The 121,896-nt window shown below is 39.5% G+C and overlaps 1 protein-coding gene across 2 annotated transcripts; it reads right to left on the reverse strand.

The window, feature by feature from the left end:
- Window positions 1-28,437: 28,437 nt before the first annotated feature.
- PHF8 (PHD finger protein 8) lies at window positions 28,438-121,191 on the reverse strand. Of its 2 annotated transcripts, XM_054565726.1 has the most exons (22): window positions 120,618-121,191; window positions 119,455-119,644; window positions 96,981-97,066; window positions 96,486-96,594; window positions 94,233-94,393; window positions 93,481-93,622; window positions 91,875-92,061; window positions 89,398-89,560; window positions 82,731-82,818; window positions 82,263-82,369; window positions 80,664-80,755; window positions 75,760-75,849; window positions 73,613-73,915; window positions 72,741-72,844; window positions 68,238-68,416; window positions 67,626-67,711; window positions 66,989-67,122; window positions 65,831-66,144; window positions 48,118-48,213; window positions 35,924-36,033; window positions 31,918-32,254; window positions 28,438-30,983 (listed from the first exon to the last, which is right to left on the reverse strand). In XM_054565726.1, exons 2-22 carry the CDS (start codon window positions 119,550-119,552, stop codon window positions 30,895-30,897), a joined length of 3,075 nt encoding a protein of 1,024 aa, XP_054421701.1. In that variant the 5' UTR covers window positions 119,553-119,644; window positions 120,618-121,191; the 3' UTR covers window positions 28,438-30,894. The 2 variants fall into 2 exon arrangements, with proteins under 2 accessions (XP_054421701.1, XP_054421702.1); XM_054565727.1 differs by lacking the exon at window positions 73,613-73,915.
- Between the last annotated feature and the right edge of the window lie 705 nt (window positions 121,192-121,896).

A 121,896-nucleotide genomic window follows, 5' to 3' on the forward strand; every position in this document is an offset into this window, starting at 1 on the left:
TTTTTTCTTCAGTGTTCTGTATTTTACTGAGTATAGGCCACCAACTTACACCATACACCAAAATAAACTCAAGATGGATAGAAGACTTAAATATAAGTCATGACATCATAAAAGTCCTAGAGGAGAACATAGGCAGGAAAATGTCAGCTATCCCACACAGCAATATTTTCACTGATATGTTCCCTAGAGCAAGGAATATAAAGGAAAGAATTAACAAATGGGATTACATCAAATTAAAAGGCTTTGCATGGCAAAAGATAACATCAGCAAAATGAAAAGGGAACCAACAATATGGGAAAATGTATTTGCCAATGATACCTCAGACAGGGTTTGACCTTCAAAATATATAAAGAACTCACATGTATCCACTCCAGGAAGACAAACAATCCAATTAAAAAAATGGGCCAAGGACTTGAACAGACACTTCTCCAAAGAGGACATACAGAAGGCCCATAGACATATGAAAGGATGCTCAATATCACAAGCCATCAGAGAGATGTAAATTAAAACTACAATGAGATATCGCCTCACACCAGTCAGAATGGCCATCATAAACAAATCCACAAACAACAAGTGCTGGCGAGGTTGTGGAGAAAAGAAAACCCTAGTACACAGTTGGTGGGAATGCAGACTGGTGCAGCTACTGTGGAAAACAGTATGGAATTTCCTCAAAAAACTAAAAATGGAGCTGCCTTTTGACCTGGTGATTCCACTGCTGGGATTACACCTTAAGAATCCTGAAACAGAGAATCAAGATGGTGGAGGAGTAAGTGGAATGCACACTGACCTCCTCCCAGGACCAACCTAAAATTACAACTAAATTGTGGAGAAATCACCTGGAACAAACGACTGAATAGTGAAAGAGGCTTTATAACCTTGGAGACAGAAGAATCAGCTTCAGTGCAATCTAACTGGTAAGGAGTGCAGTAGAGAGTAAAGAAGATGGGCGGGGTGCCCATGGGCGGCAGCACCAGAAGGATATTGAAAGGGCCAGTTGGATCCCCCTGAGAAACGTAGAGTCTAAACCAAAACTGGGGATCTCCATCCTACAGCACCAGAGCATAAAAAACACACAGATAACAACCATCTGTGAAAAGCGGCAGGGTTGCTCTCTGCCAGAGACAGGCAGCTGGAGATGCAAAGAGCTGTTTAAAGGGCAAATGCATACATTTTTATTTGCAGCCACTTACCCTGGTCTCTGGCAAAGATGGAGCAGAGTGGTCTGGAGACACTTGAGGAGAGACTGGAGACGGAGGCTTTGGGGAGAGAACGGAGAGAGTAGCTGGCAGGATCCCTGTGGTGACTCCTCCCCCATACAGCAGCAGCCATCTTGCTAAGGCAGGACCACTCCCCTGGGTGGCAGCAGCGTGACAGGACCCAATAGCCCCGCCCCCAGGAGGGCCTTGGCCCCGCCCTGTGGTGTCTTCAAATCATCTGCTAAGTGCAGAGTGGCAGCCACAGATAGTAGATCTCTGGCTAAACGGGGTGCAGAGTGGTCTAGCAACAGTTGAGGAGAGACTGGAGATGGAGGCTTTGGGGAGAGAATGGAGAGAGTAGCTGGTAAGATCCCAGTACTGGCTCCTTCCCCATAGGGCAGCAGCCATTTGGCTCAGGCAGACCACTCCTTTGAGCAGTAGCAGCATGAAAGGACCCAATAACCGTGCCCCCAGGAGGGACTCTGTCCTACCCTGTGGTGTCTAAGCTGGTCTGCTAAGTGCAGAGTGACTAGATTAACAGTTGAAGGAGACAGCCACAAACAGTAGATTCCTGGAAGTCTTGAACAGACTGCCTGAGGTCATACAGGGCCAACATCTGACATCATCAGAGGCAGATCCAAAGAGAAAAAGAAAACAGCGGTCTCCTGCCATAGAAGTTCACACCACAAAGTCAGGAAATCAAGACAGATCAATTTAAGAAGCGGAAGCAAAAAGGAAGAGCCCCACAAATAATGGGAAGACAAAGAAACACACCCCCCAAGTCAAAGGTAAAGGAGGAATCCCCACAAAGAAAACTAAATGAAATAGAGGCAAGTAAACTATCAGATACTGAGTTCCAAACAACGGTTCTAAGGAATTACCAAAAACTACAGGAAAACTACAAGGAACTTACTGCAAACTATATCACCATGAAAAAGGACATAGAAATTGTCAATAAGAGGAAAGAGGAAATGAAGAATACAATTTCTGAATTGAAGAACACAGTAGAAAGAATCAAAAGCAGGCTAGATGAAGCAGAGGATTGAATCAGTGAGCTGGAGGATAAGGTAGTAAAAATTCCCAGAAAGAGCAAGAAAATGAAAAAAGACTCAGAAAGAATGAAGAGGCACTTAGGAAAATGCAAGGCAACCTGAAAGGTAATAATATTCACATAATAGGGATACCAGAAGGAGAAGAGGATGAGGAAGGGATAGAGAATCTTTTTGAAAAGTCATGATGGAATACTTCCCTAATTGGAGGAGAGAAAAAGTCAAACAAGTCCAGGAAGCACAGAGGGTCCCATTCAAGAGGAACCCAATGAGGCCCACTCCAAGACACATCATCATTAAAATGGCAAATAGCAAAGACAAACAGAATCCTAAAGGCAGCAAGGGAGAAATAGGTAGTAACTTATAATGGAGCCCCAAAATGGCTAGCAGCTGACTTCTCAACTGAAACACTACAAGCCAGAAGAGAATGGCAACAAATATTCCAAGTCATGAAAAGCAAAGGCCTGCAACCAAGATTGCTCTACCCAGCAGGGCTCTAAATTAAAGTGGAAGGTGAAATGAGGAGCTTCCCAGACAAAATAAGGCTAAAAGAATGCATCTCCACCAAATCAGCACTGCAAAATATGCTAAAGAGACTGCTTTAAGATGAAGAAAAAGAGTCTATGAATATCCAGTTTGTTTCACAGTCACCAATACTTGATATTACCAATATTTTTAATACTTAGTAATATGATTGTGACAATGATGTGTTATTTTAATTGTTACTTTATTATTTGTTGAAACTAAACCTGTTTTTGTATATTTCTTGCCTATTTCTATTATTTTTAAAAAGCTTTAAATGACTTTTTGGTATTCTTTATCTATTTTTTTGATTAAAGTTTTGTAGAATTTTTGTCCTAAAAAAAATTATTAATCCTGGTTTTGATGTGTTGCAAATACTTTCCTATTCTATTACTTCTCCTTTATTTTTTATAGATATATTAATATATAGTCTTAAATGTTTAATATATTCATATTGTCAATATTTTACTTTATAGCTTCTAGGTGTGAATATGTTACTTCAAAGTAAGAAAAATATTATTTTAATATTCTCCTAAAACTCCTTAGATTTTACATATTGATTTTTAACTCACATGAACATTTCTTGTATAATGTGCGAAATAGGGCTCTATTTTTGTTCTATTTTAAGTAATAGTGGTCCATGAACCTTATTTGTTGAATAAGCCTTATTTTACCCATTGCCTTGAAATATCAATTTAATCATATATTACATTTTTAGATATATATATTTGTTTCTAGACTGCTCATTATATTTCATTGATCTACTTGATTATTTCTGTGCTGGTGTCATGTTGAGACTATAATGGATTTAATTTTGCTAATATATTATAATGGTCTTGACATTTTAAAAAGTAAATAAACAGAATCAATCTGCATTTAAAACAAAAAAAGAAAGATGAAGGATCTCCTACGTTTTGCAACGTCATGGATTGAACTGGAGAATATCATGCTAAGTGAAATAAACCAGTTGCTGAAAGACAAATACCCTATGATCTCATGTATAAGTGGAATCTATTCAACAAATTAAACTAACAAACAAAATAAACTACAGGCATGGTAACATGGAGCAGACTAAAAGTGACCAGAAGGGATGGGAAAGGAGGACAATGGTGGAAAGAAGGAGAAAGGACTAGCCAAAGAACATGTATGAATGACCCACGGACATGGACAACAGAGTGGGAATGGATTGTGGGAGAGAGGGAGAAGGGGGCATGATAGGATGGGTGGGGAGGGCAAAGGGGGAAGATTTAGACAACTGTAATAGAATAAACATCATTTTAAAATAAAATAAAAATACTATCAAAAAAGGATAATACAAAGAATAGAGTTGGTGGTCTCACGTTTCCTGATTTCCTAACTTATTACAAAGCTTGGGCAATTAAAATAGTATGATACTGGCATAAAAACAGACATATAGGTTAATGGAATGGAATAGAGACCCCACAAATAAACCCTCACATATATAGTTAAATGATTTTTGACAAGGGTGTCAAGACCACACAATGAAGAAAAGACAGTCCTTGCAACAGATGCTGTTGGGAAAACTGAATATCCACATGCAAAAGGCTGAATTTGGGCCCTTATCTTACACCATATACAAAAATTAACTCAAAATGGATCAAAGACCTAAATATAGAAGCTAAAACTATAAAACTCTTAGAAGAAAATCTGGGGGGAAAGCTTCATGACATTGGGTTTCTCAGTCATATCCTGGATATGACACCAAAAGCACAGGAAGCAAAAGAAAACAAATAGATAAATTAGATTACATCAAAATTAAAACCTTCTGAGTATCAAAGGACACAATCAATACATGCAACCTAAGTGATGGGAGAAAATATTTGCAAATCTTAGATCTGATAAGGGGTTATATACTATTTCACTAGGACTGCCATACCAAAATATTAAGGACTGAGTATGTCTTAGTCTTCTCAGATTGCCATAAGAAAATAGCATAGACTTGGTGACTTAAACAACAGAAATTCATTTCCTCACAGTTCTACAGGCCATATGTTTTTGTGAGAGCTCTCTACCTAACTTGCAGATAGCCACCTTCTCACTGTGTCCTCACATGTCCTTTCCTCAGTGTATGGCTTTTTCTCAGCACATGAAGAAAGAGAAAGACCTCCTTTTTTTTTTTTTTATAAGACCACCAATCCTATCAGATTACTACTGAAACCTTATGACTTCATTGAACCTTTTTTAAAAGCATTTTTATTGATTATGCTATTGCAGTTGTCCCATTTTTTTCTCCCTTTTATCCCCCTCTGCCCTGCTCCCCCTCTCCCACCAGCATCCCCCCCGACTTAGTTCATGTCCATGGGTCATATATATAACTTCTTTGGCTTCTCCATTTCCTATACTATTCTTAAACTCCCCCTGTCTGTTTTGTACCTATCAATTATGCTTCTTATTCCCTGTACCTTTTCCCCCATTCTATCCTCTCCTCTCCCCCTCCCCACTAATCTCCCTCCATGTGATCCCATTTCTGTGATCCTGCTCCTGTTCTAGTTGTTTGCTTAGTTTATTTTTGTTTTTGTTTTTTAGGCTCAATTGATAGTTGTGAGTTTGTTGTCATTTTACTTATCCTAGTTTTGATCTTTTTATTTGATAAGTCCCTTTAACATTTCATGTAATAAGGGCTTGGTGATGATGAAATCCTTTAACTTTACCTTATCTGCGAAGTACTTTATCTGCCCTTGCAGTCTAAATGATAGCTGTGCCGGATAGAGTAATCTTGGATGTAGGTCCTTGCCTTTCATGACTTGAAAAACTTCTTGCCAGTCCCTTCTTCCCTACAAGGTTTCTTTTGAGAAATCAGCTGATAGTCTCATGGGAACTCCTTTGTAGGGTAACTGTTTCCTTTTCTCTTGCTGCTTTTAAGATTCTGTCCTTATCTTTAATCTTGGGTAACTTAATTATGATGTGCCTTTGTGTATGCTTCCTTGGATCCAACTTCTTTGGGATGCTCTTAGCTTCCTAAATCTCCTGGAAGTCTATTTCTTTCACCAGATAGGGGAGAGTTTTCCTTCATTATTTTTTCAAATGAGTTTTCAACTTGCTCTTTCTCTTCTCCTCTGGCATCCCTATGAGTCAGATGTTGGGACGTTTAAAGTTGTCCCAGAGGTTCCTAAGCCTCTTCTCATTTTTTTTTTTAATTCTTGTTTCTTCATTCTATTCTGGTTGAATGTTTATTTTTTCCTGCTGCTCCAAATGGTTGGTTTGAGTCCCAGTTTCCTTCCCCTCACTGTTGGTTCCCTATATATTTTCCTTTATTTCATTTTTCATAGCCTTCACTTTTTCCTCTATTTTGTATCTATACTCAATCATTTCTGCGAGCATCCTGATTACCCATGTTTTGAACTCTGCATCTGATAGGTTGGCTATCTCTTCATGGCTTAATTCTATTTTTGGAACTTTGATCTGTTCTTTCATTTGGGCCATACTTCTTTGTCTCCACTCATCTGTTATGTTGTAAGGGCAGAGCTTTAGGTATTCACCAGGGAGGGGCAACTCATGTTGCTGTCTTGTGGTGCTGTATGCATGAGAGGGGTCATAGAGGAAACAATGCTGCTTGCTCAGCTCTCCCTCCACTTTCAGTGACTTCCCCTGCTACCCACAAGCAAATTGGGTCCTTTTGGCGCTGTTTCCTGGGTGGGTGGGTTTGTGTATGTTCCAGGACCCTGTGCGTCTCTCCAACGAACTCTCCTCTGAGGCTGGGAGTTTCTCTCATGACCACAACCCCCACAGGTTTTTACCACCAGAGGTTTTGAGGCTTTAGTTTCCTGCACTGGAACCCTGGATTGCATGGTCTATCTCACTCTGCAGCTGTTCCTCCCAGCTTATCCTCACGTGAATTTGGGATATCCTGGTCCACCAGCCACTGCTGCACCCACCTAGTCTGCCACCTTGCCACATCCTCTACACCTTGGCTGCCCAACTCTGCCCCCCCTGCCAGTATGGATATATGTTTCTTTGTTAACGTCTTGGTTTTTGGACTTCCATACATTTCAATTTTCTTGCAGTTCGGGTTGTTTTTTGTTTTTAAATTGGTTGTTATCCTTCTTTTGGTTGTACAAGGAAGCAAAATGTATCTACCTACACCTCCATCTTGTCTAGAAGTCTGACCTCATTTAATCTTATTTACCTCCTAAACGCCCCATCTCTGAATGTAGTCACATTGTACATTAGGACTACAACATAGAACTTTGGGGGACACATTCAGTCCATAGTTGGATGGCTTAAATAACAGAAACTTATTCTCTCACAGTTCTGGAGGGTGTAAGTCAAAGATCAAGGTCCCAGTAGGATTGAGTTCTTCTGAGGCCTTTCTCCTCAGCTTGCAGGTGACCACCATCTTGCTGCCTCTTCACATGGTTGTCCTTCTGTATATATGCATCTCTGGTGTGTCTTCGTGTGTCTAAATTACCTCTTATTATAAGGACACCAGTAAAATTGAATTATGACCAACACTAATGTGTTCATTGTAATTTAATCACCTTTTTAAAGGCCCTATCTCCAAATACAGTCACATTTTGTGATATGGAGGATGAGCTTCAACATGAATTTTTGGGGAATACACTCCCATCATAGGTCAATATTCAGAATATATAAATATCCCTTATAATTCAGCAACAACAAAAACAACCTGATTAAAAAAATGGATAAAGGACATGAATAGACATTTTTCCAAAGAAAATATGTAAATGGACACAAGCACATGAAAAGATGCTCAACATTACTAGTACCTAGGGAAATGCAAATCAAAACCACAATGAGATATCACCTCACATCCATTAGGATAACTACTATTTAAAAAAAAGAAAAAAAGAAAAGGAAATGTGTTGGTGAGGATGTGGAAAAATTGAAACCCTGTACACTGTGGTGAGGATGTAAAATAGTTCAGCCACTATGAAAAACAGTATGGTGGTGCCTCAAAAAGTTGAAAATAGAACTACCATATTATTCAGCATTTCTGCTTCTGGGTATATATCCAAAACAATTAAAATCAGGGTCTCAAGGAGATATTTGTACAGCCATGTTCATAGCAGCATTTTCCACAATAGCCAAAATGTAGAAGCAACCCAGGTGTCCAATGATGTATGAATGGATAAACAAAATGTGTAATATTTATACAATGGAACACTATTCAACTATAAGAAGGAAGAAAATTATGATATATGCTACACAGTAGATGAACCTTGAGGACATTATACTAAATGAAATATGCCAGTCACAAAAAGACAAGTACTTTATGATTCCATTTATATGAAGTATTTAGAGTAGTCAAATTCATAGAGACATAGAGTAGAATAGTGGTTACCAAGGCCTTGGGGAAGAGCAATGGGAGTCGTTTAATGGTATAGACTCTCCGTTTTGCAAGACAAAATAGTTCTTGAGATTGCTTGTACAATGCTGTGAATTTACTTAACAGTATGGACTGTACATTTACAAATGGTTAAGATAGTAAATTTTATGTTATATATGTTTTACCATAGTTATAAAAATTCAAAAAATAAGAGATACTAAAAATAAGTTCATGTTCATTTAATTTGACAGCTTAGTAGAAATTGACCAATCTTCAAAAACCACAAACTACCAAAACACAGCCAAGAAAATATAAACAACCTGAATACACATACAACCATTAAAGAAAATTAATGTGTATTAAAATTTCCCAAAAAAAGAAAACTCCAGGACCAAATGGTTTCAGTGGGTAATTTTACCAAACATTCCAAGAAAATAACACCAATTTTATATAAACATGGGTGGAAGAAGAAGGAACACCTCCAAATTCATTTAATGAAGGCAGAAATATACTGACACCGAACAACACAAAGACTGCATACAAAAAACAAAAACAAAAAACTACAAACCAATATCCCTCCCGGATATAGATTCAAGAATATCCCCCCACAAATTTTAACAGATGAAATTCAACAATGTATAAATAGGATAATAAGCCAAGTTTTACCAAGTATTTACTTGGTAAATACCAAGCCAAGAACCAAGTTTTACTCCAGGTATGCAAGTCTGGTTCAACAGTTTAAAATCAGTCAATGCACCCCAACATATCAATAGGATAAAAAATAATAATTATCATCATTTTGTTACCAGATAGGGTCCAGACCAAAAACAGGTCTACTACAGCCCCACTGGTGGTGTGTGTGTGTGTTCTGGACTTCAGGCAGGAAAGGTTTTACAACATGAGTCTAGGTGAGTTTCAGAGTATGCTTATTAAATCTGAGGACAGTGAAACGAAGAAAGGGCTTCAGAAACAGATTCATAGACACACAGAATATTTTGATGGTACTTCATTATTTGTTTTTTCAGATTCCACACATAAGTGAAATCATATGACATTTGTCTTTGTCTGACTTATTTCACTCAGCACAATACCTTCTAGGACCATCCATGTTGTTGCAGATGAAGAAATTTCATTTTTATTCATGACTGCTCTCCATTGTATATATGCACCACTTATCCTTTATCCATTTATCTATTGATGGACAGTTAGGTTGTGTCCATACATTGGCTACTGTAAATAATGATGCAGTGAACAAATGGATGCATCAATCTTTTTGACTTAGTGGGGGGAAAAATACCAAAAAGTGGAATTGTTGGGTCCTTCCTTGTCTCTTGTTACAGCTTTTGTTTTAAACTCGATTTTGTCTGGTGTAAGTATTGCTACCCAGCTTTTTTGGGGTTTTTTTTCTATTTTCATGAAATATGTTTTCCTATTCCTTTACTTTCAGCCTGTGTGTGTTTTGGACAAAACAACTGTGGTACATTTATACAATGGAATACTACTCAGACATAAAAAAGGAGAAAAATTTTACCCTTAGCAACAGCATGGATGGACCTGGAGAATATTATGCTAAGTGAAATACGCCAGTTAGAGAAAGTCAAGTGTCATATAATTTCACTCATATATGGAATCTAATGAACAAACTGAACTAACTAGCAAAACAGAGTCAGACTCATAGACAAAGAGCAGACTGACAGCTCAGGGAGGTTGGGGGATGGAGGGATCAAACAAAAAATAAAAATGACTCACAGACATGGACAACAGTGTGGTGATTGAAGGAGGTGGGGTGGGTAGAGGTGGAAGAGAGTATAAGGGGGATCAATGGTAATTGAAAAACACAATAAAAATGAACTGTTAAAAAATAAAATTCTTTTTCCAAATTAAAAAAAATAAATAAATGAACAAGCAGACCAGACACAGACTCATAGATACATAGAACGTTTTGATGGTTGACAGGTGGGGGGTGGGGTAGGGATCTGAGTGAAAAAGATGAAGGGATTAAGAATTACAAATTGGTAGTTACAGGATAGTAATGGGGATGTAAAGTACAGCATAGGGGATATAGTCAATAATATTGTAATAACTACATATGGTGTCAGATGACTACTAGATTTATTGGAGTGATCACTTTGTAAATTATTTAACTGCTTAGTTACTAGGTCTTACACCTGAAACTAACATAATATTGTATGTCAACTGCAATTAAAAAAGTGAAAAAAAAACACCCTGGCTCAGTGGATTGAGTGCTGTCCTGTGAACCAAAGGCTATTTCAATTCCCAGTCAGGGCCATGCCTGGGTTGCAGGCCAGGTCCCTGGTGGGGGGCACACAAGAAGCAACTACACATTGATGTTTGTCTCCCTTTCTTTCTCCCTCCCTTCCCCTCTGTCTAAAAGTAAATAAATAAAACCTTTTAAAAATTAAAAAAAAACAGTTAAAAAAAGAAATTTAAATTATTGTCAGACTTTTCAACACAAACATTTCATACCAGAGGAAAATGGGTTTGCATTTAATATATTAAATAAATAAAGTGTGAGCTAAGGATTTTGTATCCAGAAAAACTTACTTTCAAGTATTAATAACTCAGATAAACTGCAATCAATATCCACAACTCAGAATATCATTCTCATGAGCCCTCCACAAACAAGAATCTACCAGAGAATCAGCTCTAGATATATGTTTATAACTAGATATAAGGACTGGTTGTGAGCATTAAATATATAATTATTGTAAAACTAAAAATCAACATGGGCTAAATAAGAGAGTATTATGTAGACTATATGCTCTGATAATATAAATATAGTATGACTTTTTAAAAATTGTTGTCAGAGGAAATGGGGAGAAAATATGCCAAAAATGCTTTAATATTTCCAGTAATTATATTGGTAGTATTATCAGTATAAATATAAGTGATAAAAAGTGAAAAAGATGAAGGAAAAAATCTATAACTTTGTGGACAATATTTAACTATAGTGTCTAGGGAGTCACATTTGGGTGATAAAACTACAAAAATATTACAAAGAAGCAATGATTATAAAAGTCAAGGTAATGATATTTTATTGAGGCAGGAGGGCCTATGAATGGTGTGTGGCACATGGTAGGGGTTTCTTGGGCGATTGGCAGTGTTCTATCTAGTTCATTCTTACATGGTTTTCACATGATAATAATTCATTAAGCTACACATTTGATCCATGTGGCTTTCTGCATCTATGTTTTATTTTACAATAGAAATATTATTTTTAAAGAGAGAGCCTCAGAATGTAGAAGCTCTACCCTTCCCTCTGTAGCTACAGAGAGTTAGCATTCTTCATCCCAAACTATTTATTTTTAAAATTATATTTTATTGATTATGCTCTTATAGTTGTCCCAGTTTTTCCCCCTTTGTCCCCTTCCACCCAGCAACCCCCACTCCCTCAAGCAATTCCTACACCATTGTTCAAACTATTTAAAATAAACTGATTTGAAAAACGTGTTGTTATGTTTAAAACATTCACAAGAACATAAATTTTGTTTCTCTGTGCAAAATAGACGTCTATGTATTGCATTGCTTTTATGAACTGTTATATTCTTTCTTCATATAAATCTAGCCTTGGAAATATCAGTTGTACAACCATTATCTTGTAGAGCCCAAAACCTGAGAAATTGTTGCCATGTCCTGTGAAAATAACCTCTAAAAGAAACACATAATTCTGCTCTAGCTGCTGTGGCTCAGTGGATTGTGAACCAAAGAGTGGCCAGCTTGATTCCTAGTGTAGAGCACATGCCTGGGTTGCAGGCCAGGTCCCCAGCAGGGGGTGTACGAAATGCAACCAACATTGATGTTTTTCTCCCTCTTTTTCTCCCTTCCTTCCCCTCTCTAAAAATAAATAAATAAATAAAATATTTTTTAAAAGAAAATAAACATGTAATTCTGATTGGTTGTCTTATTTGATGAATTCTTGTAATAATGTTGCAATTGACATCTCTGCATTACTAAAGGTTTTAAATAATTACTTACTTGTAAGTTTGCCCTATCAAATCAGAAGTCAATCATTGACACTTTCTTCACCTCCCATATCGATGATTTTTAAAAAGTCCCCTTTGAAATTTTTCTCATTTTAACAAAAAGTATATTACAAGATGTAAAACTCTGTAATAATGATAATAAATGAGCTATTATTAGATATAACAAGATCGAATCTCACAAATGTTTATCAAAAGAAGCCAGAGACAAAAGACTATATCATTCTATATAACTCCATTTGTATAAAGTTCAAAACAGGCAGAAGTCACCTAAAATTTTAAAATTTAGGATATTGGATAATATTTGGAGAGACTTAGTGGCCAGGATAGAGCATGACAGGGGATCTAAAAAGGAGAAATAACTGGATAATACTTTGAGGTAGAGCTGAGATCCTATCATTACAGATGTAGGTGCTATCAAGCTATCAGGTATTTGGAATTGCATCTTATTTTCTAATTTGTTATTTTCCCTTGTGTATTTTGTTCCATTTAGAACTTCACAGGAATTATTGGCAGTGGTCTGGGGAAAGACTCCATTATCCCCGTGTCCTCTGATAATCATATCATCTTAATACCATAAAATTATACCAAAGTAAACCAAATTCTTGGGAGACGCAGAAGACTGACTCATCAAGATGGTAGAAGAAAAACAGTGCTACCACAACAAAACTTCTAATTCACAAAATAAAAAAGAAACCTTTAGTTCAGCATCATCAGTTCTGTGCATACGCATACATTGTATCCAGCAGGGCACATAAGTGACAGGACAGTGACTCTCGTAGTCATTAGCTGTTGGATGCATCCTCGGAATAGAAACAAATGTCATGTCAGCAAAACTTCCCCCTGGCAGATTTCACTTGTCCTTGTCCTTCAGGGCCAATCCTAGGAGGACAGTATGTACACATCAGCATATCTCTGGTTGGAGCTGGCATCTTTCTCCCGGAGCCTGGGAATTCCTAGAGGAGCTGGGATTCTCTGCTATGTTGGCTTAAGTCAGACACAAGCTCCTGTTCTCAAGATTTGGGTTTTTTCCGGTGACACAACTCCTGTTGGCAATTTGTCAATGCTTATTTTGTTTTGGAAAACTCTTGTCCATAAGGTAATACCAGAAATGGCTCCACTATGTTCTAGCATTCAGATTTGGGAATGAAACCACTGAAGCTAGATGTTTTTTTTTTCTTTTGTAGGTAGCCCTTTCTGTGTAAAATCAGACTGGTGGTTTAGAATCATATATATCTGATTTTTAAAAGCCTTTATATAAAAGCTTTTTATTTTGAAATATTGTAAATTAACAGGCACAGATCTTATTTTGAGTCTCAGCTCTGTTACTTGACAACTGTGATCTTAGCAAGTTATTTAAACACTCTGAACCTAAATTATCTTCTTATAACATCTCCTCCATTGCACTTACCCCCATACCCAACACCCAGGACCGTGCACTTGCCAAAACTGATCCCCATCAACAGAAGCATGCCATTATTTAGAAATGGTACCTGACCATTCAGTATCTTCTCCACTATCCTAGACCCAGTGCACTAGGCAATACCGCTGCATCTACACTTACAATATGAAGGTCCTTGAAGTTTCTAGGGCCAGAAACACATGGTCCATTATGCTGGCTCTAGAGTTTCTCCATCAGTCTGTAACAAAATTGTCAGTATTAGTGTCCAATAACCTATGGTCAGGTTTTACTATCTTCACAATCTGGTGACCTAGCTGATTCCATCCTACCTCCAATCCCTGGTTTCCTTTTCACTGCCAGATCAATACATTTTCTCATTTTTCCTTTTTCTCTAATGTTCTAGATTCCTCTCCCTTCATGTACTGCTTTATACCCCTTCTTGCTCTCTCAGATCCTTACAACATGCTCCCTGGAACTTCTGCTCTGCGATGCACAGACTCTCTTGCATTCTCAACCTTTCTCTTCCTGCCTTGACTGAACCCTGGCTCTGTCCAGTCACCCTTCTTCTACATCAGTGCTCTGCAATAAGGCGGCCAGGACAGGCTGTTCATTCTTATACTCCCCACATGCAGTAGAGTGGAGACATAAAGATGGTGTCATTATGACTCCAAGTGCTACTGACAACAAATACTCCCCCTGTATCATAAAAGGGCCATGGTCCCTTGAGGCTTCTGCCATTTGGCTCTATCATTCTTCATCACTGTTCCCTACAAACCTACAAGACACACCCCTTCATACATTTATAACTTTGGCACTTGGATCATAGTCCTCTTCATCTCAACTCTTCCCATCATCATGGATAAACTCAATATTCAACCTATCCAACAACATGGTCCCCTTTATATGACCTCATCTCTAATGTGCTTTTCCTCCACTCATCTCAGTTCTTTATGCTGTTTTCACATCATGAAATTTCTCCACTTTAGAAATTCCTGTTGAAATACCCTACTCAGATCAAAGCTTTCTCGTCTTAGATTTTGATACTTCATTGTTTTCGCCATACCCTTTAGACTTCATCATGATTTAGAGAACTGACCCACATACTTTCTTTATTTCTTTTCCCTTACGATTGTGTCCTTTTCTTCCCTCTCCAGATTAGGATCCATGGTTCATGTCTTGCAAATACACGGTAACCTTCTTCCCTATTGATATTTCTCTGCAACCATTAGACAAATCCCAAACATGGATGACTGTCCCCTCACTTCTTGCACATGGCTGTCAAGCACAGCTACAGAAAGTCATGCAATGTGGCATATCACTATGGCTCTAGATAAATGATGACAAATGAACTCTTTAAACTTCCCAAGGATCCTGCCTGACTGGTGTGGTTCACTTGATTGGGCATCATCTGGAAAGGCGACAGGTTGCCGGTTTGATTCCTGGTTGGGGCATGTGCCTGCATTGCAGGGCTCAGTACCAGTCGGGGCACCTATGGGAGGCAACCAATCGATGTTTCTCTCCTTGTCTTTCTCCCTCCCCTCCTGTCTCTCTAAAAATAAATAAATACATTTTTTAAAAAACAAACCACCCAAGAATCCCATCATATTTTTCTTGTGAATTTACTTCTCCAATATCATCAAATCGCTATTTCCATTGTCTATATCCTCTCACACTCAGAAAATGACCTTGTCTTCCTTCTCCTTCAGAGAAAATAGAAGCTGTCAACTGGAAACAACCTAACCTTTCCTCCACTAAATCCATAAGACTATCTCTATTTGCACCAAACCTGTCTCCTTCCTTCTCTTATATAAACCTCACTCACCACCTGTAATTTCTTTCTCCTTCCAGCATTCTCAGTACCTTGAAGTATTGATTATCTCCTTGGGCTGCTGTACGTTCAACCTAAGTGTATTGAAAGAATAGTCTACACAACTCTGTCCTCTTTTCCTCATTATTAATGTACTTCTCAACCTCCTTCATTGTGGTTTGAACTTCAACTACTCCTAAACATGCTCTTGCTTGTATCATTAATACCACAAAAAAATTGCTAAGCTTACTCAATGGCCACTTCTAAGTCCTCCCCTCATTGACACCTCAATAGCATTTAACACAGATGTGATTACTCTTTCCCATTTTAAACACCTGGTCTTAATGTTCTCATAACAGATTCCTCCCATTTTGCCAGAAGCTTGTGCTATATGCAAACTTTAGCTATGAGAATTCTTGAAATATTTCTCCTAATGGCCTTTCTTCTTTTTTTCCCCCTGTTTTCTTCCCAAACACATACATCTCATATACACCTATGGATCTAAGTACAACCTGTGTACTGATTTTAAAAATGCTCATTATAAGAAACTCAAGCAATACAGAAAAGGACAAAGAAGAAAGCAAAAAAATCACCTTAAAATGCCACACTCCAAAACAGTCACCATTAACATTAAGTGAACACCAATTCAGACATCTCCCAATGCATGAGAAAATGTTGTTATTAAGTTCTCCTGTGAGAAGACGCAATAGTGAGCAATTTTCTTCTGTCCCTTGGGTGGTGATTTCCTTCAAACTAGGTTTTAAATCTGTCTTTGTATATTATGTTCCTGTTTACTTTTTTGCTTTCCTATGTTTGCATAATAGCTCGCTTCTTTTCATCTTGCTCATACTTAAAAGAAAAGCAGTGTGCAGTCCGCTATTTTCTCTGTTATGGGGTGGATGAATTCTCCTGCTTGCATACTTACCTTATCTGAAATTTTTCTGCGCCCTTCTCAGAACTATACTGTAAAGCAGTGTGTCTAGCTGTGCATCTCACTGTACCTGAAGGGTTCACAGAATGGTGGTAATAGTGGTGGTGGTGAATAGTTGCTTATTGCTGGCAGCATGCTCACCTTTAGGCCGATCAATAACTAAAAGGATTATGAACACTATTGTTTATTTAGATCAGTTCTCTTCTCCTCCATGAAATTAAGGAATCCCTGAAATACCTGCATGGGAAAGGTCGGGCAGGAAATTGTTGTTGGGTAGGCCAAAGACAGTGATTGCCACAACATAAAAAGGGGATGTCCAGGACTCTTTTGGTTATATGGAACTAGAGAGCAAAAGAGAAGTCCAGACTGGAAATATAAATTATGCTGTCAGCTGCCAGGGAAAAACATGGTGACATAAAGTCAAATCACAGAATCTCCGTCCTTCAATGCCTGCTAAAATGAAACCAAAAGAAAAACAGTAAAATCCAACAAAAAGCATACCAAGCCACAGCAAAACAAAGAAGGAACCCCATGCCATATATTTGAAAAGTGGTAGAGCCCAGACTCTCCCAGCAACTTTTTCACTATGCAGGTGCAAGAATTCATCTACCCCATTTCAGAGAAAATAGCAGACTGAACACAGCTTTCCATTTAAGTATGAGCAAGATGAAAAGAAGCAGGCTATTATGCAAACATAGTAAAGCAAAAAGGTAAACAGGAACATAATATGCAAAGACAGGTTTAAAACCCAGTTTGAAGGAAATCACCACCCAAGGGATGGAAGAAAATTGCTCACTATTTCATCTTCTCACAGGAGAACTTAATAACAGCATTTTCTCATGCATTGGGAGATGTCTGAATTGATGTTCACTTAATGTTAATGGTGACTGTTTTGGAGTGTGGCATTTTAAGGTGATTTTTTTTTTGCATTCTTCTTTGTCCTTTTCTTTATTGCTTGAGTTTCTTATAATGAGCATTTTTAAAATCACTACACACGTGTTACTTAGATCCATAGGTTTGTGTGAGATGTCTTCAGAAGAAAGCATAAAATACAGAAGAGCATTAGGAGATATGCCTGACGAATCTCTGTATTTAATGATTGCATATAGTAAAATTTTACTGGCAAAATAGTCCTAGAAGGGTACCCAAACAATTGGAGGAAAATGTAGGAATGTTATACCAATTGAGATAAAGCCAGAATGTGATTAAAATGGGAGTAATAAGCTTTATGTTGACTCTTGAAGAGAGGTCGAAGAGAGGAAGACTAAAAAGTGGCCATAGAGTTCATTAACTATTGGTTATTAGTTTCTTATCAAGAGCACTTTCTAGGGAAAGGCAGAGACCCAGCCAGACTGACATGGTTTGAGAAGTGCATGAATGTTGAGGAAATGAGGACAGATCCACATCGACTATTTTTCTAATACATATAAATGTATTTTTTATTGTTCAATTACAGTTGCCCCAATTAATACTCATGAGATGGAGCTATTAAAGGTGGAAATGTTTTAAAACAACGACACAATGGGATAATCATTAAAGCAAGATTTTCAAAATGCAGGAAGAGAAATAAGTGTAGGTAGCATATGACATTTGGAGGAAAGGAGGGAAGGAGACTAGGTTGTAGCAAATGAGGATAGCTTTATATATTTAGTGGTAGAAGGTAATGTTCATCTATGTTGTAGTATGTCTCAGTACTTCATATGTTTTTGTGGCTGAATAATATTCCATTGTATTGAAATAACACATTTTTAATTCATCTGTTGATTAACATTTGGCTATTGCGAACAGTGCTGCTATGAATAGTTGTGTACCAGCATTTACTTAAGTATCTGCTTTCAGTTTTGGGGGGTATATACCTATAAGTGGGGTTGCTTAGTCATATGGTAATTCTATGTCTAAATTTTTGAGGGACTGCCATACTCTTTTCTACAGTGTCTGCACCATTTTACTCTCTTACCAGCAATATACAAGAGTTTCAATTTCTCTATATCTTGCCAACAGTATTTATTTTCTGATTTTTCAAATAATTGTAGCAATCCTAGTGGGTGAGTAGCAGCTCATTGTAGTTTAGATTTGTATTACCCAAATGTCAAATGATATTGAGCATCTTTTTATGTGTTTGTTGGCGATTTGTATGTCTTCTTTGGAGAAATGTCTATTCGAGGCCATGTTTTAATTGGGTTATTTCTTTCTGTTAAATTGTAAAAGTTATCTATATGTATTTGATATTAGCCCCTTATCAAATATATGATTTGCAACAATTTTCTCTCATTCTGTAGGTTATTTTTTCACATTCTTTATACTGTTCCTTGATACATGAGAGTTTTTAATTTTGATAAAATTCAGCTTCTCTTTTTTTTTTCTCCTGATGCCTGTCTTTTTAGTGCCACAAAAAAGAATCCATTGCCAAATCCAATGTCGTAAAGATTCACTCCTATGTTTTCTTCTAAAAGTTTTATAGATTTAGCTCTTACATTTAGATCTTTCGTCCATTTTGAGTTGATTTTTGTATGTGAGCAAGGAGGCCACTGCAGCTAGACTAGAGTAAATGAAGGGACAATGGAAGAAGTCAGAGAGTTGACAGGGGTAAAGGTAAGGTCTGGCAAGATAAGAATTCGGAGATTACTCTGAATGAAATGAGGAATCATTGCAGAGCTTTTAAGCTAAAGAATGATATGATTTTACTTGCATTTTAAATGTTTTTTTGAAATTATAAAAATTTTTGCCAAGACAGTCCACAGAAGTTTCGTGTTCGTCTAGTTTTCTCTAATGGATAGATATTACATAATTATAGGACAACATTATATTGTTCAGAGAGAGAGAGAGAGAGGAGAGACTAGGAATTTGACATTTTTGCACCATTGTGTATTATTCTATATCATTTTATCACATGTATAGATTCATGTAACCATCGCAATTAAGATACAGCAGTCTTACATCTCCATAAAGATCTCCCTCATGCCTCGCCTTTATAGTTATGCTGCCCACTTTCCCTACCATCATCCTTAACCCCTGCCAACCAATCATCTTTTTTCCTTTTCTATGACTTTGTTATTTCCAGCATATTATATAAATGGGATCATACAGTATGTTACATTTTAAGACTGGCTTTTTTTCTTTCAACATAATAATGCTGAGACCCATCCAAGTTGTTTCATGCATCGATAGTTTACTACTTTTGGTAGCTAAGTAGTATTCAGTGGCATGCATGCATCGTAGTTTGCTTAACCATTTACCCATTGACATACCTTATGTGACATTTTGGGACTGGCTTTTTTTCCCCACTCAACATAATGCCCTTGAGGCCCATACAAGTTGTGTGTATCAAAAGATCATTTCCAGTTTTTGGTTATTACAAATAAAGCTGTTATGAACATTTGTGCACACGATTTTGTGCAGACATATGTTTTCATTTCTAAATTTAGCAGTGGAATTGCTGGGTCATGCAATATGTGTATGTTTAACTTTTTAGAAAAAGGAAAATCTTTTCCAGGGTGGCTGAACCATTTTTACATTCCTACCAGCAATGTATGATAGATCCAATTTCTCCTCAGTTTTGTCAGCATTTTGTATTCTAATTTTTTATTCCAGCTATCTTAATAGATGTGTTTAGAGCTATCTCATCAGAGTCACAATTTGCATTTCCCTACTGGCTAATGATATTGAACAACTATTCACGTGCTTGTTTGCCATGCATATATTCTCATCAATAAAATGTCTCTTCATGGTTTAAAATATTTTTTTTATTTTTTAATTACAGTTGACATATATCATATTAGTTTCAGGTGTACAACCCAGTATTTAGACATTTATATAATGTTGCTCTCTGTATCTGCAAGACTGCTTTTGTTTTGTTTGTTCACTTATTTTGTTCTTCAGATTATATATATAAATGAAATCATATGGCACCTGTCTTTCTCTGGGTGACTTACTTCACTCAGCCCAATACCCTCTAGATTCATCCATGTTGTCATGAATGACAATATTTTTTTATGGCTGAATAATACTCCATTATATATGATGTGGTCTGTCCAGAAAAAGTCCAGCCATTGTTAATATAATGAGAATCATTTGAGTGACATCAATGTAACCTGGCAGCCAAGGAGAGTGGACTTGAATGAGCATGTGTGAACAATGATGACTTCACTGGACTAGTCAGTGGAGGCAGTAGACACTGTTGAGTGAACATGTGTACTGTGTGGCCACTGCATTCAAAATGACTGAGCAAGTAGAGCAATGAGACTGCGTCAAATTTTTTGTTAAACTTAAACATTTCCCTGCGGAAACTATCCAGGTGATTCAGAAGGCCGCAGCTACAGGCAACTGGTGATTGGCAGCTTCATCATGACAATGTGCCTACTCATGAATCATGTCTCATGCAGAGATTTTTTTGTGAAACATCAAATCACCCAGGTGATTCAGCCCCCCTACGGCCCAGATTTGGCACCCTGCGACTTCTGGCTCTGCTGAAGACTAAAATCACCTTTGAAAGGGAAGAGATTTCAGACCATCAATGAGATTCAGGAAAATACGATGAAGCAGGTGATGGTGATTGGGAAACCTGTGTGAGGTTCCAAGGTGCCTACTTTGAAGGGGACTGAGGCCTCATTGTCCTATGTACCATGTTTCCTGTATCTTGAATCTTCTTCAAGAAATGACTCTATTTTTCATATCACATGGCTGGATACATTCTGAGCTGAGATAATCAGAACCAAAACTCTAATTAAATTTTGCTTAAAATCCAGACTTCTAGACTTTTCAATTACATGAGCCAATATCCTATGCTTCTGTTATTTGCTATTTAAAATATTTGTATGTCTACCACACTTAATATCAAAATCAGCCTCCTTCAAGACAACACCTCTCACCTCCAGAAAATTTTTCATGGCTGCTTAATGATTTTTCTTCCTTTTTCCTTTGACCTCCTCCAGTCCCAAGTCTAAGTTATTCATCTTATCACTTCTCCTCTCCCCTCCCTTTCCCTCTCTCTTCCACTCCCCTCCATTTCTCTCTTCCCCCCTCTCTCCCCCTTCCTCCTCCCTTTCTCTTTCTCACATACATATCCCATGCCCATGTGACACTTTTGTGTTGTTTTACCTGATTTTCCATTCTTTCCTATTATAGCACTGACCCTTATGTAATGCACTATTCAGTATTTGTTACACTGAATTGTGATGGCCAGTGTTACATTCTGTTTCCCCCACAAGATTTTTAGCTCCCAAGGGCCCTTGACTCTTCTCTACTTTATTGTTTTATACCTTGACCCATAAACATATGAGGCTCAGTAGGGTAACAGAAGGGAGACTGAAAGGCATCCATTCAAACTCTTACTAATGCTTGTGCACCCCCATGTTTACCTGCCTTTATGACTTTGTTGGAGAGGGTCTCTCCAGGCTCTCTCTACTTGGATCACCTTCATATTTTCACACATTCCAAATCCTACCTTTTCAAACTCAAGGCCTACTCTGGAAGGGGGAAGAACTGTGAATGACTGGGAAGAAACACAAGGGAACTTTCTGGGTTGATGACAATGTTCTGTACCTTGTAAAGGTATGGGTTGCACAGGTATAGGTCTGTCAGGAAAAAAGTCCAGCCATTGTTATTATAACAAGAACGGTTTGCACAACATTGATGTAACTTGGCAGATGGCAGCCAAGGAGCATGGACTGGAATGCCCATGTGTGAACAATGACAACTTCACTGTACTAGTCAGTGAGGGCAATAGACACCATTGAGTGAGCATGTACACTGTATGGCCATCAATTTAAAATGACTGAGCAAGTAGAGAATGAATCTGCATCAAATTTTGCATTGAGTTTGTACATTCCTCCATGGAAACTATTCAGATGATTCAGAAGGCCACAGCTATGGGCAACTGGTGATCAGCAGGTTCATCAGGACAATGTGTCTACTCATGCATCACATCTCATGCAAGGTTTTTTTGGTAAAACATCAAATCACCCATGTCACTCAGCCCCCCGACAGCCCAGATTTGGCACCCTGCAACTTCTGGCTCTTTGCAAAACTAAAATCACCTTTGAGGGGCCATGAGCATACAATGGAGTAAAAACAGCCTCTTCAATAAATGGTGTTGGGAAAACTGGACCAGTATCTGCAAAAATGTGAAACTAAACCACCAACTTTCACTATATACCAGAATAAACTCAAAATGGAGAAAAGACTTAAATATAAGTCATGACACCATAAAAGTCCTAGAGGAGAACATAGGCAGTAAAATTTCAGTTATCCCATGTAGTAATATTTTTGCTGATATATCTCGTAGGACAAGGAAAAAAATAAACAAATGGGACTACATCAAACTAAAAAGCTTCTGCACAGCTAAAGAAACCAACATCAGAATGAAAAGGGAACTGACCATATGGAAGACTATACTTGCCAATGATACATTAGACAAGGGTTTGGTCTCCCAAATATATAAAGAACTCATCTGACTCAACACCAGGAAGACAAACAATCCAATTAAAAAGTGGGCAAAGGACCTGAATAGACATTTCTCCAAGGAGGACATACAGATGGCCCATAGACATATAAAGAGATGCTCAATGTCACTAGCCATGAGACGATGCAAATTAAAACCACATTGAGATATCACCTCACACCTGTCAGAATAGCCATTATTAATAAATCAACAGACAAGTGCTAGCAAGGATGTGAAGAAAATGGAGACCTAGTGCACTGTTGTTGGGAACACAGACTGGTGCAGCCACTATGGAAAACAGTATGGAATTTCCTCCAAAAACTAAAAAGGGAACTGCCTTTTGACCCAGTGATTCCACTTCTGTAAATAAACCCTAAGAATCCCCGATCACCAATTCAAAAGAACCTATGCACCCCAATGTTCATAGCAGCACTATTTACAATAGCCAAGTGCTGGAAACAACCTAAGTGTCCATCAGTAAATGAGTGGATCAAAAAACAGTGATACATTTACACAATGGAGTACTACACATCAGAAAGAAAGAAGGAGCGCCTACCCTTTGAGACAGCATGGCCGGAACTGGAAAGTATTATGCTAAGTGAAATAAGCCAGGAGGTGAAAGACAAATACCATATGATCTCACCTGTAAGTGGAATCTATTCAACAAAATAAACTAATGAACAAAATTAACTACAGGCATGGAAACATGGAGCAGATTGGCAGCAACCAGAAGGGAGAGGGAAGAGCGATAATGGTGGAAAGAAGGGGACAGGATTAGTCAAAGAAAATGTATGAAAGACCCATGGACATGGACAACGGTGTGGGGATTGACTGGGGGAGGGGGGGTGGGCTGGGTGGAGGAGGGCAAAAGGGGGGAAATTGGGACAACTGCAATAGAATAACAATAAAAATTAGAAGTAAAATAAAATCACCTTTGAGAGGGAAATTTCAGACCATCAGTGAGATTCAGGAAAATACAATGGGGCAGCTGATGGCAATTGGGAAAACTGTGTGAGGTCCCAAGGTGCCTGCTTTGAAGGGGACTGGGGCATCATTGTCCTATGTACAATGTTTCTTGTATCTAGTATCATCTTCAATAAATGTCTCTATTTTTCAAATTACATGGCTGGATACCTTCTAGACAGACCTCATACAGTTATCAAAACACATGAAATTGTACTCAATATATGTGCATTTCATTGTATGGATATTTTAGTTAGAAAATGTCAAAACATATACTGAATTCTAGTTAATGGCATGCATGCAGAAGTGTTTAAGGGGATGTGAAGGTATCTAATTTTGAAATGCATAAAAATAAGATGGATTAATGGAGGAAGAGAGGAATGGATATGTGTGACAAAGCAAGTATAGTAAAACACTAATTGCAGAATCTAGATGGTGGATATATGATTGTTCACGGTATGATTACTTTGATTTTTTTTTTCTGAATTTTTTAAACTGTCCATAGTAATATGTCAGGAAAAAGGAGGAGGTGTAGTATCTCTGTTCGCTTCACAGCCACTGCCCTTGTTTAGACCTCATTTCGTCTTACTGGAATCTTGCAACCTTCACACAGGCCTTCAAACTAACCCTCTTCTCTCTCCCCACCCTGAGAATCACCAGGAAACATTTTGAAACATGAACTGAACCCCTGTAACCAGGTCCCTGCCAACCTTTTCAGCTTCATCCTCCAACACTTGCTTTCTTTCTCTAACCTGTGCACCAGCCCAATTCAAGGGTTTATAGTTCCACCCATACACCAAGTTTCTTCAGCTTTCTACTTTTGCTTATGCTGCTCCTTTTGCTTTGAATGCTCTATTCCAACTCATCCTCTGCCTTCCCTTTCTTGGTGAATGTCCTTTAGTATTCAGCTCAAGTGTTGCTTCTTCCTAGAAGTCTTTTCTGCTCTTTGGGCTTTGTCCAGTCACCTTCCCTCATGCTTCCACAGCACCCCATACTTATTTGTAACATAGTACAGCAGGTCCTCAAATAATGTTTGTTTCAATGTCGTTTCATTATAATGCTGATGAGATGTTATGGGAACTTTTGTTTTAATCCATTAGCCTATAGTAAAATTGGTTTCCTTATACATCATTTTGCTTAAAGTCACAGAACCTATCAACAATGTTGTGAGGACTTACAGTATTTATCCCAGCATGCTGTACTTGGGTTTCCATGTCTGCATGCTCCTTGAGGATCAAGCCCTCCCATGGCACACACAGGGCCTGACACAAAAGAGGCTTTGAAAAACCACTGTAAAATTGAACCGGTGATACTGAACTGGCATAAATATTCTGGCACCTTCCAGCAACTTGAGTTGGATTTAGTTGTAGCTCCTCTCTGCAGGAGTGTAAGGCTCACCACACCTGTTGACTCAGCCATCTGTGTCCTTCAGACACTTTCCTCATGAAGCCAGCTCAATACCCTGCCCTGGTTTGAAATATTCTCTCCATTCCTTTAAAGGCTTACTTTCTCTGTAGTCTTTATGAGATTACAGGCTTTATTGGGCAAATATTGACTGCGAAAAATTAAAATAGATTCACCAATCACCTGAGTGCCAGACATTGGACTTTAAAAACAGTAGATACTATAATCCTTCCAATGAACCTATAAGGTAGGGATTATATCTTCATTTCACAGCTGACAAAACCGAATCAAGAAAATATGAAGTAGCCAGCTTAAGATCACATAGGTGTCAGAGCTGAAACTGAATCATTGGTCTTCTCAACTCCCAGGCACATCCTTTTTCAAGTACTACCCATTGTTTCCAGGTTGGGCCAAGTTCTAGAAAGTCTTGAAAGCCAGAAGATACGATAAAGCAGTGGGAAGCCTTAGATGTTCTTAAGCAAGAGAGAATGATGAAAACAGGGCTTTGGGAAGATAACCTTGAAAGGTTATGTATGTGGAATAGAATGGAATAAAATGCAAGAGAGGCTTGGTGGACTCCTAAGGATAATATAAAACTGATATTGCATAACTCTTGCCACATTCATTGGTGAGTGTTGGCATTATGTTATGGTCCTTTAGGGAAATAGAGGGTCATGGAAAAGTGAGCTGTTTAAGAGTTAAAAACCTCAAAAGGGGATTGAGGAGTGCAACTTTTGTCTCTTGGGTTGTATGAATGGCCAACTCCATTTTTCTGCCTCTTGGAAATAGCCTGGGATTTCCACCCCTTATGAGATGTAGAAATCCAGAAAGAGGTCAGAACTGACTGGAGAGCTGGGTGAAGGCTTCTTTAGGGAAGTGGCATTGAATGGGGCATTAGGTGAGATGGTGCCCTCCTCATCCCTCCTTTAGTAACTTCCTCACTGGTCTCCCTGGCTTAATCTCCCTCCTAATCCACCCCTTTGACCGGCAAAGGGACCTTTTTAAAAAGCAAGTTGGATCATGCCATTTTCTGCTTAAAACCCTTTAATGGTCCTCTGTTGTTCATGAGATACAGTTGTCTTTTGACAAACATCAAAATTACATATCCTCCATTATCTGAGGTTTTAAAATAAATATTATGCCTACAAACTAATCAATTTTGATGATATGCCCACTCAAACTAAACATTCCCTCTTGGAGATTCTGCATATGTTCCCTCAGGTGAAGGTCACAGGTGCAGATAAACTAAATTATTTGTCCTATACACACATGGGTTTTCCCCCACCCCAAATTTTTAAATTAATGTTATTGCCTTGGCTTGGAACACTCTTTCCACTGTTCTGGGCCTAAATAGGTAATCACTTTTCATCCTTCAACTCAGATATCACCTCTGACAGGAAGCCTTACTGAATTCCCTGCTTCCCAGGGATAGATTCCCTGACCAGCATCCCATGCTCTTCTCCAACACCACACTGTCCCATATGGTGCTTTTATCTTTCATTCAGCTTACTGGAGGGCAAGTGCTATCACCTGACATGAACAGAGTCCTAGTAGAAAGAGAGGGGCTTGTGTACTTGAAGTAGGAAACACTACATGAGCAAGTAAAAATATGGGACCTATACACATGAAAAGTCAGAGTTCGAGGGCTCAGTTCAGAATCAATAGCATCCAGGGGTGATTCATCATCCAACACTTGTCTGTATTCTAGAGAGATTCATGGTTGAAATAGTTTCATCTGACAAATGTAGAAACTGAGACCTGGACATATAGTCTCCCCCAAATTACTTGTTTAGTTATTGAGAAGGCAAGCTCTTAGTGACAAGCACTGTGCACTGTTCTACTCCATATTGGAAAGACAGAAGACTGAAGTTTGGTGTCTTTGTTCCCCTTCCAATTTTTATAATTTTTAAATTCACTTTTATTTTTAGAGAGAGGGAAAGGGAGGGAGAAAGAGAGAGGGGGAAACATCGATCAGCTGCCTTCCGTAGGGGCCCCGACTGGGGACCAAACCCGCAACCCAGGCATGTGCCCTGACTGGGAATTGGACTGGCGACCTTTCGGTTTGCAGGATGACGCCCAACAAGTGAGCCACACCAGTCGGGGCTCTCCTTCCAATTTTTAGACAGGAGCCTCTGATGTGCTAGCACCTCCTGCCTGGATGAGAAGTAAAGTCACCAAGACTCTAGCTTACCCTCTAAACTGAGGCTGGTGACAGTGCTCTGGCCCCTCCCTGGGGAGGCGGGTGGTGAGAGTTGGTGATGAAGAGAACCCAGCCCACCATTCCTGCAAGGGCTCTGAAATCCCTCCCAGCTTCCCTGTTGACGTTTTACCAGGAGACAGTTCCCCTGCCCAAGACAAGAACTTTCTGTATCCAAAACCTGCCTAATGCCAAGATTCACATTGGGAGGGCTGGAGGAGGTCATTTAGCCAGTAAGTGTCAAACCCAGATAGCCTCACCTTCGACCCACATAAGCAGAATCTCCAGGATGAAGAAATCCTGATTGGGTTCAAACTCCTTTTGCAGTGACCCTCAGACAGTAAGCAGCCCTTTCGGGGGTCACACAGAGTCAAGTGGGTATAAATTTGGAACTGAGGCTCCTAACGTCACTCCAGGGGCTCTCTTCAGGACACAACTCTCAATGCTACATCTTGCATAAAGCAGGTGCTCAATAAACACGTGTTGGGTCACTGAGTAACAAAAGATTTTCTAATATGATGGGGAGAAAGAACAGGAGGTTTGGAGTCAGCCAGATCCTGCTGTGAAAAACCATGGACGAGCTTCAGCTTCCTTCACTGTAAAATAGGCCATTAACTCTCTCCCAGAGTTGTCAGTGAGGATTAAATGAAATAGCCCAACTGAAACCCCTAGCCCAATGCCCAGCACAGAGAAGATACTTAATAAATGATAGTGGTTTTCAGTGAGAGGTGGTAGAACTGTGATAAGAACAAAGACTTTGAAACCAGGCTGACCCCACAACTTATGATGTATGAGTTTTTTCACCTCTCTTTCCTCATCAGTAGGATGAGTATGAAATAAATAAATAAATAAATAAATAAATAAATATGACAAATTTGTTGGGCCGCTATGAATTGTTGCACTCTTTTCTGCTCATTATCCTTCTGAGTATCTGTTTGTGGTGTGTGAACTGTGTCTCTCATGAGGGCAGGGATCTTATCTTCGTCCCACCTCAATTATGCAGTTGGGCAACAAGGAAGTGCTGACTTGATGGGAGGGAGAGTCAGAGAGAAAGTAAAGGCAAGGTGACATTCCTGGACCCACCCCCACCCACCCCCAACCCCCACCACCACCACCCCACCACCACCACCACCACCACCACAAAAAGAACACCAAGCAAAGCAATTGCCAAGATAAATCACTTTTATCTCTATAGGAAAGGGAGGACCTAAAAAAAAATATAAATTACATTAGTAACACAACATAAGAAAAAAACGGAGGGGGGGAACCAAGAGAAGTCTGTATGATGCTATTCTAACCTGTTTATAAAAAGGCCCTGCATCAGAAATTCACAATCCTACCCACTTCTAAAAATATATTTAAACATGTACAGAAGCAGTGGGCTTGTTTTTAAATTGTTTGCTTTTTTGTAAAAATATATTAAAGGTGAATAGAAATCCTCTCTCCCTGCCCCCTACCCAACTCCCAGCTCTGTACTGGGGATAGGAGACCAGAGGTAACTCACCATGTTCTAAACCTTGGTTACTACCACTCCTAACCCCTCCCCAACTCACTTCACTTAGAACCTGAAACATTAAAAAAGAAAAAGCACACTAGCCTCTTTGGAAAAGCATAACTCTGAGGGTAAACTTGCTTTTCATTTGAAACACAAAACAACAAACAGGAAGCTCTGAGAGTCCAACTAAACTAAATGGAAACCCAGACAAATGGAGGTTGGGTTTCAGCTCCACAAAAACTTCTAACAAAGAAACAGAGGGGAAAGAGGCCTGGAACTAGGGGGATTTGCTAGCAATTAGCTGCCTTTGAAAGATCAAGGGGTCGGGTGTTGTTAGTGGGCAGAAGGGCTGGGGTCCTGGTCTTGGTTATAGCAGTCAGGGCCTAGTCAGGCAGTTGCCTACACAGGGACATAGGCTGCCCCCCTTCTCTCCCCTCACTATCCTCTGCTGCCTTGAAATCTCAAAGAAAAGCAAAGCTGGGCAGAAACACAGAGGAGGGGAGTGGGGACCTCACGTGCTAGGGGGAGGTAGCCAGGCTTTTTGCCTTTGGTGTGACTAGATGGAGGACTGCTTGGCCCCTGGGGTATCCAAGATAGAAAAAGCAAACAGGGCTAAGGGACCCCTGATTCTAAGGAAGGAGAGTAGATGTGGGCTGTGGAGAAAAGATGAACTGGAGACACAAAGACAAGGAAAGTCTCACAAATTCCCTGTGGCCTGCATTCTAGCTGTTAAGTTCCCCAGAAGCGCTGGATAAACTGCAGTGAGGTTGGATTCGGGTAGAGGGTAAGGATTCACCGCACTTGGGCCGTGCCAAAATGGAGGGAGGGCGACATTCTCCATCCAGTCCAGGTTGCCAGGGAGGCATGACAGGTGAAGGTGGAGGGAGCCGGGGGAAGGGGAGGGAGAGGGGTGGACACTGTTTGGACAACAGATGTCCACGAAGGGAGGCGCGGGAGGGAGGATCAGATGGTCGGCTCCTTTACAGTTGAGCGCCTCCGCTCCTAGGCTCCAGCTCCGGAGTGGTCCTCTGCACTCTGCTTGAGCATTGACCTGACGTCTGGGAGTGCAGAGGCCCAGGAGTGAGGTTGAGTTCTGTGGTCTTCAGATCAAGACATCAGGTGGGGAAAGAAGCAGGGAGGCTCCCGATGGAGTACCCAGGGCTGAGCTGCCCTGCCATATCCTCCATGGAAGGTCCACACTGTGCTCTGTGGTCCAGGTGAAGGAAGCAGGCCGCAGAGCTCCAGGCTATCTGCTTCAGTGACAGGTGTTTTCAGGCCTTTAGGAGATGGTATTTCACTTGCTGGGACTCAGCCACAGCCATGTGGAAAATGTTCTGCCGGACCTCAAAATCCAGGCAAATCCCTGGAGCTCGGGCTGGGACGGGGGCTTCCTCTATAGCCACCCAAAAGTAGCTTCCTCCAGTGAGCTACAAAGTCATGGTCAAAGGCTTAGGTGTTGATCCTCTCCCATCCTGAGAAGTGACAGGAACCTCTCCTGTTCCCAAGATGCGTGAAGTCGGCCCATGACCTCTCTAGGCTACCTCTGGAAATGGCCCAGTGTGGGGCTGTAAGGAGACTCTGGGCCCTCCTCTTTATTTCCATAAACTATTTGGCAAGAAAGGACAGAGGCCAGCCCCTTCTCCCAGGATCGAGTCTCCAGTGGGAAATACCCACTGGGCTGCGGAAGGAGGGGGGTAGAAGGGGAAGGGAGAGTGGACAGAGGTGGGCAAGCTTCTGGAGTTGGGGAAAACGTTGAGTGCTGGGCCTCCCACCTCATGACCAGGGGAATACGTAGGGGCCCAGACGCTCCTCATGCCTCTCCTCATCCGGCCTTGTGGCTCTAGGTGGGGACGAGAGTAATGGAACGACAAGGCTGGTGAAAGGGAAATGGGTTGGAGCAGCAGAAAAGAGGGTTCTAGTCAGCTCGAAACCTTTCCCGTTTACCTGTTACTCAGAGGTATGGAGAGGGCAGGCAAAATGCTCTAGTGGAAGTGGGGAAGGGGTTGGAGGAGTCAGCGAAGAGGCCCTTTGGGGAGGCCCTGCCTTTGGTCAGTTCCAAGAAAGCAGGACAATGTGCCTCGGCACCTTGTTCAGGGCAGACGGGATCCAGGAGCGCCCCGAGAGTTGACAATGGAGAAGGCAATGGGGGTGTAGGGGTGAGATACAGGATACAAGGGAGCTCACAGAAGTAGTTTGCCATTTCTGTGGATTTTCAGGATGCGGCCGAGTCTCTGCTTTGCTGTGGCCAGGCCCTTTTTGGGACGCTTTCCTGTGGGGCAACAAAGAGGTAAGCAAACGCTATGGCAAGCACTTGGGCAGCATCTCCAGCACCAACTGTCCTCAGACCACCCCCCTCCTCTGTCCCTCTGTCCAGTTTCCCCATCCTTACACCTGGCTTCAGGCCCATCTTGGGCAAGAGGCGCTCCTTAACGACTTCCATCCAACACCACATGTGTTGGCTCTTCTTCCCATGACCTCCTGCAGTAGCTACAGACTCTCTGGTTAGTCTGTCCAGTTCTTTTTCCCCACTGATTTCTTTGGCCCAATCATTTTCCTTCCTAAATTCTTCAGGGAGATGACTGTGCCTACCTGTCCTCTTATCCTGCCCACCAGTATGAGACAAGTACCTGGTTAGTGATGATCTCCCAATGTCCCTGAAGTTGCCACCTCCAGAGCCTTGTTTCATTCAAAACCCCCATCATCATCACCCCAATGCCACACCAACCTCATCCCCTTGAGCTATGCACTCTCGGGACTGGGCTTTGAAGGCAAAAATGACGAAAAAAGAGAGCCTGAGTCCCTGACCCTCGCCTCTTCCCCTCTCCCCACCTCAAATCACCTCCCATGTCCCATGTGACCTCCTCCATATTTAATCAGTTTTTCTCCTCCATCTCTCCATTCCCTCTGCCAGAGCCCTCACCTCTCTCCAATGCAGCTTAGATTGTGCACATGTCTCCTCCTTAGACTTCCCACCTTCAGCCCACCCTCCACTCTGGCTACGAGACGCATCTTTCTCAACCCACATCTGAGCTCGTCTCTGCTTAATACCAGTCAATGTCTCTTCACAGCCTATGAGATCAAGTCCAAGTACCTCAGGTTGACTGCCAGTATCCCTCCTGGTATTGTCATCTACTCATTGCATTGTGTTTGGAGCCGGTGGACCTAAGGTCCTTCTCAGTTCTATAAACATATAGCAACCGTACCTTGTCCTGCTTGATTGCTCTGGGAGCCAACTGAAGGGCGCCGCTGAGTCAAAAAGACACCAGGGGCCATGGGTGTGGTGCTGCGGTTTGCCTGGGCCATGCCAAAGGCATTGGGACGAGCAGTATACTCATGGTCAGCAAGGCTTCCTGAGAGGGCCTCTTGCTTAGGCTCAGGAGGAGGCAGGGGTGAGGAGGAGGTGAGAAGCTGGGGTGCGGTAGCCAGAGTTGGGGCTGGTGCTGCCACGCTGAGACTGGACTCTTGAGGGCGAGGCTGTTCTACCTCCTTCAACAAAGGCTTCTTCTTGATATATTTCTTCTTTTGGGCCTTCTGTAGTTCCTGAAACACAGGCCAAGTGGGAGGGAGGAATTCAGGAGTAGAGAAAAGAGAATTTCCCAGAAAGGAAACTAGGCAATAGTCAATGTGGTTCTGCAACCCACCCCCAGCCCAAGTCTAGCCTAGACATATGTACATACAAACACGAAGGCCTTCCAATACATGAGGTCATCTCTTTGGTACCATCTATCCTTAAGTCATCACTGCCACTAATCATTACAGTGACAACAGGAAGATAAATGAGTTCAGAGACTTGGGCTTTGGTACTAACACTGCCAGTTATGAGGTAAATCATGGAAACTACTACTACTAATAGCTAAATTTATGCCAGCACTGAGGCACTTTACATACGTTATCCTATTTACTCCACAGAGCAGCCCTGAGCTAGAAAATCCCTCAGATTACAGATAAGAAAACTGAGGTGCATGGAGTAAGTATCTTGAGCCCAAAGCCTCATAGCTAAAGAGTTGCGGTATCAACCAGGCCTATTTGAACACCCACCCTGTATACTTCTCAAAATGGGACATCTGAAAGTAAAAAAATAGCTATAGTTTGGAATAAGATAGACTTGGATTCAAATCTAGATTTGTCTTCCTAAGTTGGATGACTTTGTTCAACTTACTAACTTTTCTGTATCTCAATTGCCTCATCTGTAAAATGAGCAAAATAATATCTGTTTTTCAGGGTTGTCAGAAAGATTAAATAATGACTTAAAAACACATAGTACATAATAAGTACTCAACAAGCAGTAAACTATGACTCTTATCTTCATTTGTCAAAATGGTGTCTCTTCCTCTTGCTGGTCTTTTTCTTTTAATAGAGGACTTGACAATCCTCTAGTTCACTGGTCTTAAAACCTCGATCTGGGATGGTGGGATGAACGAGTTGTGTCAGTTCTCCCAGTATCTTGGATTTCATCCATCCACTGCGCTATGGATTTGGTCCCCACCGGGTAGTGGGGACCTGTAGAGTGGGCATCTGGAGGCCTGAGAAACTGGAAAGGTGGTGCTGAGAATGTATGAACAACTTCACCTTCTGAAATGCTACACAGCCACACAGACCAACTCAGTAATTATATTTCTTTGCCGCCTTTCGGCAACATAGGCCTAGTCCTGCCTTTGGCAGATCTGACAGGCTGTGGATACCATAGCAATTTCTGGGGGATAAGAATATCAGTAATACATGGCAAGCACTATTTTCTAATTTAACTTATTTAATACTCAAAAGTATTAGAAGAATTATAATCCCATTTTAGGAGAAGAAACCATGGCACCAAGAGGTTAAGTCATTTTCCCAAGGTTACAGGACCAATAAGCAGCAAACCTGGGATTAATACCCAAGCCGCGTGGCTTCAGAATCTCTTCTCAGCCACACTGCTATTCCACCCATACTAGGAACTGCATTTCTGTCATCTGAATCCAGAAATTATCTGTTCACACCTAGATCATGTAGCCTATTTTTTTCCTACCTTTGTTGCCTATTTACTTCTCACATAATTCACCCAGATTCCCCACAGAAAACTAGACTATCTTATGACAAGGCCACTTTCACTTTGACATTTCTTTGCTCAAAAGCCTAGCAGGTCTGCATCCAAGTTCGAACTCTCTGGCCTGACATTCATGGTCTTCCACAGTCTGGCCACTTACACCTACCCAACCCATAATGATAATGACGAATAGCCAACATGTCTACAGTAAATATACTCTGTAGCAGGTGCCATTCTGAGAGTACTTACATTACATATAGTAATGTATGTATTCATCTAATCCTCAGAGTCTACAAGCAAGCTGAGGCACAGAAAAATTAAGTACTTTGCTCAGTGATAGAACAAGGACTCAAACTCAGGCAGGCTGACTCCAGAATCCATTTTTTAATTTCTCTTTATCTTACCCTGCTCCTCAATATGAATCCTCCAATTCAGAAAGTCCTGCTCATTCATTCATTCGTTTTCTCACTCAACACTTGCTAAACATATGCTTAACATAGCGGGAACACCAAGTTAATTTATACCTGCCCCCCCAACCCTTGAGGCACTTACAGTTTAATAAGGGCCACAGAAAAGTACACTTATAAGTACCATGGGAGAATGCTCTGGAAGCACAGAAGGATACTGAAATAAATTGGTGGTAGGTGGTGTGAAGGTGTGTTAGGTAAAGCATCTGAGAGGAGGGTATGATTCCCAATGGCTAGTGCAAAGGCACAGAAGCATGAGGCAATCTGATACAATGAGTGAATTTTGAGTGCCATAGTGCAACAGTATGTACAGCTGGTATAAAGGGTGTGCATAAGGGGCTGGCAGGAGCTCAGAGAGGAGAGGTGACCAGAGACCAAATCAAGAGGAAGGACCTTATGTGCTGTATCAAATTATCTTCTGCTAGAATGCTTCCCTGTGCCTTTCAAAAGCTTAGTCTGTAAAACTCCTCCCCAATTTCAAAATCTCTTCTTTGAGGTCATCCCTGATAACCCAAACAGAAGTGATCTCCTTAGAACATACTAAGAGTACTTTTCACACTTTTAATGTTTATTTGAAAACAGTAGAACTCCTTTTTTCAAATTACATTTTACATGGCACTAGGATATACATAACAGAGAAAAGTTCTGGTCAAAGAAGGGCCACCTGGCCTGCTTGGGCCTTTGCTGGCTCCCAACAATAACTTCCAAGACACTTCTAAGCAACTCTAAAGTGCCATAGAACATCATATTAAAAACATCATTCTATTAAATTTTATTTAAATAGGATATAATTACTGAATTATATAAGTGCTTAACAATTTCATTTTATTTAAATAGCAAGGAACAGGAAAGTTAAAGGATGTGAGTTTGAATCTTGTCTCCTCCATCTACTGGCTGTATTATTCTGGACTAGTCACTTAAAGAGAGCCTCATTTTCTTCACCTGTAAAATGATGAAAATATCACCTATTGAAAAGTGGTACTGGGAAGATTACATGAGACACTGTACACACAAAGCACCTAACATAAAACAGATGCTCAATGAATGCTCTAAGCTACAGGATGTGGCATAACAAGCTAAGGGGATGTCTGTAAGGAGATAACCAGAGGATTCCCCTCAACTGCTCCCAGGGTTGCTGAGCACATTGTACACATTAAAGAAGTTTGCAAATGCTAATATGCTAACAGATAAAACTTCATTCCAGTGAAGTGACCCTTTAGGCCAAAACTTAGTGGGTGAAGTGCTCTTGGGAAACAGGGAGTAAAAATCAAGGCAATAATTTTTGGTATAGAGGACAAGAAAAGCCTCTCCCCTAAAAAACCAAATTCTAGTACTAGTAGATGGCTAAGAACTTGAGTATACTTAACTGAGTCACCTCCTCGGGGCTTCATCTAAAGGCAAATGCTCTCACTCAAGGACAGACCTGGTGTTTCTCATCTGAGAGGTTTTAACACATTCAAAGAAGCAGGGGCTTTTCTCTGGGCCCCCTATTTACTTTCATCCTAAATCATGTCAACTGCATGACCTGTAGAAGTAGCTTCTGAGTTGGGATATGGAGGACCTAGAAGGGGCTAGGATACTGTCATGGATAAAGTTCAAAGGTTATCTACTCCCCAATGAGATAACCGTGAGACCCTATCAGCCTGAAGCTCTGAGCTTTGAGGCTCTAAGTCAAACTAAGGTCTGTACCAGGTCCATTGCTTAAGTGTAAGCACCTACCTGCTGGGCCAGCTTTGCAGCTGCTGCAGCCAAACCTGTCTCAATGGAAGCTACCCGGGTCCCCTCCCGCACAGGACGGTCCTGCTTTGGTAGAGTTGGGGTCACACGGGCTGCAGAGGAAAGAGGATGTAGACATTTATCTGAATGCCAACCATATTTCCTATCTCTGAGTCCCCCCAAAGATGCCCTCATTGGTCTTCCGGCTTTTGGCTTTAATAAAGCCAAATTTTTCTTCCCATAATGTAAGAAGCTAATTCACAAATGCCTAAAGTACACAAAGCACAAACTTATTAAAGGACAAAGGTCAACCTCCCTAAACTGGCATTTAAGGTTGTCCATGTTCTGCTCCTGGCCTACCTACCAACCTTATTTCCATACCCATATTCTCAGCTCCTCCTGACACCTTCAGAATATACACAGCTCATCATCTCTTCCCGTGCCTTTATATCCTCACCATCCACACTGCCTGGAGTACCTTCTTCCCTTTGTCCATGTCTTCAAAACCTGCCCGTCCTTCTAAGGTAAACTGAAATCAAGCTTCTATGCAAACCTCCAGGACCTTTCTAGCTCTCCCTCCCCTGAACTTAATAATATGTACAAGTCACTTACTACATTTAACATACAATTTTGTCTCATACCCTAATGTTGATGTGTGTTTTATACACAACCAGGCTATGAGCTACTGAAGATCATCTTCTTGTAGACTTAACAATCTTGAATAAAAAAATAGTTACATAGGAAGTATATTTCAGTATAACCAAATCCCTGGATGATGAGAAAAGCTCTTTACAGAAGAATGCCAGCTAATAATGTAGCAGGAATGACAAAATTAGAAAATCACAGGTGATTCTAAGGCATTGGATATTCATACAGTACCAGAGTGTTATCTCACAAGTAACTTGCTAGTCTCAAGAAGAAAAAAACAACTTTACAAGGGTGAGGTCAGGAAATCACCCCCTTACCCCAGTATTAATCTTATTATAAGTAATAGTGAGACAGACAACTCCATGCAATGCCAGATGCAATACAACAGTAAATTCACAGTATCACCTGGAAGTAGTTTTGACAAAGACCTAAAATCAAGCAAGCAGCTCATATTACTTCCAGTTTTGAGGAAACACAGATACAAAAGAATAAGTTAAATGACACCATGAGAAAACAATCAGACATGTTACAAAATACCTGGCATGGTTTCAGTAAAATGTCAATGTCACAAGGAAGCAAACACACCTAGAAGGTAGAATGTGCTACAGAACAGTTACACAAGGTTGTTGGTTTTTTTTTTAACAACAAATCAATAGCATGAGACAAAAAGTAGGGGCACAGGTCTATATTAAGAGACTCAAGAGGTATTACAGCTAGCCCTGGCTGGTGTGGCTCAGTGAATTGAACCAAATGTCACCGGTTCGATTCCCAGTCTAGGGCACAGGCCTGGGTTGGGGGCCAGGTCCCCAGTGGGAGGACGCTGGAGAGGCAGCCGCACACTGATGTTTCTCTCCCTCTCTGTCTCCCTCCCTTCCCCTCTCTCTAAAAATGAATAAATAAAGTCTTTTTAAAAAGGTATGACAGCCAAACAATATGGATCCTACTCAGATTCTGATTTAAACAAATCCACTGTAAAAATACATTTTTTAGTCAGACAATTGATGAAATTTGATTACGGACTTAGTACTGGATAACATCAAGAAGTAATCAAATTATTATTAATTTTGTTATTCATGAAAACAGAATTGTGATTTTTTTTTTGAGAAAATGTCCATATATTTTTAGAGATGCATACTGAAGCATAGGGGGAAAGGAATGACATAATACATGGGATTTGCTTTAGAGCACAGACAATTTTGAAAAAAAAAAGTTACAGATTAATCAAATATGGCAAAATATTGATAACTATTGATTCTCAGTGATGGGTATATGAGAATTCATTGTACTAATGTCTCTATTTTTAATTAAAGAAAAAAATCAATGTCGTAGAAAAAAAGGAAGTAGCGGTGGTGCTGAAATACATTTAAAGATTACTTGGTTAGCTATTATTACTACAAAGGAGACTTTCTGTATAAATGTGTGCAGATTCCAAAACAGGCAATTCAGGAGGTTGAAGTCTTTTCTTTAAAGGTAGTATCTGTTTAAAGAATGATCTGAAGCAAATTTAGCAAAAGTGTTAATGCACAATTTTCAGATATGGATTCACAGGTATATTTTAAATTGTTCTCTATAGCCCTGGCTGGTGTGGCTCAGTGGATTGAATGCCACCCTGAGAACCAAAAGGTCACTGGTTCGATTCCCAGTCAGGGCACATGCTTGGGTTGAGGGCCAGGTCGCCAGTAGGGGGCGTGAGAGAGGCAACCACACATTGATGTTTCTCTCCCTCTGTTTCTCCCCTCTCCCCTCTGTCTAAAAATAAATAAAATCTTTAAAAAATATATACTGTTCTCTATAATTTTGTACATGAAGTGGTTTTAAAACAAGGCTCATTTGTAGTACTCAAAGTCTTAGCCACAACAATCAAAAAGAAAAAAAACAACAACAAAGAAATAAAGGCCATCCGAATTGAAAAGGAAGAAGTAAAACTAATTATTTGCAGATGACATGATACCATATACACAGAACCCTGAAGATTCCTCCAAAACACTACCAGAACTGATAAGTGAATTTAGTAAAGTAGCAGAACACAAAATAAATATTTGGATGTAGACTGCATTTTTATACACCAATTACAAACTATCAGAAAGGGAAACTAAGAAAACAATCCCATTTACAATTGCATCAAAAAATATCTAGGAAGAAACTTAAGCAAGGAGGTAAAAAAAACCTGTACTCAGAAAATTATAAGACACTGAAGAAAGAAATTGAAGAAGATACAAAAATGGAAGCACATACTATGCTCCTGGATAGAAAGAATTAACATCATTGAAATGTTTATACTACCCAAAGCAATCTATAGATTCAATACAATTTCCACCAAAATACCCATGGCATTTTTCACAGAACTAGAACAAATTATCCAAAAATTTATGTGGAAGTACAAAAGACCCCAGATAGCCACAGCAATATTGAGAAATAACAAAGTTGGAGGTATCATGCTACCTTATATCACACTATACTACAAGACCCTAGTAATCAAAACAGCATGGTACTGGCATAAAAACAGACGCAGATTAATGGAACATAACAGAGAGCCCAGAAATAAACCCCACACCTATATGGTAATTAATATATGACAAAGGAGGCAAGAAGATGCAATGGGGTAAAGTCACTCTATTCAGTAAATGTTGATGGCAAAATTGGACAGATACGTGGAAAAAAATGAAACTAGATTATCTTCTTACACCATATAAAAGAAAAAATTCAAAATGGATTAAAGACTCTAATGTGGTATGACTTGAAACCATGAAACTTCTAGTAGAACACATAAGCAGTAAAATCTCCAATATTTCTCTTAGCAATATTTTTTTATGATATATCTCCTGGGGTAAGAAAAACAAAAGAAAAAAAATAAACAAACGGGATTATATCAAACTGAAAAGTTTTTGTATAACAAAGGAAACCATCAACAAAACAAAAAGACAACCTAATGATTGAGAGATTTGCCAATGACACATCCATTAAGGGGTTAATCTCCAAAATTTATAAAGAACCTATTCAACATCAAAGAACAAACACCACACAACCCAAATGTAAAATGAATTTTAAACATTTGACAGCCCTTCATACTGTTTTCCATAGTGGCTGAATAGACACTTCTCTGAAGAGGACATACAGAAGGCCAATAGACGTATGAAATGATACTCGGCATAACTAATTGTCAGAGAAATACAAATTAGAACCACAATGAGTGATATAGCACCTCACAACTGTCAGAATAGCTATCATCAATAGATCAACCAACAGTAAGTGCTGGCAAGGATGTGGAGGAATGGGAACCCTTAATGCACTGTCAGCAGGAATGCAGATTAGTACAGCCACTATGGAAAAGAGTATGGAGGAAACTTCAAAACTTAAAAATGGAATTGCCTTATGACCCAGCCCTTGTACTTTAAGATATATATATATATGAAGAATTGCAACAAACTAATTAGAAAGACTATTAATATATGCACACCTATGTTCACTGCAGCACTATTTACAATAGCCAAGATATAGAAGCAACCTAATTGCCCATTAATAGATGAGTGGATAAAAAAACCTGTGGTACATATATACAATGGAATATTACTCGGCCATTAAAAATAGAGAAATCTTACCATTTGCAACAGCATTGATGGACCTAGAGGGTATTATGCCAAGTGAAATAAGTCACACAGAGAGACACAAATACCATATGATTTCACTTGTATGTGGAATCATAAAAGCAAAGTAAATGAACAAACAAAATATAAACACAGACTCATAGATACAGAGAACAGACTGATGGTTGCCAGAGGGGAGGGAAGACCGAGTAAAAAGGATGAAGGGATGAAGAAATACAAATTGTTAATCATACAGTAGTCCCAGGGATGTAAAGTACAGCATAGGGAATATAGTCAAAAATATTATAATGACTCTGTATGGTGCTAGGAAGATACTAGAAATACCAGTGTGAACAGTTTGTAAAATATATGACTGTCTAAACCCTAGTGGTACCCCTGAAACCATTATAAAATAATACTGAATGTAAGCTATAATTGAAAAATAAAATTTAAAAAAACACACACAAAAACTGCTAAATCTCAGTAAGGGCAATGACCTTTGTGGCATTTTAACTTGTTCTAGACCCATCCAGGTCTCCTAAGCTCAGAAGCTGCCTTGAAAAACAAAAGCAAAAATTCCCAGTAATGTAGGGAACAGAAAGCAGCTGGAACTTTCTTTCAAAGCCTAATGCTAAAGCTTCTCTCTAGAGGGTATTTATCAAAAGTACGTAAAGGCAAATGCTTAATGTCACAGCTCTTACAAGGATGGACAACAGTTGAGGCAAACAATAGACTAACCCAAAAGTTTAAAGAGAAAAGCTGAGAATGGGAGATCCACTGGGGATTTATGGGAATCTAGAAGGCCATAAGCATTCTTAGGGTCTATGTGCATGATCAGGAAAGACTTGAGAAAGCCCTAAGCACTCATCTCTGGCTGATTTTGAGGCCCTGAAAAAGCAGGAAGCCTAAAGAAAGTTGTAAATTGCCTGTCTGCATGTTGAAGGCACATAGAGCCCCTTATCTAGCACTGGGAGATTTACTGACTGTAGGCAGTTAAGGAATTTCTGTTCAATCATTAGATGACCACTAAGCTAACTGAGTAGAGACTTCAGTAGCTACAAATAAAAATATATACTTTAATGACTTTTCTGAACTAATTCTATAAACAAACAAATACCAAGTAGCAACAAAACAAACCCTGGAAAGTAGAGTGGGGCATATATGATTTCCAGAGTTGACACATTATTTAAAATGTTCAGTTTTCAAAAAAAATTACAAGAGCCCTAGCTGATGTTGCTCAGTGGATTGAGCACTGGCCTGCAAGGTGAAAGGTCTCCAGTTCGATTCCCAGTGCAGGGCACATGCCTCGGTTGCAGGCTGGATCCCCAGCAGGGGGCACGTGAGATGCAACCACACATTGATGTTTCTCTCCCTCTCTTTCTCCCTCCCTTCTCCTCTCTAAAAATAAATAAATAAAAACTTTTTAAAAAATTACAAGATATGCAAAGAACTAAGAAAGTATATGCATACACAGGAAAGTAAGCAACCGATAAACACTGCACCTGACTTAACAAAGAAAGCTGGACTCATTAAACAAAGACTTCATATCAGCTAGTCTAAACATGTTCAAAGACATAAAGGAGACCATGTATAAAGAATTAAAAGAATGTATGAGAATTATGTTTCACCATTAGAAAGTACCACTAGACAGAAAGTATATGAAGGACACAAACATATGTTAAAGTTGAAAAGTAAAATAACTGAAATGAAAATTTCACTGGAAGGTTTCAACAGCAGATTTGAGCAGGCAGAAGGAAGAATTAGTAACCTTGAGCCCTGGCTGGTGTGGTTCAGTTCGTTGGAATCACGGGTTTGATTCCCAATCAGGGTACATAACCAGGTTGTGGGTTCAGTCCCCGGTTGGGGCATTTACAAGAAGGCAATCAGTGAATGTTTCTCACATCAATGTTTCTCTAGCTCCCCCAAAAGCAATGAAAAATACCCTTAGGTGAGGCTTTAAAAAAAAAAAAAGAATTAGTAACCTTAAACATAGGTTGACATTTTTCCAGTCTGATGAGGAACAACTAAAATAAATGAAGATAATGAGCAGAGACAAAGAGGCGTATGAGATGCCATCAAATTTACCAACATATGCATGTGAGATTTTTAAAAGAAAAGAGTGAAAGGGGCATAAAGATTATTTAAAGAAACAGTCACTGAAACTTTTCCAAATTTGATGAAAACCATTAACCTATACACCTAAGAAAGTTCAACAAACTATTAGTAAGTTGGAATGAACTCTAAGAGACTATACATCATAACCAAAACCAAAGACAAAGAGAGGACCTTGAAATCAGCAAAGCAGAAGTGACTCTTAACACATAAGGGATTCTCAAAATGCTGAAAGAAAAACACTGTCAACCCAGAATTCTAGAGCCAGCAAAACAAGTTCATTGTTACTAGACCTGCCCCCTATAAAAATGCTGGAAGAAGCTCTTCAGGTTAAAATAAAAGAACAGTATACAGTAAATCAAATCCACCTGAATAATGAACATTAGGAAAGGTAACTACATAGGTAAATATAAAAGAAAGGTAAATAGGTAAATATAAAAGAAAGTATAAACATATTTTTGTTGTAGCTCTTTTTTTCCTCCTATCTAATTAAAAAGACAGCTGCATAAAGCAATAATCATAACTCTATGTTCATGGGTATACAGAGTATAAAGGTATAATTTGTGACAGTAATAGCATAAAGGAGAATGGAACTATAGAAGAGTAAAGTTTTTGTATACTATTGAAATTAAGTTGATATTATATTAATCTAAATTAAAGTGGGACACAAGAAAGTAGAAAAAGCTCAAAAGAAGGCAGCAATGGAAAAATTAATGAGTAAAAAAATAAAACACAGAGAAAACATACAGAAAAATGGATGCAAACCCTACTTTCCCAGTTATTACATTAAGTATATGTGGATTAAATCCTGCAATTAAAAGGCAAGGGATTTGCAGAATGGATAAAAACTCATAATCCTACTATATGCTGTTTACAAGACACATACTTTTTTTTAAGTTTATTTATTTTTATAGAAAGAAGGAGGGAGGGAGAAAGAGAATGAGAGAAACATTAATGTGCGAGAGAAACATCAATCCATTGCCTCTCATATGCACCCCAACCAGGGACCAGACCTGCAACTCAAGCACGTGCCCTGACCAGGAATCGAACCAGCAACCTCTTGCTTTGTGGGACAACACCCAACCAGTTGAGCCACACTGGTCAGGGCACAAGAAACACACTTTAGATTCAAGGCACAGATAAAAATAAAAGGATGGAAAAAGATATACCATGAAGACATCCAAATGAGAAACTGAATGGCTATACTAATATCAGACAAAATGGGTTTTAAGACAAAAATTGTTATTAGAGACACAGAAGGGATATTTCATAATGATAAAAGAATCAGTCCATCAATAAGATATAAGTTTTAAACATATACACACCTAAAACAAGAGCCCCAAAATACATGAAGCCAAAACTGACTGAACTCAAGGGAGAAAAAAATAATTCAACAGCAATTGAAGACTTCAATGCCCCACTTTCAATAATGGATAGGACAACTAGACAGAAGAACAGCAAGGAGATATACACTTATGATGTCTCAATAAAAATGCCTTGAAATAAAGGATGTGCAAATAGAGCAAAATAATCATCATTAAATATGGGTGATAAACGTATGGATATTCATGATATTAACCTTTATAATTTTGTGTATATTTGAAATGTTTCATGATAAAAATTTTTAAACATAAAAAAGGTATAATATTTACTGATTATTCTTGTTCTTGTAACCACATTAACTTGATTATTGTAACACTGTAATATATTTAAACATCTTATAAGACTAATTTCTTTTCATTTACTTTTTCTATTCCAAAACTCTAATCATACCTTTTACTCTTTTAAGTTAATTTTAGAATGAGTTCAACACCAAATTCCATTACGATTTTGATCTGGGATAGTGTTAAACATATACATTTAATTAATGACCTTTTAAAACACTCAGTCTTTCTAACCAGGTCAATGGTACAATTGTATTTATTCATATTCTTTTAAGTTCCTCAGTCCAATTATGTGTGGAACCTACAGGAAGAAAACTCAGTGCAGTTTTCTTGTGTATTTTATGTGATTATTCTTGTGTATTCTTGTGTATTTTATGCGATTGTTGTTATCAATAGAATCTTTTTTTTCTCAGTGCATTATGGTTATTAATGATATATAACAATTCTTGATTTTTGGATACCTGGTTTATATTCAATGATTACCCAATTTACTGAATTCTTACATTAGTTCTAACAGTTTTTTCAGTTGGTTCTCTTGCATTTTCTATTTATACAATCATAGTTCTTTCACTTGTCAAATACTTATTGAACATCTCACATGTGCCAAGCAGTATGCAAGGTGCTACAAAGACTTTAAAGGACAAAAATAAATAGGATTCCCACCCTCAGGAAGGAATCCTATTTAATCTGGTCTCTTAATTTCCAATAGTTACAGTTCTTATTTCTGCTTCATTCCTAATTACGTTGTCTAGAACTTCTAGAACAATGCTAATAGCAGTGATGGTGGGCATATTTGTCTTGTTCTTATTTAAATGAGAATACCCTTAGTAGAATGCTACAATCTTTTGATGTTAAGAGTCCACTTTGAAAATATGATAAAAGTTATCAACTTTCTATCTACAGAAATAGACATGCATATATGCATACATTTAAATTAAAACTACAAAGGTGTACATTACCTGCTGTCTGAATGGGGACACAATGGATCAGGTCCACTTTCTATATAGAAATATTCAGATTTTTAAATGTAGAATCAAGGGAAAGTACCATAAAAAAGTTACATACATATATGAAGGATAACTATTTCCTCACTATATAAAATGGGCAATTTGAAAAGCTTGAACACATACATGGATAAAGGGCAAAGGTCAGAAATAAGATTCACAAAAAAATTCTAATGCTACTATGAACATATAGGAAAGTTTAATCAAGGAAATAAAAATAAGATACTGCTGTTTGCTTATGTATTACCCAAAATGAAAAAAAAATCAAGGTAGCAACTGCTTGTTCTCAACCTAGTATCATTTTCCCTTTCTTGCTTACTAACAAAACACATGATTTCGTGGGACAGAAATGTACCTAGCTAAAAACTGCATTTCCTGGCCTTTCTGGCAGATAATCTTGGCCATATGACACAATTTCAGCCAAAGATGATATTAAAAAGGTGGAACTTAAAACTCGTTGGGTAGGGGTGCTCAGCAGGCCTTTTCCTTTTGCTCTTCCTCTCTTCCTGACCATAACTCAGAGACCTCTGGCTGGAGGTAAAGCAGCCACCTTTTGACTCTGAGGGGATTAGCATTCACAAAGAATGCCTGATAGGCTACTGTTACAGGAAACCACTATTCCTAACTGATATGCTCAATGCCTGTGAGGATTCATAAACAAGTGCCCTCACACATAGCTGGTAAGAGTGTACACTAGTACAACCTTTCTGAAAAGCAATTGGGTAATACATATAAAGAGCTCTTGAAAAGTTCATATTAACAGATTGCATTGCTTGTGGGTGTGTAAACAACCTCTAAGACGTAACCATTAAGTGAGAAAAGTAACGGACATAACCGTGCACAAAGTATGCTTCCAACTGAGTAAAAAAAGAGGGGGAAATAAAAAATATATGTGTGTTTACTTGTATATGCATAAACTACCTCTGAAAGAATAAACATGAAACTTAACAGTGGCTGACTCCAGGTAGAAAATGGGAAGGCTGTGGAACAGGGGTTGGAGCAACTTTGCACTGTATGCCCATACACTTTTTTCATATACTTTGGCCCTTCTGGAGTTTCATGGAGATCCATCCTAAGTAAATAATCAGATATACAAACATTTGCATAAAAAGATGTTTACCCCAAATGTTATCACTAATTGTGAAAACTTGAGACTTAGCTAAATGCCCCACATCAAAGGAGAAGTTAGGAAAATTAGATTCATCTATGTTACAGAATACTTTGTAACCACAAAAATATTATTCATAAACAATGGCATAGGGATGTGCTTATGATATAATATTAACTTAAAAGGTCGGGTATATTTATTGGTTTTTGACTTTTACACTCAACTTCTAGTTAATGTAGAGTGTTATTCACAAGGCAGTGTAAATATTAACAATCTTGACAGTATAAATGAAAAAGTGTGGCTCATAGATGGTTAGAGGAAAGGAAAAAAAAAATAGCATCCCTAATGTCCGTATCTTAGAGCATAGGTAATTCAGAGAGACGGCCAGAAGCTGATGGAAAGAGAAACAGAGGTTAAGTTAATAAATCAGGAAATTATGTTATAAACCCTATAATATTGAGTTTTGGAAGTCACTACAACAAAAATGAAAACTGTGAGGTTGCCTTGCAGGAAAGGGATTGTAGGTGGAAAAAGCAAAGGTAGAAGACCATTGTATTTCATCCTAAACTCCTCTGTACTATTTGATTTGCTACCAGATACACACATTACACACATTATTTTGAATAAAGGACAAAACAATGTTAAAGTAGGATATACGATTTATACATAAGGTGATTTCAACCATAAAAATAAAAATGCACAAGAAAAAAGGCTAGAAAGAAATATGTCAAAACATTAACAGTGGCTGCTTCTGGGTGGCAGAATCATGGGTGGTTTCTTTTTTACACTTTCTTCTATTTTCTGTATTTTCCAAATTTTCTATTATGTTAGTAAGACAGAAACTATAGGAAAAAATAAAATCATAAAACTGGACCGAAAAAAGAAAAAAGAAATGTTTGTTGACTGACACACTACAAGAACACCTTCCAGAGCTGCCCTGCCACCCCACTCTCCCAAACCCAGGCAAACACCAGAAAGGCCAAACAAGGTGAGGTGGAGATAGCAGGCCCTTTATTCCCTTGGGGAACACAGGTACTGAGATGCCAGCACCCTCTGTGGCAGTCTGCTGCAATAATGGCTCTCAATTTGCTCACATCTCCTAGTATGCATGAGAATTTTGCAGCTCCCCCTTTCAGGAGATGGAATCTACTTCTCTACCCTTGAAATCAAGGCTTGGACCATGCAACTTGCTTTAGCCCATGGGACAATGGGAAACATGACACAAGCAGAGGCTAGAAAAGTGTTCGCATGCTGGGATTTGTTCTGTCTTGATGCTGGATACCCTTGTACTTGCTACCTTGTGAAAAAGCTTGGGATGGCCTCCTTGTGGATAAAGCACCACATGTAAAGAGGCCCCAGCCAAACCAAGTTCGGTCCCAGACACCTGAGGGAGACATTTTCAGATCATCCAGCCCCAGCCAATCTGGTCCAGACTGGAAGAGCAGCTCAGTCAATATGGAGAATTATGAGAAATGACTAACTGTTGTTTTTCTAAGCCATTAAGTTTTGGGTAGCTGAACAAGCAGCAAAAGCCAACTGACACACCCTCCAATGTGAAAACCACCCAGCCAATGAGAAGAATAAAATTCTTTCATTATCTCCTAAATTCCATGTTCAACTCAATGATCATTCTCTTCCTTTCTCAGAGATGGCCTCTCAGCCAGTGTAAGTGACAGTCTAAGGAGTCTTGGGCCTTGTAGAGCTCAATAGTCAGCATAATTTCCCTCCTTTGAAATTATTATTGGCAAAGGGCTATGATGATGGTAGCAGAATGTTCTCAGAAGCCTTAGACTGCTTGCTAAAATCTGTTCAAGGTCTTCCTTGTTTCATCTCAAGCCATATAATATCAGAAGCAAAGTGTTCCAACACCTCTGGCTTTGCTGAACTGAGTGCATGAACTGTGTCTCATTGATCATTTTTGCTCCAGCACCTAATACCTGGCACACAGCAGGCACAGTTTGCTAAATTGGCAAATGAGTGACTGAATAATGTCTTCCTATATTAAATATCCCACCTACCTCCAGCCTATTTTCCCCCCAACCACCCCTACAGAGTTTAAGGACAGACTATAGATCACCTTTAGGACTCCATGGAGCATCATCTGAATTCTTCTTTTTCTTGGGTCGAGATTTCAAAGCAGGGTCATCATCATCAGACTCCAGGGAAGGGTAAACTGCAGTGAGAGGGAAAAGCAATGTAAACTGAGATCTCATCCAGAAGGGTGAAAACAGAATGATACACACCTCAGTTCCTACCACCCCTCCACAAGTACACCCTTTACTTAATCCACCACATTCAAATGAAGGAGTTCCTGAATGTGCCACATATTTTTCATGCCTTTCTACTTTTGCACCATTGCTGTGAATGTCCTTCTCCCAGCGTGATCTGATTCTAATTCACTCACACAACATTCATTTAGTGAGTAACTTCATGAGTTACTTTACTGACCCTACAAAATTCAGCTCTACATTCACTTCCTCCGGCCTTCCTCATTTTTCTAATCTGATTCAGATGCCTCCTCATCTCTCCATACTATCCTGTGTGTGCCCCTACTGGAGTTATTTATTATATATAGTGCTTAAGAGAGAATTAGTAAATCTGTCACTTCCAATTTACCAAGAAGACGGGAATATGTATTGTTTGATTTCAAACTAAGGGAACCTAATGTAACGTAGAATAGGTGCTCAGTAAGTGCTGAATTAATGAAAAAAGAATGGTACACACATTCACAAAATGGGAACAAAAAGACTATTTGGGATGAATTTTGAACAAGATTGCAGGAACTGAGTGTTCTGAAAGACAAAACATATACAAGCATCTCATACTATACAAATACACGCAAACATCCAGTTTTATCACACTCTCCTTACAATCCCCCAGGCAACATCTATAGAATTTAATGGGAAGGTAGTCTAAAAAAAAAAAGTCCTATTGATGAAGTCAAACTCTGCTGCTGCTGCTAAAACTAAAAGAGAAGCAAAGTAAGATCAAAAACTTCCTTCCAATGACCAGCTTCAAATTTCTCTAGAATTACACTTCATCAGAGGAATCCAATCTCCCACTTCCTCCCAGGAGGGCCTCTTTGAAGGGAAATGAGCCCCTTTTTCAGGCCTTCCTTCTTGAACAAGGAGGTAAAACCCCTGTCTCCTGGCTTACAAAGATTTTTAAAAGAGGGGTCATTGATTGTCCCTAGAAAGAAATGACTACTGGTAGCAGAGTTGTTTGAGAGAGGTCCCATCCATCCTTGCTAGCCCCAATGGTTGTCAATGTTATTTTGTTGGATCTGAAAGGTTTTCTCACCTCAAGGAAAGAAGTGTGGTGTGGTAGAAAGACCTTGAGTGTCGGAACCAGACAATTACTTTGAAATCCAAAGTGACCGACAATCTTTATAGCCTAAGAGAAATTTCCTAAGTCTTCTAGCTTCACCTATAAAATTGAATAGATACCATCTGCCTTGCAAAATTGTGAGGACTAAGACATAATGTGCATAAAGTAACATGAAAAAGAAATTCTATTCTAAGGTTAATGTCTTATTCAAGAGGAGCTAAAATGTAAGTAATAACTTTAGACATTTAAAGAAAATACAAGTAAAATATGCATGTTAAAAATATTAAGTGTGCAACAATTTACAATAGCCAAGTGCTGGAAGCAACCTAAGTGCCCATCAGTAAATTAGTAGATCAAAAAACTATGATACATTTACACAATGGACTACTACGCAGCAGAAAGAAAGAAAAAGCTACTACCCTTTGTGACAGCTTGGATGGAACTGGAGAGCATTATGCTAAGTGAAGTAAGCCAGGCGGTGAAAGACAAATAGTGTATGATCTCACCTATAAGTGGAACCTAATCAGCAAAGCAAGCAGGCAAGGAAAATATGACCGGCAACATTGAAGAAAGAAGAAATCAACAGGGACGGGAGGGAGGGAGGGAGGAGGGTAGCAGGGAGTGGAAGAGGAAGGGTCAGATCAAGGAACAGGTGTGAAGGACACATGGATGAAGCCAAGGTGGGGAAGGATTAAGGGGGGGAAGAGTGAGGGGAGTGGGGCAAGGGAAAGTGGTGGCGGGTAAATGGAGACAAATGTATTTGAAAAATTAAACAAACAAATAAATAAATATTATCATAAAAATATTAAGTGTGCAAGACGTGATGCTTCCCAAAATGTGGAGTTGGGAGCTCCAAAAATCTGTCCTTCCTCTGATGCAACCATTAAGCTGACCAAAAGTGTAAAAATCAACATTTTGGGCACTATGGAATCTAATCAAAAACTTACAACAAGGAGAATGCTTACCAAAGAAAAAGGCTGCTTAATTTATACATTTAAGGAAATTTCCATCAGAAAATATCAAGGAATACAATCTTTGCAAAAAAATCGTTTGCAATGTGACTACATAAATACATAACTGTAGCCCAGAATAACCAACAGCAAACTCTGGGAAGGAAGAAAAATATGACTTCTAGAGTTACATTATAATAGTCAAAAAATTATGAGGCATGCAAAGAAACAGAAAATTATGCTTCATCTATTAAAAAAAGATATTGATAAAACTGTCCATAATGTAGACATTGGGCTTACTGTACAAAGACTATAAACCAACTGTCTTAAATATGATCAAAGAGAACCATGTCTCAAAAAAAGAGAATATTTTTTTTATCAAAAGATAGAAGATATAAAAAGGAATTAAATAGAAATTTTGGAGCTGAAAAGTACAATGGCTTGAATAAATAGTTCACTAGAAGGGTTCAATTCAGACTGTGTGCAGGCAGAAGAATCAATGAACGTAAAGAAAGCTCCATTGATATTAATCAGTCTGATGAGCAGAAAGAACAAAAAAAAGAATGAAGAAAAATGAACAGAGGCAAAGGGACCTGTGGGACACTATCAAGCTTATCAACATATTCATATGGGAGACCCAGAAGGGGAGGGCAGAGAGAAAGCAGCAGAAAAACTATAGGAAAATATAATGATGAAAAACTTTCCAAATTCTATGAAGTACATAAAAATATACATCTAAGAATATCAAAAAATTCCCAGTAGTATAAACTCAGAGATCCACACTGAGATACATCATAGTCAAACTGTCAACAGACAAAGACTAGAAGACAATCTTGAAAGTAGCAAGACAGAAGCAACTTGTCATCTACAAAGGAAGCCAGAAGGCAGTAGGATGATATGGTTAAAGTGCAGAAAAAGGAAAAAAAAATTGTTGCCCTGGCTGGTGTGGCTCAGTGGATTGCTGGCCTGCAAACCAAAGGGTCACTGGCTTGGTTCCCAGTCAGGCCACATGCCTGGGTTGTGGGCCAGGTCTCCAGTGGGGGGCACTCAAGAGACAACTACACATTGATGTTTCTCTCCCTGTCTTTCTCCTTCCCTTCCCCTCTCTCTAAAAATAAATAAATAAAAAGTTTTAAAAAAAGAAATAAAAAAATCTTTTAAAAAAATCTTTTTAAAAAAGATTAGTATTAACTTTTTAAAAATTGTAAACAAAGAATAATATATCTGGTAAAACTATCCTACAAAAATGAAGGCAAATTAGGACAGTCTCAAATAAAGGTTCATCATTAGTAAACATGCGCTTTAAGAAACGCTGAAGAGCTCTGGCTGGTGTGGTTCAGTGGACTGAGTGCTGGTCTGCGAATGAAAGGGTTGCCGGTTCGATTCCCAGCCAGGGCACATGCCTGGGTTGCTGTCCAAGCCCCCAGTAGGGGTTGCACAAAAGGCAACCACACATTGATGTTTCTCTCTCCTTCTCCTCCCTTCCTCTCTGTCTAAAAATATATATATTTTTTAAAAAGACAGCAAACTTTTTTAAAAAAAGAAATGCTAAAGAGAGTCTGGGCTGAAATGAAAGGACATTAGAGAATAACAAACATATATGAAGAAATTTTAAAACAACACTAAAAGTAACAATAGAGGTAATTATAAAAGCCAGTGTTGTTGTATTTTTGTTTCCTATATGATTTAAAATTCCAATGTACAAAATAACTATAACTTTGTCATAAGAACTTTCAGAGATCAACATATAAAAATCAGTTGTGTTTCTAAATGTTAGTAATGAACAATCTCTAGAGGAAATTAATAAAACAATTCAACTTTTAAAAGCATCAAAAAGAATAAAGTGGGTAGGAATAAATTTAACCAAGGAGGTGTAAGACTTGTATATTGAAAATTACAAAACATTGCTGAAAGAAATTAAAGATCTAAATGAATGTAAAGACATGCCATGTTCATAGAGTGGATGTCTCAATACTGTTAAGATGGCAATACTACCCAAAGCATTCTACAGATTCAATGCAGTTCCTATCAATATTTTTGAAGAAATAGAAGTTGATCCTAAAATCAAACATAATTGCAAGGGATAAAAAATAGCCAAAACAACCTTGAAAAAAAAATGAGGTTGGAGGATTCACATTTCCCAATTTAAAAACTTACTACAAAGCTACAGTATTCACACACTGTAGTACCAACATGAGGACAGACATAGTGATCAATGGCATAGAACTGAGTGTTGAAAAAGAAACCTGTATACCTATAGTCAATTGATTTTGGGGGCGCATGTGTGCGTTTTTATTGTAGTAAAGAATATCTAACATGAAACTGACTGTTTTAAGTGTTTTTAAAGTGTACAGTTCAATGACATTACTGGTAAGTATATTCACATTGTGCAACCATCACCACCATTATCTCCAGAACCTTTTCATCTTTCCAAACTAAAACTCCACACTCACTAAACAATAACCCTACGTTTCTTCCTTCCTCCATCTTCTGGCAATTACCATTGTCTCTGTCTTTATGAATTTAACTACTCTAGTAGCTCATCTAAGTGGAATCATACAATATGGCACCCCTTTGTAACACTCCTTTGACTTAGCATAATATCCTGAAGGTTCATCCATGTAGTAGCATGTGTCAGAATTTCCCTCTTTCTTTTATTTTTCTTTTTATTTTGTAAAAATTGTATTTATTTATTTTTAGAGAGAGGGGAAGGAAGAAAAGAGAGGAAGAGAAATGTCGATGCGCAAGATAAACACTGATCAGTTGCCTTTCACATGCCCCCAACCAGGGACCTAGCCTGCAACCTAGGCATGTGTCCTGACCAGAATCGAACCTGCTACCTTTGGGTTTGTGGGACAATGTCCAGCCCACTGAGCCACGCCAGCCAGGGCAGAATTTCCTTCTTTTTTTAAAAAAAATTGAAGTAAAAAACATAAAGCATAATTTTATCTTCTTAATAATTTTAAAGTGTAAATTATAGAAGTCATAATTATATGTACATTGTTGTAGAACAGTCTCTAAGATCTCTAGAACTTTTTCATCTTTTTATTTTGTATTGGCTTCAGGTATACAGCTTAATGGTTAGACAATCACATATTTTACCTATCATTTCCCTTGATATTGCCAGTACCCCAACAGGCACCATACATAGTTATCACAATATTATTGCACAGTAACTGGTTTTCTACAAAGAGAAAGAGTAAAAAACACAATAGATAAATTAAAATAGAATACTAAAAATTGTTCAAACAATCCAAATGAAGGCAGAAAATGAGAAACAGAGGAACAAAAAGTGGAGGTAACATAGAAAAAAAGGGGTACCTTCATCTGAATATATCATTAATTACAGTAAGAATATGTCATCTAAAAACACCAGTTGAAAGACAAAGATTATCAATAAGGATCTTTTTAAACCACAAAGACTCAACTAAAAGCTGTGTACAAGAATCTCACTTTACATGTAATCATATAGGTATGTTAAAAATAAAAGAATAAAAAAGATATACCACACCAACACTAATTAAAGAAAGCTGGATTGGCTGTATTATCAGACAAACTTCAGACCAAGGAAAATGACTAGGTATGAAAGTGATATAACATAATGACAAGAGGGTGAACTCAACAAGACATAAAAATCTTAAAGGTGGATGCACCTAACAGCAAAGCATCCATCTATATGAAGCAAAACTTATGGAACTAAATGGGGAAATAGACACATTCTTAATTATATTTGGAGACTTAAAGACATCTCTCTCAATAATCAATAAAACAGACAGGAAATCAGCAAGGATATAGAACAATCACATCAATTAACCTGATCTAAGTGAAATTTATAGATCAACCCAGAAATAGCAGATTACACGTTCTTCTCAAGGTCACAATACAAAATTATAAAGACAGACTAAACCTTGACTGAGTAACAAAACAAATCTTAACATATTTTAAATGAAACCAAAAGCTGGTCCTTTGATAAAATGCCACCAAGAATGACAATGAAAAATAGAAAAGTCACGAATTACTATTATCAAAAGCGAAAAGGAAGATATCACAAAAGAACTCACAGACATTAAAAGGATAATACAGTAATACTACAAAAAACTATGTGCCCATAAATTCTACAATTTAGCTGAAATGGACCATTTCCTTGAAAACACAAATTATCAAAATTCATCCAAGATGAAATAGATTACTTGAATAATCCTATACCTATTGAAGAAAATAAAGCCATTGTAAAGAAATCTCCAAGTCCAGCTGGTTTCTCTCACAAATCCTACTAAACGTTAAAAAAAAAACAAAAACCACTAATTCTACACAACCTCTTTCAGAAAACAGAAGAGAACACTTCCCAACTCATTCTTTGAGGCTAGCATTTTGCTGATACCAAAATTAAAAGACAGATAGTACGTGAAAAGAAAATTACAGACCAATATCGCTCATGAACATAGACACAAAAATCCTTAGTGAAGTACAACTAGTAAGGCAAATGCAGTAATATATAAAAAGAATAATACAACATGATTGAATAAGGTATATCCTGTGAGTGCAAGTCTGGCTTAATATTACATTAATTACAATATGAAAATCATTACATGAAATACAATATGAAAATCAGTCCATGTAATCCACCATATCTATAGACTAAAGTAAAACCACATGATCATATCCATTGATAAAACAAAAACATTGGGCAAAATTCAACACCCATTTATAAAAAATACTCTCAGCAAAATAAGAATACAAGTGAACTTCCTTACCCTGATAACCTATAGCTAACATCATAATAGTGAAAAGATTGAATGCTTTCCTTTAGATTAAGAACAAGGAAAGGGTGTTCACTTTCTCACCACACTGTGCTTGAAGTGCTAGCTAGAACAAAAAGGCAAAAAGAGGAAAAGACAGATTGGAAAGAAAGGAGTAAAATTATTCCTACTTGCACATGACATGATCATTTATACAAAAAAAGCACACACTAAAAAACCTAGAATAAGTGAGTTTACCAAGTTTGCAAGATACAAGGAAAACACACAAAATCAACCACACATGTGCACACACACACTAGCAATAAACAACTGGAAACCAAAGGTTTAAAAAAGGTACCATTTACAATATCAGCAAAGAATACAGTACTTAGGGATAAATCTATCAAAACATGTGCAGGATCTATACAAAACACTGATGAAAGAAATTTTTAAAAGACTTTAAAAATATTTTTCATTTTTTAACATATTAAAAATTAAAAACTGTTTAAATTTTTAAGACTTTATAGAAACAAAATATGTGCAGAATCTACATAAAACACTGATGACTTTAAAGAAATTGTTTTTAAGACTTAAAAAATTTTAAGGCTTTAAAAATGTTAAGACTTTAAAAAACAAAAAAATTTAATTAAAAATTTTAAAAAATTTGAGAAGCGAGATGCGCACGAACCAGACTGCCCGCAATTGCAACGCGGTCCGCACAAATAGTGGACCCTTGGCCGAAGGAGTCACAGAACTGCCCAGAGACCCCTGAGGAGACTCTGGAGACAGAAGTGCTGGGGAAAGAACGGGAGGAGGACCCGGGGAGTCCCGACTCCTTCTCCTTTCCGTAGTCTCCATTGTGTGAGAACAGGCCACACCCCGGAAGAGCCAAAAGCTGAAAAGCACACAATAGAGAGCCCAAAACCACCCAGTGCAGGCACGCACACTCGCACCAAGTGGCCTGCGAGGGTTGGTGAGCGTGTGTGTGGACCTGCACGGGCTGGCGAGGGCTCGAGCGGGCTGGCGAGGCCTCCCACAGGTTGGCACCCATGGGGCCCACTAGGGAGTGAGCAGATCGGCAAGGGCAGGTGTAAACTGGCCCGCATGGGCCCGCGAGTGCAGAGCAGTCCACAGAAATAGTGGATCCCGGGCCGAAGGGGTCACAGAGCTGCCCAGAGTCCCTGGAGGAGAGACTGAAGACAGGATTACCCAGAGAGTCCTGGAGCTCACTTCCTCCCATTTCCGTAGTCCCCATTTGGTGAGGGCAGGCAACACACCCAAAGAGCCAAAAGCGGGGAAAGCACACAATAGAAGACCCTAAACTGACCAGGGCCAGGGTGCTTGCTGGCCTCGGGGACCAGATGAGTACACGAGGTCACGAAGAAGCCCCCTGGGCTGGGGCAAGCACGCACGAGCCCAGGCAGGCGGGGGATCCTGCGGGCCGGGGAGTGCACTAAAGGAGCCGGCGTGAGAGTGCAGAGCGATCCACAGAAATAGTGGATCCCTGGCCAAAGGGGTCGTAGAGCTGCTCAAAGCAGGAGTCAGACACAGACAGTAGACTCCTGGAAGGCTCAAACAAACGACCCAAGATCATATCGGATCAACAACTGACATCATCAGAGGCAGGCCCAGAAAGAAAAGGAAAGGAAATAAATGAATGAATGAATGAATGAATGAATGAATGAATGAATGAAAAGTAAGTAAGTAAGTAAATAAATAAATAAATAAAAAGACCTGCCTACTACCATAGAAGTTTAATCCACAAAGTCAGGAAATCGAGATGGCCCAATTGAAGAAGAAACTAAAATAAATAAATAAATAAATAAATTACTTGACAGACTCTCACAAAAATGGGAAGAAAAAGAAGTCCCCCCTAAATGAGTGGAAAAGGGGACTCCCCACAGAGAGAGCTAAATGAAATAGAGACAAGGGAACCATCAGATACTGAATTCAAAACAATGGTTCTAAGGAAGCTCAATGAGATCAGCCAGCTCAAAGACAATGATGAGAAACTGCAGAGAAACTATCCGGATCTTACAGCAAACTATATCAACCTGGAAAAGGACATAGAAACCATCAAGAAGACACAAGAGGATATGAAGAATACCATTTCTGAATTGAAGAACACAGTAGAAGGAATCAAAAGCAGGCTAGATGAAGCCGAGGATCGAATCAGTGAGATGGAGGATAAGGTAGAAAAAAGCTCCCACACAGAACAAGAAATGGGAAAAAGACTCAAAAAAGAATGAAGAGGCATGTAGGGAACTGCAGGACAACCTGAAACGCAATAATATCTACATAATTGGGATACCAGAAGGAGAAGAAGAGGAGCAAGGGATAGGGAACCTCGTCGAAAAAGTAATAAGGGAAAATTTCCCCAATGAGAGGAGAGAAAGGGTCTCATGGATCCAGGAGGCACAGAGGACCCCACTCAAGAGGGACCCAAGGAGGTCCACTCCAAGACACATCATCATTAAAATGGCAAATGTCAAAGACAAAGAGAGAATCCTCAAGGCAGCAAGGGAGAAGGAGAAAGTAACATACAAGGGGGGCCCCGATACGCCTAGGAGCTGACTTCTCAACAGAAACACTACAAGCCAGAAGGGAATGGCAACAAATATTCCAAGTCATGAAAAGCAAGGGCCTACAACCAAGGCTGCTCTACCCAGCAAGGCTCTCAATTAAAATAGAAGGGGAAATACGGAGTTTCCCAGACAAAAGAAGGCTAAAAGAATACATCTCCACCAAACCAGCACTCCAAGATATGCTAAAGGGACTGGTTTAAGAAGATGAAGGAGAAGAGTGAGAAAGAGAAAAACACAGGTACAAAGAGAAAAACTGAATAAGTTTCTATCAGTAATAACTCTTAATGTAAATGGACTAAATGCCCCAATCAAAAGACATAGGATAGCTGAATGGATAAGAAAACAGGACCCACACATATGCTGCCTACAGGAGACCCACCTCAGAGCAAGAGACCTACACAGATTGAAAGTAAAGGGATGGAAAACAATATTCCAAGCAAATGGGCAAGAGAAAAAGGCCGGGGTTGCCATACTTGTATCAGACAAAGTAGATTTCAAAACAAAGACCATAAAAAGAGACCCGGAGGGGCACTTTATAACACTTAAAGGAAGAATCTATCAAGAAGACATAAACATTGTAAACTTATATGCTCCCAATATAGGAGCCCCCAAAGTATATAAGGAAATTGTTGGACGACTTCAAAAAAGATATAGAGAGCAACACACTGATAGTAGGGGACTTCAACAGACCACTGTCAAAAATGAACAGATTTTCCAAACAAAACATCAATAAGGATATTGTGGAGCTGAATGATGCACTGAATCAAATAGACTTAACTGACATAGATAGAACCTTACATCCCAAAGAAGAAAAATACACATTCTTTTCAAATGCTCATGGAAGTTTTTCAAAGATAGACCACATGATAAGATGCAAAGCAAGCCTCAGCAAATTCAGGAAAATTGAAATAATACCAAACTTTTTGTATTTGGTTTTGTTTTTGTGTTTGGTTTGGTCCACAAGGGCTTGAACCTGGAAATCACCCTCAAAGAGAAACTTCAAAAACTTGCAAACCCATGGAGACTGAACAGTAGACTATTAAACAATGAATGGGTCAATAATGAGATAAGAGAAGATATCAAAAAATTCCTGGAAACAAATGAAAATCAACATGCATCAGTCCAAAACCTATGGGACACAGCAAAGGCAGTCCTGAGAGGGAAGTTCATAGCAATACAGGCTTACGTATAAAAGACAGAAACATTTCAAATAAAAGACCTAACACTACAACTTCAGGGAACTGGAGAAACAACAACAAATAAATCCCAGAGCAGGAAGAAGGAAGGAAACAGTCAAGATTAGAGCAAAACTGAATGACATAGAGACAAAAAGAACAATTCAAAGGATCAACCAATCCAGAAGCTGGCTCTTTGAAAAGATAAATAAAATTGACAAGCCTCTAAGCAGACTCATCATGAAAAAAAGGGAGAGGACCCAAATTAATAATATCAGAAAGGAAAGAGGAGAGATAACAACTGATACCCCAGAAATACAAAGGATTGTCAGAAACTATTATGAACAATTATATGCCAAGAAATCTGAAAACCTTGATGAAATGGACACATTTCTAGAAAAGTATAATCTTCCAACACTGAAGGAGGAAGAAACAGAAAGCTTGAACAGACCGATAACAGCTGGGGAAATTGAAGCAGTAATCAAGAAACTCCCGGCACACAAAAGCCCAGAGCTGGACGGTTTCCCAGGAGAATTTTACAAAACATTTAAGGAAGAGCTAACCCCTGTCCTTCTCAGACTATTCCAAAAAATCCAAGAGGAGGGAAGACTCCCAGACTCTTTTTATGAGGCCAGCATCACCCTAATCCCAAAACTTGATAAAGACCCTACAAAGAAAGAAAACTACAGGCCAATTTCGCTGATGAACATAGATGCTAAAATCCAACAACAAAATATTGGCAAAATGCATCCAGCAATACATTCAAAAGATTATCCACCATGATCAAGTGGGATTCATCCCAGGCATGCAGGGATGGTTCAATATACGCAAGTCAATAAACGTAATACGTCACATAAATAAAAGACAAAAACCACATGATCATCTCGATAGACGCAGAAAAAGCATTCGATAAGGTACAGCACCCATTTATGATCAAAACACTCAGCAAAATGGGAATAAATGGGGCATTCCTCAACATAATAAAGACCATATATGAAAAACCTACAGCCAACATCATACTCAACGGGCAAAAACTAAAAGCTTTCCCCCTAAGATCGGAAAAACGACAAGGATGTCTGCTTTCACCGCTTCTTTTCAACATTGCATTGGAAGTCCTAGCCACAGTGGTCAGACAAGAAAAAGAAATAAAAGGCATCCAAATAGGAAAGGAGGAAGTAAAGCTATCATTGTTTGCAGGTGACATGATAGTGTACATAGAAAACCCTGTAGACTCTAACAAAAAACTACTCAACCTAATAAGTGAATTTGGCAAAACAACAGGATACAAAGTCAATATTCAGAAATAAAAGGCATTTTTGTACACCAGCAATGAAATAGAAGAAGAAGATTTCAGGAAAAAAAAATACCATTCGATATAGCAAGAAGAAAAATAAAGTACCTAGGAATAAATTTAACCAAAGACGCAAAAGACCTGTACGCAGAAAACTATACAACATTGAAGAAAGAAATTAAGGAAGACACAAATAAATGGAAGCATATACCATGCTCATGGATTGGAAGAATTTATATCATCAAAATGTCCATACTACCCAAAGCAATTTATAGATTCAACGCAATCCCTATTAAGATACCAATGTCGTATTTCACAGAAATAGAACAGACATTTCAAAAATTTATGTGGGACCATAAACGACACCGAATAGTCACAGCAATTTTAGAAAGAAAAACAAAGTGGGAGGGATCACAATACCGGACATCGAACTGTACTACAAAGACACTATACTCAAAACAAACTGCTACTGGCACAAGAACAGACCTATAGACCAGTGGAACAGAATAGAAAGCCCAGAAATAAGCCCAGATCTATATTGGCAACTAATATTTGCCAAAGGGGGCAGAAGCATAAAATGGAGCAATAATAGCCTCTTCAACAAATGGTGCTGGGAGAGCTGGACAGCTACATGCCAAAAATTGAAATTGGATCATCAGCTGACACCATACACAAAAATAAACTCAAGATGGATAAAAGACTTAAATATAAGTCACAACACCATCAAAAGTCCTAGAGGAGAACATTGGCAGGAAACTCTCAGATATCCCACGCAGCAATTTTTTCACTGATATGTCTCCTAAAGCAAGGGACATAAAGGAAAGAATAAACAAGTGGGACCTCATCAAAATAAGAAGCTCCTGCACGGCTAAAGAAAACATCAGCAAAATGAAAAGGGAGCCAACCCCATGGGAAAATATATTCACTAATGATACATCAGATAGAGGTTTGATCTCCAAGATATATGAAGAACTCACTCGACTCCACTCCAAGAGGACAAATGATCCAATCAAAAAATGGGCAAAGGACCTGGGCAGACGCTTTTCCAAGGAGGAGATACAGAGGGCCCAGAGACATTTGAAAGGATGCTCGGCATCTCTAGCCATCAGAGAAATGCAGATCAAAACCACCATGAGGTACCACCTCACATCGGTCAGAATGGCCATCATAAACAGATCCACAAACAACAGGTGCTGGCGAGGCTGTGGAGAAAAGGGAACCCTAGTACACTGTTGGTGGGAATGCAGACTGGTGCAGCCATTGTGGAAAGCAGTGTGGAATTTCCTCAAAAAGCTGAAAATGGAAGTGCCTTTTGATCCAGGGATTCCCCTGCTGGGACTATACCCTAAGAATACCAAAACGCCAATTCAAAAGAACCTATGCACCCCAATGTTCATAGCAGCACAACTTACAGTAGCCAAGTGCTGGAAGCAACCTAAATGCCCATCAGTAGATGATTGGATCAAAAAATTATGGTACATTTACACAATGGAATACTACGCAGCAGAAAGAAAAAAAGAACTACTAAACTTCGCGACAGCATGGATGGAACTGGAGAGCATTATGCTAAGTGAAATAAGCCAGGGGGCGAAAGACAAATACCATATGATCTCATCTATAAGTGGAACCTAACCAACAATACAAAGATGCAAGGACATAAGACCAGCAACACTGAAAGGAAAAGAAACCAACAGAGACAAGAGGGAAGAAGGGAGGGGGGGCGGGGGAAAAGGAATGGAAGGGGAAAGTCAAGGACCATATAGCAAGGACTCATGGACAAAACCAAAGGGGAAGAGCTGAGGGAGGGAGGGAAGGAGGGAGGGGGCAAGGGAAAGTGGTGGAGGGTAGGCAGAGACAAATGTATTTGAAAAAATAAATAAATTAAAAAAATAAAATAAATAAAAATTAAAAAAAAATTTAATACTTTAAAAGAATAAAACATGTGCAGGATCTATATAAAACACTGATGAAAGAAGTTTTTAAAAGACTAAAAATTTTTTAAAGAAATTTTTAAAAGGTATATGGAAGGATATACATGTACATATATTAGAAGACTCAATATACCTAAGATGACAATTCTTTTGCAGTGACTGTGAAAAACAGTTTGGTAGTTTCTCAAAGAGTAAAACAGAATTACCATATGACCCAGCCATTCTATCCTAGGCATAATCCCAAAAGAAATGAAAACATATGTCCACACAGAAACATGCACACAAATGTGTTTAGCAGCATTATTCACAACAGTCAAAAGGTAAAAATAACCCAAATGCACACCAGCAGATGAATGGATAATCAAATTGTGGCATATCCATAGAATAGAATACTATTCAGCCATAAAAAGGAGCAAAATACTGATTCATGCTACAACTTGGATGAACCTTGAAAATGTTATGTTAAGTGAAAGAAGCCAGACACGAAAGGTCACATATTATATGATTACTTTTATATGATATACCCATAATAGGTAAATACATACAGACAGAAAGCAGATTGGTAGTTACCAGGGGATAAGGGGAAGGGAACATGGGGAACAATCACTTAATGAATACAAGGTGTTTTTTTGGGATGATGAAAATGTCTTGGAAATAGAAAGAGGCAGTAGTTGCACCACACTGTGAATGCACTAAATGCTGCTGAACTGTTCACTTTAAAATAGTCAATCACCGGTGGGCTTTCTCACAATTACAGAGAAAGCCTTAGCAATATACAACATCTGCCACAAATAACGCCCCTTTATTACAAAATCATTTATTACAAAATCATAAGCATGCAATTCTGTAACATAACAATATCACATTCAAGCTCACCAGATGACATTTTAGGTGAAATGTTCAAATTAAAACTATAAATCATTACACCCATATTATTACCCTACTACCACACTGAAGCAGGCGTTACTTCTGCCAGACCCTGTATGAAGAACTACAGACAAGTGATAAAAATCTTGCAATAGTGCCTCCCATCAGAGAATAGCAAATGGCGGCTCTGTTTTCTACAAAATCAAGCTCTCGTAGGAGAGGAGGATGGCTGAGAGGGCAGATGAAGAAGTTGTGAAGACAATTCCCCTGTGTTTAAAAAAAAAAAAAAGATTGCTGAAGACCAGGCCCTGGATCATACTTTAATGTGATGAAGCTGGTATCTACCTTAAGCAAATGCCCTCAAGAACCTACATCTAGAAGAAAAAAGTTTGAACCCAGGGTTTAAGGCTACAAAAGATCCACTGACTCTGATGCTGAGTGCAAGTTCCAATGGGCTTTAACTGAGCAAGGTGGGCTGTCATCTGGGTTGGTGTTTTGGTTCAAAGCCAAAGAGATTTTGAGGAGTATGCCCCTAACCCTATTTTTACTGTAAGGTCTACTATTTTTAGTGTACAAATTTTCAGGACACGATGTTTTTCAGGAATGCATACATCTCATTATAGCAGAAAAGGCCTCTGATCAAAGATGTCAGTCTCCATAAATTAGTTTACAAATACCAAGCTATCCTAATAAAAATCCTATTAGAATTTTTCATAAACTTGACAAGCTGACTCTAAAATCCATCTGGATTAGAAAAAGCTCAATAATGGCCTAGAAATTCTGGAAAAATAAGAACAAGTAAGTTGATATCTCCTTGTTAAACTGCCTTTCTAGTGTTGCTGGGTGAAGCAGGAACAGGGAGGGTGACGGGGAAGCAAAGGCTGAGTGAGTTGTTTGTTCTGAGGGGACTAGTTAGACCATATCTGGATGTCTTGGCTGTAGGTCAATGTGACTATCTGCTGAAGGAAAAATGGGTGGCTGAGAAACTTGGCACAACCCTAAGACCAATCATAGCTCAGCACAGAGATGACGGGCTTGATGAGCATCTATGTTCTCCTCAGGTCCAAAGCGAGTTCTGCAGAAGGGGTTTGCCTTACCAGACACAAGACCTATAGTAACTAACCTATGTGACATGGCCACAGAAATGGATAGAATTATTTTATGGAACAGAATAATAATATCTAACACTTACACATTTACCATGTGCTGTGCAATGTTGTAAGTGCTTTATATATATTAATTAATTTTAACCCCATGACAACCTATGGGTAGAAATTAACTAGCTTGCCCAAGGTCAGATAGCTATTAAGGGACAGAATTGGGAATGCAGAGCAGAAAAATAAATCTAGATATATATAGGAATTCAGTTTATGACAAAAGTGGAACTCCATATCAGGGGGATAAATGATGAACTGGCCAATAAATGGTGTTGGAGCAAATGATTACCCATATAGAAAAAAATAAAGTTAGATTCTTACCTCCCACAATTCACAAAACTTGATTCCGGAAAAGGAGCTAAAATTTTAACTTCTATACAAGCTTTAGGTAAAAATATAAGAAAGTCTCCTTACATATGATATAAAATACACAAAAAACTGATAAAGATGACTATGTAAAAGCTGAAATCCTCTGCATGCTAAAAGATATCATAAATGAAATACAAGCAACAGACAAAAAGAAAACATTTTCAACATTTCCAGAATACATTAAAATACTCCAACAAATGTAGAATAAAGAACTCCTACAAATCAGTAAGAGAGATAAACATCTTAATAGGAAAATGGGTGAAAGACTGAATAGATAATTCACAGAAAAGAAATAAAGAATAACCGATAAACATAAAACAAACTGAGGCACCATTTTGTGCCATCTGCTTGGCAAAAATTTAAAAGGCTGGTAACAGCCACTGCTGGTAAGGCTGTGGAGAAACAGGTATTTCTCATAACATTGCTCATATTCTGGCTGTTTCAGAGGGGAATTTGGCACTATTAACATGTATTTCGTACATACAGTTCAACCCAGCAGAGAAATGTTAGCTGGAACACGGGCACTAGGGTTATTTACAAGAACTTTCATTGCAGCATTGTTAGTAACAGTAAAAAATTAGAAAAAAACCTAAATGTTAATCAGTAGAGAATGGCCAAACTAATCATGGTACAGCTATGTTACAAGACTATTATGCAGCAGGTATATCTCAGTATGTATTGACTAAGTAAATCTCTAGGAACTGATGTTGAAAGATATCCAAGCAAGACATAGAACCACAAACACTAACACTGCCCTTGTATCTATGTCTACATGTGGGTATAAACACAAGAAAATGAAAGGTGTACATCAAACTGATAGCAAAGGTTATCTTCCTCAGAGGCAGATGAATGCTAGTAAAAGGTAATTTTTACTTTCTCTGTCTTGTTCTAATTTTGGTCAATAGCATTAACTTTTTTAAATATTAAAACAATTAAAACTTACATTAAGTCAGCTATACTATACAAAAAAGTGCTTTATACACTGAAGTACTCGATAAATCTTAGCTTAAAAAAAGAAGTCGTCTCTTAAATGTAAAAAGTTGACTGAAAGGTTATTATATACTTTTGCCAGGGATGAACTGAATGACATAGAACACAAACAATACCGGTAATGGAAGTAAAATAGTCAAGGGAAAAAAGTCACCAACACTGAAAGTTGGACTAAAAGTGAATGATAGTTAATTATAACAGCTACCAATTTTTGAGCACCACCCATGAGCAAGACAACATGTCAGGTGCTCTGTACAAGCAACATCTCTAATTCTTACATCAACCTGTGAGATATTCCCATTTTATAAATTAAGAAAATATGGCTCAGCTGTCCGGGATTGGGATTGGGATTGAGACTGGGGCTGGGGGAGCCCTTCTGGCCTGGACCCAAGTGGTCAGCTGCCCTTACTATACTCTGCATCCTTGAAGCATGCTCCCAAGCTGTCTTGTTCATCCAGACTGGCGTTCTCCTCCTCCTCCTCGCTCTCGGCTCTCCAGTATGCTGGACGCTTGATGGGCCGCTTTCCCGGGGTGCGCTGGGAAGCAGGACTGCTAGACACTGTGCCCAGCCCACTGCTGGAGCTTGTACTGCTTTGGTCCTGCCCCCTGGTCCACCAGGCCTGCAGACTGGAGGTAGCTGGGGAGGATGATGAGGCCTGCAGGTTGGCCATGCATAACATGCCCTGGATGGCCTCCTGAGTGCTGGGAGAGGCAGGAGCCTCGCTGCAAGGGACAAAGGAGAAATGCTGAGGTAGTTTCTCTAGGTGTCAGTGGAAAACAGTCATCAGAATAGTTGGGGAGGAGGAACAACAGCTGAGGGGTCAGGGTGAGAGGAAGAAGAGAATTATCCCAGGTAAAAAAAAAAAAAAAAAAACAAAAACAGAAATCAAACTAAAGGATCCATACAGTATCAAAGACTGTTTTCATGAAAAGACCAATCCTTCTTGCTTCAAGTCAAGCAGGCAAGATGGCAAATAGAAGGGCGCTTTTCCCTCCCTATTCATCCATGCTGCATTCTTTCCTTTAAAAAAAAAAGGGCCCAGTTCTCCTTCGTCTCTCCCAGCCCCTCTTACAACTTCCAGAGAACACAAAACTGATTCCCCTTGATATCTATACAGTCTCTCTCTCAGATCTTAAGTTTCTTAGGATGGATTTCAAGTCTACTTTATTTTTTCAGTCCAAATGCCCAGGCTAATTCTTTGTCCCTTTAAATAATAGCTTGAGTCCTGGCCGGTGTGGCTCAGTTGGTTGGAGCATCATCCCATTCACCAAAAGGCTTCAGGTCTGATTCCAGGCCAGGGCACATGCCTAGGCTGTGGGTGTGATCCCCGGTTGGGGACCCTAAGAGAGGGAACCAATCAATGTTTCTCTGTCACATCAATGTTTCTCTCTCTCTCTCTCAAAGCAATGAAAAAAAATGTCCTTGGGCACGGATAGATAGATAGACAGGTAAATAAACAGCAGCTTGATAAGTATCTGCCAACTCGCTGACTCAGCCCTTTGGGTGGGGGGTGGGGGTATGCTGTTTGATTGCCTTGGAAAGGGGATATCAAAGCCAGTTACTCACGTGAGTGCAGCATAGTCAGGTCCCCCCACCTGCCTGCTGGCCTTGAGTAGATCAAGAATTCCACCAGCTCCACTCCCATTCCCAAGTTTGCCTTCGACCCCTTCTACCATGTCCTCATCTGTTGTATAGTCCTCCTGTTGGAGAAAGAGGATATCATCTCACCTGCCCAGGGTTGGTCAGGTAAAGCCCCAATATAGGGTTGACAGTCTCACTCCTGAAACTATTATCTTCTGAGCACCAAGTATAGACTAAGTACAAAACAGAATACTCATTCTTTCATTTCAATTCCCACAGCATCTTTGTGAGTTGGGTATTATAGGTCCCATTTTACAGATAAGGAAACTAATGCTCAGTTTAATAATTTGTGTAAGCTCACAATCAGATATTCCAAATTGGATACTCTTTCTGCTTATCATGCTGCCTTTTATTCTACTCTGTATTAATGATTTTTAAAATATTTCAATTAAATTATAATCTTCCATTTATATGTTCAGTAACACTTAGTACAGTCTTTCATTTAATAAATACCTTTGGCGCTGAATGCACAGGATCATTTTCCCTCCAAGTAGAATGATAATCTGCCTTCTGCCTCTATAACCTGAATGAGCAGAAGACTAGACACAGGGCAGGCTCCTACCTCAATGTCAAACTCCACTTCTCCTGGTTCACGAACTCGGTTCGGGTCAGAGCAAGGCTTCGCACGGGGCAGCTTTCGGGGAAATTCTAGAAAACAATGGAATGCACTTACCATGAAGCTAAGATCAGCATCTGAGCCAAATACCCATGGGAAAGAAAATAAGACTATAGTTTTCCTGAAAGTAATGACCACCGATGACTATATTTAAAAAGGTTAGGAATTAGCTTAGAAATAAATCTTTAGCCCTGACCAGTGTGGCTCACTTGATTGGGCATTGTTCCACCAAGTGAAAGGTTGCCAGTTCAATTCCGGGTCAGGGCACATGCCTAGGTTGCAGGTTTGGTCCGGGTCAGGGCATATAAGAGGCAACTGATGAATGTTTCTCTCTCACATCAATGTTTCTCTCCCTCTCTTTCTCTCTCCCTTCCCTTCTCTCTAAAAAACATTAAATAAATAAATAAATAAATCTCTAGAGCAAAGGTTACATGGAGGCCTACAGAACTGGTAAATCAGAATGTCAACAAGCTCAGGCCTAATGTCTGGAGTCTATCAAGGGGAGCAAAAACAAAAGTGAAATGGGCAAGATAGGAAAGAGAAAGAACAGGTACACACTTGGTCTTATAATCAGGGTCGTCTTCTCCTTTCCTAATCTCTCATCAATCTGCAGTTCATCATCTGAATCCAAGTCAAATTCATCCTCCATCACCTGTTCTGCCATTAGCCTAGATTTGTCTGCCTTCCTTGCGATCTTGGCTCGCCGAGTCTTTGATAAGCTCTTGACCCTCTTGGTACTAGAGAGAAAGAGAAGAACATAAAAACAGTCACACTCTATATTGTTATGGTGGCAACTCTTTCCAAATTGATCCAAATTCAATGCAATTTCTATCAAAATACAGCTCACATTTTTGTAGAAATTAATAAAGCTAATACTAAAATGTATATGGGTATACAAAGGTCTCAACATGGCCAAAACAATCTGGAAAAAGAACAAAGTTGGAGGACTCATACTACTCAATTTCAAAATTTACTATAAAGCTACAGTAATTCAGGTAGTATGATATTGACATAAGGATAGACATATATCAGAACTGTACTGCAAGTCTAAAACTAAAACCTTAAATTCATGGTCAACTGATTTCTGACAAAGGTGCCAAGACAATTCAGTTGGAAAAGGATGGTCTTTTCAAGAAATGGTGCTGAAATAACTGGCTATCACATGCAAAGAAAATATAGATGCAAAAAAAATGAGGATTCGTACCTCACATCATACACAAAAATTAAGTCAAAATGGATCATAGGTCTAAATGAAAATGCTACAACTATAAAACTTCTAGAAGACATAGGAAAATATCCTTCTGACCTGGGATTACAAAACATTCAAATTGTGCTTCAAAAGACATTATTAAGAAAATGGAAAGAAAAGTCACAGACTAGAAATAAATATTTGCAAATCATTTATCTAGTGAAGTATCTGTATCCAGAATCTTTAAATAACTCTTAGGACTCTCTAATAAGACAAATAAGTCAATTTAAAAGTGAGCAAAAGATTTGAAAGGACATTTCTCTAAAAACGATATACAAATGACCAACAGTCACATGAAAAGGTGCTCAACATTGTTAGTCTTAAATGAAAATTAAGCCACAATGAGATATCAGCTTACATCCACCAGAATGGCTATAATTCAAAAAGACAGAGAATAGCAAGTGTTAATCAGTAGTTGGACAAACTTGTAATTGCTGGTGGGAATATAAAAAGTTAAGAAAATGACATTTTGAAATAAATTGTGTCAGTTTCTTAAAAAGTTAAAAGCAGTTATCATAAGACCCCAAATTTTACTCCTGAGAAACAAAAACATGTCTACACAAAAATCTGCATGCAAATGCTCATAGCACTATTATTCATAGTAGCCAAAAGTGGAATCAATATAAATGACCACCAACTGGTGAATAAACAAAGTGTAGTATATCCACACAATGGAATACTATTCAGCAATAAAAATGAAGCAATTAATGATACATACTACACATCATGGAACCTAAAAAACACTACACTGAGTGAAAGAAGCCAGACACAAAAGACCACACATTGTGTGACATCGTTAATATGGAATGTCTAGAAAAGGCAAATCTATACAAACAGAAAGTAGATTAGTGGTTGCTTGGGCCTTGGGGAGGGAACCAGGACTGACTATAATGGGTATAAGGGATCTTCTGGGGTGACAGAAATGTTCTAAAATTGGATTGTGGTGATGGTTGCACATTCTTTACATTTATTAAAAGTCATTTACTAGTTCATTTAAAATAGAGTGTGTGATATGTAAATTATACCTCAAAAAAAGCCATTAAAATATATAAAAGAAATGAAACTCAATAGTGCCTTAAATAATGCTGTTATACATGGTAAACAATATTAACCAGTACAAACTGATAAAATAAACCTTATTGTTAAAAAGAAATACATTTTTGGTAAATTAGTATACTTGATATACTCAGCAAATAGTCATTTGGTGAACTAGCTTTCAGTGAATTGGCTCTCATTATATTGGCCCGTTTTCTGCTTCACAGAGTTGTTGGGAGGATTAAATGAGCTAATGCAGACACTGACACATGGCAAGTGCCTAATGGTAGCTAATTTGATATATAATTAAGTTCTTGGGGCCTCAGTTTCCACATTAGTAAAACAGAGATAACAACACTGATCTTCAGGGCTGTTGTGAGGACTAAATAAAATAATGTATGTAATAGCTAAGGTAGAGTCTGATAAAGAGCAGATGCTCTGTAAATGGTAGCTATTTATGCCCTGATCTTTTTAAACTTGTAGCCATGAAAAAAGTCAAACATATACAAAAATATAAAAGTACTGTATAACAAACTCCCACGTACCTATCACCCAGTTAAGCTTCATAATTATCAACACACAGCCAATCTTGTTTCATTTACACCTCAGTCCTCACAAAACACTGGATTACTTTGGAGAAAAGCCCAGACATAATATCATCTGGTCTGTAAATATTTTTATACTGACTCTATAGGTTCACTTAAAAGCCGCCTCTGGCAGCTTCAGGAACTAAGAGCAACACAAGAAGGACTGGTAGCGAAGGGGAAATGTCTCATTGTGTCCTCAGTAGCCATTACAGGCTGGACCCTTAGGACTCTCAATTTTCCCTTCCCCAGAGACCAACCATTGGTTCTGGACAAAGGCAATGCTCACTAATCTTATTCTCTAGTAACTGGGTTCTCAAATCCCAAGGATAGCTCTACTGCTTTCAGAATCTGCCCTACTCTCATTCTCTCTTTCCCTTATTTCTCAGCCAGGTGGACCTACTATACCTTACCCTTGGGATCTGAAGACAACCTTTTCCTACAAAAAGACTATTATGGTATCCTTGTCACTTGAGCTCCCACAATGTTCACACTCTGTACTTGGCTCTTGACAGCTCCTGTCTGGTGTTCTGAGTGCCCAGATGATAACTCTTACTATCTTCTTCTGCCTGCCTATGTGTTTCAGGATTTTTGATGACCTAGTCAGCTTCTGCTCATACGCACACCATTGTCACCACCGTCACCTTTCATCTTCAACTTTAGCATTATATTCATAAGAGCTGCCACTAATCAAGCATTTACTATGTGGCAGGCCCTTTGATAGGCACTTTATATACACTATCTCATTTGTTCTTCCAACAACCCTAAATAACTTTTATCTATAAAATATATACAATGAGAACACTGAGGCAGACAGGTTAATTAACTTGCCATGATCACACACAAATACATGTCAGAGCTGAGATTTAAACTCAAGATTGTCTGATTCCCTAGCCCATGTTTTTTGTTGTGAACAGCTTTTATTCTTTTAGAAAATGTTCCATTGCCCTGACTGGTGTAGCTCAGTTGGCTGGGCATCATCCAGCAAAGCGAAAGATCACTGGTTCGATACCCAGTCAGGGCACATGCCTGGGTTGCGGGCCTGGTCTCTGGTCGGGACGTGTATGAGAGGCAACCAATCGATGTTTCTCTCCCACATCGATGTTTCTCTCTCTCTCTTTCTCCCTCCCTTCCCCTCTCTCTAAAAAATAAAAAGAAGTCTTTTTCAAAAAAAGAAAATGTTCTGTAAAAATTATTTTAAGAAAAGTAATACATGTCCATTGTACAAAATCCAAATACTACTGAAGTGCAAATTTCCTCTACTATCTCCCCTATCCTACTTTCCAGAGGTAATTACTGTTACAAGTTTGGTTGACAAGTATAAAATAACAAATATATTTATTTGTGTGAATGTGTACAAATATCTCTGGAAGAAAATCATTGACATTGGTTGTCCATGGGGAGGGGAACTGGGGAACAGAGAGGAGAACAAAATTTTTCACTATGTATTCTTTCATGGTTTTTGAATTTTAAACTGTATAAATTAAACTTTAAAACTCTTTGAAAACGTTAAATTAAAAATAAAGGGAAAAATCTGTATATTGCTTTTTTACACATACATGTGCACACATACAGTTTTGTAAAAATTAAAATGGAACTATCACTATATATTATTTTGTAAACTGACTTTTTCACTTAAGAATTTACCATGATCTCTCCATGCCAAGAATTAAACTCATTCCTTTTTAAATCGCTACATGGTATTCTATTCTAGATGTACCATAATTTATTTATCAAACCTTTATTGATGAACATGTTTCCAATTACTTACTATTATAAACAAAGATGTGAACATTTCTCTGTATACACCTGTGCAAATATTTCTGCAAAATAAATTCCTAAAAACTGAATAGAAAAAGGTATATAAAAAACTAATGCTCTTAACCAGTATGCTATCCTACCTGTTATACCTGCCAGCAGTTCTGACCCACTGACTTGCTGCCATTTCTAGATCTTATACAAGATTTTTCTGAGGATTGCCAATTAGATTCCAGACTTCTCTCCTACCTACCCACAAATACACCATGGTTCTCTGAACTAAGCAATGATACTTGATAAATATCTGGGTATTTCTCCAAGTGCAGTCCCTCCCCAGCCCATGTTCCAGTCCCAGGTCCCAATTCCATGCCCTGTGTTAGCGGCATGTTGCTACCAACATTCCCAGTATCTCTGTGTTCATTTTTCCCACCTCACCTGCCATTAGACATCAATAGGGCCAGCGGGCCCTCGTTCCCATCAACGTCCAAGTCTGGCGAGTCATCATCTGAATCATTCAAGCAGGCACCAGTGATGTTGAACTGCAGAAGGAGGAAGCTCAGTTGTCACCTGTTTGGGTCTCCCATGTGAATCAGGATGGCCAGTTCCCTCTGGTTTCACTGGTTTAGTTCACTGTCAAAACCACCTGAACAAAGGCCTTCTGCTACACTGTCCCACCCCTCCTCATCCCCACCCCCAAAGGATCACAGGAGTAGGAAGTTGAGAATGTACGACTGCCTCACGGGGGACCCTACCAATCTTATAAAACACGTTCTCCAAAAAGAGGGAGGAGCACCTTCACATGCCCATAGAAGGCACCACAATCTTGAGGCAATGTGGCGCTCTGGAGGATAGCTTTTCTCAAGGACCTTTTTAAGACTCCAACCTGGCACTCATATAACATGTTCTCAAGTGTCATTCCCATCCCACCATTTCAAGATTCAGCTCATGTCACATTTTCTGAGAACTCCTGACCACTGCCCTTACCCAGATAGAATCATCCCCCTATGTGTCTCAGGGTCCCACACACACCCCTGATTGTAACATCCATAACACTTCATTGCACTCATTGGTTTTTATGCCTATCCTTCTCACTAGCCTGTCAGCCTCTTGAAAGTTACATCTACAGCACCTGTCACAGTGCCCAGCATAGACAAGGTCTCAATAAACGCCTGTTACATGAATGGGACTGGTAGCCAAACACCAGGGACCCTAAGGGAGGTGGGAGAACAGAATAGCCTGTCCTTTTGATACCCTGCTCTTCCAAGGGACCGAAAAGGGTTGGGCTGAACCCATGGGCCAGCACCCACCTTTGCTTTCTGGGAAGAGCCTGTCTTCAGTGCCTGATGATTGTGTATGTCCATGAGATTATAGCCCAATTGGCCAGCAGGCCCCAAGGCTGAGCTCTCCTTGCCCTTTTGCTCTGCCTTCTTGAAGAGTTCCTTGGGCTTCAGGCCTTTCTTCTTTGAATCACTTTTGGAGGGCAGTGACAGCCTGGACATGGCTACTGAAGTGGAATGGGCTGGCTTGGTTAAGGGAATGGAGCCGGCTGGGGAGATCCTCTGCATCCCAAAGATATTGCTCGTCTTCCCAACCTTCTGTTGGAAGATATCCTACAAGAGTGTTAGTACACAAGGGGGTTAGAGCTTAATCAAGGGTCTCTCTGCTAATAGCAGAGGTATGTTCATGGCACTGGCAGTACTGCCATGGAAATGGCTTACAGATGCTCCACGTACGCACACCCTTGTTTCTGCACAATGAGTGATCAAGAATTTACTGGGTGTCATTGCTTTACTTAGCCAATGACAAATTCGGAGAAGACGAGCAGAGGGAGAGCCCAGCATTATTGTCAAAACTGAGAGAAAAGACTCCAAGAGCAGCTGACATGAGACAAAATAATTGAGTACCACACTGTATGGTTCGAACTTTAAGGACTGAAGAAGTTGAGAGAAATAGAGAGGTTGTAGTCTTTATTCTGCTACTAGCTACCTCTATGGCCTCAGAAAGGTGATCTAGCCACTCTGGGGCTCTGTTTACTCAGCTGCAAAATTAAAAAATTAGACTAGAACAGTGGTTTTCAAAGATGTTCTGTGGCTCTTCTGAGCTTCTTGGAAGGAGCCATGGGGACTGGAGGGAAGTAGAAGGCAAACAAAAGGAACAAGTGGAGCTCTAAGCCTATTGCCTTCATCTTATTCATAGAAGCTATGCTTCTACTGCTTGTATCTATTGGACTTCCATGTCAAATCTTATTTGAAAAAAAGATCCCATTGCTTTAAAATATTTGAAAGCCAATGAATCAGATATGACGCATCACTAAGTCCTCTTCCAACTAGCCCAAAGTTCTGCATATACAAAATTGGTTTAAGTGAGAAGAGATGGGAAAAGGATAGGCCTTTAATTAAACCTGAAGGATTCTGACAAATAGGAGTGCAGGAAAATGAGGTAGGAGGTGGACCATGGAAGCTACACTGTAGGCGTGAAACATGCTGTAAGCGGTAAGGCTAAAAGCCCAACTTCCCAGTAGTTCATTCTGACCACCCTTCAGTATGGACTTAGTGCTGGATGGAACTTTACAGGTTCTGAGCTAAAGGAAAATTTAAACTTCCTGAAGTCCAGTTCTCCTCTGGTGCCTCTACTGCTTCACCAGCCCACACTGAGTTCTCTCTTTGCTGCAAAGTCTATTAATAACAAAGGTTCACATTTATTGAGTCCTTACTCTGCCAGGCACTGCGCAAGGGGCTCTACATTCAGCAGTTTTTAGTTCTAACAAAACTCTGAAAAAGTAGAGTTATCCCCACTTTACAGATAAGGATACTGAGGCTCTGAAAGGCTTGCAAGTGACAGAGCAGGAATGAGAACCCAAGTTTCTCTGAGTCTCTTACCACTACACCTTACTGCCTCGTGGTTTATGCCACCTGTTGAAACGTGGCTTTGTAATCATCTTCAACCCGGGAGAACTGTCATTTTGTAGAATGCAGAGACTGAGTCAAAATATTAATAACAACAACTACTACTACTATGACCTCCACCACCCACCACCACCATGACACACCATCAAAATTTATTGAGCACCTACTGTGTGCCAAGTACTACACTTAATGCTTAAACTGTATTACCTTATTTAATCCTTTAACAACCCCTGAGTATGTACAATTATCCCCACTTTGGAGATGAGGAAATGAGGCTTAGACAGGTTAACTTTGCCCAGTGTCTCCTACTAGACTGTCAGTTCTTTCTGGCCAGGCATCGTATTATGTATCCTAAGCACCTAGCCCAATGTGCGGCACACTTGAGGCACATAATAGAATTATATGAATGAGTAAATAAATGAATAAATAGTCATTGGTGGGGCCTTCCCAACCTTTCCCCTAAGCTCTAATGCCAACTGCAGAGGCCTGACCTGCCACTTGAGCCTTGAGCCCTTCCCAAACGCCTCCCCTGTTCCCATGCTTCTTACTTCCACCAGGCGGATCTCCCGTGCCAGATCTTTAATGAGCTGTACAGTCCGCACTGTGTCTGGAATCTCATCCTCATGGTCTGGCAGAGCCTGTCAAACAAAAAGCATTAGGAATATACCCACATATAAATGAACAACTGATTTTCGACAAAGGTACCAAGGCAATGGAGAAAGGGTAGTAACAAATAGTGCTAGACCAATTAGATAGCCATATGCCAAAAAAGAACCTCAATCCATCCTGCACCACACACACAGACATACATATAAATTCAAAATGAATCACAGACCTAAATGTAACATCTAAAACTATAAACCATTAAGAAGAAAGCAGAGAAGGAAATATTTATGACACTGGGTCAGGCAAAGATTTCTTAGGATACAAAAAGCAGGAACCATAAAAGAAAATCCAGTAACTTCCGGCCAAGATGGAGGAGTAGGTAGATACACTTTGCCTCCTCGTACAAACAAAAGAAGGACAATAACAAATTTAAAAACAAAAAATAACCAGAATTGCCAGAAAATCGAACTGTACGGAAGTCCAACAACCAAGGAGTTAAAGAAGAAACATTCATCCAGACAGGTAGGAGGGGCGCAGACGAGCAGCCAGGGTGGAGAGGACGCAGAGCAAGGCAGCGGCCGGAGGACCAGGTGGGCGAGGTGGTGGCTGGCAGACCAAGCGGTCCCACATTTGTGTGCAGATAAACTGGGAGGAACAGCTGGGGAGCGGGACAAACTGCACAATTCATAGTTCCAATGCGGGAAAAGAAAGCTTTAAGATCTCTGGCTATAAAAACCTGTGGGGGATGCAGCAGCAGGAGAAACTCCCAGACTCACAGCAGAGTTCGTTGGAGAGACCCACAGAGTCCTAGAATGTACACAAACCCACCCACTCAGGATTCAGCACCAGACGGGCCCCATTTGCTTGTGTGTAGGGGGGCAAGTGACTGAAAGCTGGCTGAGAACCAAGCAAGCAGCACTGTTTCCTCTCTGACCCCTACCCCACATACTGCGACACAGCACAGCAACCTGGGTTGCCCCTGCCCTGGCAAATACGTAAGGCTCTGCCCCTTACAACATAACAGGCATGCTAAGACAAAGAAATATGGCCCAAATGAAAGAACAGATCAAAGCTCCAAAAATAGAACTCAGCAATGAACACATAGCTAACCTATCAGATGCACAGTTCAAAACACTGGTAATCAGGATGCTCACAGAAATGACTGAGTATGGTCGCAAAAAGGAAGAAAAAGTGAAGACTATGCAAAGTGAAATAAAGAAAAGTACACAGGGAACCAACAGTAAAGGAAGGAAACCGGGACTCAGATTAATGATTGGCAGCAAAAGGAAGAGCTAAACATTCAACCAGAACAGAATGAAGAAACAAGATTTCAAAAAAATGAGGAGAGGCTTAGGAATCTCTGGGACAACTTTAAACATTCTAACATTCGAATTATAGGGGTACCAGAAAGAGAAGAGGAAGAGCAAGAAATTGAAAACTTATTTGAAAAAATAATGAAGAAAAACTTCCCCAATTTGGTAAAGGAAATAAGACTTCCAGGAGATCCAGGAAGCTCAGAGAGTCCCAAAGAAATTAGACCCAAGGAAGCACACACCAAGACACAACATAATTACATTACCCCAGATTAAAAATAAGGAGAGAATCTTAAAAGTAGCAAGAGAAAAGGAGACAGTTACCTACAAGAGTTCCCGTAAGACTATCAGCTGATTTCTCAAAAGAAACCTTGCAGGCAAGAAGGGGATGGAAAGAAGTATTCAAAGTCATGAAAGACAAAGGCATCCAGCAAAACTATCATTTAGAATGGAATGGCTGATAAAGTGCTTCCCAGATATGGTCAAGCTAAAGGAGTTCATCATCACCAAGGCCTTATTAAATGTTAAAGGGCCTTATCCAAGAAAAAGAAGATCAAAATTATGAATAGTAAAATGACAACAAACTCACAACTATCGACAACTGAACCTAAAAACAAAAACAAAAACAAAAAACAACTAAGCAAACAACTAGAACAGGAACAGAATCACAGAAATGAAGATCAGAGGGGAGGTGGAGGGTGAGAATGGGGGAAAAGGTACAGGGAATAAGCAGCATAAATAGTAGGTACAAAATAGGCAGGGGGAAGTTAAGAATAGTATAGGAAATGGAGAAGCAAAAGAACTGATATGTATGGCCCATGGACATGAACTAAGGGGGCTGCGGGGAATGCTGGTGGGAGGGGGTGAAGGACAGAAAGGAATAAAGGGGAGAAAAAAAGTGGGACAACTGTAATAGCATAATCAATAATACATATATATAGTTTTTAAAAAAGAACAACTGATAAACTGGACTTAAAAAAAAAGAAAAATTCCTTGCCCTGGCTGGAGTGGCTCAACGGATTGAGCCCTGGCCTGCAAACCAAAGGGTCCTCAGTTCGATTCCCAGTCAGGGCACATGCCTGGATTGCAGGCCAGTTCCCCTCAGTAGGGGGCGCGCAAGAGGCAACCACACATTGATGTTTCTCTCCCTCCCTTCCCCTCTGTCTAAAAATTAATAAATAAAATCTTTTTTAAAAGAAGAAAATCTCTTGGAAAAACACTTATGACAAACCACAGACTCGGAGAAAATATTTACAAGATATGTATCTGATAAAGGACAGTGTCAAAGATATGCGAGGAACTCAGGTGAAGGCTTGGCCCACATCCCTCAAAAGTCAAGGACCTAAGGGAGGTCTCTGGGGACATCCCAGCCTCTACACTTGTGAGGAGAGAACTCAATGCTGAGTAGCTACCAGCCCACAGCTCGCTCAACAGCAACGCAGGGAGAGAACTGTTGGTTGTCTCCCTTAATTCATTTGCAATCTTTTTAGAGTCCTCGAGATTTACATGTTTATATATGTAGCCAGATCTCTCAAGCTGTTCCTTTGTGATTTCTTCCACCAGTTTTCACTTCACTTCAGTATCCAGAGGATGGATACAAATTCCTCAACATTTACTCCTTGTTTCCCATGATTTCATTCTTTTTTTCCCTTTAATTCTTTTAATCCACCTGGAATTTATTGTGGTGGCTGGGCAAGGGTTGGCACCTAGAAGCCACATGACCCAGCTGGATAACCTTAACAGCTTCCTCCTCCCAGGCCAGGGGCTCTGGAAAGGTGAGGGAGCAAGTGGAAGTCATCTGAACTTCACAAAAGACTTCTTCCATAAGCATGAGCTCCTCAGATCTGTGTCCTACTCTCCTACAGCTCCCTTTGGCCACACTATCTGGGCCACCCCTTGGTCCCTGGGCCATCCTGACTCAAGACATGAGTGCTTAGGACCCATCCATTTCCCTCCCTTTTGGTGTTTCTGGGACAGAGTCACTCGAAAGTTCACTTCATGGGGTGGGGGGGATGTCAGAGATGAAAGTCAAGGTAGCCACACCTGAGGGATAAAAACAAACGGAATCACAGGCTAAGGCCCTGACATAGATGCATCTAAGGAGCAAGAGAGGGAACAACACATGAAGTCTAAGGACATCTGAGGGGAAGACTGGCAACAGGAAATTGGGAGATTGTGCAAGTCAATCCCGCAGTGGCTAAAGGTCTTCTTAGGGCACTGTATGCAGAAGAAGAAGTCTATAAAAAGTATAAAAAGCATAAAGGAATGTGTTGATATGTCTTCTATTTTTTGTATTTCTTAAAATTGCTTTTTTAAAAAGTCAACGTTCTGAGTAAATAATCCAGTCACATAATTCAAGAATCAAACAATATATAAAGATATATATTGAAAAGCCTCATCACCCCATTAGGCCATTGGCTCCGTCAGGCCACCCCCATGTGTCACTTTTATTAGTTTCTTCTGCATCCCTCCAGATTGTGTCTTCAGGCAAATACAAATATAATTGTTGTATATAAGGTAGCACCCTATACACATAGTTCTACACCTTTACTTGACAGATTCTGGAGATCTTTCCAAATTAGTACAAGAGAGCTTTCTTAATCTCTTTTATAGCTGTTTAGTATTCAACTGGATAGATGGATATTGATATATTCCTAAAGAGCCATTTTGGCAGTATGCATCAAGAGTCTCTTTTTTTTATATATATTTTTATGCAGTAATTGCTCTTCTAGGAATCTATCCTGGAGAAACAATGAAGAGAGAAGGGACAAAGACTAATGCAGACACATATTCACTGCATGATTGTTTACTATCCCACAAATAAGTGAATAAATAAAAAGGAAGCAACAATAAACAAGTGGTTAGGTAAGGATGGTACATCCCTGAAAAAGAATATCCTGTAACTGTTAAATGTTTATGGAGAACTTCAGCAACACAGGAAAATGAAAATAAGCCAATCAATTAAAATACAAAATTTTACGTACAGGGTGACAGCAATTAGCCTTTTAAATGCACATTAAGAAAGATCTGCCCTGCCTGGTGTGGCTCAGTGGATTGAGCGCCAGACTGCAAACGAAATGGTCACTGGTTCTATTCCCAGTCAGGGCACATGCCTCTGTTGCCAGCCAGGTCCCTGGTAGGGGGCACGTGAGAGGCAACCACACATTGATGTTCCTCTCCCTCTTTCTCCCTCCCCCTCTCTAAAAAAAAAATAAAGTCTTTTAAAAAAATGATCAGAAGAAAACATACCCAAATGTTAATGTTAATTCCCTCTGAGTATTAAACTTACAGGTGGTTTTTTCCTTCTTTATATTTTTCTGTATTTTCCTAATTCTCTAGAGTAAGCATGTATTGCTTTTTTATAATCAGAAAGAAACATTTGGTAACGTAATCCAAAGAGTCCTAGCCCAGTCCTCTAGCACCAGGAGCCCAAAAGACTCCCTGGTGTTTTCCGCCTTCCCAAAGCATCCACCCAAGGCCAGTCCCTCTGGAGGGCAGAACTCTAGAGGAGGTAGAGAAATATGTATATTTACTTCTTTCTTTGTCCAGGCTCGAAAGGCCAAGTTCAGGGCTTTGCCACCATGGACCAGGTAGGAGGCAGGGTGTCTCCTGTTCTCTCGTAAACCTAGAGGGTGAAAGAGGAAGGCAGAGCTTAAACAAAGCCATGAAGGGAAGTAAAGGGCTTGTTACTTTTTTCAGGCAGCCAGAGAAAATGCTCAAGGTTGTAAACACAACTCCAGATCTCGATTCTTATAATAGTATTCGTTTAGTGAGTACCTACTATGTGCCAGGCATTTGACATCAATTATCTCATTTAATCTTTGTATCCCACCCTGTAACCCAAGTGTCACTATCTTCATTTTATAGTTCAGGACACTGAGGCTCAGACAGGCAAAGAGATTTAACCAAGGGCATACACCTAGTAAAGTATCAAAGCTAATACTGAAACCATGTGTGTCTGAATTCAAGTCCTGTGCTTCTCTCACACTACGAACTCTCTTGGGTTTCAAAATGCAACACTCAGGAGGACCATGACTGCCATCTGCACAGATCTGAAGGGCCATTAATGCCCTTGTTCTGAGTTACTCCAGGAGGAAGTATGACAAACAGTTAGATTTAGGCTCAATAAAGAATTTTCTATTGAACTGAGCTGTTCAGAACAAGTAATAAGCAGTCATCTACCCACTGACTGAAAACTTAAGTGACAGTCTGTCTTGGTGGCATAATAGGGTCTTGAGGTATTATGTAGGAGACTTGTCTCTGAGGTTCTTTTTAACTCTGAGATACTGATTCCTCCTGGCCAAGTCACCTTGAAGAATCTCAGATCTGATCAAAGGAGCCACTCTATTTCAGAGCAGACTGGGTAAGAGGAAACCCAGAGATGAGCTTCCACCTGGGCTTATCAGAACACGTTGGTATCCCCAGAACCAACACAATGATGCCGGAATGATCAGGACTGGGCCTTATCCCCAATGGAAGCAGAGTTTCTCAGGAAACTGAGACTTTCCAGACTGAGCTTCTTACTTTAATTGGTAGGAAATAGGGTTAATTTCACCGTTATCCAATTTTCTTAGCCACCTTTGCTAAATAAAAAGTTAAATCCAGCCCTGACTGGTATAGCTCAGTGGGTTGAGCATCATCCTCCAAACCAAAAGGCCACTGGTTCAATTCCTGGTCAGAGCCCATGCCTGCGTTATGGCCAGGACCCTGGCTGAGGGTGTGCAAAGGGCAGCTGATTGATGTTTCTCTCCCTCTCTTTCTCCCTCCCTTCCCCTTTCCCTAAAACTAAATAAATAAAATCTTTTAAAAAAAGTTAAATCCATGCTTTACCCTACATTATGCTTAGTAAAAAAGCCAATCACAAAAGATCACATACTGTATGAATCCAGTTTTATAGTGTTCTTGAAATAATAAAATTATAGAGATGGAAAAGAGATCAGTGGTTTCCAGAAGTTATGGATAGTACAGGGGAACAGGGTGAGTGAGACTACACATGGGTAGCACCAGAAAGATCTCCATGGTACTGGAATAGTACTGTATCTTGATTGACGTGATGGTTACAGGCACAGGCACGCACACACACATGCTCAGGGGATCAAGATGAAAGGGACGGTTGGCAAAGGGGTTCATACCGCGAAAGATGTCCAGGATGTGTTTTCCCACATACCAACAGATGGTCTCAAAGTTGGGGAACTTGAAGAGGTCTGCTGTGCTCAGCCGCTTTTCAATCTCATAAGCTCTGGAGGAAGTAGGCACAACAACAATGATAAGGATCTCCTTTACTGAGCACTTACTACGTATCAGCTAGTGTTCTGGATGCTTTGTGTCCATTATCTCTAATTCTCACAACTACCCTGTACATCCCTACTTTATGGGTTAGAAAACTTGGGCTCAAAGGTTATGTGACATGCTCAAAGTCATGTAACTACTAAGTAAGGAAGAGGTATTCATCCTCATACTGAACAGCACCAGGAACCAGTATCCATTCCTTTCTGATCGCCTTGTCTCCTTCGATGCTGCACTCCACACTGTACGGAGAACCCAAGGACTCTAGCAACTGGGAATGACCAACTTGAGATCATTACAGCCTTAGGACTCACTTGAGCTGCATTTCGATGTTAAGGCTGTGTAAGAAATTTCCTCCAAAGGCAAGGCAGTCCACAGGGGTCAGCACAGCATGGATCCATCCTGCCACACAATAAGGCAAAATCAGAGCCAGAAGACATCTCCACTGCCTGCTCAGCTCAAACACAACTCCTCAGAGCAGTCAGCTTGGCAATGACTCAGAAGTTCCTCTGATTCGGAACATTTTAGGCCCCTCCATTCTCCCAATACCCATCTGGGCAAAGTCTGCCATCATTGTAACCCTGAACAGGAACAATCTATGGGGTTAATAAACTCCTCCTTCCATCCTCACCACTTCGAAATCTCTGTCACCTCACCCATCGTCTCCCTTGTCTCTAAGAAGGGCATCACCTCCTTGCCATGACTACCCCTTCTAACTCTGCCCTAGATAAAACAAAGAGTTTTTGTGTTGTACAGATCTGGGTTCAAATTCTGCCATTTCTAGGTAAATGTCCACTTCACAAGTTGGTTGTAAGCATGCACCTAAGTTGGAACTCTATTCTCCTTGTACTTAACCCTATACTACCTTCTGGAATCTTCTGATTTTTCTCCTTAAATCTCTCTCACATTCACCTCCCCTTCAGCATCCATCCACCCTACCAATGCTTTGCTTATACACCTCATTATCTCTCACCTAGGCTACTTACAACGGCCTCCAAACTGGCTCCTCCACACCAGCAGTTTTTAAGATGCGCTCCAGGGAACCCTGGGGGTCCGTGGGACTCTTTCAGAGCACATCCAAGGTCAAAACTATGCTCATGATAATACTAAAATGTGAGTTGTCTTTTTCACCCTCACTCTCCCATGAGTGTATAGCGGAATTTTCCAGAGTGTATATGACATGATATCACAACAGGCAGAAGCAGATTTGAGGATCCAGTTGTTTAAATGTTTTTGCAAACATTTAAAATATTTGCAAGAATGTAAATATCAATCTTCTCACTAATTTTTTTTGGTTTAAAAATAGTTATTTTTCATAGAAATTGTTACACTAATATGTAATGAGCTTATTATTATTATTTCTCAATGATTAATAAATATTTTTAAATTTTCTATTTTATTTATAATATGGTAAATATTAATATAAACCAGAAAGTAAAAGCTCTTTTGGGTCCTCAATAATATTTAAGAATATAAAGGGGTCCTGAGTTCAAAGTGTTTGCAAACCACTGCTCTGCACCAATTGCATCCTCTAAAGTCTATCTTTCACATCCCAGAGCAAAGTGATATATCTAAAATACAAATCTGTCCATGTCATCCCCTGCTCAATACTCTTCAGTGAAATATCCAGCTACAGAAGAATTTATAAATTGCCATACACTCATATAATGGAATACTGGAAAGCAGGTAAAATGAATGAACTTCAGCTACATGATTCAACATGGAACTCACAATCACAATGTTCAGAGAAAAAAAAGCAAGTTGAGAAGAATATTTCTCGAATATGATGATTCCATTTATATCACATTCAAAAATATGTAAAACAATATGATATATTACTTAAATGAGCCACGCTATATAATAAAGAGATCAAAATCCATAAGAATGATAATTAGCAACTTCAGGACAATGGCTAGCTCTGCGAAGAAAAAATGGGAATGTAACTGAGGAAAAGTTTATGGGAGGCTTCAAATATATTTGTAATTTACATTTTAGTTATAAACATACAAATGTTCATTATATTAGTCTTTATATATTTTGGTACATTTGAAATATTTCATTAAAAATTAAATAAAACAAACTTTTAATGGTCTCCAGTCACTTCTGGGATAAGTTCAGCCTGCCTACCTTTTCAACTTCATCTGCTCCCAGTCGTTGATCTTTAGGGTCCAGTATCCATTAACTGTTCCCACAGCCCTGCTTTATTTCCTTATGCCTTTCCCTATGTCTAAGATGTCTTTCCTGCCTTTCTTTCCTTGGTCAGTCCCTAATTATCCTTCAGGTATCACTCTTCTGAGATTTTAACAAACTGCTGGCTAGACGAAGTGCTCTTCTCTGTGCTCCCAAAACTTCTGGCGAATACCTCTATTATGGGTATGATGATGTTATACTGAAATGGCCTGTTGAACTTTTGTCCCTAGCACCTAGCCAAATGCTGGGGCAGAGAGTAGACACTCAACTCTTGTAGAACTAAGTAGATTGCGCCAATTTGTGAAAATTTCTCCCAAGATGAAAATTAATCTAACTCAAATCTCTAATAGGGAAATTCAATTCACCAATCAGTTATGAGGTGCTCAGTGTAGAAAAAGCATTATGCCTGGGAATAGAAAACTATAAAAGAGAAAAGCAGATGGATATAGGGACAGTGGAGGTGACTTGCCTCACTATATAGTAACATTCTACAAAATCAATGTGACCAAATCAATATGATGTTGATATATAAAACTGCTTCAATGAACAACTACAAACATGCTTGAAACAAACAAAAAAAAAAAGAAATGGAAAGAAGACATAAATAAGAAACATGGAAATATTGGAACTGAAAAATACTATATATAAAATAAATAATGCAATGAAAGGGCTCAAAAGCAGAATGGAGACAACTGGGGAAAGAATCAGAGAACTTGAAGATAGAACAATAGAAAGTACCTAACATTAATCAGAGAGAGGAAATAGATTGGCAGAAAGATAAACTCAGGGACCTTAGACTACAAAAAAATATGTAACATTCACATAATCAGAGAACCAGAAGAAGACAGGTTAGAGTGTCAGGTTGAAAAAGTATTCAATGAAACAATGGCAAAAGATATAAACCTACACATTCAAGAAACTCAGTGAACACATAATAGTATAAACCCAAAGAAGTCCATGCCAGACACTGCTGAAAAATTTAAAAAAACAGAAAGTATCAAGAAATGACCCTCATGGTGGGAAAACAACTTGAATGACGGCTGAAATCTCATCAGAAACCACGGAGGCCAGAAGGAAGCAGCACAACATTCTTTGTGTACTAAAAGTAAAGAACTATCAACCTAGAATTCTAAATCCAGCAAAAATATCCTTTAGGAATGAAAAGGAAATCAACACATTTACAGATAAAGAAAAACTAAGAGAATCTGTTGCCAGCGGACCTACTTTGACTATAAACAGAGAGGAAGTGATGAAAAAAGGAATTTTCCAATACTAGGAAGGAAGGAAGAGCAAGAGAGTGAAAACTGCAGGTAAATAAGACTTTTCTTCCCTTGGGTATTCCAAATTATGTCTGACAGTTGAAACAAAAATTAAAACACTGTTTTATATGGTTCTCAATGTATGCAGAGTAAATATTTAAGACAAATACATTACAAATGGGAAGGATAAACGGATGTGAACAGAGGTAAGGTTTCCACTTTTGCCTCAAGCTGGTTAAATGTCAATTAAAATGGTGCCCTGGCTGGTGTGGCTTAGTGGATTAAGCACCGGCCTGCGAACAAAGGCCTGTTGGCTCAATTCCTAGTCAGGACACATGCCTGGGTTGTGAGCCAGGTCCCCAGCAGGGGGCGCACAAGAGGAAACCACACATTGATGTTTCTCTCCTTCTCCCTCCCTATCCCCTCTCTAAAAAATAAATAAAATCTGTAAATGTCAATTAAAATGGCGATACCTGTAGACTGTGATAAGATAGATAGATAGATGATAGATAGATAGATAGAGATATAAAATAATACTAGAGTAACCATTAAGAAGCCTATACAAAAACTGAAGCTAAAAATTCATATAGAAATTCAAGGCACCCAGAATAGCAATGATAATCTTGAAGAAAAAAGCAAAGCTGGAGGATTAACACTTTCCAATTTTAAAACTTACTAAAAAGGTACAGTAATTGAGACAATGTGATACTGTCATAAGGACAGACATACAGAACAATGGAATAGACTTCAAAGTCCAGGAATAAACCAATACACCTATGGTTACTTGATTTTTTATAAAAATATCAAGATAATAGGAAAAGAATAGTATTTTCAAGTGGTTCTGGAAGAACTGGACATCCACATACCAAAGAATAAAATTGGAAACTTGCCTCATATCATATATAAAAATTACCTTGAAATGGATGAAAGATCTAAAATGTTAAGAACTAAAACTGTAAAACTCTCAGAAGAAAATACAGGTATAAATTTTCATGAGTCTGAACTAGGCAATGGTCTCTTAGATATGACACCAACAGCACAAGCAAAAAAACAAAAAATAGATAAACTGGACTTTTGACCAATATCAAGAAGAACATCAACAAAATCAAAAGACAATGCCCAGAATGAGAGAAAAATATTTGCAAATCACATATCTGATAAAGGTCTAATATCCAAAATATATAAAGAATATTTACAATAAAAAAACAAATTACCAAAAGACTAGGCAAAGGTTTTAAATAGACATTCCTCAAAAAATATATATATACAAATGTCCAATAAGCACATGGAAAGATGCTGAACATCAATAGTCATTAGGGAAACACAAATTAAAATCTCAATGTCATACCACTTCACACCCACTAGGAAGGCTATAATCATAAAGCCAGACAAGGACAAGCGTAGGGGAGGATGTGGAAAAACTGAAACCCTCATAAATTGCTGGTCAATATGCAAAATAATGCAGCTGCTTTAGGAAAGTGTTTGGCAGTCCCTCAAGGAGTTAAACATAGAGTTACCATATGACTCAGCAAATCCTCTCCTAGTTATATACCCAAGAAAACTGAAAATATATGTCAACACAATAAATTGTACATGAATGTTCATAGCAGCATTATTCATAATAGTCAAAAAGTGAAAACATTCCAAATAACTATAAAATGATGAATGAATAAACAAAATGGGGTATATCCACACAGTGGACTATTATTCAGCCATTTAAAGAATTAAGTACTGATATGTGTTATAACATGAATGAACCCTGAAAACAGTACGCTGAGCCCTGACTGGTGCGGCTCAGTGGGTTGGGCATCACCCCACAAATGGAAAGGTCACCAGTTCAATTCCCAGTCAGGGCACATTCCTGGGTTGCAGGCCAGGTCCCCAGTTGGGGGAATGTGAGAGACAACTGATCAATATTTTTCTCCCTCTCTTTCTCCTCCCTTCCCCTCTCTCTAAAAACTAAATAAAATCTTTTATTTAAAAAAAAAAAAAAGAAAGAAAATAGTATGCTGAGTAGAAAATTGTATGCTGAGTGAAAGCAGCCGGATACAAAAGATCACATATTGCAGGGCTCCATTTACATGAAATATTCAGATTAGGCAAATACATACACAGTACAAAAGTGGTTGACAAGGACTAGGGGGAGGGAACATTGGGGAGTGGTGGCTAATAAACACAGGGTTTCTTTCTAAAGTGATGAAAATTACATAGCAGTGATGGTTGCACAATCCTGTGAGCATTTTTTTTAAACTGAACTGTACCCTTTAACATTGTTAAGTTTCATGGCATGTGAATTATGTCTCAATTTTTTAAAAAGCATATTTAACTAAATGAAAATGAAAATACAACATATCAAAGTATGTGACACAGGTAAATCAGTGCCGAGGGGGAAATTTATAGCACTAAAACTTGCATTAGAAAACAGGGGAAGTCTGAGATCAATTATCTAAACTCCTATCTCAATACTGGAAAAAGGGGAGCAAAATAAATCCAAAGTAGAAGGAAGTAAGTAGAAGGAAGAAAAAACAAAGATAAAAGCAGAAATCAATGAAAATGAAAACAAAAAGACAACAGAGAAAAATCAATGAAACAAGTGTTCTTTAAAAAGTTCAATAAAATTGATTAATCTTTATCAATATTTAAACAGAATAAAAGAGAAGGCACAAATAACTAGTATCAGGAATGAAACAGAGGATCTCACTAGAGAACTGGAAGACATCAAAAGGATAATAAGGAAATACTTATTACGTAATGAACAACTCTACACACACCAATTTCACGACTTAGATAAAATGGACCAATTCCTTAGAAGCACAAACTATCGCAACTCACACATTATGAAATAACTTGAATAGCCTAATAAAGTTTAAGAATTTTGAATGCTAATTAAAAACTTCCTCCAAAAGAAATCTCGAGGTCCATGAGATTGCACTAGAGAGTTCTACCAAACATTTCAAGAAAATTTAATGTTAATTCTAAAATCAAGAAATTAAGAAATCAAGAAAAATCTAAATAAATGGAGAGACTTACTGTGTTAATGGAAGACTCAACATAGTCAATATGTCAACTTTCCCCAAGTTGGAGCAACTGGGATGGCTTTTTCAAAATACACACACTCAGATCCTACCCTAGCCTTACAAATTCAGGATTCTAGGGGTGAAGTGTAGGCACGTATTGTTTAGGGGAAAAAGATACACCCTCACTCCAGCCTACAACGCTAGCTTCCCAGTCACTATCCCTAGAGTCATAGGCCTTGGAGTCCTATTCTCCATCTGTCCACCAAGTTGCCATCAGCCCAGTGCAAACAAAGCAGTCTATCAGCCTCCTCCTGGGGCATCCCCATCAGTAGCCTTCCCAAGTGACCATGCTGCCCACTGGCCACCATGTGAATTTTCTTGAGGTTCAGCTGATATGAAAGGCATAGCCCACATAATCAGATCAACACATTATGGGATGGGGTTGGCTCTGGTACCACAAGCTCTCTTCCTCTTCCCACCCTCCTCAAAAGCTTCCACAGGGGCCCAGGGAAGACCTGTAGGAATGAAAAGTGTCTGTCCTTGCTTCACAGAACACTTGTAGCACTTGTCCACCTGGTCCCCAAAGAACATCTCATCCTGGTTAGAAGAGCTGCTCCAGCACTCAAAGAGAGTCAGGTTGGCATTTGTTGGGCGGATCAGGTAAAAGATCTTCTCCCCCTGAAAGAAAAAGAGGTTGAAATGCCAAAAAAAGCACCCAAGGGTTTCCAGGAACGTCTCTGCGGGGGGGGGGGGGGGGGGTCTCCAAAAGGATATTCTCTCTCCCATGCTCCAAGACCAGGTAGTATGCCAGAATTTTCCCAAAACCCATCCAAGAATCATTTTTGTGTGTTTTGGAAAACTTCAAAAAGTGCTTTTTCACTATTAAGCTTCTAAAAGATTGACAAAAATAATGTGGAAAGGGCATTTCAAACAAAATTGTTCAACTTAGCACAAATGTACACCAAAGGCTCCTATTTTTTATGCAATGCCAAATGAAAAATGGCCTCTATAGATGAAAAGATCAATACTACTGGCCCTAGGAGAATTTAAGGCCACATTACTGATGAGAAGAAAATTGAATTTGCCTAAATGCCATTTACAGAGAGCATTCCTTCTTACACCTGCAATCAAAGTTAATAAAAGTTTAAAAGTTCAGTAATCGCCCAAGGACTTCTGAAAGATTTTATGTTAGGTGATTATCTGTTAAAAGAACATTTTATTTCCTAATTATATTTTGCCTGGATAATCAGCAGATAGAGAATTTGACAGAAAAGACACAAAAACCCACTAGCACAAAAATATCCCCACCCCACAGCTTGACTACTTCGACCAATATTTCATGATAAATTTCAATGTAGAAAAGCAACAACAGAAGAAATTATCTATTGTACAATTAGAGAAATTTGAATCAGATCTGTAGATTAAATAATAGTATTACATCACTATTAATTTCCTGATTTTGATAACTATACTGTTATGCCCCTTTGTTTACGAAATACATACTGAATTATCATGAGATAAAGGGACACGTCTACAACTACTCTTAAATGTTTCAGAAAAAAAATATATAAAACCATTTTATTATGTTTGCTTTAGAGGAAGAAAGAATGTAATAAAATGGTAACATTTAGAAAAACTGAGTGAAGGATACACAGAAATTCTTCCTATTATTTTTGTAATTTTTCTATAAAAAATAAATTATTTAAAAATAAAAAGGTTAAATCTAATATTTGCATAATAGCACTTTCTTTTAAATGCTCCAATTTTTTTCATGAGAAACCAATGGAAACAACTAGTTCAGGACTGGTGATTATTTGGACAAGAGCCATATCCGTTTTCTGCTCTTTCCTTGGCATTTCTGATAAGAAAACTAAATAGTATGACCTGTGGTGGAAAACAATAAAAATTACTTAAGAAATTTGTTTTCCAGACCTCAAAAATCCTTTATAGTCATCAGCAATTGATATGCTAATTACAAAATTATAACAACAACCAAAAGGAAAACTATCTATAGAAAGGTTGATATTAAAAAAAAAAAAAAAGAAAGAAAGAAAGAAAAAAAGAAAAACCTTCTCAGCCCTGGACAGAGTGGTTCAGTCGGTTGGGCATCATCCCACACACCAAAGGGTCCCTGGTTCAATTCCTGGTCAGAGCATATGCCTGGGTTGCAGGTTCAGTCCCCTGGCTGGGGTACATATAGAGGCAACCCAATCAATGTTTCTCTCTCACATCAATGTTTTTCTCCCTCTCTTTCACCCTCTCTTCCCCTCTCTCTAAGCAAAAATAAAACAAAACTTTTTAAAAAACTTTTTCATATGTGCTCTGTCTTGATGGTGGTGGAATATACAACTATACACAAGTGTCAAAATTCATCAGACTATATACTTAAAACATTAATCTTATGGTGCATAAATTACACCCAATAAAGTTGGGGGGAAGGGAAGTTCCTCAAGTTACCAGGAATTTCTACAGTAAATATGGACTTTTCCACACATAGTGGTGGGAGTGTATTATATACTGGTTCAATTAAGGATTTAATAGTTAGCCCTGGCTGGTGTGGCTCAGTGGATTGAGTGCCGGCCTGTGAAACAGAAGACTGTAGGTTCGATTCTGGGTCAGGGCACATGCCTGGGTTGCAGGCCAGGTCCCCAGCTGGGAGTGTGTGAGAACCAAGTGATTGATGTTTTTCTCCCTTCCTTTCTCCCTCCTTCCTTCCCCTCTCTCTGAAAATAAATAAATAAAATCTTTTTTAAAAAAGAAGATAATTTTAGGCATCTGCTGTTATTCAAAAAAATATGAAGCACCAACTGTAGAGACAGTTTACATGGTATATCCACTAAGTGCCCAACTTTGACAGAGTAGTTACATGAAAATGTCACCCAAATAGAATCTGGGAGGCAGATAGGCCTCGGCAACCTGTTTTGTGCTGCCACCTGAAACAAGCAGGGTGGTCCAAGGTCTGGCTGCCTTCAGAAGCCATAGCCATCCCTACCTTGAGCACATGGTACCAAACCGAGGTGCCACCAAAGTCAATGTGAAAGTCTGTATAGCTATCCCGCACACTCATGAGGCAGTACTTCTGCACATTGGGCCTCTCAAAGATACACTCCTCCGGCCACAAGTTCTCCACCCATGAGAGCTTCCGAACAATCTTGGGTGTCTCCACAAGGTTAGAAAGCCTAGCAAGGAAGGAATGGAGAGCAGATGTCAGCTTATTTAAAACTGAGGTTGAAGTCTGAATAAAATACCCCATCTCAGTGAGAGTCAGATAAGACAAAGATGTTCTCTCCACAGAATCCCCACTGGTATATAGGACACTTATTTCTATAAGTCTGGTCAGCATCCTCATTCCAATCAGCTTTAGAAGCACCAAGTCCCAGCTCCACAGGCTTCCCCAGTCAAAGGCAATCATTTCCTCTACTAAATGTTCATACTCCCCCAACCCAGACCCACTCACTTGGCACTTGGTTTATAAGAGTTAATTGTATTGTCCCCATCTCATAGTGTCTTCTTAATGAGGAACCACTAGAGAAACCTCTCGGGGCTCAGTTCCAGGTAAAGAAATGTTTCTCCCAAACATCTAGTTGTTTTTACCCTATGTGAAACCACAAACCTTATAATATTGCATTCCCTCCTTTGTTCTGACTTTCAGGAAATTCAGTGAAAATTCTACGGTCCTTCTCCACCAACTATCCAGACATTCATACACGTATTTTATGCGTAGATCACCCACCAGATGTACCTTATTTCCCCATCTTTATTTTCCTTTTATTCCAATTTTCTCTTTTTAACCCCTCTCCTCTCTGCATTTCGATAAGCTGCTTGAAATAGTCTTTCAAGATGAAGTGTGGTATAAACAAACACAATGTTTTTAAACACCTTCAGGGTAACTTTGCATGTTAAAACCAACAGCAAGGGTTCAATACTGAACTATAGTTATTGTAAGATGTTGCCACTGAAGGAAACTGGCTGAAGGATACACAGGACCTCCGTGTACATTTTTTTGCAACTTTCTGGGAATCTATAATTATGTGAAAATTAAAAGTTAAAGAGGTAAACAATCAGACAGTAAGCTTCCTAAGTGCAAAGCATATGTTATGATTTTGGAGGGAATCTCCCACGGTTTGGAGCACAGAGAAGACTACATAGATCTATTGAGTACATGACTCCAGATAGAATCATTCAACAATCATAGCTTTTGTCCTTCTTTTTTAAATCTAAGAAACCTTATCCTTAGAGAAGCTATTTGGGGGTAGGTTTAGTACATCTATTTCCAGGGACAAAGGACCTATCCTGGGAGTTAAACAAGTGACCACACCACATTCTAAATATCAGAAGGTCTAAGAAAGCTGTCCTAGTCTTGAAGGAGATAAAAATTAATCAAAATAGCTACTGTATAATCTATGCAATGCTAGAAACTGTAAAGGAGAAATAATGATTTAGTCGTTATAATGTGAGCCTATAGCCTCGAAAAATATAAAGCAGCTCCCCATCCCAAAAGAAGAAACCACCAGTAAGAAGGGAACACTGACACATACTTAGTATATCACAAGCTCCAGGCATTTGTCAGGCTTTTTTACTCACCCCTGCCCTCCTACCTGGTATCAGAGAATTCCAAACTAATGACATTGAGGACTTTCTCCCTCTTCCCACTGTAATAATATTTCACAAAATCACCGAGCTTCATCTTGCAGTCGGCCTGGCGGGTCACATCAATCACATCAATCTCTTTGTCAGAACCTGGAGTAGAGAAATGGGTTCTGTACCAAGTGGTCTCAGAGACTGGAGAAGTGTATCTCATCCCCTTACCAGTCCCTAGAATGGCCTTATACTCAAAACCTCTCTCATCACTGCATTTGTATGTGCTGTTTGAGAGGTGGGTGTAGGAATCCCCCACACTCTCCTTAGACATATGTGCTGGTCCAAGACTGCTAGGGCAACAGAAGTGCCTGAGCCTCTCTCACAATACAACCCATTTGCCTGGACCCTGTTTCCTCACCTTTTTTCCTCCTGTCCCCCAGAACTCATGCTTAAAAGACAAACGGCACGTGAAGGCAAAAGTCAAAGGCTTTCTTATCTCAAGAGAAGACAGAGAGACCAGAATAATCTCTGGAATTCCCCAGGTAAAAAATGAGGCTCAGCCTGGGGTTTTGTGGTCTATTAGGAAGAAAAGAAAGAGAAGAACAGGATTTTGGTTCTAGCTTTGCCAAAGAATGACTCTGAGCCAGGCAATTCACATCAGATTCCCAAGATGGCTAGAAAGGAAATGCAAAAAGTAGACTGAAGGGAAGGGTCATAGGTCTTAGTGAGAATAAATAATATCACAGTTAAGAGGGTCTGTGTTGCTTACCAACATAGTGTTCCACGTCCCTCACAGTGAATGATGGTGAGGGTAGTGTCATCCCCAATCCATCCTTCTTCAAGACTAGGATGGGCACACTGAAGCTATTCTCTTCCAGAAATTCCACAGTCAGTTGACTTCCAGTGGGCTTCAGAATCACTTCATCTGAGCTGTGGGCCACAGGAGAGAAACCCTGAGCCCCAGAGGCCCTGCCGCTGAAGGCCTCACTGGGTGCTACCACTCACCCAAGGGGTGGGACCTTCCTGAGGGGACCTAAGGTGGGCTGGCAACTAATGGCATAAACTTCATGTGTCAGAGAAGAAAAGACCTATCTAAGGCAAGAAGCCAGGTCACTAGCAGAAGTGGGAAGCTTAACCCAGGAAATCCTGTCAATAGGGTCCTCTTCTCTGGATGACAAAGGAATAAATCAGTCAACAGCCTGCCCAGGAAAAAAAAGACATATCTGACAAGTTTAAGTAATCTACTGCAACTCAGAGCAGCAGTATACAATTTAAAATATTGGCAAATAAAGAGAAAAGACTGATAAAAAAATGAAAACAATTTTTACAACTACTTTCTCCACACATATACTTAGTTAACTAGAAGAAAAGGAGTATTTGTTGTTTTTTTTAATCATGCTGGAGAAAAGATGGACTACTTGATAAGTTGTTTGGGACAAACATCCAGAAAAACATGAAGCTGTATTGCACTCTTTACATAGCTCTAAAGAGATCAAAGATTAAACTGGAAAAAATAAAGCCACAGAGAAGTGGGGGAAAAACAAGGGAGAGACAAGGCCCAGTAGTCACTAAAAATAGTAAAAATAAATTTAACTACACAAAAAGTTAAAGGGAAATTTAATGTCTACAAAGAAAGCTATTACAAATCAATAAGAAATAAGCAGTGACCCAACAGAAAAATAAACAACATAAGCAGGCAGTAACAGAAAAAGGAGTAAGTATGACTTATAAATGAACAAACATATATATGCCTCCTTCATAATTAAAGAAGTCAAGTGGAAACAACATTTCATTTTTTTAATCTTATCAGAAAGGCAACAAAAAGTTTTATAATAAACAGTGTTGGCCAGGATATGGGGAATTAGACACTCTTACACATTGTCTAGTGAGGGTATAAAATGATATAGCCACTTTGGAAATAATTTGGCAATATTTATAAAGATTTTGAAAGCACATACTCTTCGACCTAGCAATTTCATTTCTAGGCAAGTAAATCTACACATAAATTTACCCACATACACAAAAACTTAAGAATAAAAACATTCACTGCAGCAATTTTTCTAATAGCAAAAGACTAGAATTAATTTAAATGTTCATCAATAGAGAATTGGTTAAATAAATTATATAGCTATACAATGGAATTATAAACATCCATGAAAAAGAATGAAGAACATGTGCATATGTTGCTATGGATTGATCTTTAAAATATGTAATTTTAGGTTAAAAAAGCAAGATGCAGAACAACATAGAGTGTCTGTATTTTTTTTTAAAGAGGAATACACACAAACTTGTACACTTGTATAAGCAAAAATTATTTCCGAAAGAATGCACAAGAAATTGGTTGACTTTGGAGAAGAGATATGAGAAGTCCGAGGTAGAAAGTAGACTAACTGCCTTTAAATAAACAAATAAAACAAAAAATATTAAGTTGAAGAAACAGTTATGATTCTAAACAATACTTGAATTACAGGAAAGCTGAAATGATCAAATGAATTAAAAACTAACCAAAAAAGAAGTACTTCATTCATTAATTTTTCTAACTCATTATTTTTGCTCAATTGACATAATTTATTTTTAATAAGCCCATCTTAACTTTTTTTAAAAAAACTATTTTTCTTGATCGCAAAATAAAGACATGATCACTCAAATTTTTTCTTTACTTTTTAAAAGAGTCTCCTCTTTTTCACAATGAGAGAAGTAAAGTTTTGGATCTTTAAGATTCCTTCTAGTTGTAGCAGTCCTTGGGTGTATATAAATATCCTCTCCTGAAGTGGCAAAACTGCCTCCCAATCTACCAAAAGTTTCCACAAGTAAACCTTAATGTACTCTGTACATCAAATGAAACTCTAGCAATGCTTGTCAGAAAGTGATTAAAACAGAAGATCCCTCCCCAGAGGGAATGCACAGACACCCCCAAATGGGCAAAGCACCTAATGGGACAGCCATTGGGAGAAATGGGAAGAGAGGGTCCCAGCTTCCCAGAACCCTGGAATTCACCAGCCCTTGGGGTACAGGTACTCACCTGTCAAAGGTCCTACTGCGGAGCTCTCGAATGAATGTAGGGCTTCCAGTTTTCACTGGCTTCCCCTTGTGTGCATCATGCCCTTTTGAAGACACACGGCGTTTTTTCACTAAGCCAGAAAAGACATGAGACTGTGAGTCATAATGGCTGTGAGCTATGGTTCTAAGAACAAAGACCTCGGCAGATCCTGCTTCTCCTCTAATCTAATAACCCTTGGAGCACCTGGAGTCAACAAGGCCCTCATAGACTCAGGAAAGGTCGTGGTGAGGATAGGTGCTTCCTCTGAGGAACCCCTAGCAAGGGATGAGGGGAAGCTCTGCACTCTGACCTCCCAGTGGGGCAGCTGTGACTGTCCTGCAGGGCCTATACAGGCTTCTGCTATTTCCCAAGGGAGATGAATCTGAAGCACCCAACAAAGGCAATCCCCTTCCAAGATTCCTTTGCTTTGTCCCTCCTCTGGCCCACTTTCTCTTGGAAACCCCAAGATCTACTTACTAATGGAAGGCCCATGTAAGACCTCACAGTTCGGGCAGTGATAGAGGTCAATGTCAGCAGCCTTCTCCTCTTCAACACCAACACAACTAGAAAAGACAAAACCAGCCAAGCTTCATTAAAATTTTATTTTTCATAAGGTCTAGAACTGTGCTGTCCAGTACACATGGCTATTTATGTTGAAATTAATTCACATTAAGTAAAATTTTAAAAGACGTTCCTCCATCACACCAGCTACAATTTAAGCCCTCAATAGTCACATGAGGCTAGAGGCTACCATACTGGGCAGATTATCAAACATTTTCATCAATGCAAAAAGTTTTACTGGACCACACTGGTTCTCCTAAAATAATTATGACAGAGCTAAAAATGTACAGACAGTTAAAATTCATTAATACACAGAATGGTCAAAGCTAAAAGAGACTCTAGAGTGGTGTTGTCCAACAGAAACATAATGTGAGCCACATAGGTAATTGTAAATGTTCTTAGGAACCACATTAAAGAGGTAAAAACAAACAGGTGAAATTTTAATAATATTTTATTTAATAAATATATCCAAAATATTATCATTTCAACATATAATCAAAAATTTAAACATTATTGAGCTACTTTACTTTATTAAATGAAAAGGGCTTAAAAGAGTACTTTATAGTCAACAGTAGTTCTGAGTGAAGGATTACAAGTAATTATTTCTCTTCCTTATCTGTATTTTCAAATTTTTTACACTGAACATGTGTTACTTATTTCACATTGTAATATCTAAAAAATAGTTAATTTTGAAATTTTGGGTTTCCATGTACATGAGGTGGAAATGTCACAAAATTAAACCCTCCCTCACCAAAGAAGTCCTCAGCAGTCTTCCAAGTAACTTCGGGCTAGGATCAAAGTCCTAAAATCTTTTGGTCAGCCACACATAGCAGGAAGAATGAAAATAGGACAGAGCTCCAACTGTTTCAGCTAAGATCATGTTCATAAACTGACTTTCTGGGAATAGGACCCCACCACTTTCTTGAATGCTAATCCTAATGCCTGTAAGCATGCTGCATTATCAATAAACTGGGGATATCACCATCAACTTTGTATGATTTTTTTTAAAGGACTCAGATAATATATATAAAGTGCCTAACACAGTGAGTACAGAGACTGGTCACAGTAAGTAGTCAGTAAGTAATAGCTAATATTTTTTTCACACAATCTAGAGCTCACCCTTCACCTGCCTAAGCCTTCTTTAAACACATTTCCCAGACCTTATAGCATTAACTCACTTCCCTGGACTACAAGCTTTCTGTCTCACACCTCTGTCACCCTTGGACATTCCTCAAGAAGGACCCCTCTAGTATCTCTCTCCTGAACTTTCATTCCATATAGCTATGTGCTTTCTCTATCCCAAATATCCACTGCTCATCAACTTTCTTGACTTTTCTCCTGCATCTCCACCAACCCCATTCCTTGGTAAACAAACCCATTCTATATTCACATTCCCTTCAACAAACCCCTTCTCTTCACCTTTCTGGTTTAACTGAATGCAGCTTCTCACCATTTTTTCTATACCAGTGCCACTCAAAGTGTGGTCCATGGACTAATGCTGCGGTGAAATAAGTAAAGGAAGAAAGTAAGCATCCAAACACTTTAATGGCAATTTGGCTGAGTAATTTTATGTTTGTTGAATCTAATAATTAAAAAAATGGGGCTTTTATTTTGTATAGTTTTTTTTTGTTTAGATCATCTTCTAGTAACTCATTTTATTTTAAAAAGGACTATCCATTATGGATTGGGAATTAAAGAGTTGAAGAGGCACCATGGTAGGTAGAGCACTGTCCGGTAGAAGTTGTACATTCTTCCAGACTCTTATAACTCAGGCCTGGGCTGGGGGTACACATCCCCCTCTCTCTCCAGTGAGACTTCGAGACCATCTTCCTCTACCCTTGTGTAAGATCATCTAGCCATACCACTCCCCACTCCTTTTCACTGTCACCTACTCACCTCCCCAATATTATCTCTTCACTCATTGTAGAACCTACTCACAGATTCCTTTCCACCCACCTCCTACCAACATTCCACATGACGTCACTAATGACACAGAGGCCCAATATCTGGGCCTCTTAGCTCTTTGACTTCCTGTCTTTGGAGAGTGCTGCCTCCACTCTCATTTCAGCCACCAATCCCTATAGTCAACACTGGCAGTTGTTCCATCTATGAAATGTGAAATTCATACATCACACTCTCTGACCATAAGTATATCCATTCATCTCTCATTCATCACACCCCTTCTTCACCTGCAAAATCCCTTGATCCTGACTTCTGGCCACGATGGAGGCATAGGTAGATACACTTTGTCTCTTCACACAACCAAAAGAAGGACAACAAGTTTAAAAAACAATAACAACAAAAAATGCCAGAAAATCAAACTGTATGGAAGTCTGACAACCAAGGATTTAAAGAAGAAATATTCATCCAGACTGGTAGGAGGGGCAGAGACGGGAAGTCGGGGCAGAGTGGATGCATGGCAAGGTGGCAGCTGGAGGACCAGGCCGGTGAGAGGGTGGCTGGCGGTCCCACATTTGCGTGCGGATAAACCAGGAGGAACAACAGGAGAGCGAGACAGACCGTGTAACCTACGGTTCCAGTGTGGGAAAAATAAAGCCTCAAAACCTCTGGCTGTAAGAACCTGTGGGGATTACGGCGGTAGGAGAAACTGCCAGCCTCACAGTAGAGTTCCTCAGAGACCCACAGGGTCCTAGAACGTACACAAACCCACCCACCAGGAATCAGCACCAGAAGGGCCCAATTTGCTTGTGGGTAGGGGGGTAAGTGACTGAAAGCCAGCCAAGAGCCAAGCAAGCAGCATTATTTTCTCTCAGATCCCTCCCCCACATATGGCACCACAACACAGCAATGAGGGTTGCCCTGCCCTGGCAAATATCTAAGGCTCCTCCCCTTAAAACATAACACATGCACCAAGACATAAAAATACGGCCGAAATGAAAGAACAGATCAAAACTCCAAAAATAGAACTAAGCCACGAAAAGACAGCTAACCTATCAGATGCAGAGTTCAAAACACTGGTAACCTGGATGCTCACAGAAAAGGTTGAGTATGGTTGCAAAATAGAGGAAAAAGTGAAGGCTATGCAAAGTGAAATAAAGAAAAATATACAGGGAACCAACAGCGAAGAGAGAGAATCCAGGAGTCAAATCAACAATTTGGAGCAGAAGGAAAAGGTAAACATTCAACCAGAGCAGAATGAAGAAACAAGAATTCAAAAAAATGAGGAGAGGCTTAGGAATCTCCGGGACAACTTTAAACGTCCCAACATCCAAATCATTGGGGTGCCAGAAACAGAAGAAGAGCAAGAAATTGAAAACTTATTTAAAAAATTATGTAGGAGAACTTCCCCAATCTGGTGAAGGAAATAGACTTCCACGAGGTCCAGGAAGCTCAGAGAGTCCCAAAGAAGTTGGATCCAAGGAGGCACACACCAAAGCACAGCATAATTACATTACACCAGATTAAAGATAAAAGAGAGAATTTTAAAAGTAGCAAGGGAAAAGGAAACAGTTACCGACAAAGGAGTGCCCATAAGACTATCAGCTGATTTCTCAAAAGGAACCTTGCAGGCAAGAAGGGGCTGGAAAGAAGTATTCAAAGTCATGAAAGACAAGGAACTACACCCAAGATTTCTCTATCCAGCAAAGTTATCATTTAAAATGGAAGGGCAGATAAAGTGCTTCCCAGAAAAGGTAAAGTTAAAGGAGTTCATCATCACCAAGCTCTTATTATATGAAATGTTAAAGGGACTTATCTAAGAAAAAGAAGAAGATCAAAAAGTACGAACAGTAAAATACAACTATCAACAAGTGAACCTAAAAAAAAAAAAAAAAAACCCCAAAAACTAAGCAAACAGCTAGAACAGTAACAGAATCACAGAAATGGAGATCACACCGAGGGTTATCAGCGGGGAGAGGGAGTAGCAAGAATGGGAGAAAAGGTACAGGGAATAAGAAGCATAAATGGTGGGTATAAAATAGACAAGGGGAGGTTAAGTATATCATAGGAAATGGAGAAGCGAAGGAACTTATATGCATAACCCATGGAACATGAACTAAGGGGGGTGGAATGCTGTTGGAAGCGGGGGTGCAGGGCAGAGGGGAATGAAGGGGAGGAAAAAAATGGGACAAGTATAATAGCATAATCAATAAAATATACCTTTAAAAAATCCCTTGATCCTACTTTTAAGCTTCCCTTGACCCTACTTTTAAGCTATCCACCTATTCTTGACTTCACCCTTCTTCCCTGTCTTGGATTCCAGCATCCCTCACTTCAATCATTCCCTTACAGATACCCTCAACTCATTTGCCCCACTGCCTCTCCATCATCCCCACTTGCAAATCCCAACTCTGGCTCAATCCAACCATATAACACTGGACCATTGGGCATGGCTAGAGAAAAATCACCTGATGGATTGGCGTCACAATAAATTCATTGTCCAAAATATCTGAGTCACAGAGTAGCCAATACAATATTGAAGGAGAAGAAGTAAGTAGGAATACTGATGCTACCTGACTTTAAGACTTGCTATAAAGGTACAGTAATCAAGACAGTGTGGTATTTAAAGAACAGATCAATGGAACAGAACAGAGAGCTCAGAAATAGACCCACATAAATATAGTCAACTCATTTTTGACAAAGGAGCAAAAGTAATATAATGGAGCAAAGAGTCTTTTCAACAAACAGTGCTGGAAAAACTGAACACCCACATGCAAACAAATGAATCTACACACAGACCTTATATCCTTCACAAAACTTAACTCAAAATGGATCATGGACCTAAATGTAAAACACAAAACTATAAAATTCCCAGAAGATAAGACAGGAGAAAACCTAGATAACTTTGTGTATGGCAAATTCTTTTTAGATGAAACACCAAAGGCATGATCCATGAAAGAAAGAATTGATAAACTAGATTTCATTAAAATTAAAAATCTTCTCTGTGAAAGACATCATCAAGAGAATGAAGAGACAGGCCACAGCCTGGGAGTAACTATTTGCAAAAGACATATCTGATAACGGACTGTTATCCAAAATATATGAAGAATTCTTAAAACTCAACAATAAGAAAATAAACAACCCAATTAAAAAGTCAAAAGATTAGAACAGACACCTCACCAAAGATATACAGATGGCAAATAAGCATATGAAAATGTGTTTTACATCACATGTCATTAGAAAAGTGCAAATTAAAACAAGAAGAAGATAGCGCTATATACCTATCAGAATAGCCAAAATCCAGAATACTGACACCACCAAATGCTGGAGGGGAGGTGGAGTAACAGGAACTGTCATTTTTTGTACGTGGGAATACAAAATGATACAGCCACTTTGGAAGGCAGTTTGGCAGTTTCTTACAAAACTAAACATACTCTTAACCATAAAATCGAGCAATCAATCTCCTTGGTATTTACTCAAAGGAACTGAAAATTATGTCCATGCAAAAACCTGCACATGGATGTTAATAATCAGCTTTATTCACAACTGCCAAATTTTGGAAGCCAATGTCCTTCAATAGGTGAATGTATAAACTGAGGTATATCCAGATAACTGAATATTACTCAGTGCTGTGGGGCTAGCCAAAAAGTTCATTTAGTTTTTTCTGTATGATGGCTCTAATAGTGAAGTTGTCTTTAACTTCATTCCGAACAACTTTGTTAGATTGTATTGTGACAGCTGTCATGTCAGTGTGCATTTGAAAACACTTATCAGAATTGGTGGATTTTTGTGCAACCATTTTAATATTGAAGATGGAAGAAGATACACAACATTTTCAGCATAATACCCTTTATTATTTCAAGAAAGGTAAAAACGCAACTGAAATGCAAAAAAAAAAAAAAAGAGAGATTTGTGCAGTGTATAAAGAAGGTGCTGTGACTAATCGAATGTGTCAAAAGTGGTTTGCAAAGTTTCTTGGTACTATTGACATTTTGGCCAAATAATTCTTTGCTATGGGGCTGTCTTATGGATTGGAAGATGTTAGGAGCACCCCTGGCTTCTACCCACTGGAAGCCAATAGTGGGAGATAGCCAACACACTCAAAATATCCAAATCAATAAAGTTATTGGTGAAAATTAAAAATGTCTTTTATTTTACAGAAAAAAACAAATGGACTTTTTGGCCAACCCAATAAAAAGAAATGAGCTATCAAGCCATGAAAAGACATGGAGGAAACTTAAATGTGTATTACTAGGTGGAAAAAGCCAATCTGAAAAGGCTGCATATTATATGATTCCTTCCATGGGGACGCTAAAAAGATCAGTGGTTGCCAAGGGTCAGTGAGGGAGAAAGAGGTTAACAGATGGAACACAGAGGATTTTTAGGGCAGTGAAACTATTCTATATGATACAAAAATGTTAGAGTGTTATGTAAATGTCATTATACATTTGTCCAAACCCATAGAATGCACACCAAGAGTAAACCCTGATGTAAACTATAGCTTTTGGATGATTATGATGTGTTAATGTAGGTTCATCAATTTTAACAAATGTGCCACTCTGGTAGGGGATGTTTATATGGCAGAGGCTTTGCACATGGGAGTAGGAGGCATATAGGAAATCTCTGTGACTGCCACTTAATTTGGCTGTGAACCTGAAACTACTCTAAAAAATAAAGTCTATTTAAAAATATCTGGGTCATGCTGCCTGACAATTCTCTCATATTTCCATGCTCAGTTCTCTCTCCCATTGGTGGCTATTTCAAATCTCTCTTTTCTCTCAGCAAATAACCCTGTCCTCTACTTCTTAGACAAAATGAAGTAGTCAGATGGGAACTACCTCAACTTTCCACACCAGTTCCACCTCCTTCTGCACCCATCCTTTCCTCCTGTTACAATAAAGAACTATCCTTCCTTCTTTCTAAAGTCAGCTTTTCCACCTGGGTCACATCTTTTTTTAACCTTTTCAACCAATTATCCTTTCTTCCCGCAGTATCTTCAACTCCCTCTCTACCTTCTTTCTTCACAATAGCATTTAAACAAGTTCACTGAATCTTTACAGATAACAAAGATAAGACCCTCCCTCCTACTTGCCTGCCACTTTACAGCCAGATATCTTCTTTTCTTAAACCTATGCAGCTTCATAATGACTTTTAATGAATAGGTATCAATTATACATGGTACACAAAACTCAAAAGGTACAGAACTGTATACAGTAAAAAGTCTCCATCCTACTCCTAGCCACCAGACAGTACCCAGAAATGTTCTATCAGAGCCAAACCTATAGAAAGTTTTTAAAGTTGCTGTGTATACCTTCTCCCATATTTGCTGCAGTCTGATTTTAGTCCCTACCTTCTTTCAAACAGATCTCACTTTCAAACAGAACAGTGTTCTGATCTCCCTATTGATACATGCAATACGTATTTCTCTCCTTTATCTCGACCTCTCAGCAGCATTACCACAGTGCCAACCCTGTGCTCTCTCCACCTGACAAGCTTTCTACTTCTGACTTCCAGAACATCCCATTTCCCTGGTGTCCATTCCTTCTGCTAACACTTAAGGAGCAGCTATGAGGCCCTGGTCTAAGTACTGGGGAGAGAAAGAAACAGAATATAGCATAGAAAAAGTCCTGCTGTCATGGAGCTGACATTCTGGTGGGGAAATCAAACAAGAAACAAGATAAGTCAATGTAATCAGTGAAATATATTGTATTGAGTTTTTTTTTCTATAAGATGGCTCTAGTAGCGCTTAGTTGTCTTCAACTTCATTCAAAACAATTTTGTTAGATTGTATTGTGATAGATGTCATACCAGTGTGCATTTAAAAAAAATTACCAAATTGGTGAATTTTTGTGTAGCAATTTTAATATTGAAGATGGAAGAAAATACGTAACATTTTTGGCATATTATACTTTACTATTTCAAGAAAGGTAAAAATACAACTGAAGAGCAAAAAAAGGATTTGTGCAGTGTATGAAAAAGATGTTGTGACTGATCAAATGTGTCAAAAGTGGTTTGCAAAACTTTATGCTGGAGATTTCTCACTGGACAATGCTCCGTGGTCAGGTAGACCAGCTGAAGTTGACAACTATCAAATCAAGACATTAACTGAGAACAATCAACATTATACCACATGGGAGATAGCTGACATACTCAAAATATCCAAATCAATAAAGTTATTGGTGAAAGTGAAAAATGTGTCTTCTATTTTATGGAAAAAACCATATGGACTTTTTGGTCAACCCAATATGTTATATAGTGACAAGAGCTAAATAGAAAAAAATAAAGCAAGAAAGGGAATATGTACGCGTGTGTGTGTGTGTATCTATACACACACACACACACACACACACACACACACACACACACACACACACACACACTCCTATGGGGAGGAGGTGGTTAGGGGTAAGGTAGTGATAATGACATTTTAGATAGGGAAGCCAGAGAAAAACTCACTGACAAAATGACTTTTGAAGACCTGAAGGGACTAGGAAATCAAGCCCTATGGCTATGAGGGAAAGGCATCCCAATTAGAGAAAACATTAAGTAAAAAAGCCCTGTGGAAAACAGTGTGCCTACATTACTAAAGCAACAGAGAGTATAGTGCTCCAGAGTAGAGAGAGAAAGAGGACAGAAAGTAATAGGTCAGGAAGGTAATGGACTGATGTAGTATAGGGTTCTGTAGGTCATCATAAAGGTCTTTGGCTTTTCCTGAGCGAAGAACTGAGTGAAATCCACAGGATTATGAGCAGGAGTGTGATGTGATCTTAATTATGTCTGGCTACTTCTATTTCCCAATGCACTCTTTTTCTCCTGTCCACTCCAAACACTGACATTTCTTAGGCTCTCCTGCCTAGGTACTCTTCTTTCCTCACTTTCCCTGACTGATCTCACACATACCCGGGGCCCCCTGTGCCCTCTATGCACCTAAAACTATAAGCCATCTCCCTCTCCAGAGTTTCAGATCCCTCACTCAAAATGCTGCCTGAGTATCTCTTCTGGGTAACCCACTTACATACTTCAAATTTAACATGTCCAAATTAAATTTCTCCCCCTGCCTGTTCCCTCTCTTAGCAACTGGCACCATAACCTCACCAGGTGTTTAAGCCAGACACCTGGCAGTCACTGATGACTCTCGCCTCTCTCCTTCTCCTTCCAATATACCCTGAATAGGCATTCGAGTGTCAAGAACTTAGACTTTAAGGTCAGATTGCCTGGGTTCACTTTCCTGGCTGTACCTGCTATTTACTAGTTGTGGGATCTTGGGAAAGGTATTTAAGCTCTCTGTGCCTCAGTTTCCTCATCTCTAAGGTGAGGGTAAAAATTGTACATATGTATATCATAAAGCTGTTATGAAAAGTAAGTGAATTTATATAAAGCATTCAGAACAGTGCCTGGCACATAGTAAGTGTTCTGTATATGTTGTATTATCAATTCTATCTCCTAATTAGCTATTAATTGTACCCTTCTGTTATACTCATTGCCCCTGCCCTAATCCAGTCCACTATTATCTCTAACTGGCATTATTGTCCTGCCCTTATAACTGGGCTCCTGGCCTCTACTCTGTCCTCACCCAACTGGCCCTCCACACTACAGCCAACATGATCATTTTAAAAACACAAATTTGACTCTTGCTCAGCCCCTGCTTAAAATCCCTCACAGGCTTCCTATTTTCCTTAAAGTTAAAATATAAACTTAGCAAGGTCTTCTCTCTCTGGCCTTATCTCTTGCCCCTCACACACAGCATCAGCTATATAATTTCTGGCTTGGTACAAATGAAAATCATAGGACCACTATTCACAAAAAAAAAAGAAAAGAAAAGAAAAAGGCTTTTTCCTTTCCTCCATGGTCCCTCTCTCAACTTTTCATGGGGCTTATTATTTGCTCTTTACTGGCATGCTCTCTTGAGCACAGGGAGTAAGCACAGGCTCCCACAGGCACCAGGGGCCATGCCCTATGACTCAGTGCACTGGATGCATACATCTGACCCTGATTCTCTGCACCCAAGCCCAGCGCCCCAGACAGCCAACCAAGAACTTGTTCAGGAACACAGGACCACACATGAACTCAAGTTCTAAGTCCCCAAAACCCACTCCATGTCCCATTAGAGTTTACATATAAAACACAAATTCAGCCCTGGCTGGGTGGCTCAACTAGCTGGAGCATAGTCTGGTACACCAAAAGGTTGCAGGTTCGATCCCTGGTCAGGGCACATATGGGAGGCAACCAATTGATGTCTCTGTCTCTGTCTCTGTCTCTCTCTCTTTCTCTCTCTCTCTCTCTCGCTCTATCTCACTTCCTCTGTCTCTAAAAGCAATAAATATATCCTCAGGTGAGGATTTTTTTTAAACCCAAATTCAAAGGAAAAATTATTAAGAATTTCAAGACAATAATCACAGAGTATTAAACCTCAAGCCCTTCCAAACATAAAGCTCTGTGTGAACATGGTAGCCATCCTTCTATGAAGCAGCCCTGCTCTAAAAAGCCAACTAGACTCTCAGTTACATACTCTTTGTGATCTCTGGGTCTCATCACACATGGCTCCCTGTGTCTTGAACATTCCTCTCCCTCTTCCCTGAGACCGTGGCACCCCCACACACACTACCCCTGTTTCAGCACTCACTGCATAGCCTTGTAGCTGCTCATGTACTTGCTATCTGCCTTCACTGCATTCAGCAGACAGCATCTATCTTGTTCACCAGAAGTCCTCACCTTATCCATCTCTGAGTCTTGCTTTATTTATTATTCAACCCAATTCAACCAAAATGCACTGGGCTAGATAGCTCCTCACATCAGGAAGGCAGATGGATGAAAATCAGGCTTCTGACGCCACTGTCTCAATAATTATCACCTGGGAACAAGGGTCTTCAATGCTCTTTTGTTTCCTTAGTGAAGATCACAACACCAGGTTTTAGGATTAAGATTAATTATCCCCAGTGTGTACATGGTAGGTACTGGTACATCTTCCAAGCCAAGGCCACTCTCAGTGGATGATTTTATATTTTCTTCCCACACCAAAACTCAACATGGAAAACTGGAAAATAAAATGTCATATTTTTATCCAAGAAGATAGACAGTTAACAGTATACTTTGCGGTGAGGGGAAAGGAAGATTACAAATATTACCTAGATGTTGGTAAAGTTAAAGGATGTATTAGCCCTGGCCGGTGTGGCTCAGTGGATTGAGCGCTGGCCTGCAAACCAAAGGGTCACCGGCTCCATTCCCAGTCAGGGCACATGCCTGGGTTGTGGGCCAGGCCCCTAGTTGGGGGCACATGAGAGGCAATCACACATTGATGTTTCTCTCCCTCTCTTTCTCCCTCCCTTCCCCTCTTTCTAAAAATAAATAAAATCTTTTTTAAAAAGGATGTATTAAATTTTTTAATGATAATCCTAACTTTATGAGGGAGGGAATCTATCAATGTAACCGTAGACAGGAAAGGGGGAGAAGGAGTAATAGAAAAGACTCCCCCAAAAGAAGATGGCAGGATAAGTTAAATAGGAAAAAAATACAGAAGTTGAACTCTTATCAAGAAAAGGATATTTGATTTTTAGCATTTATCATAATATGAATCTTGAATCTTTATATTAAACCATTTCCCTTTGAATATGGAAAAAACACTATATCGCAACAATATATAACTAGAATATAGTGTGGGGTTGTCAGAATCAAGTGCTATGAGAACACAAAATGGGCACTCAATTCTTCTAGGAGTGTAGAACTGACTAGAGCCTGGTACACAGTAGATACTCAACCAGTATTTGTTTAAGTAGCCCTGGCTGGTATGGTTCTGTGGGTTGAGCACTGGCCTACAAACTGGTTTGATTCCCAGTCAGGGCACATGCCTAGGTAGCTGGCCAGGTCCCCAGATGGGGGTATGCAAGGGGTAGCCAATCGACGTTTCCTCTCTCTCATTGATGTTTCTCTTCTTTCTCCCTTCCTTCCCCTCTCTCTAAAAATAAATAAATAAAATCTTTTAAAAAATATTTAAGTAGGTGAGTGCATAGACTCAATAAATATTAAGAACAGCCACTGCTGCCCTCATGGAGTGGATATTCTAGATGGGGAAACAGACAAGTGGTGCCAGAACAGTTTCATAAGTGCTATAATGTAAGTAATGCAGGGTAAGGGGATGGTGAATGAATGAGTTAATTTGAAGCCTGCAAGAAAGAACTGGGAAGAAAACTGAGCTATGAATTATGCACATACTATCATGTTTGATCTCCACAACAAATTCAGGGCATTCTGTATGGTATTCAGAGGCACTATAGCACAGAGGCTAAAGGTAGAGGTTTGACTTGGGAGCCAAACAGCCTGGATTTGAATTTCACCTCTGCCACTTACTAGCTGTGTGAACTTAGGCAATTTACTTAACCTTGCTGTGCCTCAGTTTCTGCATCTATACAAGAATATTTATAATATGCCACCCCATTAAGTTCTTATGATTAAAGTAGATAAAATAGATAAAGGGCTGAGTATTTGGCACATGGTAAGTATTAGGTATCACCGTCATTATTATTATTCTAATTTAACAGATGAGAAATCTGAGTAACTTATTGGCCATTAAAAAACTAGTAAGTAACCCTGGCCAGTGTGGCTTAGCTGGTTAGAGCATCATCCCATAACCAAAGGGTTACGGGTTCAATTCCCAGTCAGGGCACATACCTAGGTTGCAATTTGGTTCCAGTCCAGGGGCGTATGATCCCCACTATGGGAACATACAGAAGGCAACCAATCGATTCTTCTCTCTAGCACTGATGTTTCTCTCTCCCTTCCTCTATCTCTAAAAAGCACTGATTAAAAAAAAAATTTCCTTGGGAGAGGATTGAAAAAACCAAAAAACTAGTAAGTAGCAGAACAGGATAAAAATGCAGATTTGTCCCTGACCAGTGTGGCTCAGTCCGTTGGGCATCATCCCACAAAGAGAAAGGTCACTGGTTGGATCCCTGGTCAGGGCACATGCCTAAGCTGCAGGTTCAGTCCCCGGTTGGGGAGCATTGGAGAGGCAGCCGATCAATATTTCTCTCTCACATCACATTGATGTTTCTCTCCCTCTCTTTCTCCCTCTCTACCACCTCTCTAAAAATAAATAAATAAAATCTTTTTTTAAAAAAATGCAGATCTGTATGACTCCCCTATATCACGGCAATATGTAACTAGGATATAGTATGGGATTATTAGCAGAGTCAAGTGCTATGAGAACACAAAAAGGACACTCAATTCTTCTAGGAGTGTAAAACTGACTGGAGGCCAAGGATTGGAGAAGCTTGAGAGGTGACAAGGTTGCTCAGGCACTTGTCTGGCTTATCTGCTTAACGTATGCTCTCCGAGAGTGGCCAAAGAGCCAGGTCCTGTCACCACCTGTGCCCTGGAAGAAGAATATCTTCATTCACAAATAAAGAGAAAAAAAAGAGCATATTTACCACTCTTCATTATTCAAAAAATACCAGAAAAATACAAGTCAATTTCTGGTTTTCTGCAACAACCCTGACAAGGCCAAGCATGATCTATAAAAAAGGGGATGGACCATCCCTGGAAGCCGAGGCACCCACCATTGCCACCAGTGGCCCCCCTACCTCCCATCGCACAGGACTTAAAGGAGTACAAAGGACACTGAACAAGTTCTAGTGCACCAGGGAAGTTCCTTTTTGGTCTACCTAGTCCCTGGCATATAAGATTGCCAAAAACAGGTGTCACTAAATTCCAGATGCACCAACACAATCTCTCCATATGTACTGACATGCACACAAACAGGCTGTAATCTCTATCTCCAAAAAACCCAACCAAACAAAAAATCCTCTTGTGACCCCTTCAGTTACTGCCCTATTACTGTTCCCCTGTATACCAAAATCCCTCAAAACGGAGTCATCCTTGAGTCATTTCTTTCACAGCCCCAACCCAATCTATTAGCAAATCCTCAAAATCCACCCACTTCTTATCACCACTGGCTCTGGTACAAGCCTCCACTGCCTAACTACACCAGTGTTTCTCAAATATTAGGGGACATGAGAAACACCTGGAGGGTTTGTTAAGCCAGATTCCTAGACCTCATCCCCAGAGATTCCTGACTCAGGTCTGGGGTGCATTTCTAACAAGCTTCCAGGTGATGCAGATGCTGCTGGTCCAGAGACCACACTTTAAGGAATAATGATCTACAGTAACCCCCAAACTCGCCCTGCTTCCACCCTTGTGCCTCACCTTGAGGCTGTCCTCACAATAGCCAAAGCCTAAACCAGATCACAACTCTCCTTTGCTCATAACCCTTCTGTGTTCCCATCCCACCTGGAGTGAAAACCAAGTTTTTACAATGGCCCATAGGATCCTATACCTGTGATTCTCAAACTTCAGAGTGCATCAGAATCACCTGCAGGGATTATTAAAACATAGGTTCTTAAGCGCCACCTCCAGAGTTTCTGATTTGGTAGGTCTGGGATAGGATGCAAGAATTTACTTGACCAGTTTCCGGGTGATGCTGATCCTTGCTTGTCCGGGGACCACACTTGAAGAGTCACTGCCCTACACGATCTGCACCACCATCACACCCAAAACGTATCATCAGCTTCTCCTATTCTCCCTTCACTCACTCTGTCCATTGGCCGGAATGGTAGCATGTAAGGTGTCCTACCCACTCAAGGTCCTTTATTTTCTCTACCTGGAACACTCTACCCCCACTTACCAGCATGGTTTCTTATCTCACTTTCCTTCAGGCCTCTGCTCATGTGTTACCCATCCATAATCAACCTATATAAAATAACCATGCCTCCAGCCCGGGGGGTGGCACACCAGCTCCTGCTCACCGTTTTATGTTTCTCTATACCATTTATCATTTGACACACTATATGTTTACCTGCTAGTTTACTGTCTGATGTTCACTGCTGTATCCTACCCTTTCAGTATCTAGAACCAATGCCTGGAACATGGCACATATCTATTAAGCAAGTGAGTACATAAGTGAGTCAATAAGTTGATAAATCCATCTTATTTTCTATCCTGAGATAATCTAGACAGCCCATGTCTTCATCTCTATCTCCCATGGCTCTTGACCCACTACTTGGCAAACAGTAAATATTCAATAAACATTTATTGCATGAATGTTCTAGGTGATAGCCAAAATTGCGTTTCTACTGTGTGCCAAGGATTATACTAGATGTTTTACAGACATTCTCATTAGTCCTCACAACAGCTATACAAAATACGGATTCTTTCTCTTTTAAAGCTAAGAAAGCAGAAGTGTAGAGATGAAATGACCTGCCCAAAGCAACAAAGCTAGTAAGTGGAAGAACTAAGATTCAAAGCCACGGTCTCACCACTATGCTTTTGTTTCCAAAGCAGATTTTCATTCAGCTCCGATAACTCAGTCCTGGACATCATGCCTATCAGACCTTCCACTGCATCCTAAAATTTCAGGGCACTCCTCTTGGAAACACTGACCACCCAGTCTTTGGTACATGCTGCCATTCCAAACTTCCAGGTGAACTGGGTCAAAAATTATGCTATTCCAACGGTGAAGGAATAGTTCTGTATTTTGACTGTGGTAATTAAACAAATCTACAAGTATGATAAAATTGTGTAGAACTAAATACACATACACATACAACTATGAGTACATATAAAACTGGTAAACATAAAATAAGATTGGTGGATTGAACCAATGTCAGTTTCCTGGTTTTGATACCGTACTATAGTTACATAAGATATGAGGAAAACTGGGTAAATGTACACAAGCATGCTCCATAAACTCTTTTGCAACTTTGTGTGAATCTATAATTATTTAAAAATAAAAATTTATTTAAAAAATTATGCTACTCCAGCCCTGACCGGTGTGGCACAGTTGGTTGGGCATCATCTCTCAAAGCAAAAGGTTGCCAGTTCGATTCCTGATCAGGGCGCATGCCTGGGTTGCGGGTTTGGTCCCCTGATTGGGGAGCATGCAAGAGGCAACCAATCAATGTTTCTCTCTCACATTGATGTTTCTCTCCCTCTCTTTCTTCCCCCTCACTAAAAATAAAAATAAAATAAATCTTTAAAAATTATGCCACTCCAAGAGACATCCCAAGAGCCTGGACAGAGCAGGCTATCCTCTGATCCTTCTAACTACACCCTATAAGACCTTTTCCAGGGCAGGGATTCTACAGCCCATACATTATGTCCAGTAAACCCTGTACATAAATGTCAGGACCTCTCTTCCCTTTGCCACACATTCCTAAAGCTGCAGGTTAGCCTTTTACTGCTTCAAAATAAAAAGTGGTGTATATACTTAACAACTATCTATGTCCTCTAAAATCACAACAAGATGACTTTTAATGAATACATTTCAAATCCACCCTATGGTGCACGGAGAAAGGCACATGCACTCAGCACTCATGGGAGCACAGGAAGAGCCCCGCCACAGCATGTTCTAGGCCTCCTGGGAATAATGGGCTGGTTTCTTAAGAGCTCATCTATGACTAAATGTTAACTATTTCTCATGCACTGCAAATGAAGTATCATGTTTTTTTATTTTACTGTGCTGTTTTATTTTTTGGTTGTAAACAAGTTATATATTGAAATATAATCATGTTCTGTTTAAAAAAATAAAATAAAAATTAAAAGCGGTGTAAACTTTAATCTGATTTCACTTAGAAAAAAAAGTGTGGACTGCATGTGAGTTTACAAGCCTGATTTTCTTTATCTCCCTCAATGTCTTGAAAAGAGCTTAACCTGAACAGTGCTTTATACTATCTATGGTATTGTATCTTACCGCAAGAGTCCAAGAGACCCAGGTTTGACAGATGGTCAAGCAACTAACTGGCTGTGTAATTTTGGGCAAGTTTTTAACCTCATAGGAGCAAACAATAGCTCCAAAGAGCTATTGTAAAGACTGATTGGCCACTTCTGGTTTTGAAACAATATGGAATAGATACACTTCTTCCTATTCCTCTCATTCAGTACAGCTAAACATCTTGGACATTATACACAAAAAAAGTACGGCAACTCTGAAAGATGGAGAGAAGAAGGCAACCTGACTAGGGACAGCAACCAGACATAGCAGGTATCAACAGAGACCAAATGGGGAACATGGACTTCTATTCCCACCTGGCATAACGAAATAATACCAACTTCCCCTGCCACTGAAGTGCAGTGTTTGAAGAGACCTACAAAAACAAAAGATACAATATCCAGAATCTCCTAACACAATACTCAAAATATCCAGGACATAATGAAAATAATCACACATCATATCAAGAGCAAGGAAAATCACAATTTGAATGAACAAAACAAAAATCAGTCTCAACACTGAGATGACACAGATGTTGAAAGCATCTAACAGTGATTTTAAAGGTGCAATCATAAAAGCATTTCAGTGAACAATTACAAACATGAGTGAAACAAATAAAATAGAAAGGGTCAGCAAAAATTAGAATCTCCACAAAGAAGTAGAAGATATAGAAAGGAACAAATGACAACTTTAGAAATGAAAAATATAATAATTTAAATGAAAACTCATTCAATGGGCTCAACAGCGGAAGGGAGACAACAGGAAAAAAAAAAGTAAACTTGAAGATAGAACAATAGAAATTACCCTAACTGAAGAAAAGAAAGAAAACAGATTAAGCTGTGAACAACTATCTGCCAACAAACTGGACAACCAAGAAGAAATGGATAAATTCTTAGAAACATACAGTATACCCAGCCTAAATCAAGAAGAAAATAAAATACATAGTTTTCAATGCTGAAAGAACTGCAAATCCAGAATTTGATATCAAATGAAAAGACCCTTCAGGAATTCAAGGGAAATCAAGGCATTCTCATAATACCTGGAAACTAAACAACATTGTTCTATATAATTCATAGGTCGAACATAACATCTCTAAGGAAATTAAAAATTATATTGAACTACATGAAAAGGAAAACATATCAAAAGTTATGAGACACAGCTAATTCATTGCTAAAAGGGAAACTTATAGCACTAAATGCTTACATTAGAAAACAGGAATAGTCTCAAATCAATAGCCTAAGCTCCCATCTCCAGAAATTAGGTAAAAAGCAAAATAAACACAAAGCAAGCAAAAGGAAGAACTAATAAGTGCAGAAATCAATGAAAGTGAAAACAGAAAGATGATAAAGTCAATGAAATATAAAACTTATTCTTTGAAAAGATCAATAAAACTAACAATCCTGGAGCATGTCTAACAAAAAGAGAGATTAAGACACCCCGCCTACAGATATCAAAGGGATAATAAAGGAGTAATATGAACATACTTAAATTTGACAACTTAGATGAAATGGATAAATCTCTTGGAAAGTACAAACAACCACAACATGCCCAATATAAAATAGATAATTTGAATAGTCCTATAACTATTAAATAAATTGAGTGCATAATTTTAAAACTCCCAAAAAATATTAAATAAAGATAATTAGGCAAAGTATTTGGCATATTGATTGGCATATTAGCTAGTATGCAATAAACAAGTGCCATTATCATTTTATTTAAATCATCACAACCCCTCGCAGGGAAATTGAGGTTGAGCGGAGATGAAATCCTTTGCTAAAATGTAACAGTAAGAATCTGAACCTAGATTTAAGCCAGAATCATTTCCTCCAGAGTTATAGTCCACACCACAGCTATCCCCTTAGGGATGTGACAACCAATACTTCCTTTACAGATAGAGAAACTGTAAAAGGGTGAGGTTTTGCCAAAGCCCCAGGCATCAATAAACACTTGCCAACTAACTTTCTTCGCCAGTGTAGAGCAATGATTCTTAAAAGTTAGAGTGCATCAGAATCCACCTGTTTGTTAAAATATAGATGACTATGTCCCAGCCTAGGAATCTGCATTTCTAACAAATTCCCAGTTAACCAATCACACTTTGAGAACAGCCATGTACAGTAATGATATGTTAGCCTGCCAATTCCCCAACATCGGAAGCTGCCACACTCCAAAGAAAGGGAAGGAATTGAGACAGAATAATGCTCTAAATCAGTGGTTCTGACAGTGGCCCCCACTCACCCACTGTATCAGAAACCCTGCATGTGGAGCCTATTTATCCTGTCTTTTAATAGGTCTTCCAAGTGATTCTGATGCTCACGAAAGTTTGAGGAACAACTGCTCTACAGATCAAAGTATTTGTAAAACCTAGCCCTTTACAGTAGGAGAAATGGAGCTATACCATCTTTTCCCCACCTTTGGGAACCTAGGCTTTAGAGTCAGACTATCCTAAAATCAAATCCAGATTCAGAAAGTTTAACTTAAATTAATCTCCATGAATTCCAGAGTCTCACCAGCAAAATGGAATAGTCACTTTTCTTGGTATAGCCTTTCCAGGAAGTAATTTGGCATTATTAACCCCTAACTGAACTTTAAGAAATCTAGCCTATGGAAGTCATCAAAGATGTGAAAAGATTTAAATCACCTATGTGTGGGCTTAACTACTGTAAGCAACCATGAAAAGTCAACAATATTTAGTAATTTTCAATCGTGCTTAAGTATTCACTTAAATGGAACACTATGAGCCTGGTGTGTATGTTTAAGCAATGTACTGAGCAAGCAAGAGCAGCCATGCACCAAGGACCTGATTCTCAGTTGGCCTTCTTGTTCTTTGGCAGTCCATAAAGACAAGCATGAGAAGAGATTAAAAAAAAAAACTTTCATAAAAAAAATTAAGGCAGTTAACGTGTCAGGGTATGCACAGAAACTCAAGACTCACCACAGAAATGTGATTAAGGAGGGGCCTGGCCCATAAACCCATTTCCATATTTGTAAATTTGGAATTTTTAAAGGCCTCAGTAGTGTTCCTTATAAATGTCAAGCCTCTACTGTGCAATGATGTTCACCACAATGTTTTTCTTGTCATTTTAACCAGCATCCATATCAAATGCAGAACATTTCCAGAACCTCCAGTTTCCCTCACATCACAATATTATTTATAATATAAAAAAGTAAAACCAACATAAGCATCCAACCACAGAGGCAATGACCAAGTAACTAGTGACACATACATATGGTGGGATATCAGAAACCGGGTTTAAATGAATATTTAAGGACCTGGTAAAATATTCATATTATAATGTTAAGTAGGAATAAAACTCAAGTTATAAGATGGTGTTTATAATACAACCCCATGTTGTAAAAATATATGTTTATATGCTTAAGTCAAACGATGGGAGTTAATGCAACAAAAAATTTAATAGCGGATTGTACTGGATAGTAGACTCAGGTGATTTTTATTTCCTTCTTTATTCTCTCTCTGTATTTTCTATGAGCATGTCTCAACTATATAATCAGGAAAAATTTATAAACATTATTTATAAAGAAATATCTAACATTCAGGTTTGGGTGTGGATTGAGATAATGTATGCAAAGTCCTATCATGAGCCTGGCACATAGTAAGCACTATGAAAGCATTCATTCCTGTTTCTTGTTCCTAGACTGTGAAACTAGGGTCTCTATATTGTGGGCAAAAGTTCCCTTTCCAGGTTTGATTCTACACACTTCCCACATAATCCAAAGCAAGGGACACAAGGAATAGTTCTTTTCATGAAAATTCATTCACTTCATTCAAAAATATAAGGGGGTGGGGAGAGAGCAAATTGGGTAAAGGGGGTCAAATATATGGTAACCAAAGGAAACTAGACATTTGGTGGTGAGCATACAATAGAGTATACAGATATCAAATTATAATGTTGTACAGCTGAAATTTATATAATGTTATTAACCAATGTTACTTTGATAAATTTAATTTAAAAATCTACTCAGCCTCTATTACATGTTTAGCACTCAACTAGGCTCTGGGGATACCAAAAATGAAAAGATGACATCTCTGCCCTCAGGTAGCTCTGGCTAATGAGTAACACAGATGTATTTATAACAATTATATGATGAAATAATTACTTTCAATAAGGATGTACACAAAATGCAATGGGAAGCCAGAGGGAGAAAGCCTTTTATAAAGGAGATATGTCGTGAGTTGTAAAAGAGAGGACATTAGTGGAAATAGTATGTGCAAAGAGAGAGAGTCACAGAAAATTTGCAAAGACAAATTTTACCAGAACTATAAGTGCTTCAGCCTTTCTGGGACATAAAGAACAAGGGAGGAGTGGCGGAAAATGAGACTAAACAAGTAGATCACGAAAGGTCTTATCTGTCACACAAAGAAGACTAAATTTTATTCTACAGGGGAACCACCAAAAGAATCTTAAGTAGAGGAGTGACTTGATCAGCACTAGCAAAGACACCAGGAGTCCTGAAAGACACCTTCATCCCTAGTTATTTTCAGGGGAAAGAAAAGGCCCCACCTTCTATGTCTGTCCCCATTCAAATGAAATAACATAAGGCAATAAACAGAACTCTATACCTGGCACACAGTGAATACTCAATAAAAATCAGCTAATATGAACTTGGATGTGCTGCATGAGGCAGCCCCTACTGAGAGCAGAATCTTAGCAACACCAGCACCTTCACTTTGGTCTTGAGTATGAAAAAAGGAACAGCTCCTTTGGAAGGGACTAGCAACAACTGAAAATTCTAGAATCTAACAACATGTAAAAGGCAGGAGGAGGGTGCCATATACTGTTCTGCTGTACTCCAGTGTACAAATCCCTCTCATTGTTTTCTTCCCATAGCTGAGATTTAAGACCCAATAATAGGATAATATTACAGTTTTATTCCATACATAAACCTCTCTGGAATGCTGGATGACAGGTGCTCATGTGCACACATGGTAAACTGGAGGGAGTTCATTAGTGGTTTTATTCTTGCTGTTTTAGCCAATATCTCTTCCACTTAATTCAATTTAGTTGAATGGTAGTGCAGATAAATACTATAGAAATAAAATATTGCTGCATTTCTGCCTCCATTTACTGAGTGCACACAAAATGCTTTAAATAATCAGGAAGGGTATGTTAGATATGTTTTATAGGTGAAGACAATGAGGCTCAGAGAGGCAAAGCAACTTGCCCAAGGTAACTTGTGATAACAAGTTGCAAAGCTGGAACTTAAATCCATGTTTGTTAGACTCAAATATATCAAAAATGTAATACTGTTTCCTTCAAAGCCAGGGTCTGAGGTAAAACAAAATTGCCAGAATACAAAAATGATACTATGTGGCTGGAAAGAAAATATTATCTAAATGCAAAAAAGAAAGAAAGAAAGAAAGAAAGAAAGAAAGAAAGAAAGAAAGAAAGAAAGAAAGAAAGAAAGAAAGAAAGAAAGAAAGAAAGAAAGAAAGGAAGGAAGGAAGGAAGGAAGGAAGGAAGGAAGAAATCAAAAGAAGGGTGCAAAGAAAAATACATATGGAAAAAAAAGAGGAGAAACCAGAAGCCAATGTCAACTAGACCCTAGTCTGCAAGGAGGGATGGAGAAACCTGGGTCTGGGAGGTGGATTGGACTTAATTCTGTGTGTGGGGGGGGGGGAGTTTCTGTCTGAGTGGGAACCTAAAACAGAGCTGAGAAAGAAGCAAGTGAACACCTGACCACGGCACCCTGTCCCACCTGGCCTGCCTTCCTTACCTGCCGTGAAACCAGTCCTGGCACATGTCACACTCAATCATGAAACGGGTCACATCATAAGGCAGCCGGCAAAGGCAATACACCGGCACTGTGGCCATCTTCGCCTGGCCCTGGAGCGTTCTGTGGCGAGCCAGGTTCGGAGTGTCCACAGGAGCGGGAAGCAACAGCTCTCGTCCTTCCTAGACAACGGCTAGGCGCGCGCGCGCACACACACACACGCACACGCACACACACACGCGCACACACACACGCACGCACACACACACGCACGCACACACACACACACAAAAACACACTTTTTTACAGAGTGAATTAGATGCCCCAGGGTACCAACCCTCACAAATGGGGAGTTATCACAGCCCAGCTGCAACACAGGGGTGTGGCTGTAGGGGGCAATCTGAGAAAGTCCACCCGCTTCCAGAATAGCTTTAACAAATAAAGAAGGGCGCTATGCCCTGAAGGCTTCCCCCCCTCCCTCACCGCCCTCCCTACCTCCTCCGGGCCCCCAAAGACAGTGAGAATTTCTTTCTGGGCTTCAGGGAAATATCTGACGCCTTTAAGGAAGCTTCTTTAATCTCTCACTGAACCCTCTCCTTGCTCAAAACCTTGCTTCCCAGAGTGCTTTTTATTATGACGCCAGAATGAGGCTGGGGGTCTTTCTGTAAAAGACCTTTCTCTCTGCCCCCATATAGGGGCAAATGGAGAGAGATGAGAAGTCCATGGATATGGGTTCAGATCACTCGCAAATTATCCCGCTGCCTTCAGAAAGAAGAGGCGCCCAACTCAAATCACAGTTCTGGGGTCTTGTTATGAGAACTATCTCAATCATTCCACCCCAGACGAGTCGGGAGCCTCATCACCCGAACAAATGAAATAAATCTCAATTACAAAACTCATCAGCTCATCCTCTATTCTAAATATGACCGGGACCTCGTCGCACCCCTGAAACTAAAAAGGGTCACTTCGAAACCCCTGAAACTGCCTACAATTTCCTCACACTCGCGCAACTGAACAAGGATTTTTCTTCCCACCGCTCAGAAACTGGCAGGCATCTCCACCCAGTCCCCTCAAATTGACGAGGTCTCCCCGTCGCCCAAAACTGACCAGGACCTCCTTACAGATCCAGAAACTGACGGGAATATCCTTGCAGCCCCGAAACTTACGAGAATCTCTTCACACCTCCCAAAGTGACAGGAGCCTCCTCACGCCCCCAACCTGACAAGAATGTCTACAGTCCCGAGCCCTATAGAGACCTCCGCATCCGCAAAGCTACAGGGATTCTTACAGCCCGCGAAGCTCAGTCCCACTAGCGCACCAGCGGCCGGGCTCGCTCCGGAGCCGCTCGGCGCCTCGCTCAGCGGAGGCTCGGCGGCAGTTCCGGCCCCACCGGCAGCGCGCGCGCCGACTTCTGGGATTGTCACAGTAACGCCGCAAACCTTGCTCGTCAGCCCCTGCGACCACCCGCTGGGTCGCTCGGCCCTGGCTGCCCGGCGACGCTTCCGGGCAGCTTTCTCCACAGCTCTTCCCCGGGGCCGGCCGTTAGGGCCTACTGGAGACCGCGGCTCGGGCCTAGTCCGGCGGGTGCCTGGAGACCAGACAAGCGGCGTCGTCGCTGGGCCGGCAGGAGCTCGCTGAGAGCAAACCAACGAGGAAGGAGAGGAACCGGCGGCCACTTCGTAGGAAAATGGCCCGAAAAGTCGCTGGGAGAAGCCCGGTAGCGGTGGGAGGCAATTCGAAGTCAATAAAGTTTATTCAAAACAACGAGGAAGTTGAAGCGGAGAGGGGAGGAGATATACGGGGTAAACAGCTACCATATTGAGAGTGGCGGCGCTGCCGCAAGGAGGCGACCCTACCGCCATCTTCTGAGGGCCGGGCACGCGAAAGCCCGAAGGCAGAGGCTGGGAAGGGAGGGCAGCCAGCTCCCGCGGAACGTCATCGGGGCGGGGCGCGGCCTTGAGAAAGGGGGGCGGGACTCGGCTACCTTTGGACCCGCTTGTCTACTCTCGGTGCCCAATGGACGCTGAGGACGTTCAGCTGAGAGGCGGGGAAGCCGCCATCTTAGACGAGGCGGTCGCTTGGCTCCATTTTGCGTGGGGCCAGAGTGTTCCCTGGCTTCCTCCTCCGGGCAAGCAGGGAGTTAAGCACTTTCACCGTCACCACTCGCACTCTTCCCAACCTCTCCTCCTATGAGGGGAGGTGAACTCTGTGATTGCAAACTGCAAAAAGAAGAGGTGGCGGGGGCAGGCTTCGGCCAGGCCAGAGTCGGAGTACACCTCGGTACCCGTTCAGTGAGGTCTTTTGCAGGTTGAGTTCTTTCACGCGATCTTTGAGTGTATTCTTCACCCTGTGAGGGAGCTCTGTTATTAGTCCCAAAAGGAGGGCACGGGTTTAGGGATGACTTGCATTTCAGAGCTGGGAAATTGAACCTTACACCCTCTACAA

This window comes from Pteronotus mesoamericanus, unplaced genomic scaffold (genome assembly GCF_021234165.1).
Source record: "Pteronotus mesoamericanus isolate MK-2021 breed Mesoamerican mustached bat unplaced genomic scaffold, CSHL_Meso_final contig_166, whole genome shotgun sequence".
Lineage (NCBI taxonomy): Eukaryota > Metazoa > Chordata > Mammalia > Chiroptera > Mormoopidae > Pteronotus > Pteronotus mesoamericanus.

Coding starts and splice junctions, on each gene's coding strand:
- PHF8 (XM_054565726.1), bottom strand. CDS start 119,552: ATGGCCACAGTGCCGGTGTATTGCCTTTGCCGGCTGCCTTATGATGTG. Junction 68,417..72,740: donor CTATTGATGTCTAATGGCAG/GTGAGGTGGGAA, acceptor CTTTCTCTCTAG/TACCAAGAGGGTCAAGAGCT. Junction 32,255..35,923: donor CTGCAAAGCTGGCCCAGCAG/GTAGGTGCTTAC, acceptor CCTGTGTTTCAG/GAACTACAGAAGGCCCAAAA.